Source organism: Salmo trutta, chromosome 15 (assembly GCF_901001165.1).
Source record: "Salmo trutta chromosome 15, fSalTru1.1, whole genome shotgun sequence".
Taxonomy (NCBI): Eukaryota; Metazoa; Chordata; class Actinopteri; order Salmoniformes; family Salmonidae; genus Salmo; species Salmo trutta.
Genome location: NC_042971.1, coordinates 15,571,096 through 15,700,233, shown reverse-complemented (window position 1 = coordinate 15,700,233; position 129,138 = coordinate 15,571,096). Strand labels below are relative to the sequence as shown.

The 129,138-nt window shown below is 42.4% G+C and overlaps 4 protein-coding genes across 6 annotated transcripts; 3 read left to right on the top strand and 1 right to left on the bottom strand.

Annotated features, from left to right (window-relative positions):
• The first annotated feature begins 33,461 nt into the window (after positions 1–33,461).
• Positions 33,462–73,565, top strand: LOC115148545 (prolyl 4-hydroxylase subunit alpha-2). 3 transcript variants are annotated; one of them, XM_029690517.1, is made up of 16 exons: positions 33,462–33,711; positions 51,736–51,838; positions 56,785–56,881; positions 57,081–57,232; positions 60,183–60,320; positions 61,035–61,274; positions 62,305–62,504; positions 62,810–62,986; positions 63,184–63,254; positions 63,375–63,474; positions 63,697–63,750; positions 64,801–64,854; positions 64,916–64,981; positions 66,061–66,129; positions 66,411–66,507; positions 73,049–73,565. In XM_029690517.1, the coding sequence occupies exons 2-16, from the start codon at positions 51,754–51,756 to the stop codon at positions 73,117–73,119; spliced, it is 1,671 nt and encodes a 556-aa protein (XP_029546377.1). In that variant the 5' UTR covers positions 33,462–33,711; positions 51,736–51,753; the 3' UTR covers positions 73,120–73,565. The 3 variants fall into 3 exon arrangements, with proteins under 3 accessions (XP_029546377.1, XP_029546376.1, XP_029546375.1); XM_029690516.1 differs by lacking the exon at positions 64,916–64,981 and having other exon boundaries at positions 33,464–33,711; XM_029690515.1 differs by lacking the exon at positions 64,801–64,854 and having other exon boundaries at positions 33,465–33,711.
• A 3,385-nt stretch (positions 73,566–76,950) lies between these two features.
• Positions 76,951–86,812, top strand: LOC115149632 (prolyl 4-hydroxylase subunit alpha-2-like). The gene is made up of 6 exons (XM_029692583.1): positions 76,951–77,155; positions 77,331–77,427; positions 77,935–78,092; positions 79,967–80,098; positions 86,134–86,373; positions 86,583–86,812. Exons 1-6 carry the CDS (start codon positions 77,065–77,067, stop codon positions 86,810–86,812), a joined length of 948 nt encoding a protein of 315 aa, XP_029548443.1. The 5' UTR covers positions 76,951–77,064.
• A 159-nt stretch (positions 86,813–86,971) lies between these two features.
• LOC115148544 (prolyl 4-hydroxylase subunit alpha-1-like) lies at positions 86,972–90,003 on the top strand. The gene is made up of 8 exons (XM_029690513.1): positions 86,972–87,160; positions 87,251–87,321; positions 87,596–87,695; positions 87,819–87,869; positions 87,942–88,001; positions 88,103–88,171; positions 88,548–88,644; positions 89,579–90,003. The coding sequence occupies exons 3-8, from the start codon at positions 87,648–87,650 to the stop codon at positions 89,647–89,649; spliced, it is 396 nt and encodes a 131-aa protein (XP_029546373.1). The 5' UTR covers positions 86,972–87,160; positions 87,251–87,321; positions 87,596–87,647; the 3' UTR covers positions 89,650–90,003.
• A 2,356-nt stretch (positions 90,004–92,359) lies between these two features.
• LOC115149631 (sodium- and chloride-dependent GABA transporter 2-like) lies at positions 92,360–114,402 on the bottom strand. The gene is made up of 14 exons (XM_029692582.1): positions 114,149–114,402; positions 113,678–113,812; positions 113,020–113,160; positions 112,087–112,174; positions 111,867–111,999; positions 106,243–106,377; positions 103,789–103,892; positions 103,200–103,324; positions 97,923–98,035; positions 97,493–97,630; positions 95,624–95,726; positions 95,384–95,484; positions 93,773–93,943; positions 92,360–92,515 (listed from the first exon to the last, which is right to left on the bottom strand). Exons 1-14 carry the CDS (start codon positions 114,342–114,344, stop codon positions 92,360–92,362), a joined length of 1,839 nt encoding a protein of 612 aa, XP_029548442.1. The 5' UTR covers positions 114,345–114,402.
• Positions 114,403–129,138: the final 14,736 nt, after the last annotated feature.

Below are 129,138 nucleotides of genomic sequence, written 5' to 3'. Positions count from 1 at the left end.
TGTGTGTGTGTGTGTGTGTGTGTGTGAGTGTGTGCGAGTGTGGGACAGCATTATTTGTTCAAAACACCACCATCACCATTACTCAGACTACGGAGAGAAAATCCATTGTGGACTATAACCTACCCAGATAAAGCAACTGAACAATAGATAGAACTGAAAAATTATCATGTCAGCAGCTGAGATTGATTTAAAAAATTACAATGTGGATGCATTCAAAAACACACAATGTCAATTTATTATGGGATCCTCTGGTCTCTTCCCTCATTTCCCCAGGCAATTATACAGTGACTCACAGAGTATGATTTCTGTGTGTGAGTCTATGACCTCATAGACATTCCAGCATGGCTAGGCTAGCCCTGTCTCCAAACAAAACAGACATGGGAAGTGAAGATGTGTCTTAGTGCATACTGGTGAATACTATTGAGTCAGAGTGAGTCAGAGGGAAACATATCTATACCTGCCTCAGAGTAGCCTGACTGATGTAACTGATGTCTAATGATAACATGTTGAATGGTATTGGACAGTGTGTGTGTGCCTGCGTGCGTGCGTACGGACGTGTGTGCATGCTTGCGTGCGTGAGTTTGTCTGTGATCACAGTCGTTGGCAGGATTTTGCTGTTCTGTCTCTTTTCTCAATCAAATATGATTCAATGGGTTTGAAAGGTATACACACTGATTAAAAGGAATGTGATTGTCAATGAGAGCCTATCAAACCAGTGATATTTGAAGTGTCCTACATGCTAAGGAGCCATAGTACACTTGTAGGAGACTGAGATGAGTCATTTTGTGTTGCAACCTGGAGCTGTTCAGCTCTATCGCAATGCCAGTGTCTGGAGAATGACTTAATCTCTGTCAATGCAAGTGTTGCACAAATTATTGGTCATTAACCCTTCTGTTTCTAAACAATATATTTTAATTATGCCCATTCTTCCTTTTAAACACAGTCGAAATGTCTCATCACCACCAGTTTAAGGCCTTGTTTTATGGCCTGCAGATGTACAATAGGTAACATTTTCGGCTAAAGTAAAAAATCAAAGGTTTGTCTTTGTGTCTCACAGCTTGTTTGAGAGATTTATGTCGCCAGCGTTGCGGATGCTTCGTGGTACAGTATGAGACAGTATTACAGACAGTGGGAACAATGGTGGCACTGCAAATTCACTGTCTAAAGGTCCCATAGGGAAATTAAAACATTTATGGAAATGATGCAGTTTAATTCATGTGGTTAGAAAATGCTGAGTGGAACATTAGAAGCAGATGTAATGGTTAGACAACCACAGAGCTTAATGATCTCTAGTTAACCTCAGTTTATAGAGTAGGCCTATACAATGTGCCCATCAGCCACGACTCATCAGGAGAGGGAGTTAAGGTGATAGTGACAATGAATAGGAATGTGATGATGGTAAAGATGAAAAGGAACTATTTGCAGCTTTTCCCTGCTTGCTGAGGGTCAATTTACTTTGCTTAGCATCACTGTATTTGAAGAGTTTCATTCCAAAATGCTATATATCAATTTTCAGAAATATTGGTAAATGAGCTTTTATTGTTTAAAGAAATTATGAAAGATGGGTGTGTTTTTTCATGATCTAATCATGGCATGGGGTTGATCAATGACAGACACGTATTTGCTTAAAATCTATCACTTCACACTGAGAACACACTGGTTGTCACGCCCTGACCTTAGATAGACTTTTTTTATTCTCTATTTGGTTAGTTCAGGGTGTGACTTGGGTGGGCATATCTATGTTTCTATTTCTTTGTTGGCCTAGTATGGTTCCCAATTAGAGGCAGCTGTTTATCATTCTCTGATTGGGGATCATACTTGGGCCGCCGTTTTCCCACCTGTGTTTGTGGGTAATTATTATTTTCTGTGAGTGTTTGTGTGCGCCACAGTTGCGTCACGTTTGATTTCTGTTTACCTGGTTTTTGTGAAAGGTTTCACTTCCATTAAACATGTGGAATTACATGCACGCTGCGCCTTGGCTCATTTATTACAGGGAGTTTGAAGACAGTGATCGTGACACTGGTTAAATCAATGTTTTTTCCACGTCATTTCAACTAAATGATTAAGGACATGATTCAGGACATCAATATTATAAAGATTTCATTTACAATAATATGAAATTTGTATGTAAAACATTTACATTTTACCTTTTAGTCATTTAGCAGATGGTCTTATCCAGAGTGACTTACAGTAAGTGCATTCATCTTAAGATAGCTAGGTGAGACAGTGCATTCGGAAAGTATTCAGACCCCTTAACCTTTCCACATTTTGTTACGTTACAGCCTTTTTCTAAAAAGTATTAAATAATTTTTATCCCTCATCAATCTAAACACAATACCCCATAATGACAAAGCCAAAACAGGTTTTTAGAAAATGTTGCTAATTTATATATATAAACAATTTTTACTTTGTCATTATGGGCAATTATGTGTAGATTGATGAGGGAAAAAATATATTAATCAATTTTAGAATAAAGTTGTAATGTTACAACATTTGGAAAAAGTCAAGGGGTCTGAATACTGCGCTGTACCTGTCAAATATACAGTATACGAACATTCCATTCCAGCTAAAGAAAAGAGCGTTTTGTAAAAAAAATTAAAACAATATGTTTCTAAAATCTATGAGTAAAAAATCTGAGAATAAAAATATTTAACACACACACGTGAAGGTACCCATAAGCAATCATTTTTGAGAAAAAAACAAATGTGAAACATTATGGATATAGCATTTTGGAAATAAACTCTTCATATGTAATCAAACAGTTGTGTTTTTCAGTCACCCATACACACACCAGGTGTTCCAGTTGAATGTTTAACGTAGCGCTTAGTTAAGGTTCCCGGAACAATAAACAGGTGTGAGTGGATCTCTGAGCATGCACATTCATATTTTATTTAATCAAATGGAAGTAAGAGCAAGGTCATGCGTCAATGTGTTTGTTTTAACCCAAGGATCAGGCATCACTGTAAACACTACACATGCACATACACACACTAGTTATACACAAACTAGTTATACATGCATAGGAAGATAGGCTACTTTAATAGTCTACTAAAGAGTTCATTTGAACCCTGTACTCTGATAACCTCTATCTTGGCTTCAGCTGCATCTCACCATATAAACTTTTAATAACACCAAGCCCTCTCATTAACTCCCGCTTGTGGATGCTTCAAATAAACCATGACCAAAACCCCTGTTAGTGATGGAGGGAGAACCATATAGACTAGACTTGGCTATGATGCAGGTTCTGGCTAACACACACACACACACATGCACGCACGCACACATATACCACCCCGGTGCTGGATTCTCACTGCTTTGTTCTTCCCTCAAAACTATACAACTGAGTGCCACTGATGCCAGCTCCCTCTCGCTCGTCAACGGTGGCCATCTTGGATGAGTAGTCCAAACAGATTGTGTAGCAGCTGGTGGTCAAAGAGCTGTGGTTAATCATTTTATTAACAAACACCACAGTAGGTCATTCATTGGATTGGGACTTTTATAATGTCCACTGACATCTCAGATAGAGGGGTGAGGAAAGGAGAGGAAATTATGTCATTATAATCTTTGCTAATCAGGTCAATTTTAGAGGTAGGTCAAACAGTAGTTTTCATAAACAAACAGATACAGTATGCATGCTGATTTAGCTTCCATTATGTGTACACAATGCTTGTTAGGTAACACTTGTTTAATCCAGTGAACTTGACATTACAAATACATGATACACTGCACCAAATGGAAAATTAGGAGTAGGCCTAAGTAACATTACTGTAAACCAACAAAGTATTTTGCAATTACACCAATTAGCAGACAGTGGGATTAAGTATAGTAAGCATTCTAAATCTCATAATAAGCATTAACGATCAGTGGTTGAAAATTATTAAGGCATAGCTTAAAGGCCCAATGCAGCTGTTTTTATCTCAATATCAAACCATTTCTGGGTAACAGTTAAGTACCTTACTGGGATTGTTTTCAATTAAAATTAACAAAAATAAATTGTTAGCCAAGAGCAATTTCTCAAGCAATAACTTTTCTAGGACTGTCTGGGAGTGGTCTGAGTGGGGAGGTGAAAACGGGAAACTTGCTGTTATCTGCAGATAAGTTTGGAACTCTCTTTCTTATTGGTCTATTAACTAATTTATCGCCTGGTGATGTCACCAGGCAGGCTCAAATTCCATCCCACCAAAACATGCTGAGATTTCAGGCAGTCTATTCAAGCAGCTCTTATACTAAATCAAATCAAATCAAATTGTATTAGTCACATGCGCCGAATACAACAGGTGTAGACCTTACTGTGAAATGCTTACTCTCGAGCCCCTAACCAACAGTGCAGTTGGTTAGGGGCATTATCATAATTTTCACAATTTTACAGTTTTATTCCAACCTCATAGTGTGGAAATACACAGATTATTAGGTGCACCACCCCGTTCACGAAAATGTTTCGCTCCTACAGAGAGTGAGTCACGTGGCCATGGCTTGCTATGTAAAGTAGGCAGACAGGCATCGAGGCATTCAGTTACTGTTTGATTGGATGTTAAAATGGGCAAAACGAGTGACCTAAGCGACTTTAAATGTGATATGATCATTGGTGCCAGGTGCGCCGGTTCCAGTATCTCAGAAAGTGACAGTTTCCTAGGCTTTCACACACAACAGTGTCTAGGGTTTACCGAGAATGGCACGACAAACAAAAAACATCCAGTCAGTGGCAGTCCTGTGGGCAAAAACAGCTTGTTGATGAGAGGTCAAAGGAGAATGGCAAAAGTCGTGCAAGCGGGCCACAAACACGCAAATAATGCTGCAGTACAACAGCGGTGGGCAGAATGGCATCTCGGAATGTACAACTCGTTGGTACTTGTCACAGAAGAAGAAGCGGCTCCAGTGGGCACATGATCACCAACACTGGACAATTGAGGAGTGGAAAAACATTGCCTGGTCCTAAGAATGTCGATTCCTGTTGCGTCATGCTGATGCCAGAGTCAGGAATTGGCGTAAGCAGCCAGAGTCAGGAATTGGCGTAAGCAGCATGAGTCCATGGCCCCATCCTACCTTGTGTCAACGGTACAGTCTGGTGGCCATGATGTAATGCTGTGGGGAATGTTTTCCTGGCACACGTTAGGTCCCTTGATACCAATTGAGCAATGTTTCCATGCTCTGAAGAATTCAGGCTGTTCTGGAGGCAAAGGGGTCTGACCAAGTACTAGTTGGGTGTACCTAATAAACTGAAAACACAGAAAATCACGTTTTTGACTGCACTGGGTCTTTAAAATCTGGTGTGAACTTTTCTCATTGTATGTAAAGCAACAAACAAATTACACACATATTTAATTTGACTGTGACAGTGTAGGGGAAAGCTCTAAAGGAAGGACAGTAACCAGACAATTCATCTCGAACAAGTCCTTTCAAACCGCCAGACACAAAATGGACTCCTAAAGACCAAACAACATTATCTTTGACAAGCCGCAGTACAGAAACAGGTGTTCAGGAGCATTACAGATTATACATTACACAGGCTACAAACCAAAAGGAAGCGCTTGATGTGAATGTTTTACAGGGAATTCGTGGTTAAAGTACTATAGAGGTTATTCTCTGATACATTTAAGGAAAGTAGCTGATTTCAGGAAAACGTAGTGCTGAAGTTAAAAGTGACATTGTAAGCCCTATGATTACACAGACGTATGACTAAGGAGATAACCATGAGCAGTGTAGAAGTGGGTGGACATTTGTTGTTCTTCAGTACTCTAGTGATGCGCAGGTCAGCTGTTTGTTCCAACTAGCTCTTACAGTCTCATATCAGAATTAGAAGTTGAACATCAAATTTCAAAGTGTGTCCGGCAGTGGCGAAGCTCTAACAAGACGTGTCACGGTTTACCTGTTCATTAATAGTGAGTTGTTAGTTTAAACATCTATTGTATCGCCAAAGCAAAAGATGCCCAATATGTCAAAGCCTCAGACGAGGCATGGAAAAATGCCCCTCTCTGAAAGCCCTTCTTCGGCCTCGGCGGATGCTAGCTCGGAAGAAGCATCAGCATGGTTCAGAATGGAGATGGACAAGGGTATAACAAAAATCCAAGAGACACTTTCTGAACGCCTCAGCAAAATGTATGTACTGGTCGATAAACTCCACGAAGACCAGAGAGTCACAAAGGGATGAGTGACAAAGTTAGAAAAAGACCATGCTGACCACCAGGCTGCCATCCTGGATGTCCGCGAGGAAGTGGACCAAAAATACAAGAACTTGGAAGATGCCATCTCTAAACTCGAGGAGAAATTTGATTATTATGAACATTTACAATGGCGCTCGAATTTGAGACTTCAAGGTTTCCCGGAGGCCATGGAGGGAAGAGACGCGATCTTCTTTCTACAGGAATGGATTCTCAAAATTCTGGATCTACCCCCTCCCGCGCACCCACTGGAGATTGAGAGGGCCCATCGCACCCTACAGAGGCGGCTGCCTGGCCAGGTTGCACCCAGGGCATTTGTCATTAAATTTCTACGGTACCAGGACACTGTTCGCATCCTTTCTGCTGCCCGAGCAAAGGGAGAGCTCAAGTACGGAGATGCCAGAATCATGATCTTTCCGGATCTTTCTCCCATAACGTTACTACACAAGAGGAGGATGGCTTTCTCCCCACTGAAGAGGCTTCTGCGTCAGGCTGGCTTGGCATACGGTCTGCGCTACCCAGCGACTTTTTGGATCAAAACCAAGAATGGTGAGCACACATTTGACTCTGTGAAGATGGCTGAAACATACATCAGGAAAGAACTTCCTGACTTGTTCACGTCTACTACACCCTGAGGAACTGTATTTTGAACTTGGATACAGTGGGTAGAGAACTGTTAGCACATGAGGAAACAACAAAATCACTCATATGATTGACTGGTTGGCTGGTTTGCTGACTGGATGGCTGGCTAGATGGCTAGCGTGAAAATGACTAGCGAGGTAAAGTTGGATCATAGCTAATTTTGGCTGTGCTATTTAGCCAGCTCACTAAGTTTACAAGGGTGTAGCTATAGCTACTATACATCCACACTATGCCAGGCAGTTACATTTCTGCTGTATACTTTTATTTTACGCAGAGCGGTCCAGTCTGGTTTGGTTAAATAGTTATGTGGCTTTTGACTGGGTTTCAAGCCTAACTATGTTGTTTAAATTACTTCAGGGAATTTTAGCTACTATTAAATTTGCTGGCTTGTTTATTGTTTAGATGTATGCTAGCGTTAGTGATACCGAGGCAGGGATAAGTTACTCACTGGCTGGCCGCCTAATTGCCAGCTAGCTGATAGCTTTACCCCTGTGTATGTGCGTAGATGTGTGTGTATATATAATATTTTGGGGGGGAGGGTGAACTCAGGAGGATGATGATTGTTTAACTACTTGCCCCTATTTTATATTTGAGAGATGATAGTTATCGTCTGGTAAAAGTTTTCATTTATACATCATAGCTTGATGGCTTTTCTCCTGACCTGCTGGGGTGCGTTTGTGGTCATCACTTTTGTCGCCGCGGTGCACAGGTTTCAGGGCACATTGGGGAATGAATGCCGATTGGTTGACATTTGGGTGTGCGGGTAGGCTCTGTTCGTGACTATGAACGCATGTTGTTGTTGTTGTGGTTGAGACATGCTCAAGTGGGGCTAAATAATCCAGTCATTATTGTTGTAATGAAATTGTATTTTGTTACTTGACTAACAATATTTTCATGCTACAAGGAACAGTCAATGTACTTCTAATTCCATATACATATAATTTAGAATGAACCTAATTCAAGCGATGCTATGCATAGCAGGTACATCTAGCTTATAGACTAGTGTCTAAGGGAATGGGTTCTTTAACTCCCTCAGTGTCACGCCCTGACCTGAGAGAGCCTTTTTTATGTCTCTATTTAGGTTTGGTCAGGGTGTGATTTGGGTGGGCATTCTATGTCCGTTTTCTATGCTTTGTATTTCTTTGTTTTGGCCTGGTATGGCTCTCAATCAGGGACAGCTGTACATCGTTGTCGCTGATTGGGAGTCATACTTAGGCAGCCTGTTTTCCTTTGGGGTTTCTGGGTAGTTAATTTCTGTTTAGTGTGTTAGGATACCTGACAGGACTGTTTGGCTGTTGTTTGTTTTTCTTTGTGAAGTGCCTTTTTCATCCAAAATAAAAGATGAACAAATTCCACGCTGCACCTTGGTCCTCTTCTTCCAAAGACAGCCGTTACAGAACTACCCACCAACAGAAGACCAAGCAGCGTGGTTTGGAGCATCGGGGGGAAGGATGGACATGGGAGTTGGAACATCAACTCTGGGAGGACAAGCGAAGGGAGCTATAGGAACCTGAGAGGCAGCCCCAAAACATTTTTTGGCGGGGGCACGCGGTTAGTTTGGCAGGGCCAGGGTTGAGCCCTAAGCCAACTCCCCGTGCTTACCAGAGGCAGCATGGTACTGGTCAGGCCCCGTGCTGTGGGGTGATGCGCACGGCGTCGAGGCCGAGTATCCACAGGCCGGTGTGCTCGGTGCCAGCGTCCTGCATTTGCCGGGGGGAAGTGGGCACCCAGCCAGTACGGGCGGTGCCAGTCCTGTGCTCAAGACCGCCAGTGCGCCTCTATGGTCCAGTGTATCCTGCTCCCCGCACTAGCCCTGAGGTGTGTGTCTTCAGTCTGGCGCCTCCAAAGCCAGCACCACGCACTAGGCTTCCAGTGCGTCAGCCCAGTCCAGTACGTCCTGTTCCAGCTCCTCGCACTAGCCTTGAGGTGCGTGTCTCCAGTCTGGTACCTCCAGTACCAGCCCCACGCACCAGGCCTCCAGTGCGTCAGCCCAGTCTAGTACGTCCTGTTCCCGCTCCTCGCACTAGCCTTGAGGTGCGTGTCTCCAGTCTGGTACCTCCACTACCAGCCCCACACACCAGGCCTCCAGTGCGTCAGCCCAGTCCAGCTCATCCTGCTCCTCGCACTAGCCCAGTGGTGCGTGTCTCTAGGCTGGCACTTCCTAAGCCAGCCCCACGCATCAGGCCTTCAGTGCGCAGTCCCCGTCCAGAGCTTCCGGCAACAGTGCCTTGTCCAGAGTGTCCGGCAATAGTGCCTCGTCCAGAGTGTCCGGCGACAGTGCCTCGTCCAGAGTGTCCGGCGACAGTGCCTCGTCCAGAGTGTCCGGCGACAGTGCCTCGTGCAGAGTGTCCGGCGACAGTGCCTCGTGCAGAGTGTCCGGCGACAGTGCCTCGTGAAGAGTGTCCGGCGACAGTGCCTCGTGAAGAGTGTCCGGCGAGAGTGCCTCGTCCAGAGTGTCCGGCGACAGTGCCCCATCCAGAGCTTCTGACGACAGTGACCCGTAGAGAGACGGCACTACAGTCCGGAGCTCCCAGAGTCGCCCTAAAGTCCGGAGCTCCCAGAGTTGCCCTACAGTCCGGAGCTCCCAGAGTCGCCCTACAGTCCGGAGCTCCCAGAGTCGCCCTACAGTCCGGAGCTCCCAGAGTCGCCCTACAGTCCGAAGCTCCCAGAGTCGCCCGCCTGTCCTCCGGCGCAGCCAGAGTCGCCCGCCTGTCCTCCGGCGCAGCCAGAGTCGCCCGCCTGTCCTCCGGCGCAGCCAGAGTCGCCCGCCTGTCCTCCGGCGCAGCCAGAGTCGCTGCCTATCCTGCGGTGCAGCCAGAGTCATCCTCCAGTCTGGGGCCCGCGGTGAGGGACCCCACTCTAGAGGCGCCACCTAAGTGGGGTGAGCCAGTGGTGGAGCGGGGTTTGCGTCCCGCTCCAGAGCCGCCACCGCGGAGAAATGCCCACCCAGACCCTCCCCTATAGGTTCAGGATTTGCGGCCGGAGTCTGCACCTTTGGGGGGGGGGGGGGGTACTGTCACGCCCTGACCTGAGAGAGCCTTTTTTATGTCTCTATTTAGGTTTGGTCAGGGTGTGATTTGGGTGGGCATTCTATGTCTGTTTTTCTATTCTTTGTATTTCTTTGTTTTGGCCTGGTATGGCTCTCAATCAGGGACAGCTGTACATCGTTGTCGCTGATTGGGAGTCATACTTAGGCAGCCTGTTTTCCTTTGGAGTTTGTGGGTAGTTAATTTCTGTTTAGTGTTTTGCACCTGACAGAACTATTTGGCTGTCGGTTTCTTGTTTTTTGTTTAAAGTGTTTTATCTTTAATAAATTCATGATGAGCACTAACCACGTTGCGCCTTGGTCTACTCTCTTCAACGACGGCCGTTACACTCAGTTGGGGAGGGGGTTGGGTGGTTTTGTGGTAGGGTCAGGGTATTAGCTCACGAGATGTTTACTACTTTATACTTTCATCATTTCATTTTGTACAAGTTGTATACACTCAACGCAATTTTGTTTCTTTCCTTTTCCCTATTTCTTATTTTCTTCAAAGATGTCGGCACCTAATAACTATACATTTATGACACTTAACATGAGGGGTACTAAATGCCCAGTCAAGCGCAAACGCATTCTGAATTATCTAAAGCAGCATAAGGTTGATATAGCTCTTCTTCAGGAGACACACCTGACTGACTGAGCATGATAAACTGAAGAGAGAGTGGGTGGGTCAACTGTACTATTCATCTTTCACCTCTCGGGCAAGTGGGGTGGCCATACTCATTAATAAGCATTGCCCCTTTCAGATACAATCTCAGATTAAAGACAAAGGGGGTAGGTTTGTGATCATTCAAGGTTTCATTAACACTGAGCCCATTACCATTGTGAATGTGTATGGGCCTAACCATGATGATCCTAAATTTTACCAAGACATCTTTTTGAAGTTAACATGCCCATCATCAGAGATAATAATGGCAGGGGATTTTAACTTGGTACTGGACCCATCCAGTGATAGATCTTCCTCTAATAGTATTAGCCTCACATAGGCAGCTAAAATGTTAAAAGCAAAAATTAAACATTTTGGACTTGTGGACCTATGGAGATTTCACAACCAAAAGGTTAAAGAATACTAATTTTACACCCCTGTCCATAACAGTTACTCTAGAATTGACTTATATCTTATTCCTGCAGCCAAGGGAAGTTTAACTACTGGGTGTAAGTACTTACCAAGATGCACTGTATATCAGATCATTCTGCCCTGCTGGCTTCAGTACCAGTCAGTAAAACACAACCACCCTCAAGAAGATGGAGGTTTGGCACATACTTACAAAATAATCCCACATTTGTAAAATTTCTGAACACTCATATAAACATGTTTTTTTTAGCACCAATAACAATTCTGCCTCCCCTCTAATTTTATGGGAAGCTCTCCTTGCATATCTGAGGGGGCAAATCATATCCTTTAGTTCAGGTGCTCGTAAGAAGTATAAGGCTCAAGTAGATTCGTTGGAGAATGAAATTAGAGATCTGGAAAATGAACATAGTGTCACGCCCTAACCATAGAGAGCCTTTTATTCTCTATGTTGGTTAGGTCAGGGTGTGACTAGGGTGGGTAATCTAGGTTGTTCTATTTCTATGTTGGCCTGGTATGGTTCCCAATCAGAGGCAGCTGTTTATCGTTGTCTCTGATTGAGGATCATATTTAGGCAGCCATTTCCCCACTGTGTTTTGGTGGGATCTTGTTTTGTTTATGTGTAGTTGCCTGTGAGCACTTCTCTTGCGTCATGTTTCGTTTGTTCGTTTATTGTTTTGTATTTGCTGAAGTTTCACTTTATAATAAAGATGTGGAACGCTACGTACGCTGAGCCTTGGTCCAGATCTTACAACGATCGTGACAGAAGATCCCACCACAACAGGACCAAGCAGCGTGCCCAGGGGGAGAGAGTATCCTGGACTTGGGAGGAGATTTTGGATGGGAAGGGATCCTGGACTTGGGAGAAAATCCTGGCAGGACAGGATCGCCTTCCTTGGCGGCAGACGCAAGGAGAGAAGGGAGGACAGCGACGACGCCGGGGTTCGCAGCCACAAGGAAAGCCCCCCCAAAAAATATTTGGGGGGGGGGGCACACGGGGTGGTCGGCGGAGCCGAGGAGCGAAACAGAGCCAATCTGGAAGAAGAGAGAGAAATTGGAGGAGAGTGAACGGAGAGAGTCAGAGACCGTCAGTGAGTTGATGGAGAAATTGGAGGAGAGAGAAATGAGAGAGTTGTTGTGTTGGTGTATGATGCACGACATTCGCCCTAAGGAGCGTGTAATCTGTTTGATGCCACCTGAGCCAGATCTCCGTACTCGTCCTGAGGAGCGTGCTAGCAGTCTGGTAAAAACTGTGCCAGCTCCACAGACCAGGTCTCCGGTACGCCTCCACAGCCGTGTACGTCCTGTGCTAGCTCTCTGCACTTGCCTTGAGGAGCATATCAGTTGTCCGGTACCATGTGTGCCGGCTCTACGCACCAAGTCTCCAGTACGCCTTCACAGCCCAGTACGTCCTGTGCCAGCTCCCCGCACTCGCCGTGCGAAGTGTGTCATCGTTCCGGTACAATTTGTGCCGGCTCTACGCACCAGGTCTCCAGTGCGCCTCCACAGCCCAGTACGTCCTGTGCCAGCTCCCCGCACTCGGCGTGCGAAGTGTGTCATCGTTTCAGTATGGTTTGTGCCGGCCCTACGCACCCGGTCTCCAGTGCGCCTCCACAGCCCAGTACGTCCTGTGCCTGCTCCCCGCACTCGCCCTGAAGAGCGTGTCACCAGTCCGGTGCAACCTGTGCCGGTCCCACGCTTCAGGCCTCCGGTGCGCCTCCCCAGTCCAGTACGTCCTGTGCCTGCTCCCCGCACTCGCCCTGAAGTGCATGTCACCTTTCCGGTGCCACCTGCACCGGCTCCACGCACTAGGCCTCCAGTGCGCATCCACAGTCCAGAGCTTCCGGCGACGGTTCAAGGTCCGGAACCTCCTCTGACGGTCCACGGTCCAGAGCCTCCTGCGACGGTCCACGGTCTGGAGCCTCCTGCGACGGTCCACGGTCCGGAGCCTCCTGCGACGGTCCACGGTCCGGAACCTCCTGCGACGGTCCACGGTCCGGAACCTCCAGCGACGGTCCACGGTCCTGAACCTCCAGCGACAGTCCACGGTCCGGCGCTTCCAGGCAAGGTGTCCAGTCCAACTCCTAGGCCGGAGCCTTCCTCAGCGCCGGTGCCCAGTCCAGGCACGGCGACCAGTCCAGCTCCAAGGCCGGAGCCTTCCTCTGTGCCGGTGCCCAGTCCGGGCGCGGCATTCAACCCAGCTCCATGGCTGGAGCCTTCCTCTGTGCCTATGCCCAGTCTTGGCACGGCGTCCAACCCAGCTCCAGGGCTGGACCCAGGGTCTGGGCGTGGGTTACGACCTGCACCAGAGCTGCCACCAACACTAGATGCCCACCCGGACCCTCCCCTATTGAGTCAGGTTTTGCGGCCGGAGTCCGCACCTTTGGGGGGGGGGGGGGTACTGTCACGTCCTGACCATAGAGAGCCTTTTATTCTCTATGTTGGTTAGGTCGGGGTTTGACTAGGGTGAGTAATCTAGGTTGTTCTATTTTTATGTTGGCCTGGTATGGTTCCCAATCAGAGGCAGCTGTTTATCGTTGTCTCTGATTGGGATCATATTTAGGCAGCCATTTCCCCACTGTGTTTTGTGGGATCTTGTTTTGTTTATGTGTAGTTGCCTGTGAGCACTTCACTTGCTTTACGTTTCGTTTGTTCGTTTATTGTTTTGTATTTGCTTAAGTTTCACTTTATAATAAAGATGTGGAATGCTACGTACACTGCGCCTTGGTCCAGTTCTTACAACGATCGTGACACATAGTGTAACATTTGACGACTCAACTCATCAAAAATTTGACTCAAAGCGATTGGACTATAACACCCTGACGACCCATAAAGCGGAAAATGCTCTTAGGAAAACAAAACTACTACGAACATAGAGATAAAGCAGGAAAGTTGCTTGCTTGGCAGATAAGACGAGAGGATGCTAGTAGAGTTATTAGCTCTATTAAGCTACCCAATAACGCAGGTGTTCACAGTCCTGAGGAAATTAATCTAGTCTTCAGGGAGTTTTATGAAACATTGTACAAGTCTGAAGGGGATGCCCCTGACACAATGCATGAGTTTTTGAATAAACTCAATTTACAAACTTTAACTGATGAGGATAGAGAGCACTTGGAGAAAGAGATTACATCAGAGGAACTTAGGGAATCCATTTTCAACACTTCTGGGGGAAAATCACCAGGGTTAGACAGATTCCGTATATTGAATTCTATTGATGCTTTTTACCCAAACTAATTGAGCCTCTTTGCAGTATGTTTAATTATGCCATAGAGACAGAAAAGCTCCCAGACACACTTGAACAGGCACTGATCACAGTTTTGTTAAAACCTGGGAAAGATCCTCTGCTTTGTGGGTCGTATAGACCAATATCTCTATTGAACACTTCATATAAGACTCTTGCGAAACTCATAGCTCTTAGACTGGATAAGGTTTTTCCAGGCTTGGTTGATATGGACCAAACAGGCTTTGTAAGAAACTGCTCATCTCCTGATAATATCAGAAGATGATTTAATATTATGCATTATGTAGAGAATGACCAAGAACCTGTAGTGGCGGCTTCATTAGATGCGGAAAAAGCATTTGACCGCATAGAATGGAACTACCTGTTTGAAGTTTTACAGAGGATGAATATTGGACCTAAGTGTGTAGGTCTGATTCGATTACAGTACAAATGTCAGGTAGCTCAGATCCTGACTAATGGAAACATTTCCTCACAGTTCTCCCTATCACGTGGCACAAGACAGGGTTGTCCCGCTAGTTCGCTCCTTTTTTCTTTGGCTATAGAGCCACTGACAGAAGCTTTTAGATCTCATCCATCCATCCATGGTGTTCGTATAGGTGGGCGTGAACATCTGGTCTCGCTATATGCCGATGACATTTAGCTTTTACCTCACTAAACCAGAAATTTCACTCTGAACAATAGTTGACATCCTGAAAGTATATGGGACCTTTTCAGGATATAAAATAAACCTATCGAAGAGTACAATTATGCCTTTTAACAGTACAGCTATGCATAACCTAATCTTAGAACAGCTGTTTTCTTGGAAACCACAGAAAATGACATATCTTGGATTGCAAATTCCTTCTGAATTTTTTAAGACATATCAACTGAACTATACTCCACTTCTCAAAAAGGTTGAGGAAGAATTGGATAGATGGCAGGATTTACCAATTTCTCTTATTGGGCGGGTCAATTGTGTAAAGATGAATATATTACCAAAATTCTTGTACCTTTTTCAAACCTTGCCCTTTCCTATTCCCAAAGTTTTTTTCAAACAACTTAATAGGAAGGTTTCTTCATTTCAGTGGAAAGGGAAACCCCCCAGAGTGAAACTCACAACTTTATGCAAACCATACTCAGAAGGAGGACTTACTCTATCTGACTTCCAGTTGTATTACTGGGCATCTCAGTTAAAGGTTGTGTGGGTATGGCAAGATACAACAACAAGTTCACCCTCCTGGACACAGATAGAGGAGTGTCTGACCCCTGCTACATTTATTATTATTTTTTCATTTATTTTATATATTTTTTTTATTTTTACCTTTATTTAACTTGGCAAGTCAGTTAAGAACAAATTCTTATTTTCAATGACGGCCTAGGAACAGTGGGTTAACTTCCTTGTTCAGGGGCAGAACAACAGATTTTTACCTTGTCAGCTCGGGGATTCAATTTTGCAACCTTTCGCTTACTAGTCCAACACTCTAACCACTAGGCTACCTAAAGCTTTGCTAGGTCTCATAAACAACCCTTTCATTAAAAACACTTTAAATATATGGATTGAAGTCTGTAAACATACAGAAGGGCTTAGATCTATATATGAACAAACACCTTTCTATAATAACCCCATCTTACCCAAAACCCTGAGAGATGGTATTACATTTTCTTGGTTCAACAAAGAAATTAACATATTTGGTAATCTCTATAGAGATGGTGAACTACTATCCTTTCAACAACTGGCATCTCATTTTCAGTTACCTCAAACTCATTTCTTCAAGTACCTACAGATTAGGCATTATATTGCCTCTCAGCAGGGAGGTAGGATTCAGCCCATGAGTAAACCTATTACTGATAAACTATGGCTGAAAAGGAAAGGGGTAAAAGGTTTCATTTCTTGTATTCTAGGCTTCAAGCTCTGTTGGGGAACGATGAATCTCTGAAAGCTTGCATGAAGTGGCATGATGACCTTGGTCTCATTGTTGAGGATGAGAAATGGGGAAAGCTCTTTTTAGATGCTCAGAGTCTTTCATTTAACACAAGGCACAAGTTGATGCAATTCAATATTTTACATAGGGTCTACTTTACACGAGAGAGACTGTATAAGATCAATTCTAAATATTCAACATTTTGCCCAAGGTGTAAAACGGGAGTGGGCACACTTATGCATATGTTTTTGTCCTGCCCTGAACTAAGCAATTATTGGAAAGATATTATTCAGATCTTATCACAGGTCACTAATATGACGGTACCACTAGATCCTTCCCTTATTCTTCTTGAAGATGATTGTGTTCTACCAATTAATATTTGTAGCAAAACCAGATTCATTAAATTGGCAGTCATTGCAGCCAATAAATGCACAGCTATTATATGGAAGAGTGACACTCCGCCAAGCAAGCAGATGTGGCTAAAGAATAACATACAATTTACGTAATAAACCCTTGGAATTTACTGATGTCTGGGGGGGACTTTCAGCAGTTTCTAGAGACGTCACATTAGCTGCCTCATTACTACTTTCCTCATTAATGTATTATTATTTGTTTTTGTGTTGAATAATGTATTGTCTAGCATGGAATGTGAAGGTCATTCTGTTTATTTTGTTGTTGTTAATCATTGACGCTAATACCGATAGAGGGGAGGGAGGGGGGTGTTCCTGTGTTGGGGAGGGAAGGGTTTTGCACTATGTGCTCCCATGTAGCATGGTGTTTTGTGTAGGTGGAAGGAATAACAGGGTATTATCTGTGTCATATTTTGTTGATTGTTAAATTGTAGAAAAAAAAAGAAATACCAATAAATATATATATATTTTTAATTAAGGTTAGAGTTATGTTTAGGCATTTAAAGGGACATTCACCCTGGGCAAATCTGGGCTTGTTTTCATAATGTCTGAGGAATTTCTAGGACAGTGAGATGTGTTTCACACATAATTGCCCAGGAGGAAGGCAGGTCAGGGCTTTGCTCGCTGAATGATACACCCTATGACAAAATACATGTAGTCCTGTTTTGTGGCATTTTGTGAAGGCTCCATGTTATACTGATCGCACTATACATTTTTGTGGGTGTAGATATGGTTGTCCTTGTTCGATAGAGCCATTGGACGTCTTTCAGCGATGTTCCTATCGGCGGATTCATTGCTAAATATATAAGCAGACATATTTTTTCCATTCTCTGAAAGACTACAACTTGTAATGTTCGGTGTTACATGCTCTGGCCCCCGCCCCTCCCCCAAGGTGGGCTTTTTTGAAAAGGAGGTTGACACTAACAACAATCCCTTGGGCAAAACTAAAAGAATTGACCAGATGCAATGGCTTCAAGTGATCCCTCTGATCAACACAAATTAAACGATGGAGCATCTATTAGCTAAAAAAAGAAATGTCCCTTTTTCAGGACCCTGTCTTTCAAAGATAATTCATAAAAATCCAAATAACTTCACAGGTCTTCATTGTAAAGGATTTAAACACTGTTTCCCATGCTTGTTCAATAAACCATAAACAATTATTGAACATGCACATGTGGAACGGTCGTTAAGACACTAACAGTTTACAGACGGTAGGCAATTAAGGTCACAGTTATGAAAACTTAGGACACTAAAGAGGCCTTTCTACTGACTCTGAAAAACACCAAAAGAAAGATACCCAGGGTCCCTGTTCATCTGCGTGAACGTGCCTTAGGCATGCTTCAAGGAGGCATGAGGACAGCAGATGTGGCCAGGGCAATAAAATGTCCGTACTGATTGTCCTCGCAGTGGCAGACCACATGTAACAACACCTGCACAGGATCGGTACATCCGAACATCACACCTGTGGGACAGGTATAGGATGGCAACAACAACTGCCCGAGTTACACCAGGAATGCACAATCCCTCCATCAGTGGTCAGACTGTCCACAATAGGCTGTGAGAGGCTAGACTGAGAGCTTTAGGCCTGTTGTAAGGCAGGTCCTCACCAGACATCACTGGCAACAACGTAGCCTATGGGCACAAACCCACCGTCGCTAGACCAGACAGGACTGGCAAAAAGTGCTCTTCACTGACGAGTCGTGGTTTTGTCTCACCAGGCGTGATGGTCGGATTCGCGTTTATCGTCGAGGGATTGAGCATTACACCGAGGCCTGTCCTCAGGATCGGGATCAATTTGGAGATGGAGGGTCCGTCATGGTCTGGGGCGGTGTGTCACAGCATCATACGACTGAGCTTGTTGTCATTGCAGGCAATCTCAATGATGTGCGTTGCAGGGAAGACATCCTCCTCCCTCATGTGGTACCCTTCCTGCAGGTTCATTCTGACATGACCCTCCAGCATGACAATGCCACCAGCCATACTACTTGTTCTTTGCATGATTTCCTGCAAGACAGGAATGTCAGTGTTCTCCCATGGCCAACGAAGAGCCCGGATCTCAATCCCATTGAGCACGTCTGGGACCTGTTGGATCGGAGGGTGAGGGCTCGGGCCATTCCCCCCCCAGAAATGTCCAGGAACTTACAGGTGCCTTGGTGGAAGAGTGGGGTAACATCTCACAGCAAGAACGGGCAAATCTGGTGCAGTCCATGAGGAGGAGATGCACTGCAGTACTTAATGCAGCTGGTGGCCACACCAGATACTGAATGTTACTTTGATTTTGACCACCCCCCCTTTGTTCAGGGACACATTATTACATTTATGTTAGTCACGTGTCTGTGGAACTTGTTCAGTTCATGTCTCAGTTGTTGAATGTTGTTATCTCCATACACATGTAAAGTTTGATGAAAATAAACGCAGTTAACAGTGAGAGGACATATCTTTTATTGGTGAGTTTACATGGACACATTCAACCATACATGTTTCAACTGGAATATAGAGAAGAGGATTCTAAACAAAGAGTTGGATTTATCCAACATTAGAAGCTCAGCTACAGCCGATGCCAGCACCAAAAGGGCAGATGACAAATATGGTGCCTAGCTAAGTAAGTTATTTTTCCTGCAAACCACCTAGCTAGCTTTAGTTTATCTACTGAAACCCATATTGTGTATTGGTGGCTAAAATGCTACTGTGTTACAATGGGGGAAAATCTAATGATTGTTCTGTTTGCTATCTTAGCTAGCTAGGTAGCTAACTAAGTTAGCTATCTAATCAACTACCGATAGCCATATCTATGCCAAAAAATAAAGCCTATAATTTTTTGGTCGTAGATATGGCTAGCTATTAAACAGCAAGCTACAACGTTACAACCTGCCACCTAAAGTCAGGTTTACCAGCAAACGTTAGCACCTGACTGGAGTTGGCTAACTAGTTAGCCTGACGCCTGCTAACTTGTTATGGGCCACAACTCGCATTTGTAACTTGTTAGAAAACATGTACTGTGCCTAGCTACCTAGGCTCATTTGTACGGTCTGGTCACTGTGCAAAAGTTGAGGGTTATGCCACATTTATATATATTAGGCTAGATACTGTTGTAAATGTAATCTCTGTGCCTGTGCACATGTATGCATGTTCAACTAGTCTACCCTAATGTTAATGTTAGGCTGGCAAGGTTCAACTGTTGACCAAACTGTACAATATAGTATAATTTTGTTTGACAATACCGTGTGGTGCCTGGGATTCTTCCTGGAGTGGATTATATTCCTGCATGTGTCATTGTGGCAGAACTGTATCCCGTGAACTGTATCCATCTCGAGGTATTAGACATTATGCTGGATTTCAAGCAGAAGACTCATGAGTAGCTGAATGGCAGTTTGATCATGACAACACTCCTCCCACAGCTTTACAAGTTTTCCCTAAACTGACTGAATGTTTCTTTGGAATGGCAATTTCATCATGACCACCTCTTCCATCATCTGCTGACCACCAGTTCTATTAGCTACAGATTGTTACACCAGATAATGTGAGTTAATCAAAGATTTTTGGTATACAATTCCTGGGAGTTACGGGACAGGTACTGTTTGGTGAACACGGATAATTTTCGACCTACCTTAGCGATGCCGTCTTCGTCCTCGATTCGGGGAAACAGGAGTCCCATTAAATGTCAGTGTCCAGTTGCAGGGGGTCAATTTGAATTTAGAAAAGGCTCCGTTTATTAAAATAAATACATTTCTTGCTCCATAAGGTAATCCAACAATATGTGCGCCGCCATCGTGTCTATTTCAAGTCTTCTGGCTCAATGATTGAGACAGGTCTCTGTCATCATGACATGCAGTACTTTGGGGGTGCACACCCATCTGTCTTGATCAATGAGAGAAGACTTGAAATAGACAAGGTGTCAGCAAATATCTTTGTGTAAATCTCATTATCTGGTGTAACAATCTGTAGCTACAGTTCTCCGTACTTGTGTGTCTTTACACCGGAGACACACTCAGACACACTGAACTGTACTATACATCAAAACATTTTGCATGTTACTTTTACCATATAACATTCTTGTTGAATATCCAGTTCTCTTGAGTTAGCATTAAATATTGTACACTTCCCTGTATTTTAGATTTTGACAAATAAACATACATTCTTTGGATAGCTGAATGCCTAGCGTCCGTTTCATGCTACAGAGCCCTGTACAGCTTATATAAATATATTCTGTGAATCAATAAGGGCAGACAAATTTAGGAGATTGATAGAAAATATCCATATATATTTTATGGTGGTTCTACATCAGGGCTCTCCAACCCTGTTCCTGGAGAGCTACAGTCCTGAAGGTTTTCACTCCAACCCTAATCTAGCACACCTGATTCTAATAATTAGCTGGTCGATAAGGTGAACCAGGTTAGTAACAACTAGGCTTGGAGTGAAAACCTACAGATTTTACAACCTTTATAGGCTGACACCTAACTGCTCATTCATTCTCTCAATATGCTGAAATAAATAAATAATATTTATCCACTCCTGTTCCTGAGTCAAAATGTACATTTGGGGTATCATTTTACTGCATGAAATGCTTAATTCTGCAGTAGTTGATATTATATCAGTGAGAGTCAGTGTCCAGTCATTGTCCAGATTTTAGTTAGGCAACTATTTCATTTAAAGGCCCACCTCGGAGGGCGTTCAAGTAATTCCTATTTCAAGTCAAATCCTGTCCTAGAGCGGAAATTCTCGTTTAGGTTCTACCTCAAAGACGGACGCAGGCTGGAAATACATATTCAGGAATTGGGGGTGGGAATGTTGGGGTGATTTCCACATGTAGCAGAGAAATAACAACAAATAGGGAACAGACTGACAGTTGTAGTGTAACTAGCTAGCATGCTAACCTTAGCCAGCTAATGAAAGTTATGTGAGTACCTTTTGAGTTAATGGGTAAGCTCTGGCCATCGTCTTTCAGCTCGAAAAGGTGGATTTCTTCTGGTGTGGGCGTTTAACCCATTTGAACAGTACAGTTCCCTCAAAGTGCCATTTTGAAGTCCCCATCTTGCGACTGTCTATTTTTTATACCCCTCATAATCATCACACATAACATATCCGGCACTGCTATCGTTCTCTTTTACCACTTCACCAAATATTTCCCAAACATTAGACTACTTTACTGGCTACTGTACTGGCCTTCCCTTCTATTTATTTTCAACTCTCCATTTCACAGCTTTACTCTTATTGAATTAAACTCCAACATTGTCCTTTTTGTCTCAGTGGATCAACTTTAACTTTTTCTGCCCGAGGTCACAAAAGCAAGGAGTGTATTTGTCGTGCTACAATTAGACCCTAAAGCAGGGATCATCAACTAGATTCAGCCGTGGGACAATTTTTGGTCAGGGGGCCGGAACATAATTACAAATACTTTGTAGACTGCAAATTCACCACAAGAATTTAATAATAATTATTATTATTATTTTTGCTCAGAAAACTTGTGGGGCCAAATAAAATATGCGACAGTTGGCGAACCCTGCCCTAAAGTTTAGGCTTAGGCTACACACTAATGGCAGATACTGTACAAATTATGAAAGAAAAACCTCAATGCAGCCTATAGATATGAATTGCATAGCATTATACATTTATGGATTTTTAATGCCCGCCACCCACCTGCCCTTCATCCACACAATATTTCATGACCCTAAATCCGCCCAACCCATGCATCATTAGTCCCCTCCCCTTTAAGTCACTCCAACAATCCGCAACTGACAAAGCAACTGACAAAGCAGAGTCAGAATGGAAGTGGAATAACAGTTGTCACAGTATAGTCAGCCAGACTCAGCTACATCTTAACCAGTCTAAAGTGAAGTGCCCACACAGGACACAGGACAGGACAGCAGGGTGTTTGACACAAGTCTGGTCCTGCATTTGAGATAGGCTATTATACAGTAGACTTAGCAGGAAGGCCAGGCAGGGTCACGGTCTTTCACTGAGAGTAAGAGCTCTTCACCTATGAGAGAAGAGCAGGACAATGTCCGCACACAGGAGTCGTGTTACCTCCAAGGCCCAGCCATAACAGAGGTAGTTAGCTAGTAGTGACTTCCCCTCAGGTCATGTCTTTCCCAACGGAGGTGTGTGTGTACGAATGGCTGGTACAGTAGCTGTAGCTTTGTCCATAATGTGAGAGCATACCTTTGAGGGGCAGTCAGCAGAAACCTGGTCTACAACACTGGATGAAATACTGCCGGACTTCAACAGCTGCCACATTTAAAAGAGCCGATGAAGGAGAGAGAACAGAACAACAGGGAAAGGACTAGTTAAACCAGCGAGGGGTCCCTGTTTAGACAAGGAGTTTGGTATTAGCCAATCACGGTTAACAAGGTTTGTTTTTCTCCCAGATATATTTTAAAAACCATCTGTGAAATCACCGGCCTACTTTCAAAGACAAAGCAATTGAAAGGGTTTGAAACAAGAAGAAAAAACAACAACTGTGAGGCTGAAAAAAGCACTGTCTGTCTGTTTATCCTAGTGTCCCTCTCTATCCTCCGATAACAGAGGGCAGGTTCCAGCCGAGGAGCCACGGTCAACAATAGCTATCCCAAGGAGACATTCATCCTCCCCATGCCCAAGCCTTTGGTCTAGCCTTCCTCAGAAATGCCAAACAGCACGTGTGAGAAAGGAACAAAGGTTCTGCCAAAGGTACACACCTACAGGAAATGGCTAGTGTCTGGTTTTTATTTCCACAATCCATTTTTTGGGATGCCGTACCTGCCTCACCGACGAGCCTGGTCTCATAAACTACACATAACATAGTACATGTAAATCTGGGACACTGAAATGAGTATGATATGTTATGTTTGATATGGTTACATAAGACAGAAGTTTACTTCTCCACAAAAATAAAAGTAGGGTGGTTGGTCGAGGTGGATGGGTAGGCGTATAATGTGAATGTCTAGTTAATCCAAAGGTTCCTGACTCAAATCTCATCACGGATACCTTCTGCAACTACTTAGCACGTTTTTCTTTGATTTAAAAACAAATATTTAGGGGTAGAACAGCTTTAATATTGCAGATAGATTGTGGCTTTACAAATGTATTTGTCTGCATCATTCCTCATACATGTTTTTTGTAAATAATTGTCCTCTGAAAGTATTCAGACCCCGTCACTTTCAACATTTTGTTACATTACAGCATTATTCTAAAATTGATTACATTGTTTTTTCCCCCTCATCAATCTACACACAATTCCGCATAAAGACAAATCAAAAACAGGTTTAAGATTTTTTTGAAAATGTATAAAAAATAAACAACTTAAATATCACATTTATATAAGTATTCAGACCCTTTACTCATAACTTTGTTGAAGCACCTTTGGCAGCGTTTACAGCCTCGAGTCTTCTTGGGTATGATGCTACAATACCAGCTTGGCACACCTGTATTTTGGGAGTTTCTCACATTCTTCTCCGCAGATCCTCTCGAGCTCTGTCAGGTTGGATGGGGAGAGTCGCTGCTCAGCTATTTCAGGTCTCTAATGAGATGTTCGATCGGGTTCAAGTCCGGGCTCTGGCTAGGCCACTCAAGGACATTCAGAGACTCGTCGAAAAGCCACTACTTAGGTGTCTTGGCTGTGTGCTTAGGGTCGTTGTCTTGTTGGAAGATGAACCTTTGATCCAGTTTGAGGTCCTGAGTGCTCTGGAGCAGGTTTTCATCAAGGGTCTCTCTGTACTTCGCTCTATTAATCTTTGCCTTGATCATGACTAGTCTCCCAGTCCCTGCAGTTGAAAAACATACCCACAGCATGATGCTGCCACCACTTTGCTTCACCGTAGGGATGGTGCCAGGTTTTCTCCAGACGTGATGCTTGGCATTCAAGCCAAAGAGTTCGATCTTGGTTTAATCAGACCAGAGAATCTTGTTACTTTTACTGAGGAGTGGCTTCCGTCTGGCCACTCTACCATAAAGGCCTGATTGGTGGCGTGCTGCAGAGAAGGTTGTCCTTCTGGAAGTTTCTCCCATCTCCACAGATGAACTCTAAAGCTCTGTCAGAGTGACCATCGGGTTCTTGGTCACCTGACCAAGGCCCTTCTCCCCAGATTGCTCAGTTTGGCCGGGCAGCCAGCTCTTGGAGATTCCAAACTTCTTCCATTTAAGAATGATGGAGGTCAATGTGTTCTTTGGGACCTTCAACGCTGCAGACATTTTTTGGTACCCTGCCCCAGATCTGTGCCTTGACACAATCCTGTCTCTGGGCTCTACGGACAATTCCTTTGACCTCATGGCTTGGTTTTTGCTCTGATATGCTCTGTCAACTGTGGGACCTTATATAGACAAGTGTGTGCCGTTCCAAATCATGTCCAATAAATTGAATTGACCACAGGTGGACTCCAATCAAGTTGTAGAAACATATCACGGATGATCAATGGAAATAGGATGCACCTGAATTAAATTTCGAGTCTAATAGCAAAGGGTCTGCATACTTATGTAAGTCAGGTATTTCGTATTTTTTATGTTTTCGCTTTTTCATGATGGGGTATTGTGTGTAGATTGCTGAGGATATTTTTTTATTTAATCCATTTTAGAATAAAGCTGTAACGTAACAAAATGTGGAAAAAGTCAAGGGGTCTGAATACTTCCCGAAGGCACTGTATATATATACAGTACCAGTCAAAAGTTGTGACACAGTGAATAGTGAAGACATCAAAACTATGAAATTACACATATGGAATCATGTAGCACCCAAAATTGTTAAACAAATCAAAATATATTTTATATTTGAGATTCTTCAAAGTAGCCACCTTTTGTAATAATGACAGCTTTAAACACTTTTGGCATTCTCTCAACCAGCTCCCCCATGCAATGCTTTTTCAACAGTCTTTTAAGAAGTTCCCACATATGCTGAGCACTTGTTGGCTGCTTTTCCTTCACTCTGCGGTCCAGCTCATCCCAATCATCTCAATTAGGTTGAGGTAGGGTGATTGTGGAGGCCAGGTCATCTGATGCAGCACTCCATCACTATCCTTCTTGGTCAAATAACCCTTGCACAACCTGGAGGTTTGGTGGGTCATTGTCCTGTTGAAAAACAATGATAGTCCCACTAAGCGCAATCCAGATGTGATGGCGTATCACTGATGTGGTAGCCTTGCTGGTTAAGTGTGCCTTGAATTCTAAATAAATCAATGACAGTTTCACCAGCAAAGCAACCCCACACAATCACACCTCATCCACACCATCCCACCTCCTCCGTGCTTCACGGAGAACCACACATGTAGAGGTCATCCGTTCAACTACTCTGCGTCTCATAAAGACACAGCAGTTGGAACTCATCAGACCAAAGGACAGATTTCCACCGGTCTAATGTCCATTGCTCATGCTTCTTGGCCCAAGCAAGTCTCTTCTTATTATTGGTGTCCTTAAGTAGTGGTTTCTTTGCAGCAATTCAACCATGAAGGCCTGACTCACACAGTCACCTCTGAACACTTGATGTTGAGATGTATCTGTTACTTGAACTCTGTGAAGCATTTATTTGGCCTGCAATTTCTGAGTCTGGTAACTCTAATGAATTTATCTTCTGCAGAAGAGGTAACTCTGGGCCTTCCTTTCTTGTCGTGGTCCTCATGAGAGCCAGTTTCATCATAGCGCTTGATGGTTTTTGTGAATGCACTCAAAGAAACTTTCAAAGTTCTTGAAATGTTCCACATTGACTGACCTTCATATCTTAAAGTAATGATGGAATGTCATTTCTCTTTGTTTATTCGAGCTGTTCTTGCCCTAATATGGACTTGGTCTTTTACCAAATAGGGTTATCTTCTGTATACCCACCCCTACCTTGTCACAACACAACTGACTGGCTCAAATGCATTAAGAAAGACTTTTAACAAGGCACACCTGTTAATTGAAATGCATTCCAGGTGACTGCCTCATGAACCTGGTTGAGAGAATGCCAAGAGTGTGCAAGGCTGTCATCAAGGCAAAGTGTGGGTACTTTGAAGAATCTAAAATCTAAAATATATTTTGATTTGTTTAACACTTTTTTGGTTACAACATGATTCCATATGTATTATTTCATAGTTTAATTAATGAATTAAATAAAAATAATTAAAGATTCATTTTAGAAATTAAAGAAAAACCATGGAATGAGTATGTGTGTCCAAACTTTTGAATGGCACTGTATATTGAACAAAAATATAATCGTAACATGTAAAGTGTTGGTCCCATGTTTCATGAGCTGAAATAAAAGATTCCAGAAATCTTCCAGACTTACAAAAAGCTTCTTTCTCTCAAATTTTGTGCACAAATCTGTTTACATCCCTGTCTGTGAGCATTTCACCTTTGCCAAGATAATCTTTCCACCTGACAGGTGTGGCATATCAAGAAGCTGATTAAACAGCATGATCATTACACAGGTGCACCATGTGCCACATTCAATAAAAGGCCACTCTAAAATGTGTAGAAATGGAATGTATATTTCTATACCAGTATGTCCACCCGGCCTCACAACTGCAGACCACGTGTAAACACGCCAGCCCAGGACCTCCACGTCCAGCTTCTTCACCTGCGGGATCGTCTGAGACCAGCCAATCGGACAGCTGATGAAACTGTGGGTTTGTACAACCGAAGAATTTCTCCACAAACTGTCAAAAACCGTCTCAGAGAATGTCATCTGCATGCTCATCGTCCTCACCAGGGTCTTGACCTGACTGCAGTTCGGTAACAGACTTCAGTGAGCAAATGCTTACCTTTGATGGCCGCTGGCTCGTTGAAGAAGTGTGGTCTTCACAGATGAATCACAGTTTCAACTGTACTGGGCAGTTTGCAGACAGCGTGTATGGCGTTGTGTGGGCGAGAGGTTTGCTGATGTTGTGAACAGAGTGCCCCATGGTGTTAGTGGGGTTATGGTATGGGCAGGCATAAGCTACGGACAACTAACACAATTGCATTTTATCGATGGAAATTTGAATGCACAGCGATACCGCAAAGAGATCCTGAGTCCCATTGTCGTGCCATTCATCCGCCGCCATCACCTCATGTTTCAGCATGATAATGCACGGCCCCATTTTGCAAGGATCTGTACACAATTCCTGGAAGCTGAAAATGTCCCTAATGAATTTATTTCCATTGACGGATTTCTTTATATGAACTGTAAAACAGTAAAATCTTTGAAATTGTTGTATGTTGCGTTTATATTTTTGTTCAGTATGTATGTATGTATGTATGTATGTATGTATATATATATATATATATATATATATATATATATATATATATATATATATATATATATATTCCTTTATTATTTTCCCCTAACCGTATCACCCCTCCCCTAATTAGAGTAAACTAATGGACAACAACACTTAGGCTTCTACTTCCGGCTTATACATACTATATACATTTTACAGACACAGTATATTTAACTACTTAGCATGTTAGCTAGCCCTTCCCCTAACCTTAACTTCTAACTCGAAATGTAACCCTAACCTTAACCCCTAAACCCTAGCCTAGCTAACGTTAGCCATCTAGCTAACGTTAGCATTAGCCTACTGACCACCTAACTAACATCAGCCACAACAAATTGTCAGTTGTAACATATTGTACGAATTGCAATTCGTAACATACCATACAAATTGTAATTTGTAACATATCATACGAAATGGATTATGGACATCCACAAATGAATACAAACCATACGAAATGTAACATACCATACTAATTGTGTCCCGGATTTACATTTACTATGTTACGAGTACCCCTGAGTCCAGGTTTCACCGACCAACTGTGCTTCAGAGGAATTAACTGTACCTAGCTAGTGGCCTAATTGTGTTCTGTAGGCTACCACAAGTACGTGCATTTCTAAATAGAGAGAAGTGGAGGACAGAGAAAGAAAGGATACACTGTTTGTTGTTTAATGTGGTTTGGGCAATCAATCTCCCTCATTGAGACATCTTTCCCCCACACGTTGTCCATTGTGAGCCGCTAGGCTTTCACTGATGCTCTCCAGACTCAATGGGTTTGTTTGTTTGCTGGTGCTCAGCTTGTCTCCAGTTTGTTGGTTCCTTCTGCTATGTGTTTGGGTATGGGTGGTAGAACTACTCAAATGCTGCAACCCAAATGGCATCCTATTCCCTATGTTGTGCAGTACAAAAGTAGAGCTCTGCACAAAGGTATTGCACTATAATTATAGGGAATAGGGTGCCATTTAGGACACAAACTAAAGGTATCTTTGACTGATGGAAGTGTATGTAGCTGTGTACCTTATTTGTGGCCTCAGGCTCCAGCTATGGAAGGACTTTTGTTGCATTAGGGGAAGTTTGCAGGAGAATGCCTTTACCTTCTTTGCATAATTACTTCCAGACTATCGGCTGTTTCCATCTCATTAAGCTGCATTCCTCTGTCAAGGAACATCAGTGAGTTGATCTTCAGTGAGAGACGTCCTCAATAACCTTTTATGGCCAACTTCAGAGATTCGAACAGATGAGCTTCAAAAATCTGTCCACTGTACTGTCCTCGTCTAACCCTTTGGCGAAATGCTATATTCAATATCTGTGGAAATCTAATCTCCACAACTGCATACAAAGGAAATGTAATTATAGGTGCACAAATGTTTGCCATTACATTCTGCTTATTCTCTCAGGTACAGTACTTTACATATTTTATTCATGTAGGTATGACATAACATGTCTTGGTATGCTTCATATTAGGTAGCCAGTGAAACAAATGCCCAAAACAATATCTCTGAAATGTTTATTTCCCTTCAATTTGCGGTGTGCTGGCTTGGGTATCTTAGAATTGGCTACTCATTTAACGTATTACAATTGCATGTTTGTTTTGAGTGGCAGGCCTTAAGGGTTTTGTGCCGAGTGGCAGAAGCTTTCACTCAGGAAAGAACTACATTGGCTTCTTCTATCAGGTTGTGGTTACACATGGTTTCTGGCCTTAAGTGGTCAAATACGATTTAGAGTGAAATGCACAGAAGACCTGGGGGTCTGGATTCCCTCTCTAAGCTCCTCTTTGAAAGGCTGCCCATGCCTCCTCTTGGCTGCTGATTACTACAGCACATGTCTCAGGAAGTATATTTTTCTATTACTCCCTGAGTGTTGCTAGTCAAGCACTCGTTCCAAAAGAGAATAGCCATATACCGTAGATGTAATTTGAAGGTAAAAGTGCCTGCCCCAAACCTAAGGTCAAGATTTTTGCCATTATCCATACGCTAGCCAGAAAGGAAAGCAGTTGTTCAGCAGTGCTTGTCAATCTGTCTTTCTCATTCATTGTTTATATTGCTGTGGGGACTTCTGGGGATGCCAGAAGGGTGGTTTCCAATCCTTGTGTGGTACTAGCGTATAGTGCACGCACCCTGGCTGGACTTGAGTGGCCCTCCGGAGTCTCTTTAGGTTGTCATATTTCAAGCGCATGTTCTTCTTATTCTTGGGTCCTCTGCCTTAGGTGTTCTAACCACTATAAACCACTTAGGAACATTTTCATTAGAGGCTTTTGAATTAGAGGCTTGGTTCTGAGAGCTACTCCCTACTGGGAGCTCCTCCTCTGACCTGGGTCAGTGCACAGTGGTTATTTTGGTATAAGGACAAGCCTTTCCTCTTGTTTTCACCCGTATTTCACCAAGGTAATGGGTGGCAACCTGCTTCTACATCTGGTTTAGCTACATGTCCTTTCAGGAAAGAACTGAGTCAATATTAGTGAAGCCGTAACTCAGTGATGTGTTGAACAGTAAGGGATGCTTGTGTGACAGGGCCGTTACTCAAGTGACACACACACACAGATACATACATACATACATACAGACAGACAGACAGACAGACAGACAGACAGACAGACAGACAGACAGACAGACAGACAGACAGACAGACAGACAGACAGACAGACAGACAGACAGACAGACAGACAGACAGACAGACAGACAGACAGACAGACAGACAGACAGACAGACAGACAGACAGACAGACAGACAGACAGACAGACAGACAGACAACTTCAGATAAAAGTACTAGCATCAGGACCAGAAAAGTCTGCTCACCATATGAACACATTCACAGAAATCTTACTTTATTTATCTGCCAATGAGTGATTTCACCAATTGACTGAAGGAATCGACCAGCTCAATGTCAACAACAAAACTTTTAGCCCTACTGCTGGAGAGAGAGTGTGAACACCACTGTCACTTCTTTCCCCAGGGAGCTAATTTTGGCTGTGATGACTGGCACAGCTTGTAACCCGATCCTCCTCTTTGAGGGATCGCCCTTGAGTCATTCTATGGCTGGGCACCTGGACACACTAATTCCCCAGCCTAAATCTCCCTGTTCCCTGCCTTTTGTTTTTATGTTTTGTTCTGTGTTCTGGAGGCCAGGCAGAACAATCAGCTCTGGAGAAATGGTGCTGGAGTAGTAGAGGTATACATACCTTCAAGTACCATCAGTTCAACTGATGAAAGTTGATTACAGTGGCTGAAACCTGATGCTGGCTGTGTGTCCCTCCTCAATCATCATTCCTGACTCTGTAGCAGAGTGCGTCTTTGACCTTTTGGCCTTGCTTGTGCATGACTAACCAGGCAAACTCAAGACAAACCAGCGTCTGGAACCATTTGCACATCTGGAAAAACGTAACTTAAGTATAAATTAATGGGTGGAAGGGATGCCACTTTTCGAGCAAATTCTGTCACAATATGCACAGTACTTTGCTACCAGATGCCAAAGTAGACAAAGGCATCATCATCAGATGATGGAACATACTATATCAATCAGCTTTGACACATTCCACAATCTCTATTCTCTACATTCACGTCCCTATGGTAATTGGTTTCTGTATGTCACTATGCGTGACATACCATGCATTCACCACGTCTCAAGAGCTTTCAGAGCCTCTGCTCAGGTGTAAAAATAAATGCCCAATGACATGTTTAAATCCAACAGAGGTGACTGAACACCTTTGAGTTTAGCTGAGAATAAATTAGACAACTGTTTCAACAAGCTGTGATTCATGGTTCATCGGCACATTGAGAAAGCCCGAAAGGCGAGGCTTTATGTAAATAAATTATTACAAATATGTTACTTGTTCACAGCTCAATACAATCACACTGACACAGATTACAACTCATACTATATAGCCTACGTTACACATAAAAAAACAACTAAAAGTAAATAACCAATACCATGACGGAAAGCTTTACTCCCGGTACAGTTGGGAAAGAACATGGTCCTTTACTTGAGAGATGACTGACCGTTTCAGGCATAAGTCTTCTCTCATACAAAGAACATTGCTGACACCTAATGGACATAAATTAATAATAGCCTGATACTGTGTGGGGAGATACTGATATATAGTTGTACTTTATTCTGCCCCTCAGTTATTACTGTTGGACAGGAAGAGATTGTGGTACTTTGATTAACTTTGATGAAAGGTAAGGTAAGTCTTACAGTACTATCTAGCAAAGCATCCAATGTGGTCAACTGGTTTCAATTGACAGTTTTGGTGCCAGCAGTTTTGGGTGTTGCTTTGGGGATCTTTGCCCTGCCTGGAAAATAATCTGGGGTAAACACTGAATTACATCTATCAAATCATGGACACACTAAGGAAAGGTTTTAAAACATCTACTGTCATAAAACATCAACTGTCTGATATCGTCCTGAGCTAGTGGTGAGAACAATATGCCCTCTGCTGGAGTACAACACTGCTGTCTTTTTACGCCTACTAAATGAGGTTACAGCTAAGGAGGATGCACTCAGAGGAACCAAAGTGACGTCTACTGGACACAGAACATCGCAAAGATAATGTATTTCTCTCAAAAACGGAACATGACCCCTTAAGTCAATGGTTGAAGAGAGGAATAAAGTAAATAATAGTGAATATATCAGTTTGACATATCCATAGATAAGGATAGTAAACTCAGCAAAAAAGGAAACGTTCTCTCACTGTCGACTGCGTTTATTATTAGCAAACTTAACATGTGTAAATATTTGTATGAACATAACAAGATTCAACAACTGAGACATAAACTGAACAAGTTCCACAGAGATGTAACTAACAGAAATTGAATAATGTGTCCCTGAACAAAGGGGGGGGGTCAAAATGAAAAGTAACATTCAGTATCTGGTGTGGCCACCAGCTGCATTAAGTACTGCAGTGCATCTCCTCCTCATGGACTGCACCAGATTTGCCAGTTCTTGCTGTGAGATGTTACCCCACTCTTCCACCAAAGCACCTGCAAGCTCCCAGACAATTCTGTGGGGAAGGGCCCTAGACCTCACCCTCCGATCCAACAGGTCCCAGACGTGGGACCCACTGGAATTGTGATACAGTGAATTATAAGTGAAATAATCTGTCTGTAAACAATTGTTGGAAAAATTACTTGTGTCATGCACAAAGTAGGTGTCCTAACCGACTTGCCAAAACTATAGTTTGTTAACACGAAATTTGTGGAGTGGTTGAATAATGAGTTTTAATGACTCCAACCTAAGTGGATGTAAAGTTCCGATTTCAACTGTATATAAAATTGTAAATTTGCAGAAGGGCATAAACTTTCCTCTTGTTCTTTCATTACCCCTCTGTATATAGTCTCGCTATTGTTATTTTACTGCTGCTCTTTAATTATTTGTTACTTTTATTTCTCATTCTTAACCGTATTTAAAAAAAAAAAAATGTTACTGCTTTGTTGGTTAGGGGCTCGTAAGTAAGCGTTTCACTGTAAGGTATTCGGCGCATGTGACTACTACAATTTGATTTGATTATTATATTACCGTAATTACGTTCGGTCCAGAGAGCATTATGCATTTGTGAAGGTTGCATCATGTAACATAATATACCCAAATGTATTTCTTCCTCCAAGACGTGTCGAACTCATTCTGTACAGAATATTCCAGTTTAACTGGCTTCGGAGAAATGTCAAGTACAGACAAGTTCCAAAAATAATTTTGACCATTCCACAGACGGTTTCAAAATGTAATTTGATGCACTAGGTAGGCCTTCTGTTTTATCATACATAACTTTGGTAATAAGGATCTGCCTTCCAGGTGCAACATGATAGCCCTTATTTTATGGCTGTCATCAGTAGCCAATATATATGGCTCTGATTTAGCCTACTGTTGTAATGCAAAGACCACGGTTTGAGCTGAGGGGTCCCAGAATGATGTGCGCATTTTGTAGAAGGTTTTTGACCAGGGTCTGTACGTGGCAGAGAAAGAATCTCTGCAGATCACTAACTCGGGGCGTCTACAATAGATTTGTACATACTGTTAAAGGTGTAGGATTATTTTACAATCACAAAGGAACGAAAAGGTAAGCTTACATGTACATTTTAATGTGCCAGATGCATACTGTCATGATATCTTTTTTTTTTTTTTTTAAATGTGTGTTGCACAGAGGAGCGCAGCATGTAAATCCTGTAACATGATGTCTAGGCCTATTGTTGTCAATAACAACTGACCCCTTTTTCGGACATTCTTGTTGCCAAACCTGAGATTTCAGGAATAATAATTGAATGAAATTGTGAATTGGGTAGGCTTAATACTGGCATGCTCGTTTTTGCGCATTCGCTTGCTTACATGCCTTGTTCGCAACTGTAGCTGCAGCAACAACGTATCCACTGTTGGAAGGTTTTACCAACATTACAGAATTCCATTATAACTTCAGGGTTTTCAGGGTTAGGTAGGCAATATGTATTTAGAACGTAACATTGACATTCACCTTTCTCTCAACTGTTTTTATGATAATTTTTTTTTCAAACAACTTTTTCACACGGTGATTTATAGAAACATCGCCGTCTTCGCTGACGTCTCAGGCATTATAACGGAGTGAAGTACTGTAGCAAGAACCCTTGGGCACAGACGTCAGTTCAACGTCTAGATTTGTTGTCAGCTAACGTGAATTTAATGTGAAAAAACGATTAAATGCTCTTACATTGATTACTTTTTGCAAATCCAGTCAGTTTTCCATGTTGGTTCAATGACATCACATTGATCATTTTGGTTGAAAGACTGAGGGAAAAGGGTCAATACCTTTGGGATATCTTTATCAATATATGTCTGACATTTTATTACACGAAAGGAGTAGACCTACTCCAGATAAGCATGTCTTTAATTTCATAATACGGAGCTAGGATATTCTCTGTAATGGGACAGTTTCTACATGCATCCAATCCGGACTTCTGAAATCTCCTTGCTACGGTATGAATCCAGGGAGATATTTGGGGTGAGATAGGTTCAAGACACGCGCCTGAACTCCGGAAAGGGTGTGTCAACATGCTGACATGTCTAAGCCTTTATATACTCAGGCATGAACGAATCCACATATTTTCAGAAATGATTCATATCTCTGTAATCATTACCTGACCTGATTTATTTCAATAGATATCCTTACATGATATGTGAATCAATGTGGATCATGGATATTTTAATGTTTCATCATTGTATGTCTGATCGAAAATAGGCTAAATCTGATTTATGAAATGTCCATCACCCAAATTATTTTGCCTTGTTCAGGCGTCGGAAATCAACGCACTTCTTCACATGAAGGTGACATATCTGAGCATACATTTGCATCATATTCAGTAGTAGGCTACACAAGGCACAAAAAGGCAACCTATTTCATCCAAGTTGCTACTTCCAAAGCACATCTGCTTTTTCTATTTAAATAAATGCAGTATAGCAAATTCAGAGTACCAATCCCAACACTAGAAAAAAAATGCCTGGAATGTAAAATATCGTTATTAACCGGTTCCCATGCTTCTAAAATAACGGTTCTGTTCCCGGAACAATATGGATCCCTTTCTTTTCAGCTTCAGTTTCTGTTCCTAGAAAATAATATATATTTTCCGGTTTTCAGTTCTGTTCCCTGAACCGGTAGCAACCCCTGCTAGTTACCACTTAATTTAAGGTTAGGCATAAGCTTGACAGTGTGGTTAAGGTTAGGTTTAAAATCAGATTGTAAGAAGGGAAATTCTTGAAGTAGGCGGGTTTAGAATTTTGTGGCTGGGGTAAATAGTGACAACTTTTATCCAGAGGGAATAAAACATTATAGTGTCTGAAAGATTTATATGGATTTAATATTTGTCAAATTATTGAGCATGTCCTCAAAACTCAAACAAACATTACATTGTCCTTATTTAGTATATCAAAATCCTGAGAAGATATGCTATATAGGCCTACTGTTAGTGCTTGTCAACATATAGAGAAAATAAAATGTCCACATAGACCTATCTCAGGATATCAAATGAGTCCATATCCGGCCATACCATCTATGATATCCGGAGGGAATTCAAAAATGATATGTTCATGAAAGAAAAATATGGATTTCATATTTGTCATTATTGAGCATGTGATGATAACTCAGAAAATATTCAGAAATCATACTTATTTTCAGCATATCAAAAAGAATCGCAAGATCCGGATATGGACCTCAGCCAAGAGATGCATATCTTGACTCAATATAGCTTCTTATCTTGAGAATACAGTTGATATTTGTCAACATGAAGAGTGAAAATAGGATGTCACACATCTCTGGATATCGAATGAGTCCATATCCGGCCATAGGAAAGTGCCATGTGTGATATTTGGATTAATCCCCAAATCATATACATTCCAAAATCATGGGCATTATTTTGGAGTTGGCCTCTCACTTTGCTGCTCTAACAGCTTCCACTCTTCTGGGAAGGCTTTCCACTAGATGTTGGAACATTGCTGTGCGAACTTGCTTCCATTCAGCTTCAAGAGCATTCGTGAGGTCGGGTGATCCGACCTGGCTCGCAGTCGGTGTTCCAATTCATCCCCAAAGGTGTTCGATGGGGTTGAGGTCGGGGCTCTGTGCAGACCAGTCAAGTTCTTCCACACCGATCTTAACAAACCATTTATGTATGGACCTTGCTTTGGTTGATTGAGACTGCTGCCTTATCTAAAAATGTATGTTGTGTAACATTGTACAGCCTGATGGGAGACCTACTTCCTTGTTCTCACCCTCGAAGGCAGGCTATGTTACTGTGTACTGTCTATCCGAGATTTCTAAATAATTAGCTATAATGGCTGCTTCTGATGATTCCTCTTTCCAAGATAAGCTGGACGACGAAACATTTTTAGATTGTCTTTCACATAAGAACATACAGCCCTATTTATTTGAGCTGGAATAAACTGAAAAGGAGTTGAGACAGCGAGGGAAAAATAATTGCGAGACCAGCAAGCAGTGGCACCAGCCAAGACCAGCTGGACCAGGAGTTGTTTTGCTGTCTGTAACTAGTTAGCAATATAAGGTATCTTTTAACCTAGGCAGTGTTGTACAGTACAATTTGGTGATCGTTTCGGCCACAACGGGAAATGCTAGTACCACTACAAACCAAGCTATTCAAGTTAAGCTAGTTAGCTAGCTGTGTTTGCTATACCTAAAATGTACTGTAGTCTAACTTTATAGGTAACTAGCTAACTAACCTAGCTAGCCTCAGTGCTTCACGTTAGGAGCAAAGCTCAAGTATAGGTAGCTGTGTCCTGGACTGGTCTCGGAGTAATGGCTGTGTCGAAAGGAATGGGTGTGTCAAAGTTTCATTCCAACCCTAATTTAGCGCACCTGATATTAATCATTTTCTTGTCATAAGCTGAATCAGGTTAGTTACAACTGGGGTTGGATTGAAAACCTACAGGAGGGTAGCTCTCCGGAAACAGGGTTGGAGAGCCCTGGGTTAGACGCTCTTGACTGAACGGTGTTGTCTATGCCAATGAAAGTGTTCCCATTGGTCAACTTTTTCCACATTTAACTACAGTACAGCCTTATTCTAAAATGGATGAGAGAAAAAAAGTGTGCATCAATCTACACACAGTACTCCATAATGACAAAGCGAAACCGGTTTTTAGGAATTTTTGCAAATGTACTAGAAAAAAAAGAAAAAAAGAACTTATTTAGATAAGTATTCAGACCCTTTGCTATGAGTCTCGAAATTTAGCTCAGGTGCATCCTGTTTCTATTGATCATCCTTGAGATGTTTCTTCAACTTGATTGGAGTCCACCTGTGGTAAATTCAATTGATTGGACATGATTTGGAAAGGCACACCTGTCTATATAAGGTCCAACCGTTGACAGTGCACGCCAGAGCAAAAACCAAGCCATGAGGTTGAATGAATTGTCCATAGAGCTCCGAGGCAGAGATCGTGGGAAGGGTACCAAAACATTTCTGCAGCATTGAAGGTCCCCAAGAACATGCCAATAGAATGTTGGAACCACCATACTGAGCAATCGGGGGAGAAGGGCCTTGGTCAGGGAGTTTACCAAGAACATGATGGTAACTCTGACAGAGCTCCAGAGTTCCTTTGTGGAGATTGACCAAGAAAAATGGTGATATGACCCACTGGCCAGGAATCCAGAGGCAGTTGAGGGTCCACTATCATTACTACTTGGCCAGTGTCCAGGCTGGCTGTATTTCTCCGCAATTCCCTCTGTGCTGTAGGCTTGGTAGGTAATCCCGAATGAATTGGGCCCAGAAATGGTCAGCCAAGATCTGGCTGTGCCTCCACCAGCATCTGCCGATGAGGTTGGTATCAGTATACATGGCTTGAGGAAGTAATGCATCTCGGCGTCCCATCAAGAGCAGATTCGGTGTGACCGGATCTAGGTCAGCGATGTCTGCAGAGAGATATCCCAAGGGTTTGGAGTTCAGTATCCCTTCCACCTCTATCAGGATGGTCCACAAGACTGTTTCGGTCACATTTTGGTCACCTAGAACAACTCGTAGCGCTGTCTTCACCGATTTGACCTCTTGCTCCCATGTTCCTCCGAAATGAGGAGCTCCTAGAGTGTTGAATTTGAAGGAGATTTGTTGAGCCTATGCCTTCACTATGGTGAATAACTAAAATACTACAGAAATAGACTACGGAAAACGAAGAAACAGCACTTCAAAAATCAGCTCAATGTAATTGAAGAATCCATAGAATCTAACAACCTCTGGGAAATTTGGAACACACTAAACAAACAACAACACAGAAAGTTATCTATCCAAAACAGAGATGTATGGATAAACCACTTATCCAATCTTTTTGGCTCTATAACAAAGAACAAACAGCAAAAGCATGTACAAGATCAAATACACATCTTAGAATCAACTATTAAAGACTACCAGAACCCATTGGATTCTCCAATTACATTGAATGAACTACAGGACAAAATACAAACCCGCTTACCCAAAAAGGCCTGTGGTGTTGATGGTATCTTAAATTAAATGATAAAATATACAGACCACAAATTCCAATTCGTTATACTTAAACTCTTTAACATAATCCTCAGCTCTGGAATCTTCCCCAATATTTGGAACCAAGGACTGATCACCCCAATCAACAAAAGTGTATACAAATATGACACCAATAACTACTGTGGGATATGCGTTAACAGCAACCTTGGGAACATCCTCTGCAGGAGCATTAACAGCAGACTTGTATATTTCCTCAGTGAAAACAATGTACTGAGCAAATGTCCGTACAACTGACCACGTATTCACCCTGCACACCCTAATTGACAAACAAACCAAAACAAAGGCAAAGTCTTCATGCTTTGTTGCTTTAAAAAAAGCTTTTGACTCAATTTGGCATGAGGGTCTGCTAGACAAATTGATTGAAAGTGGTGTTGGGGGAAAAACATACAACATGATTAAATCCATGTACACAAACAAGTGTGCGGTTAAAATTTCCACAATGACATATGGTGAGACAGGGTGCAGCTTGAGCCCCACCCTCTTCTCTATATATATATATATATATATATATATATATATATATATATATATATATATATATATATATATATATATATATGTATATGATGGAGATTTCAGGGTTTTTGGTGGTTTTCCTAAGCCAGAATTCCGACATGGCTAAGACATCCAGGTTGGCAGAGTGTGCTAAAGCAGTGAGTAAAACAAACTTAGGGAGGAGGCTTCTAATGTTAACATGCATGAAACCAAGGCTTTTACGGTTACAGAAGTCAACAAATGAGAGCCCCTGGGGAGTGGGAGTGGAGCTAGGCACTGCAGGACCTGGATTAACCTCCACATCACCAGAGAAACAGGAGAAGTAGGATAAGGGTACGGCTAAAGGCTATACGAACTGGCCGTCTAGCACGTTCGGAACAGAGAGTAAAAGGAGCAGGTTTCTGGGCACGATAGCATAGATTCAAGGCAAAGTGTACAGACAAAGGTAAGGTAGGATGTGAGTACATTGGAGGTAAACCTAGGCATTGAGTAATGATGAGAGAAATATAGTCTCTAGAGACGTTTAAACCAGGTGATGTCATCGCATATGTAGGAGGTGGAACAACATGGTTGGTTAAGGCATATTGAGCAGGGCTAGAGGCTCTACAGTGAAATAAGACAATAATCACTAACCAGGACAGTAATGGACAAGGCATATTGATATTAGAGAGAGGCATGCGTAGCCAAGTGAACACATGGGTCCAGTGAGTGGTTGGGCTGACTGTGGACACGGCGATTCAGACAGTTAGTAGGCCGGGGCTAAATAAGCTAGCAGTTAGCATACCAGGGCTAGCAAGCTAGCAGTTAGCAGACCGGGTTAGCAAGCAAGCAGTTGGCAGACCGGGGCTAGCAGTTAGCAGGCCGGGTTAGCAAGCAAGCAGTTGGCAGACCGGGGCTAGCAGTTAGCAGACCGGGGCAGGCAGGCTAGCAGTTAGCAGACCGGGGCAGGCAAGCTAGCAGTTAGCAGACCGGGGCAGGCAAGCTAGCAGTTAGCAGACCGGGGCAGGCAAGCTAGCAGTTAGCAGACCGGGGCAGGCAAGCTAGCAGTTAGCAGACCGGGGCAAGCAAGCTAGCAGGTAACAGACCGGGGCTAGCAAGTTAGCCTTTGGGGGACATCGCGATGGGGGTAAGTCTGTTTTTGCCTCTTCGTGAGGTGATGTCGATAGACCAGTCGTGAAATTAGTTGGGTTCCAAGTACCTCTAGGTAGCTAGTAGGCCGCGGTTAGCAGAATGGGCCTTCAGCGGACGTCGCGCCTGAGGGGCCTGTTGGAATCCTCGGGCAGATTATATCGGTATTCCAGTCGTAGAGGATCAGCGGGGTTCCGTGCCCCGTACCAGCAGTAGAAGGGGTCCGGATATTGTAGCCCAGGAGTGGGCTTCGGTGGTAGCACAGGAGCCCTGGCTGGGCTAGCTTCAGGCTAATTGGTGCTTGCTCCGGGATGGAAATGCTAGCCAGGAGTAGTCACCGAGGATTGCGGTTAGCTAGTTGCGAAGATCCAGATGAAAATGTTCAGAGTTTGCGGTAGGAATCCGGGGATATGGGGAAAAAATATTATAATATGTCCGTTATGCTCTGGTTTGAGTCACGTTGTTCGAACTGGTGAGAGCTTTCCAAGCTAAAGGTTGGCTGATGACCGCTAGCAATGGTTTGCTGACTGATAGCTGGTAGGTAGTTAGCTTTCTAGCTTCAGTTGAGGGATTCCAGATCCGAAGTAAATAGAAATACTTTAGAAAAAAACCCAGATCCACGACACATTGGGTGAGGCGGGTTGCAGGAGAGTATTACGAAGTTTTGAGGTTTAGGAAAATATTCTAAAAAGATATGCGAAGAAAAATATGTAAAAAGATATATACAAGGGACACGACAGGACAAAGACGTCTGACTGCTACGCCGTCTTGGATTTCTATGCCATCAAATGGCATATAACATTCAACATACCAGTTCGGATCTGGTTAAAAATAGTTGATTCAGTTATAGAACCCATTGCCCTTTTTGCCTGTGAGGTCTGATGTCTGCTCACCAACCAAGAATTCACGAAATGGGACAAACACCATATTGAGACTTTCCATGCAGAATTCTGCAAAAATGTGCAATGTAAAACACCAAATAATGCATGCAGAGCAGAATTAGGCTGATACCCGCTAATGATCAAAAACCAGAAAAGAGACATTAAATTATTTTACCACCTAAAAGGAAGCAATTCCCAAACCTTCCATAACAAAGCCATCACCTACAAAGAGATGAACCTGGAGAAGAGTCCCCTAAGCAAGCTGGTCCTGAGGCTCTGTTCACAAACAGACCCCACAGAACCCCAGGACAGCAACACAATTGGACCCAACCAAATCATGAGAAGAAAAAAAAAGATGATTACTTGACACATTGGAAAGAATTAACAAAAAAAACGTCGCAAACTAGAATGCTATTTGGCCCTAAACAGAGAGTACACAGTATTCTGCATACCTGACCATTGTGACTGACCCAAACTTAAGGAAAGCTTTGACTATGTACAGACTCAGTGAACATAGCCTTGCTATTGAGAGAGGCCGCCATAGGCAGACCTGGCTCTCAAGCGAAGACAGGCTATGTGCGCACTGCCCATGAGGTGGAAACTGAGCCTCACTTCCTAACATCCTGCCAAATGTATGACCATATTAGAGAGACATATTTTCCTCAGATTACACAGACCCACAAAGAATTAAAAAAAACAAATCCAATTGTGATCAACTCCCATATCTATTGGGTGAAATACCAGTGTGCCATCACAACAGCAAGATGTGTGACTTGTTGCCACAAGAAAAGTGCAAACAGTGAGGAACAAACACCATTGTAAATACAACCCACATTTATGTTTATTTATTTTCCCTTTTGTACTTATTTTTATTTGCACATTGTTATAACACTGTACATAGCCATAATATGACATTTGAAATGTCTCTATTCCTTTGGAACTTTTGTGAGTGTGATGTTTACTGTACATTTTTTGTTTATTTCACTTTTGTTTAACCCTTTCACATGTACCATCACATGGGTGTGATCATTCTACAGTGGTCCCTGTAGGGTATGATCACACCGGTGTGATTAGAATGCTTATTTAGAACGGCCAGTTTCGAATGACACAACAATCAGCATTTGAGCTGGCCACATTGTTTTTTTCAGAAACATTTTGCACAAACACAGTCCTTACAAAGTTGTGTCCAGAATGTGAGCAGTTTAGTTTTGGATGCAATGTTCAGACATTTACAGAAGTATCTACAGCATAAAACAATCATCCAAACTGGAAAAAATGTAGGCTACATTTGTCAAATCAAAATCAAATCAAATCAAATGTATTTATATAGCCCTTCATACATCAGCTGAAATCTCAAAGTGCTGTACAGAAACCCAGCCTAATACCCCCAAACAGCAAGCAATGCATGTGAAAGAAGCACGGTGGCTAGGAAAAACTCCCTAGGAAAAACTCCCTAGAAAGGCAAAAAACCTAGGAAGAAACCTAGAGAGGAACCAGGCTATGAGGGGTGGCCAGTCCTCTTCTGGCTGTGCCGGGTGGATATTATAACAGAACATGGTCAAATAATAATCATAGTAGTTGTCGAGGGTGCAACAAGCACGTCCGGTGAACAGGTCAGGGTTCCATAGCCGCATGCAGAACAGTTGAAACTGGAGCAGCAGCATGGCCAGGTGGACTGGGGACAGCAAGGAGTCATCATGCCAGGTAGTCCTGAGGCATGGTCCTAGGGCTCAGGTCCTCCGAGAGAAAGAAAGAAAGAAAGAGAGAAAGAGAGAATTAGAGAGAGCATATATAAATTCACACAGGACACCGGATAAGACAAGAGAAATACTCCAGATGTAACAGACTGACCCTAGCCCCCGACACATAAACTACTGCAGCATAAATACTGGAGGCTGAGACAGGAGGGATCAGAAGACACTGTGGCCCCATCCGATGATACCCCCGGACAGGGCCAAACAGGCAGGAAATAACCCCACCCACTTTGCCAAAGCACAGCTTTGTCCTAGCGCTAACTGAGGAAAGATTGACTAAACACAAACCGGTCATATTTGTATTACTCTCAGCTGACAAACTACAAAATGAATTAGCTAATAGAAATTACTATTTATAATTAATCACATCACGTGTGAGCTCACCATTGATCGAAATAATTGAGTAAAACACTTTAGAAATCGAAAGTAATCCGACGATGGGTAGTTTCTGCTCGCTGCCATGCTTTTTTCTCTCACAGAAACCAAAGATAATAAGAGAAGACAAGATGAGTTTGGTCTGTTTATAGTATGCATGTTGAAGGGGGTGTGTTGTCTACCATCGTTCACATCCCACCATTCATTTCCGGAAGTTCTCAAAAAATGAGTGAACCCTTACTCACCTCATTTATAACATCTTTGGTCCGACAGACAATTACGTGAAACCCAGAATGCATTGTATGTCAACAAACATGGCTCCACACACAGCTGGAATTTGCTTAGCTCATCATAATCAGTACAACCTTCAAAAAAGTATTTTACACACATAATATGTACCCATTACAATCTATGCAAGAATCGAAATGCGTGATTTGTCACCGGTAATTGAAAACACGTGAATAAAACAGTAAATATATAAGTAATTACCACACAAAACATTTTCTGATAGTGATTTATTGATACAAGTGGCGCGTGCCGGGCAGTCAGTCACATAACATCTCACAGTGTTGTTTATGTATGTAGCTAGTGAGCTAAGCTGTAGCATTAGCAATGTCTTTCAAAAGGAGACCACTCACAAATGCAGATATTCTGGATATTTTTTTCAATTCTATGAAAGTCAGGAATCAGATTCTGAGAGTGAGGAGCTTCCCCCCAACCTTGTAGCCATTGAGAACCCTGAATCTGAGGACTCCTTGTCCACTGACGAAGTCCCAGGTCCCTTTTGAAGATGCTGGTGGTGATGGAGGCAGACCGACAGTGGATGAAGTACAGGAGTTCTGTGGTCGCTGGAAGGTCGCCAGCCACTTCACCCCTCCTGGCCCTGCTGTTTGCTTTGATGAGTCCTAGTCTAGAGTGCCATTTCCATCTAAGGCAGAGGGCTTCAAGTTGTTTCTGACGGAGGAGCTGGTGGGAGACATAGAAGAGGAGACCAATCGCTATTGCTTCCCTCTCCTCGCCCCTACCTGGGCTCGAACCAGGGACCCTCTGCACACATCGAGTGAGGGGAAACTTGCTAAATGGGTGACAACCACATTTAGTGAGATGTATACCTTCCTGCTGACAGTCCTTCTCATGGTGATAGTAAAGAAGAACTCCCTAAGAGAATACTGGAGCACAGATCCTATGTTTGCCACCCTCTTTTCCCAAGACCGCTTCCCAGTACTGATGCGATGCCTGCATTTCGTCAACAATGCTACTGCCATCCTAAGTGACCCATTATACAAAATAAGAAATGTTCTTACCAGCCTGACATCAGCATTTGGTTAGGTCTTTGTGCCATACAAGAACCTATGCATTGATGAGTACCTGATGCTAGGGAAAGGTAGGCTGGCGATGCGTAAATATATTCCCTCCAAAAGGCACAGGTTTGGGGTCAAGTTCTTTGTCATGTGCGACGTGAAGACAGGATTCTGTCCAGGACATTATAGTTTACACAGGGTCCACCACTGACATCCAACATTATGAGGGGCTTGGGGTGTCCGAGTCCGTGGTGATGACCATGCTGGCTCCTCATCTCAGCAAGGGACACACTTTGTATGTGGACAATTGTTACTGCAGTCCCACACTCTTCCAGCATCTGCTCTCCAACAGCACAGGGGCCTGTGGGACAGTCAGGTCGAACAGGAAGAGGATGCCGGCATTCGGATGCAGGAAGATGCAGAGAGGGGAGGTGGAGTTCAAGGAGAACGGTCAACAGCTGGCAGTAAAGTGGCATGACAAACGAGACGTCCATGTCCTCTCCACTGTCCATACAGCAACCATGTCGGCCACAGGGAAGGTGGACCACCTGATGGGAGAGAGAAAAATCAAACCAGACTGTGTACTTGACTATAACCTCAACATGGGGGTAGTGGATAAGGCGGACATGATAAACAGCTTTGTGGAATGCACTCGGAAAACGACCAAGTGGTATAAGAAGATATTTTTCCATCTGATCGACACTGCTGCCCTCAATGGCCACATAGTTCACCACCAACTAACAGGTGAGATGATTACTGAACATGGTATTTTTTGTAATTGGACATACATTTCACATGCAAATCACATATAGATACTATTAACCTAATAAGGCACTTACTTTGATAGAAACGCAGCCTGGATTTGAACCAGGGTGTCTGTAGGGATGCCTCTAGCACTGAGATGCTGTGCCTTAGACCGCAGCGCCACTTGGGAGTCATAAGGCCAGGGTAGCTTTAAAATACAACACAAGCTAATACTTCTCTGATGCTATTAGCATTGTTTTACAGAGCTAATAGAAGAATGTAGCTAGCTACATAAGCACGATTGAATATAACACCATAAAGGTTATGAAATGAGTAACGTTACCTCGCGTGTCCACGGTTATAAGGAATATACACAAATATACTATGCTCCATACATAGAGTGAGCTACAGTAGAAACGACATACAGAAACTATTATAACGTAATAAGGCACTTTGATAGAAACGCACACATTAACAAAGTTGTTAATGGTAACGAAAACAATGACTGCGATGCGGGCAAAAGACGGAAAATGTGAAGACGTGTGCAGATCCTGTTCTGACGGGACATGCGCAAATGTCTGCAGACTTGAACTGCGCAAATAATTTGCGAAGTGGTTGGGGAATTTTTTTCCGGGTCAGAAATGTCAACAACAACAAAAAATATTATCCGCAAAAGTAAAAATGGCTACTTTTGTGTGAATGAATGAGGCGGAACACACCTCAATTCAAACTGTTTTTAGAAAATACAAAACTTGTTAGAAATAATTTGAAATTGACAAGTTGAAAACAGCCTATAAATAAAAACAGGCTTGCGTGCCTTTGGTTTGAGGGCAGCGCGGATTAAATGTACTGTTGCGTAACGATCACATTCTGGAATGGAGAGAACGTTCTAACGTCACGTGCATAAAAAAACTCACGCTGGGGCGACCGTTAGAGATATTTGGAACTCACACTTGAAAGGTTAATATTTATTTCACTTGCTTTGGCAATGTAAACATATGTTTCCCATGCCAATAAAGCCGTTTGAATTGAATTGAATGGAGGGATAAAGGAAGAGGAGAGCGTGGAGGGAGAGGTAGAGCACACCCAAGAGGGGAGCCTACGTTTCCATGGATTGTCTCTGCCCCAAGTACCACCATTCACCCTTGTGCCACACCGCCTAGGCCTAAAGTGACAGAGGCAGGAGTTTTGGAGTTGTTTTTAAAAGTGGTAGTAATTTATTTCTGTTCCTGTGCTTGTAATGAATTACAACAAGAACATTAGTGGGGTTGACCAACAGGAGCTATTTACAAGGATGCACAGGTGGAAAATGGTGGAAGTATGTGTTTTGGGGGATGCTCAACATTGACATCGTAAATGTGTACATTGTTTTGGAGACCCTGCAAAGGCCCCCTCCCAGAAACCTGCAGGCGCTGGTCCCTGAAGGCATTCAAATGCAGCTTGTGCATTCACTTTGTGATGTGGCAGAAAGAGGGGAAGCAAAAGTGTGGACCAGGGTGTGTGGACGGAGTTGTAGCTCATTTGAAAGCAGCTGAAGTTTGAAGGGTGCCATAGAGGGTGTGTGTGGTGTGCATTCAGAGTGGACGCAGGGCAAAGACTGGGAGATGTGTAGAAACCTCCTTTGGGCGCTCTAGGTGTTCTGTGCCACTTTACAGGATGGGGCCATGCTTCCAGAAGTTCCATGACATGTTGTAGGCTAAATGCAAACACTAAAGTCACCGTGTGAAATATGAATTTGTCCTACAAATATTTTGTCTCTGACCAGTTGTGTTTTGTATCTTCTCTCTTTATTCAGTCTCTATCTAATACTCGTTGCATTCACTGAATTGTTGTCAAAGCGGGCTACTATTATAACATTTTGTGTCAGGCCTAGTCTGCACTAAATCTTATTGAGAGAGGTTACCTACATTTTGAAATAGTCTCAAAATAGTATTTAGCATTTTTACAGAAGAATCGTTGTCAATCAAATAGCCTGCGTGGGTTTTGAAATACTTTCTGAATATTGTCCTTTGGTCACATTTTGGATAATCTTTTAAACGTGTGTGTGTGTGTGTGTGTGTGTGTGTGTGTGTATATGTGTGTGTATGTATGTGTGTGTGTGTGTGTGTGTGTGTGTGTGTGTGTGTGTGTGTGTGTGTGTGTGTGTGTGTGTATATATATATGTATATATTCTGAGTGAGTAATTTAGTCAAATTGACTCATTTCAATACACTAGGGTTTTTTGTTGTTGGGTGTTAATCCTTTTTCGATAGTGAGTGAATACAAAATGGAAGACAAAATGACTGTTCTTCCTATTGACATGAATGTGGTGTTCATGATTTTTTTTTAGCTTAATTAAATTGATTTACATATGGTGTTTCTATTCAAAGAAAAAATGTATATTTTCAGTAGCCAATATATTGCCTACCTAAAACCATAATTTAATACATTTTAAGTCCTTCAAAATATAAACTACATATCTTGATGGTAGAAAGTAGAATAGACACTAGATATTGGCTACTGTGGGTGGGGTCACAGTAATTCAAAGAATAGTGATAAAGGAAATGAAAAATGCTAGGCAGAGCATGCCCAGAGTGAAATTGGAGTAGAAGAGAAGGCAAACCATTTTTTTTAATCTGCTGAAATTATGCTCTGCTCCTCGCTCCACACTCGCCCACCTACATGCTCTGGTATTCAAAAGCAGCCCACTCATGTCAATGGATAGAATCAGTGTATGAACTGCTGCAGCAACCGTTACAAGGTCTGACAAGCTGCATAACAAAAGATGTCTATATAGACAAAAGAACAATTAAGTCATTCAAACAAGATAAGTCGTTCAAACGACTTAGTATCTTGTTTGAACAACATATTATCTAATTTGAAGAATTTAGTAAAAACATTTTTTTACTAAGTTGCTCAAACGAGATACTAACTAAATAATTCCAAGAGTCTAAGTGACTTTTTTTTTGCCTTGGGCTTCAGGGCTTCCATAAGAAAGTTCAGGGAATCCTCCTCTTTTAACAGTTGCCATCAAAAAAGCTTTCAAAGGTGTTTTTTTCTCCCTCGAATGCATTCATAATGTTATAGGCTACAATAACTGGGCATGCATATTTCTCTCCATCTCCCACTCGCAATTTGAATACACCTTGAGAGGAATATTATTTTCTCGCACAGAATGTGACAGGCTGAACAGTTGAATAGGTCAACTATTCTACCATGGAGTTTTCTGATTCCGCTGTTGCTTACCCGTGTTGTTGGCTGTGGAAAATGTTGTGTGGACAACAAGTGAAAGGTTTCAGCTCTGCCTGGCTCTCATTTGGATCACAGGTACCAGGTCCCGGAACAATTTAACCCCTGGGGCTTACTGGATCACAGCTCATAATAAATACTGGAAAGGTCACACACTACATTATCCTGCTCTGGAATGGTTCAGAGCTGTGTTCTTGTCAACTCAAGTAACACCTAGAGAATGTGGAAAAAATATGACTGAAAATAGGACCGGTGTGCTGCAGAGATGGAAGGGAGCAATCGGTCGGGCCTCCCTGTTGGGACCTCCATAGGTGAAAGGGGTTGTGGGATGTATGTTCTAGCAGTGTGTTGTGAGGAATGAGTTAACATTAGGCTATGACAGAAATCTGGAAAGGTGAAGTCTGAGGCTTGAGTGGGTTGTCTCTGCATTATCTCAGCCTGGGGAGGGTGTGTGTTTGTGCATGATCATGCCCTTTATCCATCTTCACTGATTCACTTGACAGGATGATAGATTGACACAACAGTTTCACTGTGAGTTCATCCCAGCCCGAGGGCCAATGTTAAGTTGAAAGAAAAATGATACAGTATAAGCCTGTTTGTATTAATGCAAAATGTACTGTAGTATTTTTCACTTGTATCAGTACACGAAGAGTACGGTAGTGTATTATTTACTCTCTAATTGGACTTGTGAATTGGAGATGTCCCCTACTGGAATCTGACTGGCCGTAGACAACCATTGCGTGTACAAGCCAGATGCTCTTCCATGGAACTTTCTTTCAGCTGAGCTCCAACAGCATTAGAACATGCCCCAGATGGAGACATCTGCTGAGTAAACTTTTCCTGATTTCTCAGTCAGAAACCTTTTACTATGCTCTCCAAAGTAAACTCCTACCTGCACACGTTGTCCTCCGTCCTTTCAATACCAATGGTGGCAATAATTACATCATATTCTTTGTAGCGGTGGCAAGGCAACAGTTTAGCAGCCGCTGCTAAATTAATATAGGGGGAAACCTTGCCAATGGTCAGAACTGCAGGACTAACCCATGACTGGCCAAACTGGGAGTGGGAGGTCAGAAGAACTAGAGGCGGGAGTGATGCGTGGCATGATGCTGCTGAATTCACAGTACACAGTATTCACTTACTCAGCAATTCCACATCTACACACTAGTTCGGACATTTGGTAAATACCATTTAGTTATGGTAAGCTGCTCTCTAACTAAATATCTGCCTTTGTCATGAATGTATCAAATTCCACAATTGCTTTACAAAAAGTCATTTTGTTTTTTCATCTGTTAAATTTTTCAAAGACTGCCACAGTCAGCTACATAGTGCTTTAGCTAGAACTTCTAGTTCCTCCTCCGCTCCTCTTTCTCATAGCATATGTCATTGTCCCGGATGGATCTCTTCTTCTGGGAAGTGACTGTTACTCTCCGTTGATCACAAATATGTTGTTGGACTCATCTGGAAAGGCTCAAGGGATTGGTTTTATTTAGATAAAAACGACTGTCTGCCAAAACATAGCATATTCTGCACATATAAATCTATCCATACATTCTGCCCCCTATCAGTGTTTCACTTTCAAAAGTATAGCATAGTACTAAACAATTTCAAGCATAATGTAAGACTAGTGACAAATATTTAAGAATGTTTAAATCTATTGTCTCAACTTTGTCAAAACCTGACACAATCACTTAGAAATTAGGCTAGTCTTATTCTTCTCCAGATGCTTAGTATGCTTCAAGCGAGGTATTTTTTGACAGTTAGGTATCACACTGTGTTTCAGCAGTTCGTTGGCGATAATCCAAAAATTAGAGTTGGATTAAGGAGAAGCTAGGGGGGTAGTGGTTCAGACGGCGTGTGAAGTGAGCTGTGCTTAATTAGACAGACCTGCGTTAAACAGCCCTCACTGAGGAGTGCTGTGGTGAAGCAGCTGGGGAGAGTTTAGACCCTCTGTGCAATGCTGCTTTACACCCTGTATAACCTCCCTGTAATCTCTCTCTCTCTCTCTCTGAACGATGTCACGTGTGTCTATGTCAACAGTATTTGGGATTTTATACAGGAAAGAGAAAGTGGAAAATGTTGTTTTGTCTTTAGTCGAAATACTATTTTTATCAATCAATTGCTGTAATTTCTCCGTATGTTATGAGCCAGACAGGTTTACAGACTAGTTAACCATTAGGGAAGCAGATGTGACCGCTTTTTAATAATACACTCTGCCCTGTCCCCTAACCCAGACATACAGTAGTTGGTAACCAGACCTTTTACATTGAACATTTTAAGTCATTTAGCAGACATTCTTATCCAGAGCGACTTACAGGTGCAATTAATGTTAAGTGCCTTGCTCAAGGGCACATTGACAGATTTCTAGCCTAGTCGGCTCGGGGTTTGAACCACCGACTTTTCGGTTACTGGCCCAATGCTCTTAACCGCTAGGCTACCTGCCGCCTTTTAGCAGGGAATTTGTGAGTCTTCTCCTCCAGTGCTCTGCTACAGATGTAAGATTTTAATTTGAGTCCGTTTGCTACAGCAGGAAAATCATCCTGCAGCAACAGGAAATGGGAATCATATGGATTATAATGAATGGACATTGTTATAGGGATTGACCAATTTTTCATAAGGGGAAAATCAAGTCTGAGATTTCAAAGTGGACATTTCCAACTCTTTTTAAACCTCAAATACACTACAAGTTAAAAAGGTCCTGCGCTGCAAGAAAGTTCTCCTGCAACAGGGTGATCAAATTAAGATCCTATGATCAACGAAAAGACTGATTTATAGATTCACCCTATGAGTCATAATTTCTCATTAGTCATGTGGCGGGCCAGCCCTCAGTTTTGCTTTTGCAGCCATTTTTAGACTCGGATGACAAACCACCAGACCGCACAGGGCCTCCCAGCTGGTGGGTAATGGCTAACAGAATAGTAAAAAGCCTGTTGGAAACTATGTACAAACAGCACCGTAAACTTTTTCATAATGAAGACATTGCCTGTTTTTTAAAAATTGTTTCAATATCACATCTCTGATAGTACAGTAGCCTAATGTAATTTGTTGTGTGGATCATTAAAATGCATATGACCAACTGACTTGCCTGTCTTAATTGCCCATGAGAGGATACATCAAGTTGTATTGAATTAAATATAATGACTAATTGATGTGATTGTATGATGTCATTGCAGGTCTTATCTACCGGTACAATGAGGAAACACCTGTTTCTCCTAGCCCTGGCTCTGGTTTGCTGCTGCTTCTGGAGCGTTCAGGCTGAAGTCTACACCTCTATAGGTAAACCTACACTAACGTTCAAAAGTTTGGGGTCACTTAGAAATGTCCTTGTTTTCCATGAAACCATACATGAAATGAGTTGCAAAATGAATAGGAAATATAGTCAAGATGTTGACATAATTGTGTCCTTCAAACTTTGCTTTCGACAAAGAATCCTCCATTTGCAGCAATTACAGCCTTGCAGACCTTTGGCATTCTAGTTGTCGATTTGTTGAGGTAATCTGAAGAGATTTCACCCCGTGCTCCCTGAAGCCCCTCCCACAATTCAAATCAAATGTATTTATATAGCCCTTCTTACATCAGCTGATATCTCAAAGTGCTGTACAGAAACCCAGCCTAAACCCCCAAACAGCAAGCAATGCAGGTGTAGAAGCACGGTGGCTAGGAAAAACTCCCTAGAAAGGCCAAAACCTAGAGAGGAACCAGGCTATGAGGGGTGGCCAGTCCTCTTCTGGCTGTGCCGGCTGGAGATTATAATAGAACATGGCCAAGATGTTCAAATGTTCATAAATGACCAGCATGGTCAAATAATAATAATCACAGTAGTTGTCGAGGGTGCAACAGGTCAGCACCTCAGGAGTAAATGTCTGTTGGCTTTTCATAGCCGATCATTGAGAGTATCTCTACCACTCCTGCTGTCTCTAGAGAGTTGAAAACAGCAGGTCTGGGACAGGTAGCGTGTCCGGTGAACAGGTCAGGGTTCCATAGCCGCAGGCAGAACAGTTGAAACTGGAGCAGCAGCACGGCCAGGTGGTATGGGAACAGCAAGGAGTCATTATGCCAGGTAGCCCTGAGGCATGGTCCTAGGGCTCAGGTCCTCTGAAAGAGGGAATTAGAGAGAGCATACTTAAATTCACACAGGACACCGGATAAGACAGGAGAAATACTCCAGATATAACAGACTAACCCTAGCCCCCCGACAAATAAACTACTGCAGCATAAATACTGGAGGCTGAGACAGGAGGGGTATAACCCCACGTCACAGGCAGGATATAACCCCACCCACTTTGCCAAAGCACAGCCCCCACACCACTTGAGGGATACCTTCAACCACCAACTTCCCATCCTGAGACAAGGCCGAGTATAGCCCACAAAGATCTCTGCCACGGCACAACCCAAGGGGGGGCGCCAACCCAGACAGGAAGACCACATCAGTGACTCAACCCACTCAAGTGACGCACCCCTCCTAGGGACGGCATGGAAGAGCACCAGTAGGCCAGTGACTCAGCCCCTGTAATAGGGTTAGAGGCAGAGAATCCCAGTGGAGAGAGGGGAACCGGCCAGGCAGAGACAGCAAGGGCGGTTCGTTGCTCCAGTGCCTTTCCATTCACCTTCACACTCCTGGGCCAGACTACACTCAATCATAGGACCTACTGAAGAGATGAGTCTTCAATAAAGACTTAAAGGTTGAGACCGAGTCTGCGTCGGATTGGCTTGATTGGCAAACTGCTCCCACAACAGCTCAATAGGGTTTAGATCCGGTGACTGTGCTGGCCACTCCATTATAGACAAAATACCAGCTGACTGCTTCTTCCCTAAATAGTTATTGCATAGTTTTGAGCTGTGCTTTGGGTCATTGTCCTGTTGTAGGAGGAAATTGGCTCCAATTATGCGCCACCCACAGGGTATGGCATGGCGTTGCAAAATGGAGTGACAGCCTTCCTTCTTCATGATCCCTTTTACCCTGTACAAATCTCCCACTTTAACACCACCACTAAAGCACCCCCAGACCATCACATTGCCTCCACCATGCTTGACAGATGGCGTCAAGCACTCCTCCAGCATCTTTTAATTTTTTCTGTTTTTTTGTGATCCAAACACCTCAAACTTAGATTTGTCTGGCCTTAACACTTTTTTCCAATCTTCCTCTGTCCAGTGTCTGTGTTTTTTTGTCCATCTTAATCTTTTCTTTTTATTGGCCAGTCTGAGATACTACTTTTTCTTTGCAACTCTGCCTAGAAGGCCAGCATCCCGGAGTCTCCTTTTCACTGTTGACGTTGAGACTGGTGTTTTGCGGGTACTATTTAATGAAGCTGCCAGTTGAGGACTTGTGAGGCGTCTGTTTCTCAAACTACACACTATAATGTACTTGTCATTTTGCTCAGTTGTGCACCGGGGCCTCCCACTCCTCTCTCTATTCTGGTTAGAGCCAGTTTGTGCTGTTCTGTGAAGGGAGTAGTACACAGCGTTGAACGAGATCTTCAATTTCTTGGCAATTTCTCGCATGGAATAGCCTTCATTTCTCAGAACAAGAATAGACTGATGAGTGTCAGAAGAAAGTGCTTTTGTTTCTGGCCATTTTGAGCCTGTAATAGAACCCACAAATGCTGATACTCCAGACACTCAACTAGTCTAAAGAAGGCCAGTTTTATTGCTTCTTTAATCAGTACAACAGTTTTCAGCTGTGCTAACATAATTGCAAAAGGGTTTTCTAATGATCAATTAGCCTTTTAAAATGATAAACTTGGATTAGCTAACACAACGTGCGATTGGAACACAGGAGTGATGGTTGCTGATAATGGGCCTCTGTACGTGTATGTAGATATTCCATTAATAATCAGCCGTTTCCAGCTACAATAGTCATTTACAACATTAACCTCTCTGGGGTATGTGGGACGCTAGCGTGCACTATTCAACAGCCAGTGAAATAGCAGGGCGGCAAATTCAAATCAACAAAAATCTCATAATTCAAATTTCTCCAACATACAACTATTATATCCCATTTTAAAGATAATCTTCTCGTTGATCCAACCACATTGTCTGATTTCCAAAAGGCTTTACGGCGATAGCATAACATTAGATTATGTTAGGACAGCGCCGAGACAAGAAAAACCACACAGCCATTTTCCAAGCAAGGAGAGGCGTCACAAAAACCAGAAATACAGCTAAACTTAATCACTAACCTTTGATGATCTTCATCAGATGGCACTCATAGGACTTCATGTTACACAATACATGTATGTTTTGCTCGATAAAGTTCATATTTATATCCAAAAACCCCATTTTACATTGGCGTGTAATGTTCAGAAATGTTTTGCCTCCCAAAACTTCTGGTGAATGAGCACATCAATTTACAGAAATACTCATCATAAACGTTGATAAAATATTCAACAGTTATTCAAAGAATTATAGATACACTGCTCCTTAATGCAACCGCTGTGTCAGATTTCAAAAAAGCTTTACGGCGAAAGCAAATTTTGCAATAATCTGAGTACAGCGCTCAGATATCAAAACAAGCCATACAGATACCCGCCATTTTGGAGTCAACAGAAATGACAAAAATGACATTATAAATATTCACTTACCTTTGATGATCTTCATCAGAATGCACTCCCAGGAATCCCAGTTCCACAATAAATGTTTGTTTTGTTCGATAAAGTCCATAATTTATGTCATTTTCTCACTCATCTACTTCCAGGAGCTCTTATTCTCCCCCTATTCCCAGTAGAAGCATGAAACAATGTTCTAAAGACTGTTGACATCTAGTGGAAGCCTTAGGAAGTGCAAAATGAACCCTAAGTCACTGTATACTGTATAGGCAATCACTTGAAAAACTACAAACCTCAGATTTCCACACTTCCTGGTTGGATTTTTTCTCAGGTTTTTGCCTGCCATATGAGTTCTGTTATACTCACAGACATCATTCAAACAGTTTTAGAAACTTCAGAGTGTTTTCTATTCAAATCTATATCCTACCTTCTGAGCCTGAGTAGCAGGCAGTTTTCTACGGGGACGCCTTTCATCCGGACGTCAAAATACTGTCCCCTACCCTAGAGAAGTTAACAATGTCTACACTGTATTTCTGATCAATGTGATGTTACTTTAATGGACAAAAATGCGCTTTTCTTTCAAAAACAACGACATTTCTAAGTGACCCCAAACTTTTGAATGGTATTTTATCCTCACATGCTGTATGGCTATACCATTACGCCTCTGTAGGTACCCTTTACCATTACACATCTATAAGTAGGCCTATACCATTACCCTTGTATGTCTGACATGACACCAGTCAACCTTAGTTTCTGCATGCCCTAATTCCTGTCATAAAATCATCTCTTTTAGAATTCAGGATTCCTGCTTTTCCAAGCATGTTGATGGCGCTGTATTTGCTGTGTACAGTATGCTATTGAGAAGAGAGAGCTTTACACCACCAGCTTACGGTGCCTCTTTGTCTTACGGTTGACTGACGTTCTTTCTCTCGCCAAACCTCCAGTGTTCAACAGGCTTCTAAAAAGTATCTGGAAAACAATTAGCTAAGTTTCTGAACTCTCCTCACATCTGTCCAGCATAGCTATCAAATGAAGGAAACACCTGCTATAGACAAGGCTTAGGATAGTTTACAGGATAAGCAAGTAGCAGCAGTTCTTTTTGAGTCCAATTTCTAAAATAACATGGTGAGCATAATTTCACAGAAAGTGGCACCATTAGCCTGCATAATGTCAGTTCAAGTAATCTGTGTAATTTATATACTTACTTTGGCTGCCATTACCCTAAGATATAAATATTGCGTGAAGCTGTTTCGCTTTCCTTCTGGCAACAGAATTTAGTTCACTTTTAACTGTCTAGTGTTGCTATGGAATTGTTTTCTGCAAACAGCAGCATTCCAACCCCCTTACCCCAAGAACCATGGGTATTTAGAGTGGTGTTTGGTTGGACACATTCTATACAATCACAGCAGAGAATGCTACAGGTGGAAACCTTTCACTTTCTGAAGCCTGTGTGAGGAAACTTTATTTTCCTGACAATTAAACCAAAGCGTATTCTAGGTCCCCCACTTTCCCTCAGGAAATGATGATCATGGGAAAATACTTGATCTGGTTGCCGAACACATTTATTACATATGTGCAGTAGTCTATAACACAGAACACAAAAGCTTCAGTATATTTAATGATTCATCTCCAGTTTCATATTCAACATGGCCCTTTTTTCTTTCCACTTTCCATTAGGTCAAATGACAGACCTGATATACACAGAGAAGGAGTTGGTTCAGTCCTTGAAAGAATATATTCAAGCAGAGGAGTCCAAACTTGCTGCTGTGAAAAGGTGAACACTACACTCTATAACCATAGTGCTAATAAAGGCGACTTTGATAGCCATGTTTTCAATTATGTTAATTTGTCAAAATAAGACTAGACCGAATAAGCCCATTTGATTAATTATCAATAATCAGATTGTAGCACGATTGGAGCTCATTGTGTACTGTACTGAACCTGACTGTTTTCTTCCCTGTGCTGTGTTGTAGCTGGGCCAACAAGCTGGACGTGCTGACACGTGCCTCCACCTCAGACCCAGAGGTCTACCTGGCCCACCCCGTCAACGCCTACAAGCTGATGAAGAGACTCAACACCGAGTGGTCCGAGCTGGAGAGCCTTGTGCTGCAGGACCCCTCAGATGGTAAGATACGGTCGGCGGGAGGGAGAGGTTACAGCTTCTATAGAGCTCCTCTGTGTGTGGGTGTGAGGAGGCTTGTGGAAAAGAAGGTGTGAGGCCAATTCTGATCCATCATGCTCCACCCCAACATCTGCAGAGTAGAGTTAGGGTGAGTAGAGTGGAGCTGAGAGAGAACACAGGCTGCCGTCTTTCATGTGCAGCTGCATCTTTCCTCTGTTTACATTTTGCCACGTCTGCAGTGTATGAGACCGCATACCACTGGTATGACAAAACATTTATTTTTACTGTTCTAATTAAGTTAGTAACCAGTTTATAATAGCAATATGCACCTCAGAGTTTGTGGTATATCAAATGTATTTAGAATTGTATATGGCCAATATACCACGGCTAAGGGCTGTATCCAGGCCCTCCATGTTGTGTTGTGCATAAGAACAGCCCTGAGCCGTGGTATATTGGCCATATACCACACACCATCGTTCCTTATTGCTTAATTCTATCAGCTAGTCTCCCCTGTGTGTCCCTGGAGAGCATCACAGTTTACTAATTCCAAAGAGTTTTGGGACACCGTAAAGTCCATGGAGAATAAGAGCACCTTCTCCCAGCTGCCCACTGCACTGAGGCTAGGAAACACTGTCACCACCGATAAATCTACGATAATTGAGAATTTCAATAAGCATTTTTCTACGTCTGGCCATGCTTTCCACATGGCTCCCCTACCCCGGCCTGCAGCTCTGCACCCCCCGCAGCAACTTGCCCAAGCCCCCCCGCTTCTCCTTCACCCAAATCCAGATAGCTGATGTTCTGAAAGAGCTGGAAAATTTAGACCCCTACAAATCAGCTGGGCTAGACAATCTGGACCCTCTTTTTCAAATTTTATCAGCCGAAATTGTTGCAACCCCTATTACTAGCCTGTTCAATCTCTCTTTCGAATCGTCTGAGATCCCTAAATATTGGAAAGCTTCCGTGGTCATCCCCCTCTTCAAAGGGGGAGACACTCTAGACCCAAACTGTTACAGACCTATATCCATCCTGCCCTGCCTTTCTAAAGTCTTCTAAAGCCAAGTGAACAAACCGATCACCGATCATTTCGAATCCCACCGTACCTTCTCCGCTATGCAATCTGGTTTCCGAGCTGGTCGTGGGTGCATCTCAGCCACGCTCAAGGTCCTAAACGATATCATAACCGCCATAGATAAAAGACAGTACTGTGCAGCCGTTTTCATCGACCTGGCCAAGGCTTTCGACTCTGTCAATCACTGCATTCTTATCAGCAGACTCAATAGCCTTGGTTTCTCAAATGACTGCCTCGCCTGGTTCACCAACTACTTCACAGATAGAGTTCAGTGTGTCAAATCGGAGGGCCTGTTGTCCGGACCTCACAAGGTTCAATTCTCGACTCTTTTCTCTGTATATATCAATGATGTCGCTCTTGCTGCTGGTGATTCTCTGATCCACTTCTACGCAGACGACACCATTCTGTATACATCTGGCCCTTCCTTGGACACTGTGTTAACAAACCTCCAAACGAGCTTACCTCCAAACGATGCCATACAACTCTCCTTCCGTGGCCTCCAACTGCTCTTTAATACAAGTTAAACTAAATGCATGCTCTTCAATCGATTGCTGCCCGCACCTGCCCACCCGCCTAGCATCACTACTCTGGACGGTTCTGACTTAGAATATGTGGACAACTACAAATACCTAGGTGTCTGGTTAGACTGTAAACTCTCCTTTCAGACTCACATTAAGCGTCAATCCAAAATTTAAATCTAGAATCGGCTTCATATTCCGCAACAAAACCTCCTTCACTCATGCTGCCAAACATACCCTCTTAAAACTGACTATCCTACCGATCCTTGACTTCGGCGATGTCATTTACAAAATAGCCTCCAACACTCTACTCAGCAAATTGGATGTAGTCTATCACAGGCCATCCGTTTTGTCACCAAAGCCCCATATACTACCCACCACTGCGACCTGTATGCTCTCGTTGGCTGGCCCTCGCTACATATTTGTCGCCAAACCCACTGGCTCCAGGTCATCTATAAGTCTTTGCTAGGTAAAGCCCCACCTTATCTCAGCTCACTGGTCACCATAGCAACACCCATCCGTAGCACGCGCTCCAGCAGGTATATCTCGCTGGTCATCCCCAAAGCCAACACCTACTTTGGCAGCCTTTCCTTCCAGTTCTCTGCTGCCATTGACTGGAATGAATTGCAAAAATCACTGAAGCTGGAGACTTATATCTCCCTCACTAACTTTAAGCATCAGCTGTCAGAGCATCTGTAGCAGAGCATCTGTAGCAGCTGTAGCCCATCTGTAAATAGCACACCCAACTACCTCATCCCCATACTGTTATTTTTTTTTTGTTGCTCTTTTGCACCCCAGTATCTCTACTTGCACATCATCATCTGCACATCTATCACTCCAGTGTTAATGCTAACTTGTAATTGTTTTGCCACTATGGCCTATTTATTGCCTTACCTCCCTAACCTTACTACATCTGCACACACTGTACATCGATTTTTCTATTGTGTTATTGACTGTACGTTTGTTTATGTGTAACTCTGTTGTTGTTTTTGTCGCACTGCTTTGTTTTATCTTGGCCAGGTCGCAGTTGTAAATGAGAACTTGTTCTCAACTGGCCTACCTGGTTAAATAAAGGTGAAATAAAAAAATTTAATAAACATTCTCTAGTTGTCTTGACCTCACACACTACATTATCACACATCATAGCAGTGCACACCAGGCAACTCCAATGCAGATGTTCTGTGCTGTGAGTCCTTCGACTCATTGTTTGCATCGCACATGGTACCCTATTCCCTATATAGTACACTACTTTTGACCAAAGTCCCTATCAAAGCCCTGTCAAAAGTAGTGAGTTGTGTGGTATTTGGGACGCAACCTTTTCACTGCTTCACTCTGTGTCCTTATCACTGTGTTCCCTCCTCAGGGTTCATCTCCAACATGACTGTACACAGGCAGTACTTCCCTGACGAGGAGGATGAGAAAGGTGCTGCCAAGGCACTGATGCGTCTCCAGGACACGTACAAACTGGATTCAGAGAGTTTCTCCAAGGGCAAACTGCCTGGTGAGGCTCTATCATCTCCTTGACTCACCCCTACTCTTTGTGTGTGAACAGTCACTGAAACCCTGCCATGGAAGATTCCAGAAGCCGCCAGATGTGTTATCACAGTGGGTCGCATCCCAAATAGCTCCCTATTCCCTACACAGTGCACTACTTTTGATCAGAGCTCTGATCAAAAGTAGTGCACTATGCAGGGAATAGGGTGCCATTTGGGATGTAGACTGTGTGTGAGCTGAGCATTTCTCAGCCTGCCCTCAGCCTACCAGACTGCAGAGAACGGTTGCTCTTTCGTCCAGCCAGATGTTTACCCTCTCCAGAAATGCAAGCTCAAACAGAACAGTCTTGATACCGGGAGCAAATGCTGTGGCCACACATTCACTATGTATATCTTTTATGACAAATGTGCATCCTATCCTAGTATTGCACACCCTACCAAGTCTGGGAGGTCTGTCAGAAAAAGGTTGCAAAAGCAAAATGTTTTGATATGACCCTCTTACCGCTGCTATAGCAACGTACACTACAGTATCATAACACCATTGTGGATTTATGGAGCACTCTTATGGAGTAACCTCATAAACAGTTGCTAAACTACTCATAAACAGCTGTCTTATTAATGGATGTTATTATCATGCTACTGGGAAACCTCAAACAGAGCAGAATGGTGCTGTATTGCCAAAAGGGTGCATTATACTATACTATACTATACCATACCTGCAGGTATGCACCACAACGCCATCCTGACAGTGGATGACTGTTACGACATGGGGAAGACGGCGTACAACGAGGCAGACTACTACCACGCGGTGCTGTGGATGCAGCAGGCCCTCAGGCAGATGGATGCAGGGGAGGAGCACGTGGTGTCCAAGGCCGATGTCCTGGACTATCTCAGCTACTCCGTCTACCAGATGGGAGACCTGCCCCGCGCCATCGAGCTGACACGCCGCCTAGTGGCCATCGGTAGGACACACACGACATACCGCTGTTTCATATCCAGGAGCTTATTTTTAGGGGTGTTTGACAACAGGAGAGACGTCTTACTCTCTCATACCATCTCTCACACACATTCTTACTTTCTCAATCTCTTCTACTCTCACTCTCCCTCACACATTCTCATTCACGCGCTCACTCTCCCTCACATACTGTCATATTTTCGCACATTCCTGACATAATCACCCTCTCAAAACCTTTCCTATATGTCCAGAGTTACAGGGTGTAACTCTGAGTGCTCATGGTTTACTAATTTGAACTGTATCAGGAATGTTGTTGTCTGTTAAAGGCTGCAATTGTGGAGTTCTGGTTACTTTGCTTAAATGTGAAGTTTAATGAACCGAACCCAAGGTCAACAACTAGTAAGATCTACTAGCATATTTACCAAGTAAAGAATCAGATTTAAAATAATAAAATGAGCTGCTGTAGTTAGCTAGAGGAACATATTGTTGGGTAGTTGTCTCTAGTTTGGGTATCTTTTTTTACAGCTGTCTGTGACCCCCAATCCCCAGTGTGATTGTGGCAGGAAAAGTGCTACTTTTAACTCTTCAAAGCCTTTGAAGTAAACAAAGGGAAATACCGTACTAGGGAGTTGGTATAACATTTTTGTTGTAGAGGTTCCTGTAATTCAAACTGAAAAGACAACTTGATCTAACTAAAGTAACTGAATGCCTTTTTGCTATACTGAATTAAATCCTTTATCATGTCTCTCATCTCATAACATGTACTGGCAATTTTGAAATAACTGACTCCAAACACCACAAGTGGGCATCTTATTTCAGACATTCAATGTTAGTGTTTAGGCCTATTTCCCTTGATACTCAAAACAGATTCATTTTGTATGGTTGAAGTAGCATCACACAGAGAGACAGTTCCTTTTCACTCAAACCATTGACGAGAGTTAAATGTTGTTGAATTGTGCCATGCCGTCACACAATCCCCTCACATTCCCCGTGTCCTGTTAATCTGCTGAACTGCATTACCCATGGTGTCCTTACAGACTCCAGCCACCAGAGGGCAGGAGGGAACCTGCGTTACTTTGAGAAGCTGCTGTCCAAGCAGCTGAAGGAGCTGAACCAAGAGGTCCAGGAGCCGGCCACAGAGGAGCCCATCCAGCTGGGGACATACAAGAGACCCAAGGACTACCTACCTGAGAGGGAGATTTACGAGGGCCTGTGTAGAGGAGAGGGAGTCAAAATGGTGAGACCGACTGACTTATAACGTACAGATAAGGGGTTTTTAAAAGTAAGGAGCATGTATGTGATATCATGTCAACTCCTTGTCACTCGTTGTCATGGTGTGACGAGGAGTGACATGGAGTTGACAAGAGAGCAGAAGCAGACGGGGAGCTAAATGAGATGGTGTCAAAAGGGTGATGTCTGAAAGAGACACTTAGTTATTGTGAGGGAACTTTTAGAGAGGTGAGGTAATTTGACAGGGTTTCGGAGAGGAGCTGTGAATTCCGGTCTAACTCCCACACCCTCGACCCATCCCACCCCATCCAGACCAGTGAGAGGCGCAGCCGGCTGTACTGCCGCTACCATGACGGGAACAGGAACCCTCGCCTGCTGCTCCAGCCCATGAAGGAGGAGGACGAGTGGGACAGCCCACACATCGTCCGCTACCTCAACGCCCTTTCAGACTCAGAAATTGAGAAGATTAAGGAGCTGGCCAAGCCCAGGGTGAGAGGAGCAGAGGAGCAGCAAACAGGACCAGAGGGACCACTATTACCTCACAGATGATCTATGTTTTTAGATATAACACTATACTGTGTGTCTCCGTGGTAGTATTAAAACATTGTATCATAAGGTGGTGAACGTCCAAGGAAAATTAGATGTTACAAGTCCTGTATGTCAATATGTATTCCTACTTTGTATAGCTTGCGAGAGCTACTGTTCGAGACCCCAAAACAGGCGTTCTGACCACGGCAAATTACAGGGTATCAAAAAGGTGAGTCATTATGCATAAGTGGGGTTTTGGCGCCCTCTGTGGTTCATGTTTAACTATGCTTCATGTCTGGGTGAGTGAGTGTTGTTGTTGTGTCGAGTCAGTGGATCTGTTGTCCTTCAGTGCCTGGCTGGAGGGGGAGGAGGACCCTGTTATTGAGCGTGTCAACCAGAGGATAGAGGACATCACAGGCCTGACAACGCAGACTGCCGAGTTACTCCAGGTACACACCACATACTATATAGGACTGTACACGCATTCTACCTGTTAAGACATGCATATTACTTAACACTGGATACTATTTTCTGCTGGCTCACTGCTAGAATATCCCTGTTCACTCTTTGAAACATTACTGACAATCTTAACAGACACTTGGTTTTGTGTGACTAGTCTTAAGCTTCAGATGTTTTTAAATAATTCAGCGTCTTCTCTTTTCTCTGAACAGATTGCTAACTATGGGGTCGGAGGACAATACGAGCCACATTTTGATTTCTCCAGGGTAAGGGTAACCTCTAGACGGCCTAAAATTGCTCTCTGTTGCATCTGAAAAGGGATGCCACAGGCATGCAATGGTTTATCCTGCTGGGTTCTATGGAGAAGTATGTTTTCACATGTGGATGTTGACCTGCGATTTAAAAAAAAAAAAAGACTTCCGTAGCACACACATTTACCGCTGCGCTGTTGACGGTGTTAGCAGTCAACATGCAAGACATTGTCTAAGACAAATGTAGACCTATAAAGTTTTGTTGGGGTTCTCCATCTCGTTGATCGTCCACTGCTAGAATAGTGTGTAATCTAAGAGAGGCCCTGAATTCCTATATGGCAGATTGCCAAACGAGACCTAGGTATTATCTCCAATGGCACCATATTCCCTATATAGTGCACTACTTTTGACCAGGGCTCTTGGACGCGGTCCTAGATGATGGGTTGAGTCACAGTTCAACCATGTCCATAACTCCCAAGTGCATATTCCTATAAGGAGGAGAGTCTCTAGTAATAATATACAATTGTAATTAGAAAATCATCACATTTTCAGACATATTCAAGTTTGTCCATGCACCTTTTGATATGTGGTGATTGAGCTATGGAATTCTTTTAAAACACGTTCCATGCACGGTCAGATGTTGTTTTATTTTACGTTTCTGGCAAAAATCACAGCAGGATGAAGATTGCATTTTTAAATTCGGGCACAGTTTAAGGTTTTATAGTGAAGTACTGTGCAACGCAAGATTCCCGGGGCCACCACCCATTTGTAGACAGTGCCTATGGGAGGTGCACAAAGTATCAATTAACTTCATGAAAATATATCCATATAGTCAAATAGTTAATCTAATCATCTACATTATTCTATATTATATTCAATATACTAAATATTCAGTAGTAGCTCATATTTTGTGAAATTGGTTAGGCCTCACGGATTTTTCAATAACTACGTTAAGTCAAACAGTTAATAATCAATTTAGTTATAGATGATTTATTTAGTGCCCTAGTGGCGGGATCCTAGTTATTCATTTCAGTCTGGGTTAAAAGTTATAAACATTTGTTGCAGCGTCCTCAGGACATCATGGTCGATGGAAATAGACTTGCTACCTTCCTGAACTACGTAAGTACATGTCTCTGTGTATATTCAACTTGTGTTTTACTCTCAAATTTTATCTTCATAGAAAGATGAACCTGATGCTTTCAAAACATTAGGCACTGGAAATCGTGTGGCTACTTTTTTAAATTACGTAAGTATGCGTAGCAGTAGCAGTTACTGATTTTAGATTTTGACTCTTCTTTTTTGGGTCTCCATTTTGCATAATTGTTGTTTTTGGCAGATCCATGAACTCTATTTGAATACTGGACTTCAATTGATTGACATTTCCATGTTTCTCAACCATTTGACCATCGGTGTTACCGCATACTCATACCATCACTAACCTAGTAGATGGTTGTCGGAAGAAAGGTGATCAAAAACAGGATATTTCTCTGTCAGTCAATTTCAGTGCATATTGCGGCATGTTGTACCCCCCCCACCCCACAACATGCTATCTTGTTTCTTGGTCCATGCTAATACTGTATGCATGATGTGAGTGTGTAAATAGAAGAAGAATGCCACGCTTTGCAAAACTACAGCGCTTTTGGACCACTCAGTGTTCTGCTGAACTTCTGTCTGGTTGAATGACTGGCTGTTATGGACTTGGTGTTGCTGTATAATATTATACTGGTGTGTAATAAACATTATGTTTAGTGTCATTAAACAATTTGTCATAGTTTCAAGACTTTCAAGACACTTATTTAGATCGTCAGTAGTCTTTACATTGCTACATGTTCTTTTTTTATTTAGATCGTCAGTAGTCTTTACATTGCTACATGTTCTTTTTTTTATTTAGATCGTCAGTAGTCTTTACATTGCTACATGTTATTTTTTTAAATTAAGATCACTTTATTCGTCCATTGGTCACATGGTCCAATAGAAATGTCACTTTGCTTTATCCCAACCCCTCTGAAAGACACCAGTATACATGTACAGGTTGGAGCAGGGGGCTGCCACACTGGGCACCAGGGGAGCAGTTGTTGTGGCTGGTTAAGTGCCTTGCTCAAGGGCACAACAACAAGCAATATCATCTAGGATTTGATACCGTCAGACCTGGGATTATAACTGGCAACATTCCGGTTGCTGGCTCGCCTCTCTTACCACTAGCCTACCTGTAACTTGTATCATCCTTTTAAAAGCAGTACACATTTCTTACAGTATAGTAAATTCAGAAGTGCAGTTACTGTATATACGTAAAGCCAGCTGACAGGGTTGTGTTTTCCCTGACAGATGAGTGATGTTGAAGCGGGAGGAGCAACTGTGTTCCCAGACTTTGGAGCAGCTATCTATCCCAAAAAGGTGAGCGAGAGAAACCATTTACCTACTCTTAGACACGTACAGCCCTCATCACTATAGGGCCAGGAGCTTTTCCTGACCATGTGACCTGGTCATGAAAAACTCTTGGCTCTAGATTTTCCTGGTCAGGTCACATGGTCAGGGAAAACTCCTGGCCCTTTTCATCAAATATATGGAACCCTGGGTTGAGAGGGCACACGCTATCTTATAGGGGGCCATCATGTCGATGGAGTGGTGACTTACCTGTACTGAACAGGGTATGTCTCATCTATGTGTGTCCACAGGGAACTGCAGTTTTCTGGTACAACCTCTTTAGGAGTGGAGAGGGAGACTACAGGACTAGACACGCTGCCTGTCCTGTGTTAGTAGGATGTAAATGGGGTGAGTTGGATGGAGAGTTTAATCCAAACTCGCAAGCAGCCTCTAATCTCAATATCAATCAATGAATTGGTGTCAGTCATTTGATGTGTTTCTTTGACTACTTCCTAGTCAGTGCTCCTTGTATGTATCTGTCACATAGGCTGCAATCAAACCTTCATAGGAATGTTACCGCAGGGTCGTTCCACATCAAAAAGCACAAGAAAGAAGATTTCGACACCCACCATCTCAGATTGTTCTGAAATCGTTTCTGTAGTTAGAAACTGGTAGGATTTGCATTCCTGAAACATTATTATGTCAAAATATAATTCAGTCTTTGAGAAATTAAGACAATTGATTGCACCCAAATTGGCAATTTTTAAATGTATATGATTCATATACTATTCAATAGATATAGTACCTTACATTTGATTTGGACCTACATTCTTCCAAGCAATGAGAAAGCCATGAGGAATCCAAAAAAATTGACGAAAGCCACACCCACACCTCACACCAATCCCACCCCAACAACCAGTGTTCAGTATCAGTTCTCTGTGTTTGAAAAGTAGTATGGAGCTGCATCTTGGAGTATTGTTTATTCATACTATGTAATGTATTCCCTGTGAATCTGGTGACGGTTATTTCCCCCGTTCAGATAAATTAGTCATTGAAGTCACTTGCCTTATTTCCAGTTAAACTTTGTGAAAGTACCAGGTTTTGACCACTAAATGGTGCTGTTGCTGCTATACTATCACACCTTTTTACCAATTTTGCTGGTCACTTGTATTTATTAAATGGATCACAACATTTTCTTTGCACCTTTGGGTAGAAAACGAATTGCTCATGATAAAAATACTGTAAATTGTGTGGTCCTACAAGTCAAGACAGTTCTCCATGAAATAGATGTTGACCTTCTCTTAGCAACCATTTTTGGATTCCTCATGTCTTACTCATTGGTATGAAGAAGTTTGGTCCAAATCGGAGGTTGGGTACTATATTTATTGAATAATATATGAATCCTATCAAATAAAATGGCCAATTTGGGTACAATCAGTTAGCTTAAATTCTCAAAGATCAAATTATATTTCAACAAAATAATGTTGAAGGAATGCTTATCTTATCTGTTTCTAACAATCTGAGATGGTGGGTGTCATGGCTTGTGGAAATGACATGGAACGACCCGCAGTGTTTGTTTTTTGAAAGTTTGCCTGCACATACACTTACAGTGCCTTCAGAAATTAATCACAACCCTTGACTTTTTTAAATTCAGATTTTTTGTCACTGTCCTATACACAATGCCCCATAATGTCAGTGGAATTATGTTTTTTTTAAGTTAATTAAAAATGAAAAGCTGAAATATCTTGAGTCAATAAGTATTCAACTCCTTTGTTATGGCAAGCCTAAATACATTTGCTTAACAAGTCACATAATAAGTTGCATGGAGTCTGTAAAAAAAATGTGGCAAAGCAATTAACCTTTTTGTCCTGAATACAAAGTGTTATGTTCAGGGCAAATCCAATAAAACACATTACTGAGTACCGTATTTTCAAGCATAGGGATGGCTGCATCATGATATTGGTATGCTTGAAATCGATAAAGACTGGGGAGTTTTTCAGGATAAAAATGAAACGGAATAGAACTAAGCACAGGCAAAATCCTAGAGGAAAACCTGGGTCTGTCTGCTTTCCACCAGACACTGGGAGATGAACTCACCTTTCAGCCGGACAATACATCAAATGTTATTGGTCGCATACACATTTACAGTACAAGTCAAAAGTTTGGACACACCTACTCACTCAAGGGTTTTTCTTTATTTTTACTATTTTCTACATTGTAGAATAATACTGAAGACATCAACACTATGAAATAACACATATGGAATTGTGTAGTAACCAAAAAAGTGTTAAACAAATCAAAATATATGTTATATTTGAAATTCTTAAAAGTAGCCACCCTTTGCCTTGATGACAGCTTTGCACGCTCTTGGCACCAAGTCGTGGCTGAACAAGGACATGGATGATATACAATTAGCTGGGTAAGACAGAACAGCAGCCTCCATTAAGATCGGGGGGGGGGGGACTTTTCATCTAGAGAGACTTCATCTACAGTGCCTTTGGAAAGTATTCAGACCCCTTGACTTGTTCCACATTTTGTTACGTTACAGCCTTATTCTAAAATGTATTCAATTGTTGTTTTTTTCTCATCAATCTACACACATTACCGCTGAATGACAAAGCAAAAACAGGTTTTTAGAAATGTTTTCAAATGTTAAAAAAATCTAAAAGTTCTATTACATTTACATAAGAATTCAGACCCACCCGGCCAATTAGGGGAGAAGGGCCTTGGTCAGGGATGGGACCAAGACCCCGATGGTCACTCTAACAGAGCTCCTGAGTTCCTCTGTGAAGATGGGAGAACCTTCCAGAAGGACAACTATCTCTGCAGCACTCAAACAATCAGGCCTTTATTGGTGGAGTGCTGCAGAGATGGTTGTCCTTCTGGAATGTTCTACCATCTCCACCATCGGTTTCTTGGTCACCTCCCTGACCAAGGCCCTTCTCCCCCGATTGCTCAGTTTAGCTGGGCGGCCATCTCTAGGAAGAGTCTTGGTGAGTCCAAACTTCTTCCATTTAAGAATGATGGAGGCCACTGTGTTCTTGTGGACCTTCAATGCTGCAGACATTTTTTGGTACCCTCCCCCAGATCTGTGCCTCGACACAATCCTGTCTCAGAGCTCTACGGACAATTCCTTCGATCTCATGGCTTGGTTTTTGCTCTGACATGCTCTGTCAACTGTTGGACCTTATATAGACAGGTGTGTGCCTTTCTAAATCATGTCCAATCAACTGAATATACCACAGGTGTTCTCCAATCAAGTTGTAGAAACATCTCAAGAATGATGAATGGAAACATGATGCACCTGAGCTCAATTTCGAGTCTCATAGCAAAGGGTCTGAATACATTTGCTAACATTTTAAAAGCCTGTTTTCGCTTTGTCATTGTGTGTAGATTGATGAGGGGGAAAAATTATTTAATACATTTTAGAATAAGGCTATAACGTAACAAAATGTGGAAAAAGTCAAGGGGCCTGAATACTTTCCGCTGTAAATACTTTACTTTTTATGTAAATATTATTTAAGTGACCAGTGTTCCGTTATCAAAGTGACCAGTGATTCCATGCCTATGTACATAGGGTAGCAGCCTCTAAGGTGCAGATTTGAGTAACCGGGTGGTAGCCGGCTAATGACAGTGACTGAGTTCAAGGCAGGGTACTGGATGGAGGCCGGCAAGTGATGGCTATTCAACAGTCTGATGGCCTTGAGATAGAAGCTGTTGATGCACCTGTACTGACCTTGCCTTCTGGATGATAGCTGGGTGAACAGGCCGTGGCTCGGGAGGTTGATATCCTTGATGATTTTTTTGGCCTTCCTGTGACATCAGGTGCTGTAGGTGTCCTGGAGGGCAGGCAGTGTGCCCCCGGTAATTCGTTGGGCAGACTGGTCTCAATGGTGCATCTGTAAAGGTTTGTGAGGGGCCAAGTCAAATTTCTTCACCCTCCTGAGGTTGAAGAGGCACTGTTGCACCTTCTTCAGCACACTGTCTGTGTGGGTTGACCATTTTAGATTGTCAGTAATGTGTACGCCGAGGAACTTGAAGCTTTTTACCTTCTCCACTACGGCCCCATCAATGTCGATGGGGGCGTGCTCCCTCTGCTGTCTCCTGAAGTCCACGATCAGCTCCTTCGTTTTGTTGACATTGAGCGAATGGTTGTTTTCATGGCACAACTCCGGCAGAGGCCTCACCTACCCGTGGGCTCTCGTCATTGGTAATCAGGCCTACAACTTTTGTGTCATCTGCAAACTTGATGATTGAGTTGGAGGCGTGCATGGCCACGCAGTCATGGGTGAACAGGGAGTACAGGGCGGGGCTGAGCACGCACCCTTGTGAGGCCCCTGTGTTTAGGATCAGCATAGTGGAGGTGTTGTTTCCTACCATCACCACCTTGGGGTGGCCTGTCAGGAAGTCCAGGACCCAGTTGCACATGGCGGGGTTCAGACCCAGGGCCCCAAGCTTAAGGAGGAGCTTGGCGGGTATTATGGTGTTGAAGGCTGAGCTGTATTCAATTGAACAGCGTTCTTACATAGGTATTCCTCTTGTCAGGATGGGAAAGGGCAGTGTGACCAGTGTTCCATCGCACTGCATGATGGTGATTGCATCGTCTGTGGATCTATTGGGGCGGTATGCAAATTGAAGTGGGTCTAGGGTGTCAGGTAAGGTAGAGGTGATATGATCCTTAAGTAGCCTTTCAAAGCACTTCATGATTACAGAAGTGAGTGCTACGGGGCGATTTAGTTAATTAGTTCAGTTACCTTTGCTTTCTTGGGTACATGAATAATGGTAGACATCTTGAAGCAAGTGGGGACAGCAGACTAGGATAGGGAGAGATTGAATATGTCCGCAAACGCGTGCTCTGAGGAACCTAAAACACAAGGACAAATCTACACTGGAGTTGCTCACCAAGAAGACAGTGAATGTTCCTGAGTGGCTGAGTTACAGTTTTGACTTAAATTTACACTGAACAAAAAATGTTAAAGCAACATGTAAAGTTTTGGTCCCATGTTTCATGAGCTGAAATCAAAGATAGCAGAAATGTTCCATATGCACAAAAAGCTTATTTCTCTCAAATGTTGTGCACAAATTTGTTTACATACCTGTTAGTGAGCATTTCTCCTTTGCCAAGATAATTCATTCACGTGACAGGTGTGCCATGTCAAGAAGCTGATTAAACAGCATGGTCATTACACAAGTGCACCTTGTGCTTGGGACAATAAAAGGCCACTCTAAAATGTGCAGCTTTGTCACACAACACAATGCCACAGATGACAAAGTTTTGAGGTAGTGTTCCATTGGGATGCTGACTGCAGGAATGTCCACCAGAGCTGTTGCCAAAGAATTGAATGCTAATTTCTCTACCATAAACTGCCTCCAACATTGTTTTAGAGAATTTGGCAGTACTTCGAAGCGGCCTCACAATCGCAGACCATATGTAACCAGGCCAGGACCTCCACATCCGGCTTCTTCACTTGACGGATCATCTGAGACCAGCCACCCGGACAGCTGATGAAACTGTGGGTTTGCACATCTGAAGAATTTTTGCAAGAAATGTCAGAAAACGTCTCAGGGAAGCTCATCTGCATGCTCGTCATCCTCGCCAGGGTCTTGACCTGACTGCAGTTTGGCGTCGTAACCGACTTCAGTGGGTAAATGTTCTTCTTCGATGGCCACTGGCACACTGGAGAAGTGTGCCCTTCACGGATTAATCCCAGTTTCAACTGTAGAGATAGCAGTGTATGGCGTAATGTGGGAGAGCAGTTTGCTGATGTCAACGTTGTGAACAGAGTGCCCCATGGTGGCGGTGGGGATATGGTATGGGCAGGCATAAGCTACGTACAACAAACACAATTGCATTTTATCGATGGCAATTTGAATGCACAGAGATACCATAACGAGATCCTGAGGCCCATTGTCGTGCCGTTCATCCGACGCCATCACCTCATGTTTCAGCATGATAATACACGGCCCCATGTTGCAAGGATCTGTACAAAATACCTGGAAGCTGAAAATGTCCCAGTTCTTCCGTGGCCAGCAGACATGTCACCCTTTGAACATGTTTGTGATGCTCTGGATCGACGTGTACAATAGCATGTTCCAGTTCCCGCCAATATCCAGCAACTTCGCACAGCCGTTGAAGAGGAGTGGGACAACATTCCAATGCCACAATCAACAGCCTGATCAACTCTACGCTGCATGAAGCAAATTATGGTCATGCCAGATACTGACTGGTTTTCTGATCCCTACCTTTTTTTAAAGGTAGGGATCAGGTAGATGCATGTCTCTATTCCCAGTCACGTGAAATCCATAGATTAGGGCCTAATAAATGTATTTCAATTGATTTAATTTAATTATATGACCTGTAACTCAGTAAAACCTTTGAAATTGTTGCATGTTGCGTTTTTATATTTTTGTTCAGTATACTGAAAACTATTGTCTAGGATTGATCAACAATCAATTTGACAGAACTCGAAGAATTTTGAAAAGAATAAATGGGCAAATGTTGCACAATCCAGGTGTGGAAAGCTCTTACAGACTTACCCAGAAAGACTCTCAGCTGTAATTGCTGCCAAAGATGCTTCCACAAAATATTGACTCAGGGGTGTGAATACTTATGTAAATAAGATATTTCATTTTCAATAACTTCGCCAGAATTTCTAAAAACATGTTTTCAGGTTGTCATTATGGAGTATTGTGTGTAGATGGGTGAGATTTTAAATGTTTTATCCATTTGGATTTTAGGCTATAACACAAGAAAATGTAGAATAAGTCAAGTGGTATGAATACTTTCTGAAGGCACTGTAATTTGGGAATAGGGAGCATCTACCTGTGCGTGGAGTCTTCCTGGTAGTTGTAGGTTTTAACCGAGCCCTAATCTCACACATTGGAGATAATTGAGACAGACATTGACATACTGTACTTCTTTTTTTTGTTTTTATGTATCTGTTCCCAGTGTCCAACAAATGGATCCACGAGCGAGGTCAGGAGTTCAGGAGGCCATGTGGCCTGACAGAAGTGGACTGAACTTGACCTCTCACCCCTGACCCCTGGCTGGAGGAGTACACTCCACCTGCAGTGCCTGAACTTTTGATTGAACACACACACACACACACACACACACACATACACACATACCTACCTACCTACTGTGGTATCCATTATGGCTTTTAACAATGATCTGAAGCTTGGGAGTCTGCAGTAACTATGCAGATAAAGAGAAATGGATATGTAGCATTAAAGTATCTGATTTCTTGTTTTGTTTACATGTTTGTTTTAGCATTCAGATGTTTCATACAAAAATGACTTATGCATAACCACATACTGACTGCACAACCCTATCAGAACATACTGCTTCATCTATTCCTGTCCATTTACGTTTGTATTTATAGACTGCTTAAATTATTACACTGTATGATTGTGACATTTTTAAAAGATGGAAAATGTGGAGCAGAATAAACAGTGTATTTGATTATTGTTGTGATGGCTGTTCTCTCTTTCCCGGCTCTGTCAAATTTAAGTTGTTATGTGGTTTTGCCTAGACCTAACCTATTTTATGATTACATTTTTCTAAATTAGCCTAAAATTGGCTAAGGCTCATGATTTATATCTGACTGCCTGATGAATCCCATCAATGCTGCCTGCATGATCTAAGTGCACGAAAAAAGGACTACCGACTATAAGCCGCAATCTTTTTCCCAGGCTTTGAACCTCGCGGCTTAAACAATGACGCGGCTAATATATGGATTTTTCACGCTTTCAATTTTTTTTTCTCCAAAAAAACACATTCTGTGACGTGCTCAGTTTTTTGGCGGCATGAAGCTTTCATTAGACCAATGAAATTGCCGAACGGGTTAAGGTCAAACAACTTTTTTTTTTACTGTTTAGATTAAATCAAGCGCTCTCAAACTTCCCATCATTCTGATTACGGTAGTCATTTTGTCACCCTCATCATGGCAAAGACACGGAGAAATGCACATGATGCAGCTTTCAAGTTGAAGGCGATTGATCTGGCTGTTGGAAAAGGAAATGGAGCTGCTGCACGGGAGCATGGTCTTAATGAGTCGATGATAAGACGTTGGAAACAGCAGCGTGAGGAATTGACTCAGTGCAAAAAGACAACTAAAGCTTACTGCTCATTTTTTATTTTTTGTTACAAGCTGTGTTTCGTTAAAGCCTGTGTAAAGTTAATTTGTTTCAATATACCGGTAGGCACCTGCGGCTTATAGACATGTGCGGCTTATTTATGTAAAAAAAAATACAAAATTATTCAGTGGGTGCGGCTTATATTCAGGTGCGCTCAATAGTCCGGAAATTACAGTAGTCATCATCAGATATAAACCACTTCAGGAGTTAGCCACTAGCTGATGGGCAGCTGACTGAGGGTCAGTCTGTTTGTGCTATTATGCCAACTCCTTGTCAGTCATTGTCAAACAGATATGACACCAGGCTAGATTGGAAGGCCTATATTGTAACCTTGTGAACAAGGTTGTGTAACATTACTGTTTCATAATGTCATCACCACCACCATTGAGAAAAGCCATTCATGTGTGTAACCGGGCGTGATTGGGAGTCCCATAGGGCGGCACACAATTGGCTCAGCGTCGTCTGGGTTTGGCCGGTGTAGGCCGTCGTTGTAAATAAGAATTTGTTCTTCTCTCACTTGCCTAGATAAATAAAAAAATAAATAAATGTAAAGCCATGCCATCATCACCACCTAGTAAGGATGACATGTTTTCCAGATTAACACATCCCAACTGTTCCCGACAGAGAATTGTAGCAAAGCGGTGATGAGGGTGCCATTTTTCCTACACACATGGGGCGTGTTCCTCTGCCCAGGCGTTGATGATAAATGCCAGATCTTACAACGACTGGATAGGTATTTTAAGAATCATATGTTATAGCAATGTGGTGTCCAACAGCAGAGTTGATGACTTGGTACGCAACTGTTGGTGGATGGATGCAATGTCTGAGCAGGGGAACGGGACCAAACTCTATGGGCACGTTCAACATTGCAGTCGACTTTAAAGGCAAGTCAAGGCTGAATAGTCAAATCACCTATAAAATAACTATTCAATATTATTTGTAGATCAGTCAGTCACAATTTGCCCATGCTACATCACGGTTTTGACGCTTTCAAACACGGCCTCTCACTTTGCGAAAGTCAGTCAGACATTCACTATTAAAATGTGAAGCCTTTTACGCACCACACTGAAAACATTGAGTGTTTTGCCGCATGTCATATTGATTATTTAAAACACTGTTCGAGAATGGTCGGACAAGAGCTCATGGACAGGGACTCATTTCCGAGCAGACTGCGATTTGGTAACATCTCAGCCTTTACCCTGTAACTCATTACAGTAATGTTGGTGTCAACATTTTCCATTTCCACCTTCCTAATATTGAGTTGCACCCCCCTTTGCCCTCAGAACAGCCTCAATTCGTCAGGGCATGGACTCTGCAAGGTGACGAAAGCCTTCCACAGGGATGTTGGCCCGTGTTGACTCCAATGCTTCCCACAGTTGTGTCAAGTTGGCTGGATGTCCTTTGGGTGGTGGACCATTCTTGATACACACGGGAAACTTTTGAGCATTAAAAACCCAGCAGTGTTGCAGTTCTTGACACACTCAAACCGGTGCGCCTGGCACCTGCTGCCATACCCCATTCAAAACCACTTAAATCTTTTGTTTTGCCGATTCACCCTCTGAATGGCACACATACACAATTATTTTCTCAATTGTCTCAAGGCTTAAAAATCCTTCTTTAACCTGTCTCCTCCCCTTCATCTACACTGATTTTCATTTGAATTAGAAATGACATCAACAAGGGATCATAGCTTTCACCTGGATTCACCTGGTCAGTCTATGTCATGGAAAGAGCAGGTGTTCCTAATGTTTTGTACACTCAGTGTCTTTGGGAACCCATGTACCGTAGATGAGATCAGCTGTGGGCCTACAGGTAAAGGTCTCATTCCCTCCTCTCTGCCATGATATCTCCAAGCTGTCTTGTTCCATAACTTGCCCTTAACCTACTATGACCGTGGGCCATCTTACCATGTGCTTTTATTTTAGTATTGACTGAACGCAGGAAAGTTCATGTCACCGCACAAGTCTAATTTACTGTCCGTCCACACTCATAAATACCTTTCTCTCTACCGCTCCCTTAGCCTTGTTTGGATATTATGTCAAATTGCTGTCAAAATTCCCTAGAGATCCTCTCATGACAGGTTTGTATGTTGATGAGGGTGCACTTTGTGGTTCATTTGAGACAAACAGATGACACCCTAACAGAAGAAATGTGTTGGGTAAGAGAGTTGAAGAGTTTGTGTAAGAGGGACTCAGCCTATGATTCATGTTGCTAAGCATGGCTTTATGTCTTCTGGTGTTTCACCATAAATGAAGCCATGTTTAAAGGATTAAACTAAATGCATTTCTACTTAGGTGTTATGACACATACGCCAACAGGGAGTTACAGTAGTAGGGGTTTAGCGCCTACATGGTTTTGCACAACTTCCTGGCACTTTACTACCTCTGTCTATCTCTTGTTTACAGCATTTGTAAGACAATGTGGCTAGCACGCTCTTACTAGTGTTGTAATCTGTGGCCTTAAACTGTACAGTAGGTTACTCAATTGAGATTAGTGCGAATGAAAAGATCCTCTATTTGCCATGACTGTGCTTTATGAAAACTGGAGGTGCAGGTGACTCAAGATGTAAGGGTTTGACCAGACTCATTGACGTGGACATGTTTGGCTTCTAGACTGACTTTGGAGTAGTGTCTTTCAGAGCGTAGTAGTTGTATTTTACCACATCATTTCTTCTTTGGACTCTCATCTTGGAATCTGAGAAGAATACGATTGTATTTGCTGGTTCAACATCAACATTGGGTATACCTTAATGTATATATAACATATACATTGGGTATATGTGGAGTTTTACTGAAATAGGGCAAGAGCTGTGTGACTGGCCAGGAAATGGAAGCAAATTGTCTTCGACGTGTGATTTTATTATTGTTGATAGGCTGGACTTTCTGTGCTGAAGAGACTGAGTTCTACTCCTCTACAGGTAAAGTTATATTACTTTTTAGATGCACATTAACTGAATCAATATTTTATAGTCAGGAATGAGGTCATTCACAGATTTGTGATTTAAGATGATTCGCTATTAGTGTATGTGCACCTCTGTGTCTATGAGCGTCAGATGATATTCATTGGGAATGTTATTTTCCCTTTCCTGACAGATCACATGATGGAACTGCTTGTCATGGAGCGGAGCCTCATACAGAGCCTCAGAGATTACATCACAGCGCAAAAACAATGCATTGACAGATTTAACAGGTGAGTGGGTTAATGGGAAATGTCCACTTTGTCACATAACATTCAGCAATTAACCTCATCTATCCATTGAGGGAAACTGGGTACTTCTGATTGAACTTAAAAGTGATATCTTTTGGCACAGTCATGAAGTCTAAGTCCTGTAAAAAGAGAGTTGGAATTCGTTTTTATTGTTTTATTGATCTTCTTGGAAATAAAGAAAAAAAACGGAATAGTCCTAGATTTCTGTCGGAAATCTTCATATTATGATAAAGAAAATGTAAATTTTGAATGTGTGGTTTCGGCCCCATTCTGTCCTTCACCAGGGTAGGTGGACATGTAGATACAGTATGTGGCTGTTGAAAGAAAATGAACATTTTCAACCGTAATCTAGGAGTTACTTGGTTTTTCAAAACAGAATGTATTTTCTCTTTTTTTTTGTGGCCTCTGGTGCCATAACTCCTACATACTCTGCTGCTGGTCTTAGAAATGGGCTTTCAGTTAATCATATTTTCTAATAATCCAACACAGTGTTGTTGAAGCCTGTGAAAATGCCTCTGGAGACTTCCCAGAGGATCTGGAAAAACACATCAGCAACCCTTTCACTGCATACAAGCTGGTGCGAAGACTGAGGCTGGAGTGGAACATGGTGGAACAAGTTACCAAGACATGTTCTTCATATATTGAAGGTAGTGATCTAATATCTTGAATTTGAATCAACATCATTAGATGTATACAGTATCCACATAGTATCTATCTGCTTGATATACACACTTCTGTTGTTGATTTGAGCCTTGAATTTAGGAGGGATGATCTTTGTTTTCAGTGTGCGCGTGTTAATACAACGTCATGTTTTTATGGATTGATGATGCAGATACAGTTGAAGTCGGAAGTTTACATACACTTACATACACTATCATTTGAGTCAATTGGATGTATTTCAAGGCCTACCTTCAAACTCAGTGCCTCTTTGCTTGACATCATGGGAAAATCAAAAGAAATCAGCCAAGACCTCAGAAATAAAATTGTAAGCCTCCACAAGTCTGGTTCATCCTTGGGATCAATTTCCAAACGCCTGAAGGTACCACATTCATCTGTACAAACAATAGTACGCAAGTATAAACACCATGGGACCATGCAGCCATCATACTGCTCAGGAAGGAGATGCGTTCTGTCTCCTAGAGAAATCCCAGAACAACAGCAAAGGACCTTGTGAAGATGCTGGAGGAAACAGGTACAAAAGTATCTATATCCACAGTAAAACGAGTCCTATATCAACATAAAGGAAGCTCTGCAAGGAAGAAGCCACTGCTCCAAAACCGCCATAAAAAAGCCAGACTACGGTTTGCAACTGCACATGGGGACAAAGATCGTACTTTTCGGAGAAATGTCCTCTGGTCTGATGAAACAAAAATATAACTGTTTGGCCATAATGACCATCGTTATGTTTGGAGGAAAAAGGGGGATGCTTGCAAGCCGAAGAACACCATCCCAACCGTGAAGCACGGGGGTGGGAGCATCATGTTGTGGGGGTACTTTGCTGCAGGAGGAACTGGTGCACTTCACAAAATAGATGGCATCATGTGTAAGGAAAATTATGTCTATATATTGAAGCAACATCTCAAGACATCAGTCAGGAAGTTAAAGCTTGGTCGCAAATGGGTCTTCCAAATGTACAATGGCCCCAAGCATATTTCCAAAGTTGTGGCAAAATGGCTTAAGGACAACAAAGTCAAGGTATTGGAGTAGCCATCACAAAGCCCTGACCTCAATCCTATAGAAAATGTGTGGGCAGAACTGAAAAAGTGTGTGCGATTAAGGAGGCCTACAAACCTGACTCAGTTACACTAGCTCTTGTCAGGAGGAATGGGCTGAAATTCCCCCAACTTATTGTGACAAGCTTGTGGAAGGCTACCCAAAACGTTTTACCCAAGTCAAACAATTTAAAGGCAATGCTACCAAATACTAATTGAGTGTATGTAAACTTCTGACCCACTGGGAATGTGATGAAAGAAATACAAGCTGAAATAAATCATTCTCTCTGCTATTATTCTGACATTTCACATTCTTAAAATGAAGTGGTGATCCTAACTGACCTAAGACAGGACATTTTTAATAGGATTAAATGTCAGGAGTTGTGAAAACCTGAGTTTAAATGTATTTGGCTAAGTCGGCTAAACTTCCGACTTCAACTGTATGTTCACCAATTATTGGTTGTATAAGTGAGTCTTAAATAACCTTGTTCAAACTTACTCAAGCTTACACAAGACCCTTACTAAACCAGTTATGCTTGGGCATATTAAGTGTGACTACAAGACCCAAGTTATGTCCCAAATGGCCCCATATTCCTAATATAGTGCACTACTTTAGGGCTCTGGTCAAAGGTAGTGTACTAGGGAACAGTGTGGCATTTTGGACGCAGGCTTATTGAACCATACACAACTCCATTACTAAATCTGTTATGTATGCTTGGATATGAACGTGTTAAAAGTGACTAGACCCAGTGTCCATTAACTCTTGTTCCATTTTTCCCTGCCGTGTTTAAACCTTTCCATAAATCTAGATTTCCTGACTAATGTATCATTGGTCTCCCAGCGGCTCCCCAGTGAGAAGGACGTGGATGGGGTTGCACTGGGTCTTGTACGTCTACAGGAAATATACAGACAACTGCAAATCATTACAGTGGATGTGTCAGGTGAGACTAAACTGGGAACTGTACGTCTAGGAACATTTGGTAAATAATCACTCTGGTAAATCAGACCATTGCAATTTAAGCCTCCTATGAATAGTCCTTTTCAGAGTCATTTTCTCCTGATAGCAATATACCTAAATGGATCATTTAATGGTCACAATTGCTTGAAATTTTCTGTAAGATGAATCATTATTTAGCTTTATTGGGCAAAAAAAAAGAGTCATTTTAGTAGTATATTTCCTTGAATGTAACATTGGGCTTATCACGTTTGAAGGTAAGACCCAGGTGCAGACAATGTCGAAGTAAGGAAAGTGTATTAATTCGAACAAGGGCAGGCAAAGGTACCAGACGGCAGGCAGGCTCAGGGTCAGGGCTGGCAGAAAGGACAAAACAGGAAAATAGACACGGCAGGAGCAAGGGGAAACACGCTGGTAGGTTTGAGGAACAAAACAAACTCGCACAGACAGACAGGCACCAAATGATCGACAATTGCGATAGAGCTTTGATCATTTCCAATTAAATTAACTAAACATCTCCATGAATAAATGCATAATAACACAAGGCTACTTGGCCCGGAATCAAAATGAATGTCTGCCCATAATCGGCCCCAGTACATCGGACCGTTTCCGACCGGAATTCAGCTGACTTTGCCTGCATCTTACCAGAATCCCCCCAGAAGCAGCATGATGCAATTTTAAATAAATGTATACAAAATTAAACGATTTTAGTCATTTAAAACATTACTATTATACATTTTATACATACAAATTGTATACATCCACAATTTTTATTTATTTATGTATTACCCCCTTTTCGTCATATCCAATTGTCTTGTCTCATCGCTGCAACTCCCGTAACACTGCTTCTTGACACAATGCACGCTTAACCCGGAAGCCAGCCGCACCAACGTGTCGGAGGAAACACCATACACCTGGTGACCGTGTCAGCGTGCATGCGCCTGGCCCGCCACAAGAGTCGCTACAGCGCGATGGGATAAGGACATCCCTGCCGGCCAAACCCTCCCCAACCCGGACGACGCTGGGCCAATTGTGCGTCGCCTCATGGGTTTCCCGGTCAAGGCCGGCATGGGTGTCGAACCAGCATCTGTAGCAATGCAGTGTCTTACACCACAATGCAGTGTCTTAGACCACTGCGCCACTCGGGAGGCCCCATCCACAAAGTTTTTAATGCTTATCAATTGCCCAAAGTATCAAAATACTAAAATAGTACTTAAACAGGACTCTTAGAATTTAAGAATCTATTTATTATTAAATGGGTTTGTAAGCTCCAAGTAGGCCACACAAGTGGCACAAATTGATTTGCAATGACTCCAGTGATATTGTAATTTCAACATATTAATTGTATCAAAAAGAACCACCGTTTTCTTTAAGCAGTCAACATTAGAATGCAGTTTAAACCACCTCCTAGTGAATTTATGTAATGAGCTCTAGTGCGCCCAAAGTCATTTTCCAGTGCTCTGTCTCCATTATTTCTTGATGTGCATCAGTTCTCGCGTATTAATATGTTTTATGGAAAATATGTTTCAAATATTTGTCTCAATGATGACAAACGATAAATAGTCTACCTACAACTGGTAAAAAGTTGTCACAACATGCACGAGTGCTGCTCTCTCGTCTTGCTCATTTGACTCGTAGTGCTCTCTCAAAACACACACACCCCTACGGCCCTCCCCACCACTCACTCAGCAGCAGCCTGCCTCACTGCCTGACAGTCAGTAGCAGCAGGTCACAGTGAAATATATATTTCAACTTAGAAATAGACAAATACATTTTCACCTGCAAAATCATTTTCAAAGAAGCCAAATGTGCAGGAAAACCCTAAACATGGCAACACTGCCCTCGTCCCCAAACATTACTGCAGCTCATAGATCATAGACTGTCTGTCCATAAAACCCACTTAAAAATGATGGGTGACCTAGCATTCTGCCCTTTCTGCCCCCAGCTGTGGAACGAGCTTCCCCTCCGCCCAGACAATCACAGCCTTCAGTGTGGGCTAAAGACTCCTTTTTACCTACTGGTCTTCGTCTAATGTGGTTCTATGTTAAAACCCCCTAGAGTCGATTGATGCACCCGTTTATCACACGGTGACATAATTTAGAATATTGAATAGCTCGCAGTGTGTTTACGGTAATTTCCGGACTATTAAGCGCACCTGAATATAAGCCGCACCCACTGAATTTAAAAAAAAAGTATTATTTTGAACATAAATAAGCCGCACATGTCTATAAGCCGCAGGTGCCTACCGGTACATTGAAACAAATTAACTTTACACAGGCTTTAACGAAACACGGCTTGTAACAAAAATAAATAGGCTTTAATGAAACACAGCTTGAAAACAAAAAATAAAAAATTAGCAGTAAACAGTAGCCTACCATTGCTCCAGACCAAGCTCCCGTGCAGCAGCTCTATTTCCTTTTCCAACAGCCAGATCAATCGCCTTCAACTTGAAAGCTGCATCATATGCATTTCTCCGTGTCTTTGCCATGATGAGGGTGACAAAATGACTACCGTAATCAGAATGATGGGAAGTTTGGGCGCGCTCGATTTAATCTAAACAGTAAACAAAAAAGTTGTTTGACCTTAACCCGTTCGGCAATTTCATTGGTCTAATGAAAGCTTCATGCCGGCAAAAAACTGAGCACGTCACAGAATGTGTTTTAAAAAATAAATACATTTGAAAGCGGGAAAAATCCATATATTAGCTGCGTCATTGTTTAAGCCGCGAGGTTCAAAGCCTGGGAAAAAAGTAGCAGCGGCTTATAGTCCGGAAATTACGGTATGTTGGAGACTTGCCATTTCTTCTAGTGGCTGCACCTCAATCCCTTCCTTACTCTGAAATAAAGTTAGCTCCTATTCAATTACATGGGGGCTTGTGAAAGCGACTTTTTCCTACATGAGAGAACCCGGACAAGAAAATCGTCATGAAATCGTCTGTAAAATCCGAACCATGTGAGCTACAAACTAATATGTCACCAGTGGCGACCAATCATTCAGGGCAGAGCCCCACCTGTTTTGAGCCCCACATTTTTAGCAAAAAAATTTATAAAGCTTACTATATTTGATGATTGTATTTCTCTAAAACAGGTTATAGGCTACAGTAGAACAGTCGGCGAAATTAAGAGGGTTAAATATACCAAATTATTATCTACTAACATCTTACTACTCAACATACACTTAGTACTACTTTCTTAGCAACAGTATACATATCTACAATACATTTTTGGTCTTGAACAGGAAGTTGGCGTGCCTGTCCTTCGTGGGGCAAATTTTGTCATCAAAGTCTGGCATTCTCTGGATTTATGTTGCTTCCAAAACAACTGGAGGACGGATTTACAAATCCAAGTTGGATGACCATTCAAAACGTATTTTCCCAGTCGGAGCTCGTTTATTCCCGACTTCCCAGTTCACTTGACTTCAGTGAGTTCAACACTTTGCAGTTCCGAGGTGAACAGTTGTTTTGAGCGTGGCACAAATCATGCTTCATTGACAACGGGGCCAATGTTGAATGTTTATCATTTTTAATTTGGAAAAGAGCCCCTTAATCCCAGATTTGGGACCACACAGTCACTGTCACTGTTGAATTTGCGATTTCCAACTTGTTGTGTAATGTTTTTGTCCAATGGCCGATGAGCACCGATACATTTTATCTATAATTTCTCTTCATTATTTCTCTTCATATGACAAGGATTAAAAAGGATTTGCCAGCAGATTGACTTGATTCATGATGATGACTGCTAGCTAAGATTGTGAAAGTAAGATGTTGACATGGTCAGTCCAATCAAAGCTACTGTACATATAACGTGATTTGACGTCATTTTATCTGTGGCCAATGACCTTGAGCCTTCTTGGATGGGCACTTCTAATGTAACTCTATTGCAGAACCCGAAGGGCTAGAATGTTCAAGGTCTCTTCTTACGCTTGGCAGTGACGTAAACTCCCCATGAGTGACAGAACTCTGAGCCAATCACGGCGCAACTCTCCGTATTTTCTGCCGGCTTGCCCCACCACCACAGAAAGCACTGAGCTAGGCTGAAACATCTGCATTTTGGAGCTGCCTTTCTCAAGAAAACAAAAAAGAGACCATGTTTGTATGAGGCTTTATTAACTTCTTTGGGAAAGGGGGGCAGTATTGAGTAGCTTGGATGAATGAGGTGCCCAGAGTAAACTGCCTGCTACTCAGGCCCAAAAGCTAGAATATGCATATAAATAGTTGGATAGAAAACACTCTGAAGTTTCTAAAACTGTTTGAAGGATGTCTGTGAGTATAACAGAACTCATATGGCAGAGAAGAAATCGAACCTGAGAAGAAATCGAACCAGGAAGTGGGAAATCTGAGGTTTGTAGTTTTCAAGTGATTGCCTATACAATATACAGTGTCTGTGGGGTCATATTCCACTTCCTAAGGCTTCCACTAGATGTCAACAGTCTTTAGAACATTGTTTCAGACTTCTACTGTGAATGGGAAGAGAATAAGAGCTGATTGTATCAGGTGTCTGGCAGTAGGCCATGAGCTCAGTCTCGCGCGCAGCCATGAGTGCAAGCCACATTCCCTTCCCTTTCCTTTCTGAAGACAAAGGAATTGTCCGGTTGGAATATTATTGAAGATTTATGATAAAAACATCCTAAAGATTGATTCTATACATCGTTTGACATGTTTCTACGAACCGTAATGGAACTATTTTGACTTTTTGTCTGGACTAAACGCGCACGCTTTGAATTTGGAATGCTGGACTAAACGCGCGAACAAAATGGAGGTATTTGGACATAAAGATGAACTTTATCGAACAAAACAAACATTTATTGTGGAACTGGGATTCCTGGGAGTGCATTCCGATGAAGATCATCAAAGGTAAGTGAATATTTATAACGCTATTTCTGACTTCTGTTGACTCCACAACATGGCAGATATCTTTATGGCTTGTTTTGGTGTCTGAGCGCTGTACTCAGATTATGGCATGGTGTGCTTTTGACGTAAAGATGTTTTGAAATCTGACACAGCGGTTGCATTAAGGAGAAGTCTAGCTTTATGTAAAACACTTGTACCTTATATCAACATTTATGATGAGTATTTCTGTAAATTGATGTGGCTCCCTGCAAAATCACTGGATGTTTTGGAGGCAAAACATTACTGAACATAATGCGCCAATGTAAACTGAGATTTTTGGATATACATATGACCTTTATCGAACAAAACATACATGTATTGTGTAACATGAAGTCCTATGAGTGCCATCTGATGAAGATCATCAAAGGTCAGTGATTAATTTTATCTCTATTTATGCTTTTTGTGACTCCTCTCTTTGGCTGGAAAATGGCTGTATGTTTTCTTGTGATTAGGCGCTGACCTAACATAATTGCAAGGTATGCTTTCTCCGTAAAGCCTTTTTGAAATCAGACACTGTGGTTGGATTAATGAGAAATTCATCTTTAAAATGGTGTAAAATACTTGAATGTTTGAGGAATTTTAATTATGAGATTTTTGTTGTTTTGAATTTGGCGCCCTGCTATTTCACTGGCTGTTCACGCTAGCGTCCCACATTTCCCAGAGAGGTTAACTCAATGATATATAGATTATTATTTACATTGTTTGCAAACTGATATGTGACACGTATTACTGCCAAAATAACATGCAAAACAAGCAAGCCCCCCCAAATGTGGGGCTCAAAACAGGTGGGACCAAATTCAATATTTTATCAAATCTATTTTGTGTAATTTTTTTTTATACCTATAGGGTCCTACAATTCTAAATCAAATAGCTAAATAATACATTTTACGATCTGTGATCTGAGAGGGTAGATCTACAGGGGTTACGTTTTTAAAGTCCTGCCATTTAGTCTGATGCTGCCTCCAATAGTCTGTGTTTCTTGTACAGTATCTGACCAATATCCTTTGAAATAAAAAACATTACATTTTTTATACATTTTTAAGGTTGTTGCTGTGTTCAGAGCTTTTTGATTTCTGTCTTAAATTAAAAGTGCTGTACAAATAAAATGTAGCATTATTTGCTTTGCATTACAGGCCAGGTAAATGTGGCGCCCTTGGATCCAGATGAGTCCTTCCACGTTGCCATGGTGGCCCTGCAGAACAACAAGTTCCAGTATGCCCTGCTCTGGCTCCAGGAGACCTTCAGGCAGCTGGAGGATGGCATCCCAGCCCTGGTGACCAGGAGAGAGGTTCTGACCTACCTGGGTCCCCTAGCCTTTCAGATGGGTAATCTGCCTCTAGCATTGGAGCTAACGCAACAGTTGCAGGAACTGGGTATGTGGCCTTTGTTACATAAAGGTGCATTTGTTTCTCTTATGCAATGGTTTCAAAAACAATACAGTGATCATTCATCTCCAGAGAGTAAGCCCAAATTCCTGTGAAGTATTTTACCATGTTAATTTGATATCTGGACTCAAGTATGAGAGTTAGCTAAGATGTGCTTCATAACAGTGTGTGTCTGTCAAAATACTTCCTCCCCTTAGACCCCAGTTGCATGCAGACCATGGTGCACCTGGCCTACTACAGAACCCTGAGAGAGAGCATCCGGTGTGGGAGTCAGACACAAACACCCTCATTGCCCTCAGATGCACCAGTGGACATCTTAACACTAATCAAACCAGCAAGCAAAACCTCATACGAATCTCTTTGCAGAGGGGAGGGCATCAAAATGGCAAGTCCCTCGTACTCAATAACAAATAGCGACATACTATGAATGTAAATGAACAGTCTGTCCTTAACATCCGTAACAAAGCTGGCCATAGTTCAGCGTTCACACAAGAGTTGGTTCTGAGCTGCCAACATGAACTTTCCCATGAATTCTGTACTCATTGTCTACCTGTCTTGTGAGTGTATAAATAAAATATGCTGTCTCTGTGATGGTCAGACCCCGAGGAGACAGAGGACATTGCGGTGCAGGTACAGCACTGGTAGAGGCAACCCTCGACTCATCTATGCCCCTATAAAAGAAGAGCAGGAATGGGACCATCCACTAATAATACGATATCATGACCTTGTATCTGAAAGGGAGATTGAGACCATAAAACATCTGTCCAGATCAAAGGTACTGTAGCTTGATTTTAAACTACTAAGAATATATTCACAAGTGTCTTTATTTTTTGGACTCCATTTTGTGTCGTGCGTTGTGACCAAGCTTCACAGAGCAAAGGTGTCAGACCATGTGACAGGAGAAAGATTTTCAGCTGAAACCCGTGTGGCTAAAAGGTTGGTTGTTTTTATGTTGTTATGAAATAGTGCATTTTTATTAGTGTATTGACTTCCACTATGCATTAAGCAGACAGGATGTAATGTGTAACTTCTATTTGAATAGCTACTTATACACAATAAAGCCTTCCTCCGTTTTTTTTTCTATACATTCTCTATTTTTGCAAGTTCCACTTGTAAAGCTTGACAATCAGGATCGATCATAGACCAAAGATTCTGTGATATCCTCTGACCTTATGTGACTTTATCTAAACCTTTTGTGTGGTGTGGCCAGTGCATGGCTGGCTGACGAGGACAACCCTGCCATCTCCCGTGTTACCCAGAGAATGGCTGATCTGACTGGGCTGGACATGGAGGCAGCAGAGATGCTCCAGGTAGGCGACAACTAGAGGCAGAGCTCAGGGTTAAACCTGGGTGTTGGCTGGAGGATACGGCTAGGTTTAAGGGATTAGGGTGTTGAATTTTTTTAAATGTCTCAAATGCCAGATTTTTTTCAGGTTGCAAATTATGGGATTGGGGGCCAATATGAACCACACTTTGACTACAAGGTAAGCATTAAAATAATTTCATAATGGTATTTGTTCAGCAATCATATTAAGTAATATTCTTATGCTCCACAGCTGAACAATGACACAGACTACACGACGAGGGGTGGCAGGATCGCAACGATCTTAATCTATGTAAGACTGCTGTATATCGATATCTCTGGTTAAAATGTGACACAGTAATGAAACATGTGACTGTGTTGTACATAATGTCTCCCTCTTCTGATCCATGTCAGATGAGTGATGTGGAAGTGGGTGGATCGACTGTGTTCCCTGATATAGGAGCTGCTCTACGACCGTACAAGGTACAGTCAAAACTGACTAATCATCATCATCATCATCCTCATCATTCATGGTTATATGGGTAGTGACAGCAACGTTAAACACTATAGGTGTCCATGTGCATTGTCCAAAAGCCAGCGATGCACAACTCAGGCCGCAGTTCTGCTGCTTTATGGTTTTCCCTGGCCCTGAACTGGTTGATTAATGTTACTGATTGGCAGGACAGTGCATGGACCTTGTTTCTCAGGTAGAAATCAGTCTCATACACTATAGGTGGTCCTTAATGAGCACTGGAGCTGTGCATCTCTGCCCTAAGCCAGTAAAACATGTGAGTAGTGCTTGTAGATCTGGATTGAGGTATATCCGTGAACTCATTGTTACCTGTGTAATCTGCTACAGGGTTCAGCGGTGCTGTGGTACAACCTTTTGCAGAATGGAGAGGAGGACGCTAGGACCTTACACGCTGCATGCCCTGTATTTGTTGGCAATAAATGGGGTAAGTTCCCATCAAAACCTATGTGTCAATGGTGTGCATACTGGGAGCGGAGTCAGGGGTTGGAGAGCAGAGCATTGTGAACAGGCGCACACTTTATTTAGGCAGGAGAAACCAACAGACGGACGCCACTGCGTCGAAAACCTCCAGCCAATATGCCAAAGTACAAAACGCGCAAACAGTCACAATAATATGTACAAGCAAATAAACATACCTCGTGAAATAAAACACGGGAATAAACGCACACCAGAAATAGCAAGTCAAACATAACACGAAACAATCGCACACAAAGACATGAGGGGGAACAGAGGAATAAATGCATGTAGTGTGATTGGGGAATGCAAACCAGGTGTGCAGGGAACAAGACAAAACAAATGGATAAATGAAAAATGGAGCGGCGATGGCCTGAAAGCTGGTGACGTCGACCGTCGAATGCCGCCCGAACAAGGAGAGGAGCCGACTTCGGCGGAAGTCGTGACACTATGCCTCATAGTATGGACAATTACATCAAAAAAGTTCGAAAACTGTTTTTTGTAATGACAAAAGACAAAATCTCATCACTTATTATTACAATTTTATTGAAATGAAGACATAATAATCCATATAATATAAAAATAATCATTAAAAAACATATTGAGATGTATTAATCAAAACAAATGTATTCAAATAAAATCTGTAATATAAGAAACCGGTATAATAATTTGCCAAGACACAAGTAGAGTGCATTGTTGGCACTTTAAAGCAGTAGGGTACCGAGAAAACTTGAGCCATAACATCAGCATTACAGTCAGATGGGAAAACAACCTATCAGCTGATCAGTACATAATAAAAGGAAATGGTATGTAGTGATAAGATAATTAAATAATGTAATGGGTAAATTAGAGATTAAAAAAATGAAATGCACAGAACTTGACTCTTATTTCTTCCCTGGTTTTAGTTGCCAATAAATGGGTGCGGGCCCATGGACAGGAGTTCAGGAGAAGATGCTCTTTGTCCGAGATGGACTGAGACTGGAGCCAGGATGGATTCTCCCCTCAGTTTACCTACACATTCCTGCACATTTGACCATTGTTACTCTCCTTGGCCTCAGCTGGCCACCTAGGGGAGGGACCCACTGAATCACACAAAAGCACCTTTCAAGTGTTTGTGCAGTGAAGCAGGACAAGATGCCAACAATACCAAGCTGGCATTTGACCAGTGTGGCATTTTTTTTTACAGTATTTGTCGAGCATTATATTGTTAGCGGGTAGTCCATAGAGTAGTTTACGTGATTGATTTGACAAACATTGAAACGTGTCTCAACATCTCTGCAAGATCTGCATTATAAATTTAAAATACAAAATAAAATATTTGGACCACAAATCACTGTTCCTCTATAGATACTACAGAACATTTTAATTTTAGCATCCAATTCATCTGCAGCACATACACACAAACATATACACACGCACAGGCAATCACCCACGCATTGACGTACACTTGTGTGCACACAGATAAACAAAGGGAGGATAGAAGAGATCAAAACTAAATGAAGAGGAAGTGCTACTATAAAGCCTGAAAAGTTCCGTTTTCTGATGTCATATGTGCTGTGTAAACCCAGATAATGTTTTTTTCATATCTAATCCACTAAGATATGAGGTCAATTCTGATTTTCAATTTTTCAATCCATCATTTCCCACACATATCTATAGTTGCCTTGCTTAATTTGTTCCACAAAATGGGTTGCCTTTGTGCCAGTCTGTTTCTGCTCTCATGCCTAATGGAATTTTTGGCATGACAATGACAGCAATGGAGTTAACAAGAGCACTAACAGATTTTGGACCAGGTTACAAAAGGAGCACAATGTCCCAGTGATGCATTTATGTGCAGGTAAAGGCTGAATTCAGAGATGCTATACCGTGGGGGGAAAAAGTATTTGATCCCCTGCTGATTTTGTACTTTTGCCCACTGATAAAGAAAGGATCAGTCTATAATTTTAATGGTAGGTTTATTTAGAATAACAACTAAAATATACAGAAAAATGCATGTCAAAAATGTTATAAATTGATTTGCATTTTAATGAGGGAAATAAGTATTTGACCCCTTCTCAATCAGAAAGATTTCTGGCTCCCAGGTGTCTTTTATACAGGTAACGAGCTGAGATTAGGAGCACACTCTTAAAGGGAGTGCTCCTAACCGCAGCTTGTTACCTGTAAAAAAGACACCTGTCCACAGAAGCAATCAATCAATCAGATTTCAAACTCTCCACCATGGCCAAGACCAAAGAGCTCTCCAAGTATGTCAGGGACAAGATTGTAGACCTACACAAGGCTGGAATGGCTACAAGACCATCGCCAAGCAGCTTGGTGAGAAGGTGACAACATTTGGTGCGATTATTCGCAAATGGGAGAAACACAAAAGAACTGTCAATCTCCCTCGGCCTGGGGCTCCATGCAAGATCTCACCTCGTGGGGTTGCAATGATCATGAGAACGGTGAGGAATCAGCCCAGAACTACACGGGAGGATCTTGTCAATGATCTCAAGGCAGCTGGGACCATAGCCACCAAGAAAACAATTGGTAACACACTACGCCGTGAAGGACTGAAATCCTGCAGCGCCCGCAAGGTCCCCCTGCTCAAGAAAGCACATATACATGCCCGTCTGAAGTTTGCCAATAAACATCTGAATGATTCAGAGGACAACTGGTGAAAGTGTTGTGGTCAGATGAGACCAAAATGGAGCTCTTTGGCATCAACTCAACTCGCCGTGTTTGGAGGAGGAGGAATGCTGCCTATGACCCCAAGAACACCATCTCCACCGTCAAACATGGAGGTGGAAACATTATGCTTTGGGGGTGTTTTTCTGCTAAGGGGACAGGACAACTTCACCGCATCAAAGGGACGATGGATGGGGCCATGTACCGTCAAATCTTGGGTGAGAACATCCTTCCCTCAGCCAGGGCATTGAAAATGGCTCGTGGATGGGTAGTCCAGCATGACAATGACCCAAACACACGGCCAAGGCAACAAAGGAGTGGCTCAAGAAGAAGCACATTAAGGTCCTGGAGTGGCCTAGCCAGTCTCCAGACCTTAATCCCATAGAAAATCTGTGGAGGCAGCTGAAGGTTCGAGTTGCCAAACGTCAGCCTCGAAACCTTATTAATGACTTGGAGAAGATCTGCAAAGAGGAGTGGGACAAAATCCATCCTGAGATGTGTGCAAACCTGGTGGCAAACTACAAGAAACGTCTGACCTCTGTGATTGCCAACAAGGGTTTTGCCACCAAGTACTAAGTCATGTTTTGCAGAGGGGTCAAATACTTATTTCCCTCATTAAAATACAAATAATTTTATAACATTTTTGACATGCGTTCTTCTGGATTTTTTTGTTGTTATTCAGTCTCTCACTGTTTAAATAAACCTACCATTAAAATTATAGACTGGTAATTTCTTTGTAAGTGGGCAAACATACAAAATCAGCAAGGGATCAAATACTTTTTTCCCCCACTGTACATGACTCTGAGTCTGTGTTCTCCACATCACTCTGTATAGACAAACGTCAAACTAAAATCCAACAAGGCATGTGTGGGTGAAGAGGGTGACTGTTTCTTGATGGCTCCACTGTCAATGTAAAAACTAAGCACAAACAAACATGTATTTTTTTGCATGTGCAATACATTATACATTGGCACCGCCGATGGACTAAAGATTTACATTTCTCTCTGATAATCTGTGAGAGTTCACAGTGCGTTCTCATCCCCCACTGTGAAGGAAAGAGTCTTCAGCTCCATGTTGGAACTCATGACGTCAGAGGTCGCCAGATAAAGAGGGACATCTGTTCTGCATGTGTGGTTCAGAGGGAGGTCGTCTACAGGCCGACAGAGCACAGAAAACCGCTGAGAAGTATAAAGAGTAAACTGTTATTATCGAACATGAGATGGGTGACAAATAACAGCTCGTATATATGGGAGAAAGAAAACAACTTAAATTAAGGATCTGAAATAGCAGACACAACTGAAAACGTATTCTGTGTTTACATAAGTTTCAAGTTGTCGATTACAATTATTTACACTACATGATAAGAAATATTGTATGTTAAGAATTGAATTGACAGCCCCAACATGTTTGTGTCATATTTGTGTAGCTTGACGAATCACTATTACTGTCATGGTCGTGATAATGAACGGACCAAGGCGCAGCATGTGTTGAGTTCCACATCTTTATTTGCAGTGAAAACTTAAACAATAAACATACAATGAACGTGAACTATGTGGTGCTGACTGCACTCACACAAAACAATACCTCACAAACGCAGGTGAGAAAAGGACCACATTAAATATGATCCCCAATTAGAGGCAACGATAATCAGCTGCCTCCAATTGGGAACCATACAAAAACACCAACATAGAAATATAATACTAGAACACCCCCTAGTCACGCTCTGACCTACTGCACCATAGAGAACCCCAAGGGCTCTCTATGGTCAGGGCGTGACAATTACTGACATATCCAACTGGTTTAAGTTCTGTTCTGTGTGGAAGGACCACCAGAGGGCAGGCTGGGCTCACGGATAGTAGCCCAACAAGGCATGTGAGACAAGGTAACCAGAGGCAATTAAGCACAGCTGATGGTACTAATGACCTATTGTCTTTTCCCTACAAGAGAGAGGAGGGAACCAGCAAGAAGGGGAAAAAACCTATCTCTGGAAGATGACTACCAAGAGAGAGAAGCTAACCATGAAGAACCATTAAGATGGTGACAAACCTGTGACATTTGTTATAGTTTAAAGATAATTGTATTGTGTTCCTGTTTGATCTGGAGAAGAAGATGTATGGTTTTCCTTGGGAGATTTTCATTGATTATGTTGGAGTGTTTGTATTGACCAAAATCCCTCAATAGAGAACTGTGTTCAATCAAGAACCTACTCCTGACTCGTTTATTCCACCTTTCCGCTTTAGAGTGACGCCAATTTACTTGGTCCGATCACATCTGTTACAGTTTTGGATCTTAATTTGACCCTGCTTCTCACAGCAGGAAAATAATCTTGCAGGATCATATTAGGAGCACACGTGAAAGATTATGACTATAAACTAGTCTAACCTAAACTAGACAAGACTGTCTAAAGATGTTGAAATGTATTGACTTGAGCTCACCTGGTGCAGGGTTCCATTGCCGTTGGCCATTTTGTAGACCATCCATAGCGGGATGAAGGAAAGGGAGATAGTGGCAACGAACCAGCCAATGATGTTAGCCCAGACAGGATAAACATATGTGTTGCTGAACTTCAATGGTGAGTACTTGACTATGGAGAAGATGAAGGTAGCCTATGGTTTGGGAGAGAAAAGAAACTCATTACAAAACAAAATTAACATTCACGCTCTCAACATAGAGATCTGACATGAGGCAAGACCGTGTGCGTGTTAGAGAGAGAAGCAGAAAGAGAGATACAGAGAGTGAGGTGTACGGAAAGAGAGAAGACAGTGAGACAGTGTTTTGATTTACTAGGATCCCCATTAGCAGACGCCAATGGAGACAGCTAGTCTTACTGGGCTCTGACACGTAACGAAAAAGACATTACAGACAAAAGACTTTACAATTTACATACATTTAAAAACATTAAGATGTAGTGTGTGTGTGTGAATCTATCAGCTACACATACATGTCAGTACATACACACAACAAGTGGGGAGAGGCATTGTGCCGTGAGGTGCTACTTTGTTTTTTGAAACCAGGTTTGTTGTTCACTTGCGCTATATAAGATTGAAGGGAGTTCCATGCACTCATGGCTCTGTATAATACTGTACGTTTCCTTGAATTTGTTCTGGACCTGGAGACTGTGAAAAGACCCTTGGCGGCATGTCTGGTGGGGTAAGTGTGTATGTCAGCGCTGTGTGCTGTATGAATAATTGAATAACAGACGTTTTTAACCATTTCAAATTATTATTACTCAATTCTATAGTTTGGGTAACACCAGTGATTTAAGTAAGAAGGTAATGTCATCTAAAACAGTAATCTGTTTCCATTACTGTCACGCTCTGACCTAGGAGAGCTGTGTTTTCTCTGTTTAGTTAGGTCAGGGTGTGATAGGTGGGTGGGCATTCTATGTTTTGTTTTCTATGTTTTGCCCGGGTATGGTTTCCAATCAGAGGCAGCTGTCTATCGTTGTCTCTGATTGAAAGCCATACTTAGACAGCCTGTTTTTCCTTTTGTTTTTTCGTGGGATCTTGTTTTTGTGCAGCTGTGTGTGAGCAACCCCAGAACGTCACGTTTGTTTCAGTTTCACCTGTTTATTGTTTTTGTTCAAGTTCACAAATAAAATATGTGGAACTACCAGCACGCTGCGCCTTGGCTAATTTATGACGGGGAATACGAAGACAGCACTCGTGACAATTACGTGGAACAGTGTCCAAAATGTAAGTAGATCCAAGTAAATGTTTGATGAATTAATGGTGAACAAATTAAATCATGCTAATATAACTTGTCTGTGTAAGCAGTATATAAGAGAGCCAATGGGACTGCCCCGGCAGAGCTCCCGACCGGCCTGTACTATGGTGCACTACGTTTGTTGGAACCTCTCCAGCTTGCTAATAATAAATAATTATTCATTTAATATTGACTTCAGGTGTCCCTGGTGTTGAATTTCCACGACAGTTGACTAGGCATACAATTTGGAATTACCAACACATTAATGTTTCTTATAAAAACAAGAAGTGATGCTGGCATGCATAGTATTAATATTGGCCCTCTGATTACTGAATCCTTACTGTGCACACTGTCGGAGTGATGTAAAGCCAGCAGTACTTCATCAAAGGCAGAGGTCTGTAGCCAATCATATCACTGATGTTACCATAGAAACGTTCAGCACCTGTAGTTCAAGGGGGGCACGTCACAAAAAGTCACAAATCACCATGTCACCATTGGTTGAATTCCCTATTGCCTTCAGACAGATGGCGTTATTCTAAAGTGAGTACATTGCTATGACCTATAGGCAGTGTACAACTCACCATAGACCCAGGCAATGCAGACAGACTGGCAAATGGCCAGCAGTAGCAGGGTGGTCCCACTGCACACATGGTGGTCTAGCAGCTGGAGCAGGTACATCCCTCCCTGGAGTAAAAAAAAAACCTTGTCATGACTTCACCCACACCTAACACAACACTTCAACATACCCAAAGTTTATTTTTCTCTCCACATTTTGTTACGTTACAGCTTTAATCTAAAATGTATTAAAATAAAACAAATCCTCATTAAACTACACAAAATACCACATAATGACAAAGTGAAAACAGGTTTAGACATTTTTGCTAATTTATTAAAATAAAAACAGAAATATCTTATTTACATAAGGATTCAGACCCTCAATGTTTCCATTGATCATCCTTGAGATGTTTCTACAACTTGATTGGAGTCCACCTGTTGTAAATTCAATTGATTGGACATGATTTGGAAAGGCACACACCTGTCTATATAAGGTCTCACAGTTGACAGTGCAAAAACCAAGCCATGAGGTCAAAGGTTGTCCATAGAGCTCCGAGACAGGATTGTTTCAAAAGCACAGATCTGGGAAGGGTACCAACACACTTCTGGAGTATTGAAAGTTCCGAAGAACACAGTGGCCTCCATTGTTCTTAAATGGAACAAATTTGGAACCACCAAGACACTTTCTAGAGATGGCCGCCTGACCAAACTGAACAATTGGGGGAGAGCTCAAGAGTTCCTCTGTGGAGGTGGGAGAACCTTCCAGAAGGACAACCTTCTCTGCAGCACTCGACCAATCAGGCCTTTATGGTAGAGTGGCCAGACGGAAGCCACTCCTCAGTAAAAAGGCACATGACAGCCTGCTTGGAGTTTGCCAAAAGGCACATAAAGGACTCTGACCATGAGAAACAAGATTCTCTGGTCTGATGAAACCAAGATTGAACTCTTTGGCCTGAATGCCAAGAGTCACGTCTGGAGGAAACCTGGCACCATCCCTACGGTCAAGCATGGTGGTGGCAGCATCATGCTGTGGAGATGTTTTTCAGCGGCAAGGAGTGGGAGCCTAGTCAGGATCGAGGGAAAGATGAACAGAGCAAAGTACAGAGAGACCCTTTGATGTAAACCTGTTCCAGAGCGCTCAGGACCCTAAGCACACAGCCAAGACAATGCAGGAGTGGCTTCCGGAAAGGTGTCCGAATGTCCTTGAGTGACCCAGCCAGAGCCCGGACTTGAACACGATCGAATATCTCTGGAGACCTGAAAATAGCTGTGCAGCAATGGTCCACATCCAACCTGACAGAGCTTGTGAGGATCTGCAGAGAAGAATGTGAGAAACTCCCCAAATACAGGTGTCCAAGCTTGTAGTGTCATACCCAAGAAGACTCAAGGCTGTAATCGCTGCCAAAGGTGCTTCAACAAAGTACTGAGTAAAGTGTCTGAATACTTACTGTACGTAAATGTGATATTTCCGTTTTTTAATTTTTTTTTATTAATTTGTACAATTTCTAAAAACCTGTTTTTGATTTGTCACTATGGGGTATTGTGTGTCGATTGATGAGGGGGAAAAAACTATTTAATCAATTTTAGAATAAGGCTGTAACATAACAAAATGTGGAACAAGTCAAGGGACTTGAATACTTTGCGAATGCATTGTACCTATACACACTTATAGTCACTACTCCCAAACCTTACATACCAACAAACAACATGTGTGGGTGTATGCATACAGCTTGGGCAAGTTCAGGAACATGACCTGACAAGGGCCTGTATCTTGGATCAGTTTATGATCCCTAGATCAGCACTCCTTCTCTGAGACGCTTTATGAATCCGACCCCTGGTAAAACACTGGGCACTAGTCATAGACTAACAGTATGGGTAATGCATTGGTCTCTTACCTCTGTGACCAGGGCAAGTCCCAGTATGAAGCATGTTGTGCAGATAGCCAGCAACAGCAGCTCTCTCCTGAACTCACGGCGCAGAAAGTTAGGGAACAGATCCACAACAGATGTCATCAAACATTCCAGCCCAACAAACTAGAGGGAGAGGGGAGAAAGAGAGGGAGAGCGAGATTAGATGTATAGTTTGAGTTTATGTCCATTAGGGTTATGGTGAATTCCATTTCAATTCAGGACATAAACTTCAATGTTCTCATTGAAAAATGTAAACACATTGAAATAAAGTACAATTGGAGTTGACTTCATTCCTGAATTGAAACGGAATTTATGCCCAGACCTGTTAAGCCATGTTTGACAAACAGTTGACAATGACTAAGTTTATGTTGTTAGAAAAATCTTAAGTGTGCATGAGAGAAAGAGTGACACTTACCTGGCTATCCAGACCCAGAAGGATGATCATGATGAAGAAACAGGCAGACCAGATCTGAGGCATGGGCATCATGGCTACTGCTCGAGGATACACAATAAATGCCAGCCCAGGACCTGTACAAAGATAGGCATACTGACTGAGTACACTGACTGAGTACACTCAATCACTGCACACTGTGCAATTTGTGTCCCTACAGTGCACGCTGACTACACATAAGTGCACACACTGACTGAACACATGGACTAAACCTGACCTCACTCTTGGCTGGCCTCGCTCAGCATGTACATGTAACGTACATATGCATGTAGGCATGCTCACTAGGGATGAATGGCGGGAACCCGGTTGCCAAGATTTACAGAGATTAACCACCCAAAACCATTTCCTTCTCCTGGAAAAAATAACAGAGAGAAACTGGTAAATTATAATTATTTATATGAACAGCATGACGTGAAATTGAACTGTTAAAATATACGCAATGTCTAAATCTGGCTTCTCTACGGCCTTCTCTCTGCTTAACGCATGATGAATCATCAACGCTCAGGTTGGGGACAGACAGCCTATCTCAGTATGGAACGCCGTTCACAATGCATGTAGACCTATCATGTCATCATGGTAACTTTTTTTCTTGTGACAGGTAGCCTATGATACAGTAATATAATGCATAATAAGCTTCTAATGTATAGCCTCTGTCTCTGGTGCAATACGTACGCACCTGTGCTCCGCTGGCCTCTCTCCTTAAAAAATGCTCCTTAGCTCTTGGAGTCCCATGCAGGAAAAGCTAGACTAGAATAGCTTGCTGCACATACTTTTTTTGTTGCATTTCTTGTACTAACAGAATATTCGAAGAGGGACACAAGCTCTTGTTTGCTGAATGTTAAATACAGCAGCCAATAGAACTCTTGGGTAGTTTGAAAGAAGAGGGAAACCGCAATGGCAGTAGGCTATAATTTTCTTATTCAGACCCATAACCATTCAATCTTTGTGAAGAGAAGTGAAAACCTTCTGCATCTAACTCTAGTCCTATATTATTCAAGGATGTCATTAGAATGATGCAGATAAGGACAACAAAACGTATTTCATTTAACTGTTGAAAGCAAGGAAGGTATGAAGCTACACTAGAGAGAGAAAAAGGAGGTCGGCTAATAACATTGGAGGAAATATTATGAAAGGTCAGCCTACTAATTATACAAATAGGCCCTATTATATTTCAACATTTAAATAAAATTCGCTAGTCTATACTTGTAACTTTGGAGGCTGCATGAGCTGCACCAGAATCGCATGTTCTTTCCTTTCTTTTTCATGGTTTTAAACGAGGTGCGTAATTCCAGTCCATATAATACAGTATAATACAATACAGTACAGTAATACAGTTCACCCTAAAAAAAATCAGCCTACTGGAGCTTGTTAGATTTTTTTACCCAAGAGAGCATATAGCTAGCTACATCTATGGGCTTTTATGTTTTTTTAATGTTTTTTCTGGGCTTAATGTGCAGTAGCCAATATATCATATACAGTATGTATTGGATAATGGCACAATCATTTGGCCTTTTTTGGGCTTGGGCTCATGAAATTTATTTAATGTAGGGCTCATGAAATGTATTTAATGTATGGCTCATCAGGCTCAGGTAGCACAAGAATAAAATGTTTGATCAAAGCTCTAATCAAAGGGCTCCTGAGTAGTGCAGTGGTCTAAGGCACTGCATCGCAGTGCTAGATGCGTCACTACAGACCCTGGTTCGATCCCAGGCTGTATCACAACCGGCCGTGATCGGGAGTCCCATAGGGCGGCGCAAAATTCGCCCAGCATCGTCCGGGTTAGGGAAGGGTATGGCTGGAGGGGTTTACTTGGTTCATCATGCTCTAGAGACTCCTTGTTTTGGGCAGGCCGCCTGCAGGCTGACTTAGGTCATCAGGTGAACAGTGTTTCCTCCGACACATTGGTGTGTCTGGCTTCTGGGTTAAGCAGGCAGGTGTTAAGAAGTGTGGTTTGGCGGGTCATGTTTCGGAGGACGCACGACTCAACCTTCACCTCTCGAGCTTGTTGGGGAGTTTCAGCTATGAGACAAGATCGAAATTGCGGAGAAAATCTATACACATTACCCCAAAATGACGAAATCAAAAACAGGAAATATCACATTTACATATGTATTCAGACCCTTTACTCTGTACTTTGTTAGGCATCTTTGGTAGTGATTACAGCCTTGAGTGTTCTTGGGTATGACCCTACAAGCTTGGCATACCTGTATTTGGGGAGTTTCTCCCATTATTCTCTGCAGTTCCTCTCAAGCTCTGTCAGGTTGGATGTGGAGTGTCGCTGCACAGCTATTTTCAGGTCTCTCCAGAGATGTTCGATCGGGTTCATGTCCGGGCTCTGGCTGGGCCACTCAAGGACATTCAGAGACTTGTCCCAAAGCCACTCTTGCATTGTCTTGGCTGTGTGCTTAGTGCCATTGTCATGCTAGAAGATGAATCTTCATCTGAGGTCCTGAGCGCTCTGGAGCAGGTTTTCATCGAGGATCTCTCTGTACTTTGCTCCATCTTTGCCTCAATCCTGAAAAGTCTCCCAGTCCCTGCCGCTGAAAAACATCCCCACAGCATGATGCCAAAGAGTTTAATATTGGTTTCATCAGACCAGAGAATCTTGTTTCTCATGGTCTGAGAGTCTTTAGGTGCCTTTTGGCAAACTAAAAGGGGGCTATCATGTGCCTTTTACTGAGGAGTGGCTTCCATCTGGCCACTCTACCATAAAGGCCTGGTTGGTAGAGTGCTACAGAGAAGGTTGTCCTTCTGGAAGGTTCTCCCATCTCCACGGAGGAATTCTAAAGCTCTGTCAAAGTGACCATCGGGTTCTTGGTCACCTCCCTGACCAAGGCACTTCTCCCCCGATTGCTCAGTTTGGATGGGCGGCCAGCTCTAGGAAGAGTCTTGGTGGTTCCAAACTTGTTCCATTTAAGAATGATGGAGGCCACTGTGTTCTTGGGGACCTTCAATGCTGCAGAAATGTTTTGGTACCCTTCCCCAGATCTTTGCCTCGACACAATCCCGTCTCGGAGCTCTACGGACAATTCCTTCGACCTCATGGCTAAGTTTTTGCTCTGACATGCACTGTCAACTGTGAGACCTTCTATAGATAGGTGTGTGCCTTTCCAAATCATATCCGATCAATTGAATTTACCACAGGAGGACTCCAATGAAGTTGTAGAAACATCTCAAGGACGATCAATGGAAACAGGATGCACGTTAGCTCAATTTCGAGTCTCATAGCAAAGGGTCTGTTTCCATTTTAGAATATGGCTGTAACGTAACAAAATGTGGAAAAAGTCAAGGTGTCTGAATTCTTTCCGAAGGCACTGCATATGCTTTGTAATGCTTTTGAATTACACTTCCGGTTTTCGAGGGAAATACCTTGGAGAAAAGTGATTTATTCTCGGGATGGAACATTTGGAAAATAACGGGAAATATTTAACTCTAATGGGCACACACAAATGGACAAATTTTTTGTTAACTGTATTGCGGATGTAATATCCTCAGATATTATATACTTTATGTCCAATTGTTACACAAATGGCTCAGTAAACAAACACATATGTGACCCGTTTCAGGAAGCTAGGCATATGTCGCACGTCACTACTTCACAGGAGAGGCATTTGAACGTAATTATTTTTGGGTTATTTATCAAAATGCATTTTTTGGCAGAACTACCTTTTGGAACATGTGAACTTTCATGTGCCTTAATAACAAACCTGAATGCCATCTGTAAATACAAATAAAATGTTTAAATTACGAGCCTAGTTGGTTTAGCCATGGAAAAAGCCAGGAACCTTCCCACTAGCCTGATTGCCTGAGATAATGGATTGGCTGGACATGCTGAGAGATGAGTTCGGATTGGTCTGCCATGTAGCATGCTTCTGTCTATAACATGAGCTGCTCAGAATGTGTAGATAATCCTTGCTACCGTGGCTTTTTTGTAAGAGCTACATTTTCAGATATTATACGTTTCTAATTTTGCCAGAAAGTCACTTTAATTTCAAGTTAAAGCGTACTGTTCGCTAACTAGCGAACATAGCTCGCTGGCTCGCTAGCTAACGTTACGTGTATGATCTGTGTAGTCATTTTATTTGTATCTCAGAAATCCATTTGCATCGCTAGTTATAGCCTAATGTTAGCTAGCTAGCTAACATTGGACCGAGTTGGTTAGCTTTAGCTACTTGCAGATTTATACTACAGCATTTCATGCATGGTGGCTATCTATGACAGTCAGTATATCTAGTAGTATGGGTTTATGGTTTATTCTTTAGCTAGCTAGCGAGCTAGCTACATGACCCATCAAGTTAGCCAGGTGTGTCTGGGACATGATTACGGCCATCTATTGTATTTCATGAACATGCGTATGTGTCTAGACAATAGTGTCCCATCCAGTTAGCTAGATGTGGCTGGGGGGTGTCTATAGCAATTATTTATGACACATCAAGCATCTTCTAATAATGATAAAATATTGAAACAATATTTTTATCTGGACACTTTCTATTTTTGATATTGCTACAATGCATATATGCAAGTAACAATTTCACTGTACCTTTTATACTTTCTGTATCCTGTGCATGTGACAAATAAACTTTGATTTTGTTTGATATAGTGTGTGTTTACTAGAAACGATAATGTGAAGAACAATATGACCTGCACCAAAGTCATATTAGGATTTAGGCCAAGGAAGAGAGAGAGTGCATTTTTACCTGGAGTTTTTCCTTATTGTAGGCTCTTACTTTCACCACTTTTAGTCTTGAATCTTTGGTTGTTTACTACACTACCTTACTCACTCTGTTTAGCACATGGCCTCACATTTGAATCCTTAAAGAGATGGGTGGGGCTAAGGCTTAAGAGGGTGTGAACGATGCTGAATAGGTGTAGACAAAGAAGAGCTCTCCAGTAGGTGAAGCAAAATATTCAAGGAGCATTTTCTCAAAAGTGGGGTTACAAATGAATCTACTTTCAAAGCAGAATTACTTTCCCATTGTTCCTCAACTGTAGTGTATGATATGCCATTTTGTAGCTCTGAGTTTCTAACCATTTCAAATGTTGCTACATAAGACCGAATCGAGGTGGTCGGTCACATATAGAAAACAAATAAACTTTTTTTATTTAAGAAGATTACTTACTATAAGAAGTTTTCAGTCATTGTGGATTAACTTTTACGGCATTATGATCTTCTATGAAATAATGTCAAACATTCTAATGGTAAAATCCATCTCTCTTGTCTGTTACAGTATCAACGTTTACCTGACTCAGCCACCTCTTCAATGGACACCCCCTGTTCATAGGTCATGAAGCCCAAAACAGAGAAGATTGCGAAGCCTGACACAATGCTGGTGCCACTGTTTAGAAGACACAGGTAAAAACAGTCCCTGGGGAAAAAAATACAAAATTACATGTTAGGGGAAATAGTGATCTATCTTTGGCCTGGAGATACTTTATAACTTGCGAGTGATTCCCAAAGTCTCTTAATCCTATACATCTGCAGTCTTTCTTTTTAATCAGTGTCAAGCAGTCAGACTGGGGGGTGGGTTTCACTGACACTCCGGAGACCATAGAGTTGGAAAGAGGGCACACCCCTTATCTTTGTATGTATTGCTTCTGTGAGAGCACGGGCAGCTCTAAGGTTGGTGGTGCCACCTGTAGTGCAGGAATGTTTGCTCAGGAGTATAAGTCATTGGCTGATCCCTCCTACTGACCTGTGATCCCTCATAGGAAGTCCCAACCGGTTGACTACTTTAAAATGCTGAAATACTTCAATGGTGCTGCCCATGCTAAAAAAAAGTCAGGTTTGTGGCATGTGTGTCCTCTATACATCCCTATGCCAATGACTCACTTGTAGCAGTCGTTGTTGTAACCGTTGTAGCTGCCCAGGGATGTGAGAAAGCCCAAGCTGATAGCATAGGAGAAGAAAATCTGTGTGCCTGCATCCATCCACACCTTAGATGAGATGAATAGCACATTACACATAGCATTAAATTCATGGAGATATTATGATTCGTGTGTGTGTGTGTGTGTGTGTGTGTGTGTGTGCGCTGAGCCGGCAAAAGGCTTGACGTCGAAAGTCTGGGTGACGCCACCAAACGGCAACACCTCCAGTCTGTTCTCAGTGCAAAACTGCCCAAAGAATATGAGGATACTGAAACACAGTGGAGCATGATCAAGTCCACCATCCTCAACACCTGCAAGAACACCCTAATGATGAGAAGGACTCAGAAATTGAACATTAACACCAAGCGGAGAACCTCCTGCGCCTGGCAGAGCGACATCAACTGCAGAGCCAGAAGAGAAGCTCACGCCAGGGGGAAGAAGGAACTAAAGAACGCCGGGTAAGGGAACTAAAGAACAAATGGACAGAAAAGGCCCTGGAGATCCAGCAACTGGCAGACTCTGGAGATTCCGGAGGCTTTTTCGACTCCATGAAGGTGGTATGTGGACCCAGTTACCGCGGCCTAAACCCAATCCGCTCCAAAGGTGGTCTAAAGCTGTTAAAGGATGATGAATCCATCCAATCCCGTTGGAAAGACTACTTCAAAGAACTCCTCAACAGAAAAACAATGGTTGAGAGGGCAGTTGAGAGTGAAGGACAAAGGAGGACATAGGTTAACCACCCAGCCTGCAGGAGGTGCAAGATGCCATCAGGAAGATGAGGAACAACAAGGCCGCTGGTCCTGATAGGATTCTGGCAGAAATCCTAAAGGAAGGTGGGCCAGATCTCCTAGATCACGTACAGTACATGCCTTGCTCTTCAAGATCTGGGACAAGGAGGAAATCCCTGCAGAACTCAGGGACACCCTAATTGTCACAATTGTTTGGTGGACATGAGGGAGGCATCTCCCTCATGTCCACCACCAGAAAAACACTTTCCCGCATACTGGGCAACTGACTCCTTTCCCTGTCAGAAGACATTTTCCCAGAATGTCAGTGTGGCTTTCGCCCAACAGAGACACCATGGACATGATTTTTCACTGCGTGGCAACTGCAAGAAGCAACCACTGTATAGACCTTACAAAAGCCGTTGACACTGTGAACCATCATGCTGATTATGTTTAAAAAAAAAATTGGCTGCCCTGATAAATTCACCAGAATACTGCAACTGCTGTATGACATGTCAGCAACAGTGCTCAGTAACAGTGGCACTGAAACGGAACCCTTCAAGGTTTAACTTGACAAAAACAGGGCAGCATCATTGCACCCACCGTTTTCTCTAACTTCATCGCTGTCATCCTCCACCTCACAGGCCAAAATCTGCCTCAGTGAGTCCAAATCCTGTACAGAATAGACGGCAACCTTACAGGCCCAATGCAGTAGTTCTTTTTACTGTATATCAATATCAAATAATTTCTGGGTAACAATTAAGTACCTTACTGTAATAGTTTTCAATTAAAATTGACAAAAATAGATTTCTTAGCAAAAAGCTATTTCTCAAGCAAGAATTTTGCTAGGACTGTCTGGGAGTGGTCTGAGTGAGGAAGGGGGGAACTTAATATGATCTGTTATTTGCATAGACATATGGAACCCTCTTTGTCATTGGTCTATTAACCATCACCATGCAAATCGAAACTGACGCCCATTCAAACAGGCATCAGAAGGTCCTGTGTAGTATGTATTGTATTTTCAACCAGCAACTACCAGGAAATAACACTGATACAACACTTAATACACCACCATCTAAGCTGTGCCAGTGGAGCATTCTCAAGACAAGCGCACAAACACCAGTTTCCTGGAGGTGGCCCGAACATGAAGAGCATCACCACCCCTCAAAACCAACTCAGATGGACTGACCATTTTGTCAGGATGCCCAACTCCTGCCTCCAGAAAACAGGTGCTGTACTCACAACTAAACTAAGGAAAGAGTGCCCCTGGCGGACAAAATAAGCGGTACGGGGATAACATCAAAACAAACCTCAAAAAGTGCCACATAGACATATTCAAGCTGGGAGGACACTGTAAAAAGACAGGTCGACATGGAGGAAAACTCTTCATGAGGGAGAAGCACTTATGAAGATCTTCGCCGTGCAGCATATGACAAGCGGCAACTTCGAAAGAAGAAACTTTCCATCAAGGAGGCCCAAACACCATCCACCACCACTACTCAACCTTGCCCACACAGCACCAAAATGTGCGGCTCCCGGATTGGCATTTTCAGCCATCTGAAGACCCACAAGCAGAATCCACCAGGAGAACAATCAAACTCGACCCCGAGTGATCGCCGGTGATGATGATGATTATAATGATGTTGTGTGTGTTTCTGTGTGCGTGTGTGTCAAGCCATGTACTGTAGGTCTACCTGTGGGTCTGTGAGGCGAGAGATGTCAGGGTAAATGTAAAACATGATGCCATCTATGGCCCCAGGCAGAGTGACACCGCGAATCAGCAGGATCAGGAGCATGGCATATGGGAATGTGGCCGTAAAGTAAGCAGCCTGACAGGAGAGAGAACAGAAATAACTTAGTACATTGTAATCTAATCAACCCTGTCAGTTTGTAGAGGGAGTTATGGTCATATTGAATTGGTGGAGACTATATGGAGTCAGAGTGAAGTCATTGTGTTAGACAATAAGTCATAATGTGCACTATTATAGATAAACTTACGGATATGTACAATGCTGTGCCAAGAAATCCTTACAAAATTAACACAACCGCAGACAACACAGACTTCTATGAAAGACTTACCTGTTGATAGAAAAGCAGATATACTGTATAACTCGCAGAATACATTTTCTCGAAGAAAAAAGGCTCAACAACAAATCTCAGGATCTTTAACATTGAGGGGATATGGTTTTCTCAGTGACTTAAAGGGTGAGTTAAAACCCAGCAAACATGCCCACATCAGCCCATGTGGGCCCAATGCGGGTTAACATATTGGCCTTTTAGGCTGCCCACATTGGGCCATTGCGCCTTTGCTATTTAAAAGGAATGTATTTATTTATTACAATTTAGTTCAATGCACATATGGCATCATTTTCAATCCTTAAAAGGTATTTTTTAGGGAGCGAGATACATTGAACTCAGAAAGACAACCAAGTTGTTAATATCCTACATATATTTTTACAAAAGAAACTGTTTAGTTTCTCATATGTCACATGCACAGAAAATTGGGCATCACACAACAGAACACAAACTGGAACGACACATTCAGTTATGGTTGCCCAAAAATAATTACTTGCAAACCATGGCCCCAAATCTTCTAATGAGCCCCTCTTCTAGCATGGCTTGGTATTAAGTATTTTAGTATTTTATTAGGATTCCCATACGGAAGTCCAGAGAGGACATACAGTGCATTCAGAAAGTATTCAGACCCCTTGACTTTTTCCATATTTTGTTACATTACAGCCTTATTCTAAAAATGGATCAAATGTATTCATCTACACACAATACCCCATAATAACAAAGCAAAAACAGGATTTTAGACGTATTTTCAAATGTTTTAAAAATAAAAAACAGAAATACCTTATTTACAAAACGCAAAATCCCTTGTCATGTCGAGATGATTTATTTCATGATCACGACATAAAAAGCTGTTTTATCGAGGTCACAAGATCATTTTCTTAACAAAAGGTGTTTGGTCGAGATCGTGAGATTAACTCTATCAATAGGAGTAAACGCATTGATGATAGATTGACAATATGGCTAAGGCGGCAGAGACAACGGTGTATCAGGGCGTATGTTTTTATTGATTGCTACACTAAGGGTTGGTGCATTTAATGCTAACACCATGCCTTAATTTGTGTTTGGCAGTCATTATCCGTTTATAAATTAGAATGTTAGCACGCTAAAATGGCCCTTACCTCGAGCTAAGAGCTCTTGTGGCATCTAAGCCGTCATGGGGCATTTATGTTTTGTGGACAATGTAAATATTATCCACAAAACAATAAGTGTCCCTTCTAATTATATACATATCAGTTATGCAATCTAACAACCAGCATAAATAACAAGCTAGCTCGCAAGACTAGACAAGTGTCACGTCCTGGCCAGTATAAGGTTAATTGTTTGTGTAGTTTGGTCAGGGCGTGGCAGAGGGTATTTGTTTTATGTGGTTCGGGGTGGTGTGTTTTGGTGAAGGGTCATTTGGTTTAAGTATTCCGGGGTTTTTGGGCACTGTTTGGTTTTCAGTTATTCTATGTCTAGTCTAGTATGTCTGTTTCTATGTCTGGTTAATTGGGGTTGGGACTCTCAGTTGAAGGCAGGTGTTGTCTATCTGCCTTTGATTGAGAGTCCCATATATGAGGGTGTGTTTGTGTTTGTTATTTGTGGGTGATTGTGCTGTGTTGAGCTTTGCTTTGCAGACTGTCAGGTTATCGTTCGTTTTCTTGTTTGTTGTTTTTGTATTCGTGTTGATTTCATTAAATGTTCAAGATGAACTCTATCGACTCTGCTGCGTATTGGTCTACCTTTTCCGACGATGATTTCGTTATATCGTCAGAAGACGAAGATACATGTGACAGAATCACCCACCACTCAAGGACCAAGCAGCAGAGGAAGGAGCAGACGGCGTTCGAGTTGGACTGGCGGGAGAAGTGGACTTGGGAGGAAATTCTGGACGGGGCCGGACCTTGGCATCAGGCTGGGGATTATTTGGCTAGGCGAAGGAAGAGCCGGAAGCCAGCTACCCGTGGTTATATGGAGGAGCGTATGGGGTGGAGAGCGCTATGTTTCGCTGAGAAGCGCACTCTCTCACCCATACGCACGCACAGTCCGGTGCGAGTTATTCCAGCCCCTCGCAGGTGCCGTGCTAGAGCGGGCATCCAGCCTGGTAGGAGGATGCCTGCGCAGCGCATCTGGTCGCCGGTACGCCTCTGAGGACCAGGCTACCCAACTCCCGCTCTACGCACGGCTACCATCAGGCCCCTGCACAGCCCAGTCTGCCCTGTACGAGCACCCCGCTCGTACAGGGCTACTAGTTCCATCCAGCCAAGGTGGGTTGTGCAGGAGGTAAGATCTAGACCGGCTGTGCACCTCCATAGCCCTGGGTTTCCAGCTCCTGTCTCTCGTGCGGACCCGGAAGTGCGTCCACCCAGTCCGACTCGTCCTGTTCCCGCTCCCCGCACTAAACTGCAAGTGCGTAAGCCCAGCCTCGCCAGTCAACAGTCGTCGGAGCTGCCCGCCAGTCAACAGTCGTCGGAGCTGCCCGCCAGTCAACAGTCGTCGGAGCTGCCCGCCAGTCAACAGTCGTCGGAGCTGCCCGCCAGTCAACAGTCGCCGGAGCTGCCCGTCAGACTGCGCTGAACTGCCGGAGTGGTCAGACTGCGCTGAACTGCCGGAGTGGCCAGACTGCGCTGAACTGCCGGAGTGGCCAGACTGCGCTGAACTGCCGGAGTGGCCAGACTGCGCTGAACTGCCGGAGTGGCCAGACTGCGCTGAACTGCCGGAGTGGCCAGACTGCGCTGAACTGCCGGAGTGGCCAGACTGCGCTGAACTGCCGGAGTGGCCAGACTGCGCTGAACTGCCGGAGTGGCCAGACTGCGCTGAACTGCCGGAGTGGCCAGACTGCCCTGAACTGCCGGAGTGGCCAGACTGCCCTGAACTGCCGGAGTGGCCAGACTGCCCTGAACTGCCGGAGTGGCCAGACTGCCCTGAACTGCCGGAGTGGCCAGACTGCCCTGAACTGCCGGAGTGGCCAGACTGCGCTGAACTGCCGGAGTGGCCAGACTGCCCTGAACTGCCGGAGTGGCCAGACTGCCCTGAACTGCCGGAGTGGCCAGACTGCCCTGAACTGCCGGAGTGGCCAGACTGCCCTGAACTGCCGGAGTGGCCAGACTGCCCTGAACTGCCGGAGTGGCCAGACTGCCCAGAACTGCCGGAGTGGCCAGACTGCCCAGACTGTCCGGAGTGGCCAGACTGCCCAGACTGTCCCGAGTTGCCAGACTGCCCAGACTGTCCCGAGCTGCCAGACTGTCCCGAGCTGCCAGACTGCCCAGACAGCCTGGAACGGCCTGAGCCGGAGCCACCTCCTGATATAGGTGGGTTGGGGAGGGGGGGTGTAGCACAGTGCCGTCGTTGACGGCAGCCACCCTCCCTTCCCTCCCTGTAGTAAGGGGGAATTTTTCTTTTGGGTATTGTTTGGGGTTATTTTTTGTTAAGGTGCTTCCGGGGTAGCACCTTTAAGGGGGGGTACTGACACGTCCTGGCCAGTATAAGGTTAATTGTTTGTGTAGTTTGGTCAGGGCGTGGCAGAGGGTATTTGTTTTATGTGGTTCGGGGTGGTGTGTTTTGGTGAAGGGTCATTTGGTTTAAGTATTCCGGGGTTTTTGGGCACTGTTTGGTTTTCAGTTATTCTATGTCTAGTCTAGTATGTCTGTTTCTATGTCTGGTTAATTGGGGTTGGGACTCTCAGTTGAAGGCAGGTGTTGTCTATCTGCCTTTGATTGAGAGTCCCATATATGAGGGTGTGTTTGTGTTTGTTATTTGTGGGTGATTGTGCTGTGTTGAGCTTTGCTTTGCAGACTGTCAGTTTATCGTTCATTTTCTTGTTTGTTGTTTTTGTATTCGTGTTGATTTTATTAAATGTTCAAGATGAACTCTATCGGCTCTGCTGCGTATTGGTCTACCTTTTCCGACGATGATTTCGTTATTACGTCAGAAGACGAACATACATGTGACAACAAGTTAGCTGCATTGTTCCTTGCATGTGATTGACTATGGTCTTGGGGGCGGTACGCAGCCTGGGAGAAGGAGATGCCTGTCATGCATCGTTCAGGGCTTAAATGCCCCGTATTGCGATTAATGCAGCCACAGGGCTCCATGCTTGATGATGTAGTTATCGTGCACCTGATCAAATGAAAGGATGAATCGTGGTACTTTTGTTATGTCGTGATCATGAGATAAATGAGTTGTGAGCTCGACATAATGAGGGAACTTTTATTAGCATTTTTTATATGTTCTCTCTGGACATATGAACGCAGCCGCTACTCTACCTGGGTTCCACACAAAACATAAAACATGACATAATACAGAACATTAATAGACAATAACAACTTAAGGACAAAACTACATAGATTTCAAATAAGAATACTTACTTTCATACACTTACACAAAACCTCTGGAGATAATAACAGCTCAGCACAAAGCCACCTGAATTTAAAATCGGAATTCACACTTTCATGCACTTAAGTCTAACATTACATGCTTAATAACTTTACATTACACATACATACTCTTTTGATAATCGTAATATGTTTCAGATACCACCCAGTGGGTCTCTCATAGTGGGTCTCTCATAGTGGGTCTCTCATAGTGGGTCTCTCATAGTGGGTCTCTCATAGTGGGTCTCTCATGCTGTTGGAGTTGTTTATTAAAAAAGGAACAGACATTCACACTGGATTGGAGCTTTCCACACAGTGAATGGAGTACCATACATACGTCGCCTCGGCAATCGTGACAGCCTTCCCTTTTCATTATGTTTTACAGCCACCGCCAGACACAGTGTGTTCTCTCATGGTGATATGTAACTTAGTGGAGCTGAACAGAGTCTTAGTGGAGCTGAACAGAGTCTTAGTGGAGCTGACCACTCACACCAGGGCAGAGCCATTCATAAAAAGAACAGGGTCCGTGTTGGGCTGATATGGGATTGGTGCGGGCTAATCACTATCGGTTGGTGTGGGCTAGCCCGTGTTGGGTTGGTGTGGGCTTGGTGTGGGCTAGCCCGTGCCCACATAATACCCACATGGGGCTAAGTGGGTCATGTTTGCTGGGAAGGTACAAGCATGAGACTCAAGGACATCAGTTGCAGTTGTTATGTCTATCTGTTTTTGTACTGCACATACAAAATAGGTAGATAAGAAATACCCAGACCACATTCTAACCAGTAGATGTAGTAGTTACAATAGTGTGATGCTGCATGTCACACACAATGCCACTGTGGAAATAGAGTGGGGACGTTCATAGAGGTCAGTTAGTATTCATTGAGCCTCACCTTGCCTGTGGACTTAATTCCCTTCCAGACACAGAAGTAACAGATGACCCAGGTGAGAAGGAGACACAGCGCCAGCTCCCATCTGATGCTGCCCATCTCCTCGATCCCCCCAGAAATGTTCAGCACCCTGCGCCTGAGAGAGAGAGAGAGAGAGAGATGGTGAGAAGGTTTGGGAATCCTGCTCAACACGTCACATGCGTAAAGTAAGGGGGCTGCTTACTCCCAAAACTCCATGACTGGCAGTGTGGTATTCTGTCTTGATGTCAGGTTAGTGCTGTGATTCTGCTTGCTGTTGTCCATGCATGAGTCTAGGGCAGACAAGTTGATTTGGTACATGTAACACACATTGGAAACTGACAATTCAACTTTTTTGATTGATCCTCCTCATATCATGGTATAATATTGTAAGATATAGGTTGGTAAAAAGTACAATTTTAGTTCACAAACTTTAAGGCCTGGTATTAAATCGTCCTTGTTTTGGCAATAGTTAATGGTAATGAGATAACAAGTAAAGAAACATGTTTGTGGAATAAAATAACAGGGTACAACAGCTTAAACTTTAATAAACAAATGTAATAATCACAAAGGAATAGTCCACCAAATTCACTTTGGTTAACTTCCAGTTATGGCCCCTCTCTGTTGTTAATTAATGTTGTACACTGGTAACTCAAACTCTTTGACCCCTCCCCATGCTTCTTATGACCTCTCCCCATGCCTCATTCTATTTTATTTATTTTTATTTCACCTTTATTTAACTAGCCAAGTCAGTTAAGAACATATTCCTATTTACAATGTCTGCCTACCAAAAGGCAAAATGGCTCCTGCGGGGATGGGGGCTGGGAATAAAAAGAAAAATAAATGAAATAAAAAGAAAAATATAGGACAAAACACACACCACGACAAGAGAGACAACACAACACTACATAAAGAGAGACCTAAGACAACAACATAGCATGGCAGCAACACATGACAACAGCATGGTAGCAGCACAACATGACAACAACATGTTAGCAACGCAACATGGTAGCAGCACAAACGTTATTGGGCACAGACAACAGCACAAAGGGCAAGAAGGTAGAGACAACAATACATCACGCGAAACAGCCACAACTGTCAGTAAGAGTGTCCATGATTGAGTCTTTGAGTCTCTTACCAGTGTTCCACCAGTTTCCGCAGCTTGCCCAGGGTAGCTCTGCACTGAAGGAGGAGAAGAGATAGAAAAAGGCCCATGCCAAGATCACAATGTAGGTGATGGCACCGAATGAGATGACAAGGTTACAGGCGTAGCCCATACCTGTGGAAAATACCATGTTTTAGCATTCAGCACCATTTTAATACAGATTGTGAAAATCTTAATTGGTACATATATTAAATAAAAACATACAAGTAGATTAAATGTAGGGTTTAACTTGTCCAAAACCAACACTGAAGTTCGTGTGCTATACTTTCTAATGTTCATACGACGCATATAATAAGTTGTATGTCATTCATTGGGGTCCTGATTTGGGAAACCCGTGCATACGTTGGGCATTTTCTTGAGCACCGATGGGCCTTTGTGGATAAATTACAGAATAGTTAGGATAAAAAGATACAAGGCCAAAATGACTGGAGAGATGGACCAAACAATGACATGAAAATCTCCTGACATTTTCATTTTAAGAAATGTAGAACAGTAAGAAGATGATGCCATTCTAATAAACACTGCTAGTACTGGGGTGCAGCTAATCTGATCGGGTCTGTGCGTTCCGCCATGACGATGTATGACAATAGGTATTCGATGTTTCCCCATGCGCCAACATAAAAAGGTTTACCCTCAAATAGCGGACAAATCTTCCTCCAACATGTTATTCCTCCCTGGCTGGTGTATTGTCCAAGAGAAGTCTCCAGGAAGAATAGCGGGATCCCGCACGTCACCAAGAACAAAACATATGGAATGAAGAACACACCTGCCAGACACGAAAAAAATCAGGTAAATCAAGACATGAGCAAATGTCACTGTTAACGAAATTACGCACAGTGTATCAAATGCATTGCTCTAAAGCGATCTAATGACCGACTATTGGACAACATCAGAGTTTCACTGGTTTCCACTAGTTACCACAGCCACAAAGTCAAAATTGGCTAGGGCTCCCATAAAAACTCATGCAACTAAAATGTGCTTTTTGGTCTTAATTTAAGTTTAGGGTTAGGTTTAAAATCAGATTTGAAGAAGATAAATTGTAGAAATAAGCGGGGTTATGAATTTGTGGCTGTGGTAACTGGTGACGACCGTTTTCACTCACCCCCTCCGTTTTTGTAACACAAGTAAGGGAATCTCCACACGTTTCCAGGTCCAATTATAGCTCCCATCACCGTTAAAATATACTCGGCTTTACTCTCCCAGTTTCCCCTCGCTTCCAGCTCCTTTAGTTTTGCTTGGCCATTGGCTGTGCTGGGCATCATTTGCAGTTTGGGGTCTTTCTTCTCGTTGTAGTTCATGGTGGTGCCCGATACTTTTTGGGATGCGTAAGTAAAGTTTTCCTTGGATTTGAGAAGTTGTAGCTGACGTCGGCACGGTCGGAGGTCTATATAGACAGGATATATGTGTGTAAACAAAACCCACCAATCCTGTCCAAAATGGGGTCATGGGTGGGATTAGAGGAAAACTGTGCAGGACCAATCCTCATCATCTCAGGTGAGAGAGAGAGAGAGAGAGAGAGAGAGAGAGAGAGAGAGGAAGAGAGAGAGAGAGAGAGAGAGAGAGAGAGAGAGAGAGAGAGAGAGAGAGAGAGAGAGAGAGAGAGAGAGAGAGAGAGAGAGAGAGAGAGAGAGAGAGAGAGAGAGAGAGAGAGAGAGAGAGAGAGAGAGAGAGAGAGAGAGAGAGAGAGAGAGAGAGAGAGAGAGAGAGAGAGAGAGAGAGAGAGAGAGAGAGAGAGAGAGAGAGAGAGAGAGAGAGAGAGAGAGAGAGAGAGAGAGAGAGAGAGAGAGAGAGAGAGAGAGAGAGAGAGAGAGAGAGAGAGAGAGAGAGAGATGTGTGGTTTCGTAAACGTGTGCGAGTGAAAAGAGATAGGGCGAGTCATAAAGCCCACCTATTTCTACAATTTAACTTTTTGTTTTCATGCATTTATACGATATGGACAATTTTTACTTTGTGGCTGTGGTAAAGAGTGGGAACCGAGATTGAATGTCAGTTTATGTTTCTGGGAAACGATGTCACACACCCCAATATTGGCTATACACTCCAAATACACATTTGTATGTGCATGTTATGTGTATTCTGAGAGAATCACCGTATTTATATGTATTAGGGATCCGCATTAGCTGATGCCAAGGCAGCAGCTACTCTTCCTGGGGTCCAACCACATTAAAGCACTTACATAAAACAAAAGATAAAACAGTACATCCTATAGTATTATTACACCACTACATACAACAATATTACAATGTACGTGTGTGTAGAGTGCATATGTCTGGGCCTTTGTGTGTGTCTCTTCACAGTCTCCGCCGTTCCATAAGGTGTATGTCTTCAGGGGTATGCATATCTGTGTTGTTTGCTTGTGCACGGCTACAAACGCATTAGTAGACAACATTGGCAAATCTGTCCATTGTCTTATTATGCAATTTGCCATAAAAATGAGATATGTGATTCATTTTGATAAGCACATTTTTTTGTAAATAAATAACTATTTATTGTTTTATATAAATACATATATTTATTATTATTATTCTTATTATTCTTATTATTATCATTACAAAATGTAGGCCCTTTTGTAAAAGCCTATCCAAGTAATCGTTCGGATTTGATCAGCTGTCAGGGGAAGACAAGGAAAACGTGCAGATGAGCTTTCAATAAATGCTAACTAAACCTAACGAAAAGTGATGAAACCCCTTCATTTGCCAAACATATCTGGCCATATTTACATTTCATATAAATGGCATTGTCCTTTACAGTCTTGTCTGGTACACTCTGAAAGACTACATTAAGACTTCTATCTGTTAATTAAAACGTGTAATATTAATCTAATCTGTATCCAGACGATGTGCCCCAACTGTTGACCAGGCTATGTTAGAGCTGCAATATGACCTTGTTGCCTTACAAAAAGCACTGGTTGGTTTAAAACTTCTACTTGATTCGGACAAGACGACCAAATACATGTTGTTCTCTCATTCTCGCAACAACAACAAAAAATCAGATGGACTACATATTTATGTAGTGCCCCTGTGACAATTTTGGACCCGCTTGTGTCCCCCCTAAATGTGGAGTATGAAATAATTTTTATATAACTAATTTTTGCTATCGTTCTTTTTTTACATCGGTTATTAGACAGTGGCAACGCGGAAAGCTAATGATTATGAACATGGTATTTTGCCTGCTAATGCCTGCAATGCAGTGAAGAAAACGATATGACAACAATAACGTCTAATGTAACTGGCCCCTCTAACAGTACAACTGGCCCCAGCTTGGCCCCCCCAGTTGAAATGGTCTAGAACCGCCACTGCCTATATGATGAAAAGGTTGGCTGGTCCTCATTAAACTCCCGTAGATCCTTCATTACTCCTTTTTGTTTGCAACAGTGTACTACACAGGCTCCAACTATACAAACATGAGATACCAAATACGTTCACAGGATTGGTTAACTCTTGAGGTTCGTCGTGTCACCACCGAATTAGCTAAATCCGCTTTTACAGTGGCATGTGAAAGTATTCACCCCCCTTGGCATTTTTCCTATTTTGTTGCCTTACCAGTTGGAATTAAAATTATTTTTGGTGGGGTTGTATCATTTGATTTACACAACATGCCTACCACTTTGAAGATGCATTTTTTTTATTGTGAAACAAACAAGAAATAAGACAACAACAAAAAAAAACAGAAAACTTGAGCATGCATAACTATTCACCCCCCCCCCCCCAAAAAAAGACAATACTTTGTAGAGCCACCTTTTGCAGCAATTACAGCTGCAAGTCTCTTGGGGTATGTCTCCATAAGCTTGGCACATCTAACTGCTCCAGCTCCTTCAAGTTGGATGGGTCCCCAATCTTTAAGTCATGCCACAGATTCTCAGGTTGTAATGTTTGCTAGTTTGCTTTACATTGTATTTTCATGTACATTTTAGTCATTTAGCAGATGCTCTTATCCAGAGCGACTTACAGTAGTGATTGGATACATTTTTGTACTTTTTCGTACTGTTCCCTCTTGGGAGTCGAACACACAACTCTGGAGTTGCAAGCGCCATGCTCTACCAACTGATTTAGATTTGATTTTATCTTATTAATACTATATATATATATATATATATATATATATATATATATATATATATATATATATATATGTGTGTGTATATATATATATATGTATATATGTATATATGTGTATATATATATATATATATATATATATGTGTGTATATATATATATATGTATATATGTATATATGTGTATATGTATATGTATATGTATATGTATATGTATATGTATATATATATGTATATATATATGTATATATATATATATGTTAACCTTTATTTAACTAGTTAATTCAGTTAAGAACACATTTTTATTTACAATGACGGCCAAACCCGGACGACGCTGGGCCAATTGTGCCCCGCCCTATGGGACTCCCAATCACGGCCGGATGTGATACAGCCAGGATTCGAACCAGGGACTGTAGTGATGCCTCTTGCACTGAGATGCAGTGCCTTAGACCGCTGCGCATCTCGATATGCAGGGCTCCCTTATGAAGGAGACCCTGGTCTTAATTGTGACTCCCTGTTTTAAATAAAGGTAAAAAAAAAAATGAAATGCATGGACTGCAGGTGGTCAACTTAGGTCTTGAAAAGCATTAAATGAACAGAACAAAGTGTTCCCCTTCCAAACTTCCGCCAGACTCATAACTACCTTTGAACATTTTGTTACCTCAGATAAATACAAAATAATTGTTGGGGCATTTTCAGACACTCCCAACTGTGCATAGGCTATTCAATTTCTAATGTTCTTGAGCTCAAAAAAGCTAAGAATAAAACTGAGAATGTCCTGTGTAGAATGACATAGACTACATTACAATTACCAAAATAATGGTCACTGACTAGTTTAATTGATGTTTCCAAAGTGATTGATGGTTTACAAACATATTTAGTTTATGAAGCCCATGCAGGAATTTAATTGATGCTGTCATGCAGCACTATGCCTTCAACCAACTGAGCAATCTAACAAACAGTCAGCTTTCAAATGACCAAAAGCATAAAGTATAAATGTCAAACTAGAGGCAATTACATGAAAAATAATGTTAAAATGGTCCAAATCAACCAACAGTCAATTACACTACATCTAAAGGATGTAATTTTAAAGACATTTTACATTTTAGCCATTTAGCAGACGCTCTTATCCAGAGCAACTTACAGTAGAGTGCATACATTTTTATTACATACTGGCCCCCAGTGGGAATCAAACCCACAACCCTGGCGTTGCAAGCGCCATGCTCTACCAACTGAGCTACAGTGGGACTGTAGGGGGTACCAAATTCTAACATTCTAATACTGGGACTTTGCCACGATGCCCTTCATCCTCGGTTGGAAGTGATGTTCCAGGGTTCATCCTTGTAGCCAGAAATCATTGCTCCTTACTCTTTATCTTCGCTGTTCTCTGTCACACCCTGCCTGTACCCTAAGTATTGTCTGCACCCTCCAATGGGCAGGTGAAAGCAGAAACACTAAACAAGTGTCAAAGTGTCATGTATCTGAATACTGTCCCAAAAATACACTGAGTGAACAAAACATCAGGAACACCATCCTACTGTACTATTGAGATGCACCTCCTTTTGCCCTCAGAACAGCCTCAATTCATCGGGACATGGACTACAAGGTGTCGAAAGCGTTCCACAGGGATGCTGGCCAAGTTGACTCCAATGCTTCCCACAGTGGTGTCAAGTTGGCTGAATGTGCTTTGGGTCGTGGTGTCACACCCTGATCTGTTTCACCTGTCATGTGCTTGTCTCTGAGAACTGAACCATCTGCCTCGTGTGTCTGCATCTGGGTCATATCCTGAGTCATGATAGGTGGACCATTCTTGATACACACTGGAAACTGTTGAGTGTAAAAAAAGAAAAATCTAGCAGCGTTGCAATTCTTGACACTCAAACCAGTGTGCCTGGCACCTACTACCATACCCATGTTCAAAGGCACTTCATTATTTTGTCTTGCCCATTCATCCTCTGAATGGCACACAATCCATGTCTCTCCCTCGCCCTCCATTTGGCAAATCTGACCTAATTCCATCCTCCTGATTCCTGCTTACAAGCAAAAATGAAAGCAGGAAGCACCAGTGACTAGATCAATTAAGTGGTCAGATGAAGCAGATGCTAAGCTACACGACTGTTTTGCTAGCACAGACTGGAATATGTTCCGGGATTCCTCCAATGGCATTGAGGAGTACACCACATCTGTCATTGGCTTCATCAATAAGTGCATCGATGATGTAGTCCCCTAAGTGACCGTATGTACATACCCCAACCAGAAGCCATGGATTACAGGCAGCATCCGCACTGAGCTAAAGGCTAGAGCTGCCGCTTTCAAGGAGCGGGACTCTAACCCGGAAGCTTATAAGAAATCCTGCTATTTACATTTGTGGAAAGTGATTTACATTTGTGGAAAGTAATTTACATTTGTGGAAAGTGATTTACATTTGTGGATTGGTGATTTATATTTGTGGAAAATGATTTATATTTGTGGATTGGTGATTTACATTTGTGGATTGGTTATTTACATTTGCAAATACATTTGGCATGATATTGATCCCACAGGGAGGGGGGGTTAGGATAACTCACGAAGAGGCAACTCAAATTAACTTTGATCACTTTTACTCAAATTTTTACATTGGAATAATATGTTTTTTTTTTTATTATGCCATGAGAGGTACCGGATCCGGCCAAATAGGTCCCATATCTAAACAGTCCAACAAGGACAGTGCCGGATCCTGTTCCTTTTGAAAAACTAGATGAATAGTCCTAGGATTACTTTTAAAAATTACTTCCTGTGTGTTTTAGCCCCATTCTGGCCTTCACCATGGTAGTTGGACATGTAGATACAGTATGTGGCTGTTGAAAGAAAATGAATATATTCCAACCGTAATCTAGGAGTTACTTAGTTGTTTTGAGTGTAAATATCTTTGTCTCTTTTTTTTTCTTTATTGTGGCCTCCGGTGCCACAGACCTACTCTGATGCTGGTCTTAGAAATGGGCTTTCAGTTAATCATATTTTCTAATAATCCAACACAGTGTTGTTGAAGCCTGTGAAAATGCCTCTGGAGACTTCCCAGAGGATCTGGAAAAACACATCAGCAACCCTTTCACTGCATACAAGCTGGTGTGAAGACTGAGGCTGGAGTGGAACATGGTGGAACAAGTTGCCAAGACATGTTCTTTATATATTGAAGGTATCTATCTGCTAGATATACACACTTCCACTGTTTATTTAAGCCTTGAATTTAGGAGGGATAGTCTTTATTTTCAGTGTGTACGTGTGCGTGTTAATACAACTTTATGTTTTTATGGATTAATGACACGGCCTCCCCTTTGGACATGAAGAACAAGAGTGCTGCCATTACTTATTGACTTGGTCTGCATTCAGTTTGAGCATGTGCTTCTGACCTTTAGTTCAGACAGACAGACAGAGAGGGGTGAATCCGGCTGATTCTTGCCCACAATATGGGTCCTTGTTCCCCCAAAATAGGAATGGCACCTCTTCATACTGCCTGAGACCTGGCACTATACTTTACACTGGAAATCCCACAGGCCTCCCTCGATTTACAAATACAAATCAAAAGGTGGTTGTTTGTAAATGGTTAATTGCATTTGTGGATAGTGATTTACATTTGTGGAAAGTGATTTACATTTGTGGAAAGTGATTTACCTTTGTGGAATGGTGATTTACATTTTTTTGAAAGAGATTTACATTTATTGGGGTGGGGGGGTTAGGATAACTCACGAATAGGCAACTGAAATGAACTTTGATCACTTTTACACAAATTTTGACATTGCAAAAAGTGAAAATTATTTTTAATGCCATGAGAGGTACCGGATCCGGCCAAATAGGTCCCATATCTAAACAGTCCAACAAGGACAGTGCCGGATCCTGTTCCTTTTGAAAAACTAAATGAATAGTCCTAGGATTACTTAAAAAAATTACTTCCTGTGTGTTTTAGCCCCATTCTGGCCTTCACCATGGTAGTTGGACATGTAGATACAGTATGTGGCTGTTGAAAGAAAATGAATATTTTCCAACCGTAATCTAGGAGTTACTTGGTTGTTTTGAGTGTAAATATTTTTGTCTCCCTTTTTTATTTTCTTTATTGTGGCCTCCGGTGCCACAGACCTACTCTGATGCTGGTCTTAGAAATGGGCTTTCAGTTAATCATATTTTCTAATAATCCAACACAGTGTTGTTGAAGCCTGTGAAAATGCCTCTGGAGACTTCCCAGAGGATCTGGAAAAACACATCAGCAACCCTTTCACTGCATACAAGCTGGTGCGAAGACTGAGGCTGGAGTGGAACATGGTGGAACAAGTTGCCAAGACATGTTCTTCATATACACACTTCCACTGTTTATTTAAGCCTTGAATTTAGGAGGGATAGTCTTTATTTTCAGCGTGTACGTGTGCATGTTAATACAACTTTGTTTTTATGGATTAATGACACGGCCTCCCCTTTGGACATGAAGAACAAGAGTGCTGCCATTACTTATTGACTTGGTCTGCATTCAGTTTGAGCATGTGCTTCTGACCTTTAGTTCAGACAGACAGACAGAGGGGTGAATCCGGCTGATTCTTGCCCACAATATGGGTCCTTGTTCCCCCCAAAAGATTAATTGCACCTCTCCCACACTGCCTGAGTCCTGTACTGTACTTTACACTGGAGATCCCACAGGCCTCCACTATGGCGCTTTTAATACCCCTTGTTAGTCTTTATGTATCCCATTGTATAGGGCTGTGCTTCCCAATCTTTTTTGTTTACTGTACCACCAACTGAATTGCTCTCCCTGGAGTACCCCTGAAGTACCCCCTAATGTGCATTTTACCAGTAAGCCTGTAGTCTCATGAGTCTTCTCAAGTACCCCTTATGGCTAGGCCAAGTACCCCCAGGGGTCCTAATACCCCCAGGGGTCCTTACCCCTGGTTGGGAACCACCGGTATAGGGATCCCCTCACATAGGGCGTCCTCCACAAAGTGATCTGTTATTTTCTCACAGATATGATCTACAAGGCTTGTAATAGAATCTATGTTCACCTCATTATAATTATTGGTTGTATAAGTGTCTTAAAAAACCTTATTCAAACTTACTCAAGTTTAACAAGACCCTTACTAAACCAGTTATGTTTGGACATAACATATTAAGTGTGACTACAAGACCCAAGTTGTGTCCCAAATGGGCCCATATTCCTAATATAGTGCACCACTTTAGAGCTCTGGTCAAAGATAGTGTACTAGGGAACAGTGTGGCATTTTGGACGCAGACTTATTGAACCTTACACAACTCCATTACTAAATCTGTTATGTATGCTTGGATATGAACGTGTTAAAAGTGACTAGACCCAGTGTCCATTAACTCTTGTTCCATTTTTCCCTGCCGTGTTTAAACCTTTCCATAAATCTAGATTTCCTGACTAATGTATCATTGGTCTCCCAGCGGCTCCCCAGTGAGAAGGACGTGGATGGGGTTGCACTGGGTCTTGTACGTCTACAGGAAATATACAGACAACTGCAAATCATTACAGTGGATGTGTCAGGTGAGACTAAACTGGGAACTGTACGTCTAGGAACATTTGGTAAATAATCACTCTGGTAAATCAGACCATTGCAATTTAAGCCTCCTATGAATAGTCATTTTCCGAGTCATTTTCTCCTGATAGCAATATACCTAAATGGATCATTCAATGGTCACAATTGCTTGATGATTTCTGTAAGATGAATCATTAAGGTGCATTACTGGGCAAAGCAAGAAAAATATATATACTACAGTTCAAAAGTTTGGGGTCACTTAGAAATGTCCTTGTTTTTGAAAGAAAAACACATTTTTCGTCCATTAAAATATAATCAAATTGAAATACAGTGTAGACATTGTTAATGTTGTAAATGAGTATTGTAGCTGGAAATGATTTTTTATGGAATATCTACATATGCGTACAGAGGCCCATTATCAGCAACCATCACTCCTGTGTTCCAATGGCACGTTGTGTTAGCTAATCCAAGTTTATCATTTTAAACGGATAATTGGTCATTAGAAAACCCTTTTGCAATTATGTTAGCACAGCTGAAAATGGTTGTGCTGTTATAGAAGCAATAAAACTGTCCTTCTTTAGACTAGTTGAGTATCTGGAGCATCAGCATGTGGGTTCGATTACAAAATGGCCAGAAACAAAGAAATGTCTTCTGAAACTCATCAGTCTATTCTTGTTCTGAGAAAATAAATGCTATTCCATGTGAGAAATTGCCAAGAAACTAAAGATCTCGTACGACACTGTGTACTACACCCTTTACAGATAAGCGCAAACTGGTTCTAACCAGAATAGAAAGAGGAGTGGGAGGCCCCGGTGCACAACAGAGCAAGAGGACAAGTACATTAGTGTCTAGTTTGAGAAACAGACGCCTCACAAGTCCTCAACTGGCAGCTTCATTAAATAGTACCTGCAAAACACCAGTCTCAACGTCAACAGTGAAGAGGCGACTGCGGGCCTTCTAGGCAGAGTTGCAAAGAGGAAGTCATATCTCAGACTGGCCAATAAAAAGAAAAGATTAAGGTGGGCAAAAGAACACAGACACTGGACAGAGAAACTCTGCCTAGAAGGCCAACATCCCGGAGTTGACTCTTCACTGTTGACGTTGAGACTGGTGTTTTGCGGGTACTATTTAATGAAGCTGCCAGTTGAGGACTTGTGAGGCATCTCTTTGCCCTCAATGGCTCTGGATCCCAATAACTCAGCGAGCCCCTCATCCCCAAACATTACTCCTGTTCGTAGTTCAAAGACTGTCTGTCCCTAAAAACTATTATTGACCTATTATTCTACCCTTTCTGCCCCCAGCTGGGGAACAAGCTTCCCCTCCAGCCCCACCTCCACCTTCGCATGACCCAGACCATCACAGCCTTCAGTCTGGGCTAAAGACTCCTTTTTACATACTGGTCTTCGTCCAAATGTACTTGTGGTCCAATGTTACTGTTTTAAAGTTATTCTATTTAGTCTTTTGTTGCCTCCAATAGTCTCTTGTACAGTATCCGTCCTCTATCCTTTCAAATAAAGTTACATTTTTTATACATTTTAGGGATGTTGCTATGTTCAGAGCTATGTTCTACTTATCTACAAATACAATTTTGCATTATTTGCTTTGCATTACAGGCCAGGTAAATGTGGCGCCCTTGGATCCAGATGAGTCCTTCCATGTTGCCATGGTGGCCCTGCAGAAATACAAGTTCCAGTATGCCCTGCTCTGGCTCCAGGAGACCTTCAGGCAGCTGGAGGATGGCATCCCAGCCCTGGTGACCAGGAGAGAGGTTCTGACCTACCTGGGTCCCCTAGCCTTTCAGATGGGTAATCTGCCTCTAGCATTGGAGCTGTTACAGGAACTGGATATGTGGCCTTTGTTACATAAAGGAGCATTTGTTTCTCATGCAATGGTTTCAAAAACAATACAGTGATCATTCATCTCCAGAGAGTAAGCCCAATTTTCCTGTGAAGTATTTTACCATGTTAATTTGACATCTGGACTCAAATTTGAGAGTTAGCTAAGATGTGCTACATAAGTGTGTGTCAAAATACTTCCTCCCCTTAGACCCCAGTTGCATGCAGACCATGGTGCACCTGGCCTACTACAGAACCCTGAGAGAGAGCATCCGGTGTGGGAGCCAGACACAAACACCCTCATTGCCCTCAGATGCACCAGTGGACATCTTAACACTAATCAAACCAGCAAGCGAAACCTCATACGAATCTCTTTGCAGAGGGGAGGGCATCAAAATGAAAGCATTAAACATTTTATAATGGTATGTGTTTGTTCACAATCATATTAAGTAATATTCTTATGCTCCGCAGCTGACCAAAAACAGACTACAGTGCCTTGCGAAAGTATTCGGCCCCCTTGAACTTTGACCCTTTGCCACATTTCAGGCTTCAAACATAAAGATATAAAACTGTAGTTTTTTTGTGAAGAATCAACAACAAGTGGGACACAATCATGAAGTGGAACGAAATTTATTGGATATTCCAAACTTTTTTAACAAATAAAAAACTGAACAATTGGGCGTGCAAAATTATTCAGCCCCCTTAATGTTGAGGATCTTATCCCGATCTTATCCCGGTATTGGGATTCATTGTCATGTGACCATGGCGGGGAATTCAAAACTGCAAGAGTAATCATTTCAAAAAATCAAATAATCAACTATTTTCCTCCATTTGAAAGATATATCTCCTAAATCTAACCACGCTGTCCGATTTTCAGAGGCATTACGGAGAATGCATAAAGTTAGGTTATGTGAGGAGAGTACATTGACAATAGCTGCGTGTAATGTTTAGCCAATTCAAAGAAGGGCATCAACAGACAGAAAACTAGCTAGAATTATGCACTTACCTTTGACAATCTGCATCAGATGACACTCATAGGACATTATGTTATACAATACATGCATTTTTAGTTCCATCAAGTTCATATTTATATCCAAAAACAGCATTTACAGTCGCGGTGAAATTCAGAATTTTTTTCGGCTCGAATGCACCCAGTGAATCCAGCATTACAAATCACGGAATTACTATTCGAAAACATTGGTAAATTATAATATTGTCATTCAAAGAATAATATATTATCATCTCGTAATTGCTACCGAATGGCCAGATCTCAAAATAACTTTACTGGGAAATCACATTTTGCATAAACTGGGTACTATGCTAACAACAATAAGCTATATGCTAAGCTAAGCTATACCGTTAGCATTAGCATCATCTAATATCGATAATAACATTCTAAATATCCCCTTACCTTTGATTATCTCCATCAGAAGGCGCTGCCAGAGATCCCAGGTCCAGAACAAATGTGGTTTCTTTTGACAAAGTTCATAATTTATGTCCAAATAGTTAGCGTTCAGTAGGCTCCCACAAAATGAGGTGGGCAGTGTAAAGTCACGTCGAAAAGCTAAAGAAAACCTAGTAAATAATCTATTTACGTTTGTTTAAACATGTCAAACGTTGTTTAGCACTAATCTTTTGTTCCATTTTTAACGTGAAACATCAGTAAACATCACTAATATTTTCACACAACCTATCAAGTGTCTAGAATAAACGATAATGACAAAGGCACTCTTCTCAGATTCATGCGCAGGCGCAAAAAATGAAGTGATGACGTGTCAACTTGTAAGCTTTCTAATTCGGTCTGTATTCATGACAGATGCTTCCAACAACTTTCTAAAGATCGTTGACATCTAGTGGAAGCAGTAGGAGTTGCGAACTGAATCCTTTCTCACTGTGGTATCTTTAAAACAATGACACTAAATAGTACAGTCACAAAATTCTCATTTTTTTAAATCTATTTTTCACAGGTTTTTGCCTGCAATATGAGTTTTGTTATACTTACAGACACCATTCAAACTGTTTTAGAAAATTCAGAGTGTTTTCTATCCGAATGTGTTAATAATATGCATATCCTAGCTTCTGAGTTGGTGTAGGAGGCAGTTAAAAATGGGCACATATTTCTTTCAAAATTCTCAATACTGCCCCCGTGGCCCGTAGAGGTTAAGTTAATACTTTGTAGCGCCACCTTTTGCTGCGATTACAGCTGTAAGTCGCTTGGGGTATGTCTCTAATCAGTTTTGCACATCGAGAGACTGACATTTTTGCCCATTCCTCCTTGCAAAACAGCTCGAGCTCAGTGAGGTTGGATGGAGAGTGTTTGTGAACAGCAGTTTTCAGTTCTTTCCACAGATTCTCGATTGGATTCAGGTCTGGACTTTGACTTGGCCATTCTAACACCTGGATATGTTTATTTGTGAACCATTCCATTGTAGATTTTGCTTTATGTTTTGGATCATTGTCTTGTTGGAAGACAAATCTCCGTCCCAGTCTCAGGTCTTTTGCAGACTCCATCAGGTTTTCTTCCAGAATGGTCCTGTATTTGGCTCCATCCATCTTCCCATCAATTTTAACCATCTTCCCTGCCCCTGCTGAAGAAAAGCAGGCCCAAACCATGATGCAGCCACCACCATGTTTGACAGTGGGGATGTTGTGTTCAGGGTGATGAGCTGTGTTGCTTTTACGCCAAACATAACGTTTTGCATTGTTGTCAAAAAGTTTGATTTTGGTTTCATCTGACCAGAGCACCTTCTTCCACATGTTTGGTGTGTCTCCCAGGTGGCTAGTGGCAAACTTTAAACGACACTTTTTATGGATATCTTTAAGAAATGGCTTTCTTCTTGCCACTCTTCCATAAAGGCCAGATTTGTGCAGTATACGACTGATTGTTGTCCTATGGACAGAGTCTCCCACCTCAGCTGTAGATCTCTGCAGTTCATCCAGAGTGATCATGGGCCTCTTGGCTGCATCTCTGATCAGTCTTCTCCTTGTATGAGCTGAAAGTTTAGCGGGACGGCCGGGTCTTCGTAGATTTGCAGTGGTCTGATACTCCTTCCATTTCAATATTATCGCTTGCACAGTGCTCCTTGGGATGTTTAAAGCTTGGGAAATCTTTTTGTATCTAAATCCGGCTTTAAACTTCTCCACAACAGTATCTCAGACCTGCCTGGTGTTCCTTGTTCTTCATGATGCTCTCTGCGCTTTAAACGGACCTCTGAGACTATCACAGAGCAGGTGCATTTATACGGAGACTTGATTACACACAGGTGGACTCTATTTATCATCATTAGTCATTTAGGTCAACATTGGATCATTCAGAGATCCTCACTGAACTTCTGGAGAGAGTTTGCTGCACTGAAAGTAAAGGGGCTGAATAATTTTGCATGGCCAATTTCAGTTTTTTATTTGTTAACAAAGTTTGAAATATCCAATAAATTTCGTTCCACTTCATAATTGCGTCCCACTTGTTGTTGATTCTTCAAAAAATTACAGTTTTATATCTTTATGTTTGAAGCCTGAAATGTGGCAAAAGGTCGAAAAGTTCATGGGGGCCGAATACTTTCGCAAGGCACTGTACATGAAGGGTATCAGGATCGCAACTACCGCCGAAAACCGCCGAAAACCACTCCCTTTTCCCGGGATAAATAACTGCGAGAAACTGGTAAATTATAATTAATTATTTATATGAACAGCATCGTGTCAAATGGAACTGTTAAATTATATGCAATGTCTAAATATGTCTTCTCTACAGCCTCTGCATGATGAATCAACGCTCAGGGTGGGGACAGACAGCCCATCTCAGTATGGAGCACAGTCCAGAATGCGTGTAGACCTACTACGGTATCATCTCACCATGGTCACTTTTTTTCTTATGACAGGTAGGCCTACATTTGCTGCAGCATAGCCTATGCAAATCAAATCAAATGTATATAGTGTTACAGGCCAGCTCAGCCTGTGGCAAAAATGAGGGGACATGAGCAGGTATAGGCCAATCAAAAGGTTCTTTATTGTAAACCAAAAACGATTCACTTTAAACAAAGAAAAAAGGAATGAGGTGTGTAAATGTCATAATGTAGGGTGAATGTAAGGTGCATGGATGCATGAATCTGTGTGTGTGAACCTGACTGAGTGGAAACTAAGTAAACCTACAAAGAAACAAACAAAACAGGATCATACCTGGAGGAGCAGAGAGAGGGAGAGTGGTTAGTGAAGCAGTTTTAAATACCCTGAGCCCAGGTGGCACCAATCACTAACGACCCTCCTCTGCCTGCAGGAGGAACCGCCCCTGCACTGCAGAGGGGCCGTGACACCCCCCTTCTTAAAATGAGGGTCCCACCCTCAACCCAAATTACGACCCAACATATTTAAAAACAATCCAAAAACAATCCAAAATTCCCCCCAAAAACAAAAACGGATACCAGTCCCGGTTCCTAGCAGTAGCCCCGTGTCCCCTAGCTGACTGTCCGTCCTCAAACTCAGCAGCCCTGGTACCTGGGGAGCAATTTAAGAGTAAAGAGGCGCAGACAGCCCGCATGGGTCAGCAGAGAGAAAATAAAAACTAGGCTAAAGGAGCACGGGACAGAGCATCAGCAATGATATTATCCTTACCACTAATATGTCTAATATCGAGGTTGAATGGTTGCAAGAACAAAGCCCAACTCATCAGGCGCTGGTTGGGACTTTACAGGG

Bases quoted from the DNA above. Each gene is read 5' to 3' on its own strand.
- LOC115148545 (XM_029690517.1), top strand. From the start codon at position 51,754: ATGAGGAAACACCTGTTTCTCCTAGCCCTGGCTCTGGTTTGCTGCTGC. The intron at 63,475-63,696 runs GTACACACCACA...TTCTCTGAACAG, and splicing joins AGACTGCCGAGTTACTCCAG to ATTGCTAACTATGGGGTCGG. The intron at 63,751-64,800 runs GTAAGGGTAACC...CATTTGTTGCAG, and splicing joins CACATTTTGATTTCTCCAGG to CGTCCTCAGGACATCATGGT.
- LOC115149632 (XM_029692583.1), top strand. From the start codon at position 77,065: ATGGAAGCAAATTGTCTTCGACGTGTGATTTTATTATTGTTGATAGGC. The intron at 77,156-77,330 runs GTAAAGTTATAT...CTTTCCTGACAG, and splicing joins TGAGTTCTACTCCTCTACAG to ATCACATGATGGAACTGCTT. The intron at 78,093-79,966 runs GTAGTGATCTAA...CCATAAATCTAG, and splicing joins ATGTTCTTCATATATTGAAG to ATTTCCTGACTAATGTATCA.
- LOC115148544 (XM_029690513.1), top strand. From the start codon at position 87,648: ATGGCTGATCTGACTGGGCTGGACATGGAGGCAGCAGAGATGCTCCAG. The intron at 87,696-87,818 runs GTAGGCGACAAC...GATTTTTTTCAG, and splicing joins AGGCAGCAGAGATGCTCCAG to GTTGCAAATTATGGGATTGG. The intron at 88,645-89,578 runs GTAAGTTCCCAT...CCCTGGTTTTAG, and splicing joins ATTTGTTGGCAATAAATGGG to TTGCCAATAAATGGGTGCGG.
- LOC115149631 (XM_029692582.1), bottom strand. From the start codon at position 114,344: ATGAACTACAACGAGAAGAAAGACCCCAAACTGCAAATGATGCCCAGC. The intron at 103,325-103,788 runs GTGAGTCATTGG...TTTTTTCCCCAG, and splicing joins TACAACAACGACTGCTACAA to GGACTGTTTTTACCTGTGTC. The intron at 93,944-95,383 runs GTAAGGATTCAG...CCCAAACCATAG, and splicing joins TCACTCCGACAGTGTGCACA to GCTACCTTCATCTTCTCCAT.